The sequence below is a fragment of the Haliotis rubra genome, unplaced genomic scaffold (assembly GCF_003918875.1).
Source record: "Haliotis rubra isolate DU_JTF1 unplaced genomic scaffold, ASM391887v1 Scf281, whole genome shotgun sequence".
In the NCBI taxonomy this organism is placed as follows: Eukaryota; Metazoa; Mollusca; class Gastropoda; order Lepetellida; family Haliotidae; genus Haliotis; species Haliotis rubra.
In genome coordinates, this window is record NW_025766903.1 from 443306 (window position 1) to 587484 (window position 144179).

The window sequence follows — 144179 nt, forward strand, 5'->3', positions numbered from 1 at the left end:
AATATCATATGTGTATATACCTCAGCCTCAGGTACAACAATATCATATGTGTATATACAATATACAATGACAGCCTCAGGTACAACAATATCATATGTGTATATACAACATGCAATGACAGCTTCAGGTACAACAATATCATATGTGTATATACAACATACAATGACAGCCTCAGGTACAACAATATCATATGTGTATATACAACATACAATGACAGCCTCAGGTACAACAATATCATATGTGTATATACAACATGCAATGACAGCCTCAGGTACAACAATATCATATGTGTATATACAATATACAATGACAGCCTCAGGTACAACAATATCATATGTGTATATACAATAAACAATTACAGCCTCAGGTACAACAATATCATATGTGTATATACAATAAATAATTACAGTCTCAGGTACCACAATATTATATGTGTATATACAATATACAACGATAGCCTCAGGTACAACAATATCATATGTATATATACAATATACAATGACAGTCTTAGGTACAACAATATCATATGTATATATACAACAAACAATGACAGCCTCAGGTACAACAGTATCATATGTGTATATACAATAAACAATTACAGCCTCAGGTATAAAAATATCATATGTGTATATACAATAAACAATTACAGCCTCAGGTACAACAATATCATATGTGTATATACAATATACAATGACAGTCTTAGGTACAACAATATCATATGTGTATATACAACAAACAATGACAGCCTCAGGTACAACAATATCATAAGTGTATATACAATAAACAATTACAGCCTCAGGTACAACAATATCATATGTGTATATACAACAAACAATTACAGCCTCAGGTACAACAATATCATATGTGTATATACAACATACAATAACAGCCTCAGGTACAACAATATCATATGTGTATATACAATATACAATGACAGCCTCAGGTACAACAATATCATATGTGTATATACAATATACAATGACAGCCTCAGGTACAACAATATCATATGTGTATATACAACATACAATGGCAGCCTCGGGTACAACAATATCATATGTGTATATACAATATACAATGACAGCCTCTGGTACAACAATATCATATCTATATATAAAATATACAATTACAGCCTCAGGTATAACAATATCATATGTATATATAAAATATACAATGACAGTCACAGGCTGTTACCACCTGTTACCTCCAGTCATTACTTCCAGCACTCTCTCACCAGGTGTTAACATAACATACAATGTGGTCTGACAACATCTCCCTGAAGTTTACTGTTACCATCTGTTACCTCCTGTCATCACTTCCAGCACTCTCTCACCAGGTGTTAACATAACATTCAATGTAGTCTGACAACTTCTCCCTGAAGTCTACTGTTACCTCCTGTTACCTCCAGTCGTCACTTCCAGCACTCTCTCACCAGGTGTTAACATAACATACAATGTAGTCTGACAACTTCTCCCTGAAGTCTACTGTTACCTCCTGTTACCTCCAGTCATCACTTCCAGCACTCTCTCACCAGGTGTTAACATAACATACAATGTAGTCTGACAACTTCTCCCTGAAGTCTACTGTTACCACCTGTTACCTCCAGTCATCACTTCCAGCACTCTCTCACAGGTGTTAACATAACATACAATGTAGTCTGACAACTTCTACCTGAAGTCTACTGTTACCACCTGTTACCTCCAGTCATCACTTCCAGCACTCTCTCCAGGTGTTAACATAACATACAATGTAGTCTGACAACTTCTCCCTGAAGTCTGACCTCCTGTTACCTACTGTTACCTCCACCAGGTGTTAACATCATCACTTCCACCTCCAGCACTCTCTCTCAAGGTGTTAACATAACATACAATGTAGTCTGACAACTTCTCCCTACTGAAGTCTACTGTTACCACCTGTTACCTCAGTCATCACTTCCAGCACTCTCTCACCAGGTGTTAACATAACATACAATGTAGTCTGACAACTTCTCCCTGAAGTCTACTGTTACCACCTGTTACCTCCAGTCATCACTTCCAGCACTCTCTCACCAGGTGTTAACATAACATACAATGTAGTCTGACAACTTCTACCTGAAGTCTACTGTTACCATCTGTTACCTCTTGTCATCACTTCCAGCACTCTCTCACCAGGTGTTAACATAACATACAATGTAGTCTGACAACTTCTCCCTGGCGTCTTCTGTTACCACCTGTTACCTCCAGTCATCACTTCCAGCACTCTCTCACCAGGTGTTAACATAACATACAATGTAGTCTGACAACTTCTCCCTGGCGTCTACTGTTACCACCTGTTACCTCCAGTCATCACTTCCAGCACTCTCTCACCAGGTGTTAACATAACATACAATGTAGTCTGACAACTTCTCCCTGAAGTCTACTGTTACCACCTGTTACCTCCAGTCATCACTTCCAGCACTCTCTCACCAGGTGTTAACATAACATACAATGTAGTCTGACAACTTCTCCCTGTAGTCTACTCTTACCACCTGTTACCTCCAGTCATCACATCCAGCACTCTCTCTCCAGGTGTTAACATAACATACAATGTAGTCTGACAACTTCTCCCTGTAGTCTACTGTTACCACCTTTACCTCCAATCATCACTTCCAGCACTCTCTCATCCGGAATGAATGCTGTGTCGGCGGTGGTGCTACAGGACTACATCCGACCTTTCTGCAGCTGTAACATTAACGACTTCACAGCAACTGTCCTCACTAAGGTTACAAGTAGGTCATTGGCAATAGCATATGCTATATGGAACATGATGACGGAAATAGTGTAACAGTTTCGATTCTGTCAGTCATAATTTATTTTAAACAGACTGATACCGTTTCATGTGTTTCGTAACAGAAAACGAAACACTACTGATGTACCGAAGTATTTTTTAAATGCACATACACGTGGTCAAGCACATCCGATAATGACGGTGAAAGTCGAGTTCTTAAGGTAAAGTTTATCACATGCAAGGGAGGCAGAAACACAATCACAAACATTCCAAACAGTGAACCGGTCAACACATACTTTGAGAGAGGAAATTAGGAAAAACAATGTAACTAGTTAAAAGAGAAACATTGTGGAATTATATCACGCAACCAGTCGTATCCACTCACGGGTTTTGTAACGGATACGTTTGGGAAATTGTTTCATATCAAATTAATGTTCTGATATTTCAATAAAATGACTGATATAAAATTCAAGATAAAAAAATCGTCAAATTAACATGCATGATATGATTTTTTAAGGTGAGAATTTAACATGTATTTCTCTGTGTATGAGATGGTCTAAAGTTTGGTCAAGAGCACTTAGCTACACTTCTATGGAACCTCATATCCAGTGTGTGTGTTTTCAGAAGCAGTGACCACCCAGGTGGCTAATTAAATATGTCACACAGATAAACGTGATGTCAGGAACATATTATATTGTCTGATTTCAGCTGTAGGATGTGGAACCATGTGTGTTGGCATTGCTTTTCTCGCTTCAGGAATAAGTAATTTGCTTGAGGTATGTACAGACACCAAACACACACCCCAATAATGTTGAATAATTGTTCACTGTGCGTTTCTGACCTATTTCAAAGGGTAACATGTACAGAGCTCTACTTTGTAATTGACTCGTAAGCGAAACTTCAAGTGATTCAAGATTTTATGGACACGTTTATGTGGTGTCAAATATAAATTACAATAAATCACAATTATATTCATTCTCTTACCAGTCATGAACTGTAATGATATATCTGCCTTTGCAGTCTCAAACTGGAGTTGTAGAGATATTATTCGGGCTTTTAACTTTGCGCGATATGGCTGAAATATTGCCGATGTGACGTTAACTAATAACTTACTCACTCACTTTGCGATCCATCCAGCCGAGATAAGGCGGTTCCTATGTTTTGATGTGATGGAAAAATACACTCAATGGCCAAAAGCCAAACATGTTTTCATTTATGGTCCATGTGATCAAGTGCCAAAGCAATTATTTTTTTTAATTATAACGATGGTGGATCAAGGCATCCTTAAAACTGTTAAGGTAAAGTAATGTTTCTCGACATCCGGCAAAGAAACATTCGTGAGTATTTTTAGTTCTTTAGTCAATTTGGCGATAACGTTATTCCCCAAAATTTAGCAAACATGGTAGTCGTGGCTAACTGACATGAGTTACAAGAGTTACAAACTGCATCTCACAGAGAGATGACCGAGCTAGCTTCCCGCTGGTAACATTGCATCATGGAATACTGTTTAAACATGTACGAGTGGACACTGCCAGGTTATGGTTTAGTGTAGGGAAATACATGTAATTACCTACCAAGTACATCACGCATGCCGATGAGGGTGATCGGACTCTACCATTACACCGCATAGTGCAATGGTTCAGCACAATCTCCAAGACTATCCATCTGGGAAATCTTGTATTAGGGTAGTTGTGGTTCTGATCTGTCCTCGGTTGACATCAATGTGTCAACAATGGGTTGCGATGCTTGTAAAAAGAAATGGACATGTGTCATTTAACGCCTAATTGTATGTTTATAACTTTGCCCAGTTCTCTTACATCACAAGTGTCATCGATGGGCCATTGTTTGGAGTCTTCATACTTGGGATGTTCTTTCCCCAAGCCAATAAATGGGTGAGTCATTCACGTGTATGTAAATATTGACATATTTTTTTATGAATCTTAGACAATTCAGTAAATATCACTTCAACACGACATCATGAATTAAGATATACCCGTAGATGCTTGTAAATCTCATACGGACGATGAAAAACGTTTGGTGACTCTTCTGACAACAAAAACAACGAAAGCACTTTTAATGCCCTTCCGACAAGTGTTATGATTTTACCTCTGAGGAGGCCTTATATGCACATATACACATAACATAAACACTCACACGCACACGCGCACGCACACGCAGAAACACACACTGGTCCTGGTCCCAGTCGTATTGCAATAAAACCTATATTCCCCGTTACAAATGCGTGGAAGTGCTAAATGTAACTATTTCACCAATTGCAGGGTGCCCTATGTGGCTATCTGTCTGGCATCGTCATCATGGTCTGGATAGCTGTTGGAGCTTTCGTCCACGGCATCACCGCGCCCATGTCACAGTTTTCGGTACAGGGGTGCAACTGGAACGCTACGAACTCCACCATGACCACAACACAAACCCCGTTGGCCAATAGCACCACTTCTACTGAAGGGTAGGTTGATATTTGCGTATATTGATTGCCGTGGTAACCAATACAACTTGGACGTCACACCACGGCACAGCATAACATCACTGCCACAGGCTAATTTGCATATCACGTGACCGGACTTTTCTCTTGTTTGTAAACAAACGCGCATATTCATAATAAGAAGAGGCTGGACTTACGAAAGCTTTTCGGCGCGCTCCTCATAATGTTTTACATTGTTACATATATATTCTTCCACAACGCGACGGTAAGGTCTATGACAGTACATATTTAGATATCAAACTGGCTGCATCGTTTGCTCTCCATCAGCTTCGATGACAGCACGTGGAGCCGTACAACCTATGTAAACAAAGGATCGCTACGCAAATCGAAATAGTGTTACATGTTTTTGGATATTTTCTCAGTGAAACTAAACCATTCTATTAAAGATGTTTAATTAGATGTGTAGACTCAAAAATAACAGAGTAAAAGAAATCTGTACATAATATTAAATGGACATTGCAAAATGTGACGAATCGTCACATCTTTCTGGCCTGTGGCAGAGGTACTATGCTGGCTGGCCGCATGGAACTCTGGGTAGGAGAGTGCGTGGACGTATGGACCACACACAGAATGGCGAAGTCTTTCACAGTATATGGTCGCATCATGCTGTTTTGTCCAGCTCTTGTGTTTTCAATTAGAGGTTGTGTTGCTGAACATTTGACGTCCTTTGGCGTCCTGTGGGAAATGTAAGCCACTGAAACAGCGATAATAATAATAATAATAAGTCCATTTGTATAGCGCCCTATATCCAATCACCAAGTGGTTGCTCATGGCGCTAACTATATACATATTTACAATGGGAGTTCATTTAGATGTCATAGTGCTTCTTGAACAGGAAAGTTTTTAGGTTAGACTGGAAGCTGGCTATTGAGGGGGATTCTTTGAGAGACACGTGCAGATTGTTCCAGAGGATAGCTGACAAGTAGGAAAAACGTCGGTGTCCATATGTCTTCAGACGTGCATTTTGGATGATGAGCAGCGACTGATTGGCTGATCTCAGAATCCTGGTTGGAACATACTCCCTTACAAGACTAGAGAGATAGGATGGAGCTGCGTTGTTAAGACATCTGTAAGTCATGCTAAGTATTTTGTATTCTATCCTAGCTGGGAGTGGTAACCAGTGCAGACGCATGAGGATTGGGGAGATGTGGCTGTGCTTGGTGGTTCTACAGATCAATCTGGCAGCTGCATTTTGGACTTTTTGCAACCTGGAGAGCAGGTCTTTGTTCATGTTCCCAAGCAGACTATTACAGTAGTCCAAGCGGGACAACACCATAGATTTTACAAGATGGTGTGTTGCGTCAGTTGTTAATAGGTGGCGTATGCTGGAGATATTCCTTATGTGATGATAACAGATTTTACATAAGTTGCTGACGTGTGGCTCCATAGAAAGTGTAGAATCTATCATGACACCCAGGTTTTTTACTGTAGGGCTCACGGAGATCTGAGATTCACCTATCTTAAGTGAATTCACACTCAGTTTAGCTCTGTTGGCTGGTGAACAAGCTATGAGAATGTGTTTTGTTATCGTTTAGTTTGAGTTTACTTGCTGTCATCCATGTCTTCACATTGCCTACACACACTTCAACTTCTGCAACTTGTGATTTTGCATCATTAACATTGAGTTTTCTTAAAAGTTGAGTATCATCAGCATAACAATGATGTAAGATGTTATGCCGAGTAATAAGGTCCCCAAGACTGCTGGTGTAGAGAGTGAATACCATCGGTCCCAACACGGAACCTTGCGGGACACCACATGAAAGGTTGCATGTCTGCGATCTAGTATTTTGGATGAGCACAAACTGAGATCGTTCTGATAGGTATGAGGAAAACCATCTTAGAACAAAGCCGCCTAATCCAAAACGGTTTTGTAGACAATCAAGAAGCTGTTTGTGATCTATCGTATCGAACGCTGCCGATAAATCAAGAAGGACGAGTACACAGGCCTTGCCAGAGTCTACCGCTCCAAGCAGGGTATCCATTACATGGAGTAAAGTTGTCTCAGTGCTGTGATTGCTCCGATACGCTGACTGGAATTCATCGTATAGACTGTGGTTCTTTAAATGAGCAGTAAGGCAGGGTCTTCACAGCTTTTTCCAGTACTTTGGACACAAAGGATAGATTTGAGACGGGTCTGTAATTGGCCAAATCATCAGTGTCAAGGCTTGGTTTCTTCAATAAAGGCTTCACAGTAGCTTGCTTCAGGCATTCTGGAACGTGTCCTGAGATCAAGCTGAGATTTACGATCTGTGTAATGACCGGAAGGAGAATATCCACAAACTTTAGCATGAATCTGGTAGGGATGGGATCCATCACACAGAAGGTTGGTGTTGAAGCTGCTATCAGTTTCTTTACCTCTTCCTCACTGAATACATCAAATTTGTCAAGATACATATCTGAGGTTACAATGTCACCTTGTACACACTCAGACAGTTCACACCTGTCAAGATCTGAACGGATCTTTGCTATCTTATCCACGAAGTAATTGCTAAAATCCTCGCAAGAGATGAAATATCTGTAGTATCTTGGAGACTAGAAGACTTCTCCTTTCCCAGAAGAGAGGACATGAAATCATACATGGATTTAACTGAGGTCATGTTCTTGATTTGAGCAATGCAGTGCTCAGATTTGGATTTCCGTATGGTCATATTAGTAGCATTCCTTGCAGATTTGTACAACTGTCTGTCAATTTCCAACTTTGATTTCCGCCATTTTCTTTCCATTGACTGACGATGGACTTTTGCTTCAGCCACATCCTGAGAATACCATGGGACACTGGACCTCACTGGTATGTTCTTGACTATGCTTGGTGCGTGTGTATCAAGAAGATTAGACAGGGTCTTATCGTAAGCTGCGCACAATGAGTCTACATCGGTAAAGGTCCCATTGATTAACTGGGAATCTTGAAGGTCCTGTTTAAAAACACATTTGTCAATGCGCTTGATGTTTCTGCAGGTGACGCTTTTCACCGGGGTTTTCGGCATGGAAACTGAGAGGGAGAAGGATACTACATGATGATCAGACATTAGTGTGTCTTGGACAGATAGACCGGACAAAAAGTCATCGCGTGCAGACCGTGTCAGAACCCAGTCTAACGTATGTCCAGAACGATGTGTAGGTCCAGATACATGCTGCAGAAAATCGTGAGATTCAAGAAGTTTGACACACTTCTTGACTGCAGCATCTTCTGTATTCTCAAAGTGTACATTGAAATCTCCAAGCAGCAAAACATGCTTCATTTTCAAATTGATGAGAAGTGTTGACAGTTCAGAGATAAACAGGTTATAGGTCAGTCCGTTTTTCTTAGACGGTGGTGGCCTATAAATGCAGATACATCTTAAGCATATGCTATTGATGGTCAGCAACAGATTCATGAGTTCAAAAGACTGAAATGTGAAATGGGGATCAGAACAAACTTTCACATTCAAGTCGGATCTATATAGGACGCCTATTCCACCACCCTTTCTATGCTATCTAGGTATATGTATAAATGAATAAGCTGGTGGAACCGTTTCTTCAATGGTAGCCTCGTCACCAGTCGAGTATAACCACGTTTCTGTGATGAAGAAAATGTCAATATTCTTTTCCATGACCAGATCTGAAATCTCCGGGGTTTTATTTCGGATGGATTGTGCATTCCAAAGTGATATTGTTGTCAAAGGCAGGTTTTGTTTGGGATGAACAAACATAGAATGATTTAATGTTTTATCAGAACTATTAGGGCACAGATTTAGTTTATGAGTATATTCTTCAATATTTTTAGTCCCCCTCCTTGTTGGCTTTTTGCAACATATACCCAAGGCACGAATACAGGCCAGTACACTTGGAGCAAGTCGAAATCTTTTGTTGTTAAACAATAGAAGCTCATCAGCAGAGTAGATCCAGCTTGTGTCTCTATTCAATATCTGTGATGTCCTGATTGAGTCCATAGCACTTCCATTGTCCAACTGGCTTGCCTGATCACTAGTTATGTGATGTTGTGGTATATCTTAGATGACAACTGTATAATTCTTGCTTCTAGGGACGACACCCTCGGCATCTACCACCTGTCCTTTTTCTACTACTCAGCGACGGGGGCCTTTATCAACGTTGTAGTCGGTCTCACCATCAGCTTCATCACAGGTAATACATCATTCTCATCACAGGTAATACATCCTTCTCATCACAGGTAACTCATCCTTCTCATCACAGGTAATACATAATTCTCATCACAGGTAATACATCATTCTCATCACAGGTAATACATCATTCTCATCACAGGTAATACATCATTCTCGTCACAGGTAATACATCATTATCAGGACAGGTAATACATCATTCTCATCACAGGTAATACATCATTCTCATCACAGGTAATACATCATTCCTATCACAGGTAATACATCATTCTCATCACAGGTAATATACTCTCCCCCCAAAAAAACGCATCATGAAAATAGCAATTTCATGTAGCAATGAATTAAAACGTGATTCATTTTACAAAAGGTTTTGCTCTGTTTATGGGTCCTATGGCGTTTATGTTTTGAAACATCACAACAAAACGCACCATCCGTAAAATACCCGTATTTAACAGCATGATTTTCAATTTCGGCGTGTAGTGTCACAAAATACACAATTCACATGCAATGCACGTGAAAGTTGGGGATCAGATAGTCTCAATGATGGATATAAAAGGTTGATCGCTGTCTGTCGATTATTCACTGTATTTGGAATATTGTTGACGAACGCAAATTGCCACGTCTAAGTGAAGCCAACTGTCATATCGCCATTGGTTTGCTTGAAGCTGGCCAGTCTCAACGTGCAGTTGCCCGACGCATGAATGTTCACCAAAGCACCATTTCACGGCTCTGGGAGGGATATCGCCGGTAGAATGCGGTAGCAGATACCCCTCGCAGTGACCTTGAGCGACCACTGCGGCGCAGGATCGCTACATCCGGGTACATCACCTGTGTCATCGAACAGCTACGGCGACCAGTACCGCTCGACAAATACCCGGATTGAGGAGGCTTTCTGCACAGACCGTCAGGAACAGGTTGAGAGAGGCAGGTTTACGTGCCAGAAGACCTTATTTTGGCCCCTGTGCTTCGACAACAACATCGACGACATCGAGTTCAATGGTGCATCAACGTTCAGGCCTGGAACCTACCGAATTGGCGTAGAATCTGGTTCAGTGATGAATCACGATTTCTATTGGAACGACGCGATGGAAGAATGCGGATGTACAGACGTCGACGTGAACGTTTCGCCGACGCTTGCGTTCCCCCGGTGGAAAGATTCGGCCGGGAAAGTGTTATGATGTTGGGAGCGAACACCTGCCGTAGGAGAAGTGATTTGGTGATGATCCAGGGCAACCTGACAGCTCAACGGTACTGTGACGAAATCCTACGCCCACACCTCCTTCCAATCATTGACGCCAGAGGGAGTTGTTTCAAAAGGACAATGCCAGGCCCCACACAGCACGTCACACTAGAGACTTCCTCCAGAACCACAACATCAATGTGCTCCCCTGGCCCTCACGATCACCGGACTTAAACCTGATCGAATATCTGTGGGATGCCCTGGACAGACGCGTGCGACGCCGTAACCCTCAGCCCCAGACACTTCAGCAACTCGCCCAACACTACAGGCAGAGTGGGCTGCGATTGGGCAACACGAGATTCTGAGACTTATTCGTTCGATGCCGAGGCGATGCCGTGCAGTTCTGGATGCCCACGGTGGTCACACGAGGTATTGACTTCAGCGCCACCACACGTCTCCATGTGACACTCAAACTGACTTTCCTCGAGTTGGTGCCATAGACGGATACGTCTGCATTCCCAGTGTGCAATTTCGCTATATTTCATAGACTCATAAAGCCGACAAGATGTTTCAAAATAAACATAAAAATACAGTTGAAATTCCTATATGCGTTTCTTTTTTGGGAGAGTATACATCATTATCAGGACAGCTAACAGGTCAGCATAGGTAATTCGTCATTCTCAGCACAGGTAACACGTCATTCTCAGCACAAGTAACTCATCATTCTCAGCACAAGTAACTCATCATTCTCAGCACAAGTAACTCGTCATTCTCAGCACAGGTAACTCATCATTCTCAGCACAAGTAACTCATCATTCTCAGCACAGGTAACTCATCATTCTCAGCACAGGTAACTCATCATTCTCAGCACAAGTAACTCATCATTCTCATCACAAGTAACTCATCATTCTCAGCACAAGTGAATGATCCGGTAACTCATTAGGGGTTTCTCAGCACAGGTAACTCCATCATTCTCAGCACAAGTAACTCATCATTCTCAGCACAAGTAACTCATCATTCTCATCACAGGTAACTCATCATTCTCAGTAACAGGTTCTCACAAAGTCATCATTCTCAGCACATCACTTTCGGCACAAGTAACTCATCTCATTCTTCTCAGCACAGGTAACTCATCATTCTCAGCACAAGTAACTCATAGCATCATCATCTCAGCACAGGTAACTCATCATTTTCAGCACAGGTAACTCATCATTCTCAGCACTCAGGCACAAGTAATCATTCTCTCATAACTCATCATTCTCATTCTCAGCACAATCATAACTCATCATTCTCAGCACAAGGTCATTGGTAACTCATCATTCTCAGCACAAGTAACTCATCATTCTCAGCTCAGCACAAGTAACTCATCATTCTCAGCACAAGTAACTCATCATTCTCAGCACAAGTAACTCATCATTCTCTCATCATTCTCAGCTGGGTAACTCATCATTCTCAGCTGGTAACAAGCACAGTAACTCATCATTTCTCTCACTCACAAGTAAACTCATCATTCTCAGCACAGGTAACTCATCTCATTCTCAGCACAAGTAACACAAGTAACTCATAACTCATCATTCTCAACTGCATCTCAGCACAAGTAACTCATCATTCTCAGCACAAGTAACTCATCATTCTCAGCACAGGTAACTCATCATTCTCAGCACAAGTAACTCATCATTCTCAGCTCACAAGTAACTCATCATTTTCAGCAACTCATCATTCTCAGCACAAGTAACTCATCATTTCTCAGCACAGGTAACTCATCATTCTCAGCACAGGTAACTCATCATTCTCAGCACAAGTAACTCATCATTTTCGGCACAAGTAACTCATCATTCTCAGCACAGGTAACTCATCATTCTCAGCACAAGTAACTCATCATTTCTTAGCACAAGTAACTCATCATTCCCAGCTAACGTTACTCATTATTTTCAGCACAGGTAACTCATCTGAACCCTGAAGACATTTATCTTTTCTACTGGAATACAATCAAATGTTCCAGAAAAGAAACAAATTCAGTTTAGTTAAAACATTATATATTGAGCTGTGTACACCTCCATACAACTTCACACCTTGAGTGTTTGTCACCACAGATCCAAAATCAAAGAAATGTATAGTCACGAGGTGCGATGAAACAAATAGTGAGCTTAACTATATTCATGATGTCCAATGTTTGCAAAGCTTCCATTATATTTTGCAGGAATTGTTAGAAAAGCCATATTCAAAATTTCACATCTGTGGGTATTGTGGTTAACGAGTTATTAGTCATGGCAACATATTGGGGTGTAATATTTCTACAAATATTGCAGAAAATGAAAAACGATCTGCCATTAGGTACCTCGTGGATAATGGTATGCCTTTGGATAATATCAAATAAAATATGTTCAGTATAGTATTGGGTGACTTCCCGTCATAACCAACAGTCAAAGATCTATATTGTTTAATTTATATTTAGAGGGGGTTGTTTTGTAAGGACACCCCCATTTTGGTCTTTCAGAAACATTGTGTCCAGATATTCAAGCTGGCACCGTTTGTAATAAATTAAGAGCTGACACTTCTGTGACCATTCAGTATTTAGTTTGAAACCTTGGCATCATGTATGAATAAGTAAAATCATTAGAATAAGTTATGTCCTTATGATTACGTCTTCTGATAGGGGGTAGGTAGTGTCTCCAAAACAAACTCTTTCAGTAAATATGAAGGGGGAGTCACTTTAACAAGCGACTGTTGTTTCAAATTGCTTTATATCTAAGTTTCACTTTAGCGGACTTCTACCTTTCTCAAACACACAAAATGTTTTTTGCATATTTTGTTCCCTAACGTTTGTGATGCATTTATTGCAGATTTTGAGGGGTTTTTTTTTTTTGTTTTTTTTATTTGTGTGTGTGTGTGTGTGTGTGTGTGTGTGTGTGTGTGTGTGTGTGTGTGTGTGTGTGTGTGTGTGTGTGTGTGTTTTGTGTTTGTTTGTGTTTTTTTGGGGGGAGGGGTTACAAGATAAAAGATAAAGACAAACAAAATGGGGATCGTGAGGCTGGAACATAGCAAAACCAACTTGTTCGAGGTTTGCATATAATATGTAGAAAAAAAACGACATAAAACAGCTGCATTTGTATCATTTTCTAGGTAAGGCCGACTACGTTTTGATCGCCCCTCGTACATCATTTTCTTCGGTGGTTGGGAATAATATTAAAAATAGGAAAAATAGATATGTGATAGGATGGACTTTTTTATATTAGGCACCATCAGTGAAATTAGTGGATGCATTTATGCATCCAATCAGAAACGTTTGTACACCTGCCCATGCTCATTTGGTAAATTATGCATCAATGTCCCGAGTTCCTGGGTGAATTTGATGAAGAATAACAAATCATTTTTGAAGCACTGTATATCTTGTACCAAAATGTTCAAGCAGCTGTATGCATCCTGTGTCGTACGTTAAATAGATTCCGCGAAACATGATTACACAGTGTATACTAGGCACATAAAGAAACTGTGCTAAAAAATTTAATATCTAAATTTATCAAACCTGTGTAGACAGATAAGGATTCAAACCCAGAGATTAGTGACATGTATCCAACATGCATGCACGTGCCGCGTTCCGTGACGTCAGGGGGTTCGTCCTTGAGACGTGCAATACGTTGTTGCACGTGCATTCCGAGAAAGAAAAACAGAGCAAATGAATGCCACACAATACTGTCACTTTGGAAAGCTCAACCCCTGCCCTTGCAAAAAAAATTAACAGGTTTAAAATTTCCAATAGTGATGGACGTCAACGTGCCTATAGACGCGTGGGAGAACGTTATGCACAGGCCTGTGTCTTGGAGAGGAATCGCTTTGGTGGTTGTTCCGTGATGATTTGGGGTGGAATAACAGCACGCCAAAGAACTCCTTTGGTGATTGTTCAGGGCAACTTAACTGGAGTGGGCTACTGGGATCAGATTCTTCGACCTGTGGCAATTCCTTTTCTGCAACGTCATGGCCCTGGGTTAACATTCCAACAGGACAATGCCCGCCCTCATACGGCAAGGGTTGCTATGGATTTCTTGCAACACCACAACGTTGACTTACTGCCTTGGCCTGCAAATTCACCGGATCTCTTCCCGATAGAGCATGTTTGGACGAGATGGATCGACGTCTACGCCGTCTTCCTCATCCGCCAGATAACGTCCTTGACCTTGCAACAGAACTTGAGAGAATCTGGCGTGACATCCCACAAGCCTTCCTTGCACGTTTGATAGGCTCAATGCGTCGTCGATGCACTGCTGTTCACTGACAGATTACTTTCTAAGATGAAGTCCATGCTGGATAGTGAAATAAAGTTTGTGAGAAATGAGTTCAAGGAAGCACTCTCTGACATAAACAAAGAGCTCTCCAGTGTCAAGGAAACGCACTCAATGCATAAAGAGTATGTACAGAAAGAAATAACTGAACTTAAGAGGCTGAAATCATACGCTGCCGCTGCTAAATCAGAAACTATTGAGCTCAACATAGTGCTAAAGAATGTTCCTGATACTGTGCATGAGCACGTGGTGTCGAAGGTGAACGGCATTATTCACGATGGGCTAAAGCTCCGAGATATACAGGTGAATAGAGCCGAGAGAAAGCAGTCCAACAACAGCAGGTACCCAGGCGTCATTATCGCAACATGCACATCGGTAGACGATAAGAAGTTAATTCTGAGTGGGAAAAGAAGGTTAAGAGACTCGAGAAACTTTAAAGATATATATGTTGAGAGCGACAAACCACTGCAACAACGTATACTAGAAAGCAACATGAAGCTACTTGTGGACACTGTCGGAGAGGGTAAACTTAAACTGACCGGCAACAGATTACAGAGAACAGACCGGGATAGACAGCACTATCAGACAGGGAGGGATGGATACGGACGGGGTGTGGATCGTCTCCCCAGGGACATCAGTGAGGGAGGCGAGAGATCGGCACAACGCGACGACTTTTACCCACGTGCGTCTGTTGATCAACAAGAGCCACGTGACTCGAGATACCCATCCAATCAACGTCACGCTGGTCGCTCGAAGGATCGAGGTCACAGTTCCCAGTCCAATCAACGCAGGTTTTAGGTCAAATGCGGGTTTTGGAATGTTTGCGGCTACTCATGTGATAAACTGTCTGAAAAATTCGTACTACGTTCGCACTGTATAACTGAAGGTGATTTAGACATTATTGGAATTGCTGAGACACACTTAAAGGGAACCCAGAAGATAGACGTAGACGGCTACGTGTGGCTCGGACATAATAGAACTCTGACACATACTAGAGCTAAATGCGGATCGGGCGGGGTTGGGTTTTTAATCAAGAGTGCCTTCTATGATTGTTTTAACGTTTCAGTGTTAGATTGTAGTTATGAAGGTATTCTATGGTTGAAGTTTGTTGACAAGTTACATCCTCAATTTAGTTTTGTTATATGTGTGTGTTACCTCCCACCTGAGAACTCCACAAGGCAAATAGATGCAATTGATTTTTATGATACCCTATTATTACAGATAGTCAAGTATTATTCTCCTGAAATGACTTTTATCTGTGGCGATTTTAACAGTAGATGTGGTAACCTGCTGGACTATGTAGAAGGTGTCGATTGCCTACCCGAGCGTGTAATAGTTGACTCAACAATCAACACCTATGGTAGACTTTTAGCAGACTTCTTAATAACAGCTAATTTATGTATGGTAAATGGAAGACATAATGATTTTACGTACATATCCACTAGGGGTACATCTGTGGTTGATTACTGTCTTTGTCCCTATGACATGTTATATAGGATTGAGAATATGTGTGTTGTTAGGCCAAATGATGTAGCCACTAGGGCCGGGTGTGTTGGGCTGGTAAACCCACAGACGGTGTTAAAGATAGACCACCCAATGTTAACATGGTCTATACATTTAGATATGTCGCCCTGTGACCCTACACCATGTACTCGTCAGCAGCAGACTAGGGTTAAATGTGATACGTCTAATATACCTGATAGCTTTATGCAATCTGATGACAGTTATCGGTCACTTGTGGACATTGTCAATAAATTAGAGTCATCCCAATTTGTACAGGCTGATGTAGACATTGCTTTTAACTCGTTTGTGAATAGTGTCAAAAATGAAATGCACAGTATACTGCCGACAAAACCATACTCCTTGATTCCCATGCTAGAAACAAAAAGCGTCGCCGTGCTAAGGAATGGTGGACTCCACAACTGGCACTTTTATGGAACAACATGTGTGTTGCAGAAAGGCGATGGTGTGAGTGTAAGGGGATGGGTAGAGCGAATCTTAAACATGAGTATGTTCTAAAACGGGATCTGTTTGATAGGAAAGTTCAGAAAGCGAAGCGTGACTTCCAGACAGGCACCTTACGCGAGTAAGAGAGTTTGTGTGAAAGGGATACTTCAGAGTTTTGGAGGAAGATAGGTAAAGTGAGCGTGGGTTTTGAGAGGAAAAAGACTATCCCCATGGAAGTTAAGCTGTCTGATGGCTCCGTTAGTTCAAATATCGACACTGTTTTAGGGACATGGAGAGATGCGTATGCGAATCTACTCAACACTAATATTAGTTCTGACTGTACACGTGTGCCACGTGACACAAACAGTAACAGTAACAGAGAGCTCAATATACCTATATCGCTTGGGGGAGGTGCAGCGGGCTTTATTGACAGCAAAGGGAGGTAAATCGCCGGGTATCGATGCTATTCCAGTCGAAGTGCTGAAAAACTCTAATTGTTTGCTATTTCTACATAGCCTTTTTAATGTATGCTTTATCGAGGGTGTTGTCCCTTCTATGTGGGGTAAAGGCGTTATCACACCAATCCCAAAGACCTCCACGGATGACCCCAGGGACCCGCTCGCATACAGGGGTATAACGTTAGCCAGTGCCAGTTATAAGCTTTACTGTGGGGTACTGAACAACAGACTGAGTGAATACATGGAAAGCAATGGCCTTTTACATAATAATCAAAACGGGTTTAGAAAGGGCAGATCTACCATAGATCATGTATATAGTGTTACATCTATTATAGAAACAAGAAAAAGTATGAAAAAATCCACGTTTGCTGCTTTTATAGATTTTAGAAAAGCATATGATTGTATTGATCGGAATATTTTATGGGGAAAACTCTCACAAAATGTTAGGGGTAGGATTTTTAATGCAATTATGTCAATCTATGATAACGTCAAATGTTGTATCCGTTTAAATGGTTTTAATACCCCATGGTTTGATGTTAATTGCGATCTTAAACAAGGATGTTTACTTTCACCATTGTTATTCAATATGTATATTAATGATCTGTTATTAGTTTTAGATAATATGAATATAGGTGTGAATGTTGATGGTTTAAAGGTAGGTGTTTTAGCATATGCTGATGATCTTATTTTATTAGCGGAGAGTGAAACAGATCTTAATATTTTATTGGATTGTCTGAACACATGGTGTGATACGAACAAAATGTCTGTCAATGATAGTAAATCAAAAGTTATACATTTTAGGAATCAGTCCGTTGACAGAACCAGCTGTACATTTACTTGTGGAAATCTAAATCTTGAAGTTGTTGATTCTTATTGTTATTTGGGCCTGTTACTTAATGAACATCTAGATTATTCTAGAATGGCAAAGGCCGCGGCAAGTTCAGCCAGCAGAGCCCTAGGTTTGGTTAATCTCCAAGTTTAAGCTCATTGGTGGTATGGAGTACCGATTGTTTACCAAACTTTATGATTCCATGGTGTGGTCTGTTTTAGATTATAGGGCATGTATATGGGGAACACAAAACATGTCATGTGTGAACGCTGTGCAAAACCGTGCAATGCGGTTCTATTTGGGTGTGAAAAAGTTTGCACCCAACGCAGCTGTGACATGGGTTGGACTCCCCCTATCGTGCGCCAGTGGGGCAGTGTTGTCAGATTTTATAAACGTCTTTGTAACCTGGATCAATATCGACTAACGAGCAAAATGTTTCTTTGGGGTAACCTCTGGGCTTTTAGAAGAAAAAGAAACCTTAATTTTAAAATTCATAAAAAGTTTGCCAATGTTGATCTTGAGCACTTTATTTCCCCCACTAATAGTTTTAACTCCAGGTTTATTGTACAAAGTGTTATGCAGAAATTATTTGATACTTATAGACATGAGTGGAAGGAATCGGTAGGGAATACCTGTGGTCCATCTAAACAGGGGGCAAAAAAGCTACGCTTTTATGGTACTTTTAAGGATGTTTATACCCCTTAACTGTAATTTTACGTAACTCATCCCATGCCCCGCCCATACAGAAGTGCATATGCTAAGTTCAGATCCGGCACTGCACCAATTAATATTGAGCTGGGTAGATACAACAATATCCCACTCAACGACAGAAAATGTTTTTATTGTAAACACTGTGTTGAAGACGAAGTTCATGTTTTAATTAATTGTCCGGTTTATAGGGATGAACGTTTTAGTCTTTTAAATACTTGTCATAGCCTATGTCAGAATTTTAGTAATCTTACTGATATACAAAAAACTGCTTTTATCCTGTCCAATAGCAATATCTGTTTTATAGCTGCCAAAACCTGCCATGTTATTTTAAAAAGGAGAAAATCCGTATTATATAACTTTTAATTATTGTTATTCATAATACATGTACATGCAATTTTTAAAGAATTTTAGTCTCTCATAATTCCGTATGGAATGGCCCTATGTAAATATATGTTTAATTAGTTTGTATATATGTATAACAGGGGTGAGACTTTAATAAATAATCTGTCTGTCTGTCTGTTCTCAATGCCGATGGTGGACATACCCGTTATTGAGCTTGTGACATGGTCGTTTGACCCCTGTCCCGCTTGTGGACTCGTGACGTCATTGTGATTGACTTTTCAATTGAAATTCTCCCGACTTGTTATGGTCTCATGATCCCTCCATTAAAGTTTATATGTGACTTTGACATTGTTATCGTACTTATCAACTGGGATACTATTTTGACAATGCACAGTTTCTTTATGTGGCTGGTATATTTTAGAAAGTGATAACATATGCTATGTTTGGGATTTCACTTTGTCACAGAATCTAACACCTTTTTATTGAGTAAAAATAAGGCGCCTAATCGCCAGCACACGAAGTCAGCGATCTAACTCGGGTTCGAATCTCGGATGGAGTTCAGCCACCCACAGTACTCAAATCTGTAATTACTGAGACAGTGTAATCCCAAATATTGCATTTCTTATGAATGTGGAAAGGGTTTTGTTGATACTACTGTTATAAATATATTGCTATCATAAATGTAATTAATGCAAAGACAACTATAAGTTGATAGTTGGTAGTCATGCAGTGTTCCACTGAGCTGTCACTCATGTCCACAGGTCATGGGAAGGACGTTACAGTCGACCCCAAACTGATCGTACCAGTCATCAGCACATTATTTCCATGTTTACCGAGGAACGTGAAGGAGAAATGTACCTATACACCCAGGGTACGTATCATCATCAGTTAAAGTTGTTCCCAGGATCTCATCATAATGTACAACAGCTATAAATATATAACATCAATGTACAACAGTATTACAATATACTGCATCAATGTACAACAGTTATACAATATACTACAGCAATGTACAACAGTTATACAATATACTACAGCAATGTACAACAGGTACACAGTATACTACATCAATGTACAACTGTTATACAATATACTACATCAATGTACAACAAATATACAATATACTACAGCAATGTACAACAGGTATAGGGTATACTACATCAATGTACAACAGTTATACAATATACTACAGCATGTACAACAGTTATACAATATACTACAGCAATGTACAACAGTTATACAATATACTACAGCAATGTATAACAGTTATACAATATTTTATAAGTTGATCACTGGTCTAGAGAGGGACATGGGTTGATGTACCCTCGGTACATCAACCCAAGGGCCCCGAGGGACCAATGAACAACGTATTTATCTTACCGAACACCTTAATGCTAATTTTGAATTGTTTGAAGCACGGGTGCCAATGTTTTTGTACCCATCGCTAGATTCTGCTGACAAGAAAAACAGATTTAGAGTCATCTCCCTTCCATCGATTTGCATTCGCAAAACATCGGTAATTTCTGTACATCATACGTGATTCAATGTTATTCGAGATAAAGAATTACTACCACGTAGTACCAAAATGAGTAGCCATTGACAGCGGGGCACATTGAAATGTTACTTGCTTGTAAGCGGGTTACATTGAACATAATAAAAGAGTGCTCAGCCAATCTGAAAGCGTCATTTATGTGTGAGGTAAGATACTACATCAATGTACAACAGTTATACAATATACTACATCAATGTACAACAGTTATACAATATACTACATCAATGTACAACAGTTATACAATATACTACATCAATGTACAACTGTTATACAATATATTACATCAATGTACAACAGTTATACAATATATTACATCAATGTACAACTGTTATACAATATACTACATCAATGTACAACAGTTATACAATATACTACATCAATGTACAACAGTTATACAATATACTACATCAATGTACAACAGTTATACAATATACTACATCAATGTACAACAGTTATACAATATACTACATCAATGTACAACAGTTATACAATATATATTCATCAATGTACAACAGTTATACAATATATTACATCAATGTACAACAGTTATACAATATACTACATCAATGTACAACAGTTATACAATATACTACATCAATGTACAACAGTTATACAATATACTACATATACTACATCAATGTACAACAGTTATACAATATACACATCATACAACAGTTATACAATATACTACATCAATGTACAACAGTTATACAATATACTACATCAATGTTACAACAATGTACAACAGTTATACAATATATTACATCAATGTACAACAGTTATACAATATACTACATCAATGTACAACAGTTATACAATATACTACATCAATGTACAACAGTTATACAATATATTACATCAATGTACAATTATACAATATATACTACATCAATGTACAACAGTTATACAATATACTACATCAATGTACAACAGTTATACAATATACTACATCAATGTACAACAGTTATACAATATACTACATCAATGTACAACAGTTATACAATATATTACATCAATGTACAACAGTTATACAATATATTACATCAATGTACAACAGTTATACAATATACTACATCAATGTACAACAGTTATACAATATATTACATCAATGTACAACAGTTATACAATATATATACATCAATGTACAACAGTTATACAATATATTACATCAATGTACAACAGTTATACAATATACTACATCAATGTACAACAGTTATACAATATACTACATCAATGTACAACAGTTATACAATATACTACATCAATGTACAACAGTTATACAATATACTACATCAATGTACAACAGTTATACAATATACTACATCAATGTACAACAGTTATACAATATACTACATCAATGTATTATACAATATACTACATCAATGTACAACAGTTATACAATATACTACATCAATGTACAACAGTTATACAATATACTACATCAATGTACAACAGTTATACAATATACTACATCAATGTACAACAGTTATACAATATACTACATCAATGTACAACTGTTATACAATATACTACATCAATGTACAACAGTTATACAATATACTACATCAATGTACAACAGTTATACAATATATTACATCAATGTACAACAGTTATACAATATACTACATCAATGTACAACAGTTATACAATATACTACATTATACAATATACTACATCAATGTACAACAGTTATACAATATACTACATCAATGTACAACAGTTATACAATATACTACATCAATGTACAACTGTTATACAATATACTACATCAATGTACAACTGTTATACAATATACTACATCAATGTACAACAGTTATACAATATACTACATCAAAGAAACCTTGATACCACATGCGTTGACCGAAGGAATCCACGTCATGTAATCAGATGTACTATTTCCTGTATTATTCATCTATTCGTGTATTCTTTATAAATACCATTGTGTTTTGTATATTGTGTTTCTGTGTATTGTAGGAACTTACCACAGGAGAGGGTGCGGAGCTGTCGAGCGCTGTGTGACTGTCTGGTGCAGAACAGTAACAGCCTATAACCTATCACATACACTTCTGTCAGATGACAGGTACCAGCTCGGTCCGAGGCTCACATCATGCTGCTGCTGTCTGCGGTGTATCCACTACGTGTTTCTGCCCATATCCATAGGGGCGTGTCTCGCTTAGAAACAGCGCTAGGAAGACATATAATATTACTATATAAAAGGAAAGGGATGTAACGACGAAACCACCCCCTCCTCAATCAAAGTTAGGTAGGTTGGTAGGTTTATTTAATTCCTCCAGATTTGGAGATACAAAATTAATTGAATATTAAAAGCTTAAGTTGTTAGCCACAAGTGTTGAAATTTTATGACAGATTTATTCGTCTTTAGAGAGTGAAACTGGACCAGTCGATCCCAGATGCAAACTGTCCGACCAGTAGCAGCAGTTATATGGTGTCAATGTCATACGTGTGACGTCCGAGCAGCACTTCGGTCAGCGTTCTCTGTTCTATATTGTCCAGCAGAACATATGTGCCTACTCCGAATACTAGTATGTCTAGAATATCCAGCCACATGGTTTCTCGTTTTGCGCTTACCACATTGTCAGTACAAAGGTGAAGAATGTGGTGTACAAGACCATGAACAATGCAGGAACACATTGGGCACTGTTCCGTTCTCACTGGGTGCGTGATAAGAGAGAGAGTAGGTTTAAGCCTCTCTAAGGCCTCTAAGGCCCCGCGGAGGCCTACGAATCGAAAACAAGAAGATTTCCCCTCAAAATGAGCTATAAATGGTTCGGATCATTGTTTCAAAAGTTATACGCCACGAGTCACCAAAAACAGCTACCTCCGCAATTCCATGCCAAAAGCATGGATCAGCCAAGACAGCGAAAACTCACCTTTTAAATTCGTTTATTAATTCCAGGCACGTTGACAGCACCTATGTAGGGCTAGATTCGATCGGAAGCGGCATCCTACGGGTCTAAAAACTCATTGCAACATCTACATGTCATTTCCTCGACAGTAAGCAGGCATTTTCTCCAAAACCATTGGCCATCATACTCACTTGTCGGCCATAGATGACCTTGACATTCAAGTGACCTGACTCAGATCCTCACAAACTGACTCAGACCATCCGCCTGATGGAAAATATAGTATACTGCAATATTTTGTCTGTTAGCTAATGGGCGCGAAATATGAGCTTTGCAATATTCCTTATATTCTGGATGATGTACGGAACAATAAATTGGTAAGAATAGTGTTAGAGGTTGAATATTTTTAAATATAATTTCCTAACAATGAATCAATATGAAAATGCATTTAATATAATGGCGTAGAACTCTTGAAATAATTATCCGATTGTGACCATTTATATTTTGTAGGGAAATCTTCTAGCTTTGATTCTTAGGCCTTACAAGTATTTTACGTGGTGAAATCTAACTTTGATTGAGGAGGGGGTGGTTTCGTCGTTACAGCCCTTTCCTTTTATGAAGTAGTAGGGTAGGATCTATGTACCTATATGTCTCTCTAACGATGTTTCTAAGCGAGACATGCCTCTATGTCCATATCTGTGTACGTGTCTCAATATTTAGTGTTTTAGTCTATATAGCCAGGTGCTGGATCCGACATTGCTGGTCTGACTTGATGGGGTGATATTCCGCTTGTGTTTTCAATTTATTTCTTTAAAAATAATATTCTGCATAACATGTTGTTCAGGGATAATAAAGTAATCAAACTATACTGTTTTTTATATACTGGTTGTATGCGGTAATGCTACTAGCTTCCTTCAACTGGCGACTGATGTCTGTCAACAACTTACACACAAACTGAACTTAATCCATTATCTACACAAAAGAAGTGAATAATGAACACATATACTCAAACACACGTTTTAAAGTTTTAAATAAACACTACTGGCAAAAAAGGATAAGCTGGGCTGGCGTAGAGAAAGCGTTTACGAGAAGTAGGCGATGCACGGCAATGAGAAAACCCGTTTGGTTTGTGAAAGGTAGAGCAGATGTAGGTTAGTGCACGTGCATTACATGACGATGAAAATGATTCCGCGCGTAGCTGTACACACCTTACTCATAAGACTCTCACGTCGGTGTAGCAAGTCGCACTACACTTGATCACGGACAACCTGGGGCCCCTTCGCTTACAATGGCAAGCGCCAGTGGCGGCACTCATACATGCTAATACAGGCCTGTTGTCAGGTCGGTGCTCAACTTATCCGTGTTTGCCAGTAAATGGTAACAGTATTCAGTCACCTGCCTTATAACAGATATCTGGAGCCTATAACAGATGTCTGGAGCCTATAACAGATGTCTGGAGCCTATAACAGATGTCTGGAGCCCATAACAGATGTCTGGAGCCTATAACGGATGTCTGGAACCTATAACAGAAGTCTTAAGCCTATTACAGATGGCTGGAGCCTATTACAGATGGCTGGAACCTATAACAGAAGTCTTAAGCCTATTACAGATGGCTGGAGCCTATAACAGATGTCTGGAGCCCATAACAGATGGCTGTAACCTATAACAGACGTTTGGAGCCTATAACAGATGTCTGGATCCTGTAACAGATGTCTGGGGCCTATAACAGATGTCTGGAGCCTTTAACATATGTCTCGAGCCTATAACAGATGTCTGGAGCCTATTCTGCCAAAGAAAGAGAAGCTCGGGGAGTCTCGCCCCGGCAGTTTCCTGTGCCCGTGGCAAGGGCGCGTGTGGCAAGGTTACGTTTACTGTATACGTTCCGTTATACAGTCACGCACAAATGCGGAAACGAACCTAGTTCCAACAGGAATACAAATGGTGCATGATGGGGTTTGTACCGTTCATGATGGTACTGGTGTTACGGCCATGGGTAGTCACAGTATGACATACTACCAGTCAATACATACAGAGTAGCCAACGGGGTCAGGCGTTTCGGCATATCGCTAGTCATATATGTGAAACCATGTTACATACTTTATGCCTTTCAGAGAGCGGCCAAATAAAACATAAAATAATTAAATTCGGGATTAAAAGTAGAGTACAGATTCTAGCATTTTTTGTGCATTTGTACCTTGGCCATGTGAGCAGTGACAGTTTACATTTGTCAGAGGGCTGCACAAGATACACGATTCGGGTTATCTTCCCTTTTGTGGCTGAGTGGGTTAGATCGCTGACTGTGTGTGCTGGTGATTACATGCCTCCCACTTAGAGTGTTGATTCCAAAAAAAGGTTCTAGAATCTGTTATTTACTGAGAAAGTGCAATCCCCGATGTGGAATATATAACATATGTTGCATGTACAATGATAATGGAGGTTAGCTGCAACCAGACAGGAGGTCAAGTGACGAGAATTATTTGTCAGACCGGGCTGTCACTTGTCATAACATGGCAGGTTGATTGCGTTGCCTGGATATAGTCTGTTGTCGGACATGGTGTGCGTCACACGGGAGTCGTTTCCTCTGAGGTTTTACTCATTATTCAAACCGGTTTTCTTGAACACATGCTATATTTTCCCTGTGACTGTGGGGCTACACAAGCAGGAAACAATGCGTAATGTTCGGGCATGCGTAATATGCATGCCTGTGTTTGTGTAATTTATGGTACAGGTTGTATGAGAAGAAAAGTAGAGAGAATATTTTCTTGTAAAGAAGAAAAAGGTCTTTTGTCTGTAATGTATAACGCATTGAAAATGGCGAAAGACGTTCTTCGTTGACATGTTTCAATCCAAGTGTGTTTACCTAACATTTTATTCCCAAACAAATAAAGGCGAGTCATACGAAACCCCAGTAAGTGGTTCCTAGTATGCTTAAATTTACGTTTAAGGCGCTGATAATAACTCTTCCTGCGATATGGTGCACTTGTGTTCTGGTTTAGTGGTCTGACGTCATGTCCCTGTACCAGTTACCTCCCCCTGAAAATGTAATGGCAACTTGGTGACATTGCTTTATCATTCCTGTCACAGCAGAAGGGCGCATATACATATGAGCGTTCATGAGCCTGATAAAACACATCCTGGAAAAGGTGAGATGGTAAAATAGTTACGGATATATCAATGCTGGAATCAAACAACCCAACCGCAGTTGATCTCCCGCCGCCATGCTCCTCTGCCTTGCGAGGTCATTTCACGTGACTTCGCCCGAAACCGTTGATTGACGTCACTTGTACGTTATCCTGTAGTGCAACCAGCTCGGTCGGCATCCTATTTCATGGTTTGTTGCAGTCTGCTACATGTATGGCACGTGCGTTTCATTACCTTCTGTTACACACATATTTCATTGTTCCACCTGGTAAGACATGAAGCCGAGGCCCATCATTTTTAAGGAATGGAGAGTCACGAGGATATTAACCTACTTAAATTATATTCAAAGTATTGGTAATTTAAGGCAAATGAAACGAATCATCAACGTCTTACATTTGAAGCTGGTACGCATCGCCTCAATGGTGAAAAATAATGGAGCGAGCTCACAATGGAATGACGTCACAAATGTAATATACGTTAAGTGACGTAACACGCTACACAGTGGACATTACGTGTCTCTATGTGCAGTCCGACTGGTCCAGCTACTCGGAAGGCATGGCGAGGCTTCTTTCTGTGCTAGGTGATAAGTGTCAATTTATAGGGTTCGACACATACGATAAAATAAGGGGACGCCAGAATGCTTTTAGAACATATTCCGAATCCTAATTTTGCGAAGGCCTAAATCACCACCTGACCCGCTTTCATTCAAATTGAAGAAATTGAAATTGTTAGCAACTACATGTATTTAGACACTGTCATTGACTCTAAGTTAATCGGCCCTTGTTTACCAAACATTCCTTCTAAACATACTGATGTTAATGTTTTCTGTTTGTTCAGCAAACCTCTGTCTTAAAGATGTGGTAGAAATGGTAAAACGTAATTGTTAACGCTATCATAACTTGGGAGATGGCAGCTCGGGAAATTAACCGTCATAGAGTTATCCGTACCTGATCGTCTTGTAGCCACTGTTTTACTTATGCGGGGGTCCTTTGGAGGTGGTTCGTTTGGGAGGCTATAGAGTGTCTGACATACGTATACCACTTGGAGAGGGCCTGTTTTAGGAACTGCATCGTCAAAGTATAAATGTCAACTTAATGCGAATATATTAGAACAATGTCAGTGGTGAATATTTGAGCTGAACTGAAAGACGCGATATACGACCAGAGTTATTGTTTTGATATAGCCGCCATGCAGGCCTGTTGCTATGTTCACAGTAACAGCTCGTAAAGTCATACATATCTGAAATTGTTTTTGTTTTTTGTCCTCAACACATGTATCCGACAAATGTCACTGATTTTTTTGTGTCGTTGCCTGAATTACGTCTGGCCATGACAAAACAATATTTAATATTCGCTGACACAAAACCGAACACAATATTCACTTGAAACCGCTTGAACCTGAAACAGTATCCAAAACCAAACTTCCCATCATAAACTAAACTCTGGCTGATGTCATTTGGGTTTTTTAAAATGGGGATTATAACACATGTTATTATTCTTCCAAATATTATGTCTTCACACAGGACATGTAGATTGTTAACCAATTATTAAATCAAAATATATTATGGAAACTTACTTTCCATATGAAACAATGCAAACAAAGTTTTGCTGCATGTTTCCACAAAACATTTCAATACAAAATAGAGTTTTGAATAATCTTTGATAATAATTCATACTTCGGAGAAAACAAACAAACTATTGCACGATGAAATTTAATAATACTTCCAAATGTATCATGCAACTAAGCATTTAGTCAACTTACCTGTGAAACGACACGTTGTAGTTACCCGACACGGTGTGTGCTGGGTCCCATGCAGTGTCTATAGGCGACAGTCAGGTCAGATGCCTCTATAACATAACAGGTACTGGATTAATCCGTATTACAGACCCTAAAACCCATGCAACTCTAGAATATGTGGCAAGTCTAGATTTCCACAGTTTCTGAAAATGACGAAGTCTCTGGTCTCCTTATCATTATAATTTATGATTATTTTTAAATAAAGTGGGCTTTTAGGCAAAACCTCCAGTGTGTTAGAAAGGTTAATGCCAAAAACTCATTTCCACCTGTGACATAAACATTTATAGTTTGTTTCATTGAAGCCACCATCACATATGGGCGTGTACCTTCTCTCGCTTGACAGTTTACATCCAACCCAGGAATTGTGCTGACTCTGTAATTGTAACCCCTGTCTAGCGGGAGTTCTTATAACGTGCATAACGAGATGAAGTGTGCAAAAGTTCCAAACCTCAAAGCGACGCTCGCTCAAATCTGTGGTGTGGGTGTAACAAGCCAATCTAGAGTTCCTCTTGGCGTGGATGGGTGTAACAAGACAATGCAATGTTCCTCTTGGTGTGGGTGTTACAAGGCAATCCAGAGTTCCCCTTGGTGTGGGTGTTACAAGAGAATCTAAAGTTCCTCTTGGTGTTGGTGGGTGTAACAAGCCAATCAAGAGATCCTCTTGGTGTGGGTGTAACAAGACAATGCAATGTTCTTCTTGGTGTGGGTGTAACAAGACAATGCAATGTTCTTCTTGGTGTGGGTGTTACAAGACAAACTAAAGTTCCTCTTGGTGTGGGTGTAACAAGACAATCTAAAGTTCTTCTTGTTGTCGGTGTTACAAGACAATCTAAAGTTCCTCTTGGTGTGGGTGTTACAAGACAATCTAAAGTTCCTCTTGGTGTGGGTGTTACAAGCCAATCTAGAGTTCCTCTTGGTGTGGGTGTAACAAGGCAATCTAAAGTTCCCCTTTGTGTGGGAGGATGTAAGAAGCCAATCTAGAGTTCCTCTTGGTGTGGGTGTTACAAGCCACTCCAGAGTTCTTCTTGGTGTGGTTGTAACAAGACAATCTAAAGTTCCTCTAAGTGTGGGTCTAACAAGATAATCGAAAGTTCCTCATGGTGTTGGTGTAACAAGCCAACAGAGTTCCTCTTGGTGTGGGTGTTACAAGACAATCTAGAGTTCCTCTTGGTGTGGGTGTAACAAGCGAATCCAGAACTCCTCTTGGCGTGGCTGGGTGTAACAAGACAATGCAATGTTCCTCTTGGTGTGGGTGTTACAAGACAATCTAAAGTTCCTCTTGGTGTGGTTGTAACAAGCCAATCTAGAGTTCCTCTTAGTATGGGTGTGACAAGACAATCTAAAGTTCCTCTTGGTGTTGGTGTAACAAGATATTCCAGAGTTCCTCTTGATGTGGGTGTTACAAGACAATCTAAAGCTCGTCTTGGTGTGGGTGTTACAAGACAATCTAAAGTTCCTCTTGGTGTGGTTGTAACAAGGCAATCTAAAGCTCCTCTTGGTGTGGGTGTAGCAAGCCAATCTAGAGTTCCTCTTGGTGTGGTTGTGAAAAGCCAATCCAGAGTTCCTCTTAGTGTGGGTGTTACGAAACAATCTAAAGTTCCTCTTGGTGTGGGTGTTACTAGACAACCTAAAGTCCCTCTTGGTGTGGGTGTTACTAGACAATCCAGAGTTCCTCTTAGTGTGGGTGGGTGTAACAAGCCAATCCAGAGATCCTCTTGGTGTGAACGTTACAAGACAATCTAAAGTTCCTCTTGGTGTGGGTGTATCAAGCCAATCCAGAGTTCCTCTTGGTGTGGGTGTTACTAGACAATCTAAAGTCTCTCTTGGTGTGGGTGTTACAAGACAAACTAAAGTTCCTCTTGGTGTGGGTGTAACAAGCCAATCCAGAGTTCCTCTTGGTGTGGGCGTTACAAGACAATCTAAAGTTCCTCTTGGTGTGGGTGTTACAAGAGAATCTAAAGTTCCTCTTGGTGTGGTTGTAACAAGCCGATCCAGAGTTCCTCTTGGTGTGGGTGTTACTAGACAATCTAAAGTTCCTCTTGGTGTGGGTGTTACAAGAGAATCTAAAGTTCCTCTTGGTGTGGTTGTAACAAGCCGATCCAGAGTTCCTCTTGGTGTGGGTGTTACTAGACAATCTAAAGTTCCTCTTGGTGTGGGCGTTACAAGACAATCTAAAGTTCCTCTTGGTGTGGGTGTTACAAGAGAATCTAAAGTTCCTCTTGGTGTGGTTGTAACAAGCCGATCCAGAGTTCCTCTTGGTGTGGGTGTTACTAGACAATCTAAAGTTCCTCTTGGTGAGGTTGTAACAAGCCGATCCAGAGTTCCTCTTGGTGTGGGTGTTACAAGACAATCTAGAGTTCCTCTTGGTGTGGGTGTAACAAGCGAATCCAGAACTCCTCTTGGCGTGGCTGGGTGTAACAAGACAATGCAATGTTCCTCTTGGTGTGGGTGTTACAAGACAATCTAAAGTTCCTCTTGGTGTGGTTGTAACAAGCCAATCTAAAGTTCCTCTTGGTATGGGTGTGACAAGCCAATCCAGAGTTCCTCTTGGTGTGGTTGTAACAAGCCGATCGAGAGTTCCTCTTGGTGTGGGTGTTACAAGAGAATCTAAAGTTCCTCTTGGTGTGGTTGTAACAAGCCGATCCAGAGTTCCTCTTGGTGCGGGTGTTACAAGACAATCTAAAGTTCCTCTTGGTGTGGTTGTAACAAGCCGATCCAGAGTTCCTCTTGGTGTGGGTGTTACAAGACAATCTAAAGTTCCTCTTGGTGTGGGTGTTACAAGAGAATCTAAAGTTCCTCTTGGTGTGGGTGTAACAAGCCGATCCAGAGTTCCTTTTGGTGTGGGCGTTACAAGACAATCTAAAGCTCCTCTTGGTGTGGGTGTTACAAGAGAATCTAAAGTTCCTCTTGGTGTGGTTGTAACAAGCCGATCGAGAGTTCCTCTTGGTGTGGGTGTTACAAGACAATCTAAAGTTCCTCTTGGTGTGGTTGTAACAAGCCAATCCAGAGTTCCTCTTGGTGTGGGTGTTACAAGACAATCTAAAGCTCCTCTTGGTGAGGTTGTAACAAGCCGATCCAGAGTTCCTCTTGGTGTGGGTGTTACAAGACAATCTAAAGTACCTGTTGGTGTGGTTGTAACAAGCCAATCCAGAGTTCCTCTTTGTGTGGGTGTAACAAGCCGATCCAGAGTTCCTCTTGGTGTGGGTGTAACAAGACAATCTAAAGTTCCTCTTGGTGTGGGTGTTACAAGACAATCTAAAGCTCCTCTTGGTGTGGGTGTAACAAGCCAATCCAGAGTTCCTCTTGTTGTGGTCGTTTCTATCCACTTCACGTCAACTCTTCGATGTGTGTGTTACTCGACAATCCATGTTACTGTCCACTGTGCAATGCGGTGTTGCTGTCCACGCCAGATACATTTTCTGTGATGCGGTTGTTATTACACTCTCCAGGTCTACTCTTGGATGAGGGGGCGGTGGGGTAGCCTAGTGGTTAAAGCGTTCGCACATCACGCTGAAGCCCCGGGTTCGATTGCAAACATGGGCACAATGTGTGATGCCCATTTCTGGTATCCCCCGCCGTGAAATTGCTGGAATATTGCTGTAACTAAACTCACCCTCTCACTCTTTGATGGAGGCAACTGTATATAAGATATACTGTTCCCTGTTCCCAGGGAAGGCCCCATACTTCTGTGACAACTTGAGGGCCGTTTTCCTTGTCATGGCCTAATTATGCCTTCACCCATTGACAAGTTCATGTCTTAACCCCCGTCAGTCCCTCGACCTATTCCACAGTTATGTATTCATTCCTTGAGATAAATCCTATACATTTGTTGGAAAATTGACCCAGCTGACATATGGTAAATAAATTAAAAGGGTTTGCTTGAAGTGCCGTTAGAATGACACTTGCCACACGCTGGCAGATTAAGGGCTTCCCAGCTGGTATTTAAGCCATTCCCGGGCTGAATCAGTGCGGATTTTACACCGAAAGTCATGGAGAGTGTCCTCTGGGTATGTACCTCGTTACTCTGATGCTTAACGTATTGACTCCCATGTAACCGATGTTTGTTCTTTCAAAATTACTTGGATATGAAAATCATATATATATATATATATATATATATATACATGACCAAAACCTGTCGCAATACAACTAAAATATATACTGTGTGAAACAGCACATCGAATTTGGCCCTTCGCGCACGCACACACACACACACACACACATTTATATATGTGAAACGACTATCAACGAATACCATAATTTAATTCGATGAAGCGTGTCTGACTGTATATTTTGTTTTATTTGCCACATTTCAAAAGGTCCTGTGTATAGCTGCCGGATTCTCTGTCACCTGTAAGTAAAGCTCTGTTTGGTTGTTGTATGTGTTTGGTGTACCGCCGCACTGGGTATTATACTGTCTCGGGGTCCAGACCAGACAATCCAGTGAATGACATAAGGAACATCGATTGAGATACAATGATGTGCATCAACCAGCCACCCGATCTCGTCAGTCGCCTGTTACCACCAAGACCAAATCTACCCGGGTCTTCAAGTGTGATCGGTTGATGTGTGCATGTGATTGTCCCATACAGTTCGAACGTATATCTGAGAACCATTTACCTGCTTCCATTACAATATTGTAACATTCATTACAGCTTTCTTTAAGCATCGCATAGTTTCAATAGAGTGACAGTAGTTGTAAAGTGAAACTATAAAAACATGGACATTGAGACTGTTTTTCTGTCCTGTCCTTTGATTGATTCAACTTCGAGTTTTCGAGATATTGGGGTTTGAACTTTCGAGCTTTTAAAATACGTGGTCTCTATCAGCCTCGCTACATCAGTATCCGCTGACCGTTAGTTCTGATATATGTGTGTATCCTTCAGATGGCCATACTGTGGAGGAATATCCGTGCACACCAGGGGTAAGTGCTTCAACAGTAGGATCTCTGAACACAAATGTCTGATTGAGGCAAGTATATCTAGAACTGCGCAGCCTTGTAAATCGAGAGTTACAGTATATGTGTTTCTGGCACACACCTTGTGGTAATCTTGTGGATAGAAACGCTTTCATAGATCGTGTGATATGCCATGAAAGATACAGGCGCTTACATGGATCATCTGGTATCTCTTTGTCTACAGTCCCTTTCATGAACAGTGTGGTATCTCTGTGGATAAAGTGGCTTTCATGGACCGTGTGGTATCTCTGTGGATGTAATCGCTTTCATGGACTATGTGGCATATCTGTGGCTACAGTCACTTTCATGGACCATGCGGTATCTCTGTGGCTAGTCGCTTTCATGGACAGTGTGGTATCTCATTGGATGTAGTCGCTTTCATCGACCGTGTGGTACCTCCGTGGATGTAGTCGCTTTCATGGACCATATGGTATCTCTGTGGATGTAGTCGCTTTCATGGACAGTGTGGTATCTCATTGGATGTAGTCGCTTTCATGGACTATGTGGCATATCTGTGGCTACAGTCACTTTCATGGACCATGCGGTATCTCTGTGGATGTAGTCGCATTCATGGACCATATGATATCTCTGTTGCTGCAGTCGCTGTCATGGACAGTGTGGTACCTCTGTGGCTACAGTCGCTTTCATGAACAGTGTACTATTTCTGTGGCTACAGTCGTTTTCATGGACTGTGTGGTATCTCTATGGCTACAGTCGCTTTCATGGACAATGTAGTAACTCTGCGGATAAGGTCGCTTTCATGGACTGTGTGATATATCTGTGTATATAGTAGGTTTCATGGACCGTATGATATCTTTGTAGCTACAGTTGCTTTCATAGACCATGTGGTATCTCTGTGGCTACAGTCACTTTCATGGACAGTGTGGTATCTCATTGGATGTAGTCGCTTTCATGGACCATGTGGTTTATCTTTGGCTCCATTCACTTTCAGCGACCGTGTGATACCTCCGTGGATGAAGTCGTTTTCATGGATCATGTGGTATCTTCGTGGCTACAGTCGTTTTCATGGACACTGTGGTATCTCATTGGATGTAGTCGCTTTGATGGACCATGTGGTATATCCGTGGATGTAGTCGCTTTCATGGACCATATGGCATCTCTGTGGCTACAATCGCTTTCATGGACAGTGTGGTATCTCATTGGATGTAGTCGCTTTCATGGACAGTGTGGTATCTCTGTGGCTACAGTCGCTTTCATGGACAGTGTGGTATCTGTGTGTCTACAGTCGTTTTTATGGACCATGTGGTATCTCTGTGGCTAGTCGCTTTCATGGACAGTGTGGTATCTCATTGGATGTAGTCGCTTTCATCGACCGTGTGGTACCTCCGTGGATGTAGTCGCTTTCATGGACCATATGGTATCTCTGTGGATGTAGTCGCTTTCATGGACAGTGTGGTATCTCATTGGATGTAGTCGCTTTCATCGACCGTGTGGTACCTCCGTGGATGTAGTCGCGTTCATGGACCATATGGTATCTCTGTGGATGTAGTCGCTTTCATGGACTGTGTCGTATCTCTGTGGCTACAGTCGTTTTTATGGACCATGTGGTATATCTGTGGCTAGTCGCTTTCATGGACAGTGTGGTATCTCAGTGGATGTAGTCGCTTTCATGGACAGTGTGGTATCTCAGTGGATGTAGTCGCTTTCATGGAAGTGTGGTATCTCTGTGGCTACAGTCACTTTCATGGGCAGTGTGGTATCTCAGTGGATGTAGTCGCTTTCATGGAACGTGGTATCTCTGTGGCTACAGTCACTTTCATGGACAGTGTGGTATCTCAGTGGATGTAGTCGCTTTCATGGACAGTGTGGTATCTCAGTGGATGTAGTCGCTTTCATGGAATGTGGTATCTCTGTGGCTACAGTCGCTTTCATGGACAGTGTGGTATCTCAGTGGATGTAGTCGCTTTCATGGACAGTGTGGTATCTCAGTGGATGTAGTCGCTTTCATGGAATGTGGTATCTCTGTGGCTACAGTCACTTTCATGGGCAGTGTGGTATCTCAGTGGATGTAGTCGCTTTCATGGACAGTGTGGTATCTCAGTGGATGTAGTCGCTTTCATGGAATGTGGTATCTCTGTGGCTACAGTCACTTTCATGGGCAGTGTGGTATCTCAGTGGATGTAGTCGCTTTCATGGACAGTGTGGTATCTCAGTGGATGTAGTCGCTTTCATGGACTGTGTCGTATCTCTGTGGCTACAGTCGTTTTTATGGACAGTGTGGTATCTCTGTGGCTAGTCGCTTTCATGGACAGTGTGGTATCTCAGTGGATGTAGTCGCTTTCATGGACAGTGTGGTATCTCAGTGGATGTAGTCGCTTTCATGGAATGTGGTATCTCTGTGGCTACAGTCGCTTTCATGGACAGTGTGGTATCTCAGTGGATGTAGTCGCTTTCATGGACAGTGTGGTATCTCAGTGGATGTAGTCGCTTTCATGGAATGTGGTATCTCTGTGGCTACAGTCACTTTCATGGGCAGTGTGGTATCTCAGTGGATGTAGTCGCTTTCATGGACAGTGTGGTATCTCAGTGGATGTAGTCGCTTTCATGGAATGTGGTATCTCTGTGCCTACAGTCTCTTTCATGGGCAGTGTGGTATCTCAGTGGATGTAGTCGCTTTCATGGACAGTGTGGTATCTCAGTGGATGTAGTCGCTTTCATGGAATGTGGTATCTCTGTGGCTACAGTCACTTTCATGGGCAGTGTGGTATCTCAGTGGATGTAGTCGCTTTCATGGACAGTGTGGTATCTCAGTGGATGTAGTCGCTTTCATGGAATGTGGTATCTCTGTGGCTACAGTCACTTTCATGGACAGTGTGGTATCTCTGTGGATGTAGTCGCTATAATGGACTGTGTGGTATCTCAGTGGCTTTCACCTGACATTTGCCATAACCGTCCTCACTCATACCAGTCTTTCAGTTTTCAGTTGTTACTTTTCTGTGTCTGTGAGGAATGGAGAATGTCATTTTGGGACCTATCCTTTATCTTTATATCTGGACCAGTACTGAGGAACTGGTTCATGTGTGATGTATTCAGGACTGTCCACCTTCAACACTGAGGTCTCGTTTCAGTTCATTTACTATCCCATTGGCCATTATCCCTAAGAGCAAACAGGTGAAGAAATGTGAGCTGATCCGAAAACAGGTCATGTGACAGAGGATCATGATCTGGGGAGGCTTTCCAAAATTATCATGAAATACATCATTTTCCACAATCTCAATGGTCTTCTGAGACTTTTCATGATTAGGTTTATGTATAAATTCATTTATTGTATGTAAACAGTACCCTGCGTGGTTAACAATAGCATTCCCTAAAACATTGACGGTATCGACATATTGTGGGTTTGTTGACATTAAATGTCATAATGCGGAGTAACAGACGAGTACGATTAAATGTATGTTCAGTGTTTGTTTTACAACAAGAACAAACTTGAATCATGTTCAGACATGGACAACACCAATAGAACCACAACTGTTTCACGACTGTTTCACGACTGTTTCTGTCTTTGTTCCAGTTAAATGTGAACTGTACAGCTGGAGAATGCCGGTTAGTCTTCGGCTGCAGACAACAGGCTTGTGGAGTGCGTCCAGAATGTGTCGGTAAGGAGATATACATTTGTTTTGTATTTACTCCAGTGCCGTTAAGTCTATCTATTTCATTTTTAATAGCGAAAGAACAGTTTACCAGGAAGAAACGAGTCCTTACCACAGTATATGCGTAGGACGTGATTTCATAGATATTTATGGCTTTATCATGCTACATAGATATAATTGTCCTGTGTAATCTCCAACAGATCCTTCACCGCGGCCAACCATTATGTGTCCAATTGGAAAGCCTGTCATCGATACCAACCATCAGGAAATCTCCTGTGCGCCCGATGGTTCGTGTCCAGTGACCACGGCCTGTGTCCGAGGCCCCCAGCAAGGCCAGGAGTGTGTTGTTTTAGACCTTCAGGAGGACCCCTGCACCTCCTGCACCACCAGCACCTCCTGCACCTCCTGCACCTCCTGCTCCACCATCACCGCCAGGTGGCCACTCGCCTCGTTATGTTTACTGGCGTGACCTTCAGTCCCTGTGGATTGTCATGCTCTTTGTGTTTGACACCTTTACATTTAAACACTTTGCAAAAAGGCTTTGCGCATTCTTATTGTCAGACAGATCTAGTCTACCAGACTTCGTGTAGCTGGCCTCACTCAGAGGGTGTGGGTTCGAATCCGAGATTGGAATTAGGCAATACATGTACTACAATCTGTACTTTACTGAGATAGTGTAATCCCCAATGTAACATATGTTACGTGTTTGGGAGTAATGTGAAGCGTAAAGACCACCCCAGAGCTTGCATGTAGTCCTCTTCTTCCTGCGCTGTTCAATACTGATGCCACTATCGTGCTTATATATGCTTACATCAAGTTTAGTTTACCTACTATATATTACATATAGGAGTTAGTCATGTCACTATAGTTGACTGAAAGAAACACTTAGAAACACGTTTTTAATAATATAAATGACGATATATCATTAAATCCAATGGCACTGAATTCCACGCCGCATGGGCATTTCTACGCGCCTAGAGCATAATAGGTATTGTTTGGGAAACATTTTAATACAAATCTGGAATTGTTTTGATTCAATTTAAAGGACCACTCTATCACTGATTATTGTCATTATGACGGATTCAAATTCACTCTGCAATATTATATGTTTTGTCTCTGTTTCTTCTCCAAAGGACCATCACCGACAGATCCAAATCCTCTAGATCCATGCTTCCCTGGTGTGAGTCCCTTGTCATATATTTTGTCAACCCACCCTTTTTCTAACCCTCTCTCTCTATATATTTCTGTAAATGGAGAGCGGAATGTCACGGGCTCGATCCCCGACCGCGTCATACCAAAAGACGTTAAAATATGGTACTTGTTGGTCCCTGCCTGGCGCTCGGCATTAATGGGTACAACAAGGACTGGTCGGCTCGGAGTATAATGTGTCTGGGTGGGGTATTCATGCTTCACTGCGGCATGGTATCTCAGTGGGCTGGCACTATAAAACCAGCTTCAGTCTGGGCTAGTACAAGCAACCGCACATACACATACACTTGCATGCACGTCGCCATATGAGCGAAATATTCTCAAGCACGACGTAAAACCCAATTTCACTTCACCTCACCTATTTCTCTGAATGCCTTGGACAAATGTAATCATCACTTGTACGTGTGTTATGTACGTAAATGAGAATGTCAACCACATGACTCACGTGACTCACGTGTCATTTCCTTCCAGAAATACGTCAACTGCACACACGGCGAATGTAGGCTGGTGGCAGACTGCAACATTCAAGGATGTCCTGCCGTCCCCACGTGTGTTGGTAGGTCTTTGATAAGGTGGGCATATGCACGTGTGTTGGTAGGTCTTTGATAAGGTGGACATATGCACGTGTGTTGGTAGGTCTTTGATAAGGTGGACATATGCACGCGTGTTGGTGGGTCTTTGATAAGGTGGACATATGCACGTGTGTTGGTAGGTCTTTGATAAGGTGGACATATGCACGTGTGTTGGTAGGTCTTTGATAAGGTGGACATATGCACGTGTGTTGGTAGGTCTTTGATAAGGTGGACATATGCACGTGTGTTGGTAGGTCTTTGATAAGGTGGACATATGCACGTGCCCATGGATCAACTGCATGTGTTTGCATTACCCTACTTAGACCCCAAGGACTGGATGCTGGTCGTCGGGCTTCTACTAAGTTGTCATGGAAACAATTCAGTTTTCAACAGACCGGTCATCACCTAATTACAGTCTTCTTAGGGATCCTTATATTAACAGAATTTGAAATGTTTTTGAACTGCTAGGGTGTATGTTATATCAATACTGCAATCATATTTCCCTCTTTCTCTGTTCACAGACCCTTCCCCCATACCATCTCTACAATGTCCCATTGGCAAGCCTGCTCTGAATTCCTACGGCAATGAAATATCTTGTGCAGGAGGGGGTTCCTGTCCCATCAACACTGTGTGTGTCACTCATTCGTCAGGGGTCCCTGCTGTCTGCTGTTTCACGCCTGAAGGTAACAGCTATATTGCCTACACGTTGTGAAATGTCGTTGTGTTATATATTATATTGTTTAGAAAATGACAACAATTACCCCTGCACTGTCTTTTGATTCCCCACGGTTGATTCTGATTCCATGGCTGATTGGCAAGGACGGCGCCATGCAAGTAGTGTCTACGTGACAACGTATATCAATAATAATGATGATAACGTGTTTATCCTGCGCCTTTGTCCGACTGGGAGACATGGGACATACACAGGTTGCTAAGTCTGGGATACTGGGATACCTGCGCCTTTGTCCTGCTGGGAGACATGGGACATACACAGGTTGCTAAGTCTGGGATACTGGGATACCTGCGCCGTTGTCCTGCTGGGAGACATGGGACATACACAGGTTGCTAAGTCTGGGATACTGGGATTCCTGCGCCGTTGTCCTGCTGGGAGACATGGGACATACACAGGTTGCTAAGTCTGGGATACTGGGATACCTGCGCCGTTGTCCTGCTGGGAGACATGGGACATACACAGGTTGCTAAGTCTGGGATACTGGGATACCTGCGCCGTTGTCCTGCTGGGAGACATGGGACATACACAGGTTGCTAAGTCTGGGATACTGGGATACCTGCGCCGTTGTCCTGCTGGGAGACATGGGACATACACAGGTTGCTAAGTTTGGGATACTGGGATACCTGCGCCTTTGTCCTGCTGGGAGACATGGGACATACACAGGTTGCTAAGTTTGGGATACTGGGATACCTGCGCCGTTGTCCTGCTGGGAGACATGGGACATACACAGGTTGCTAAGTCTGGGATACTGGGATACCTGCGCCGTTGTCCTGCTGGGAGACATGGGACATACACAGGTTGCTAAGTCTGGGATACTGGGATACCTGCGCCGTTGTCCTGCTGGGAGACATGGGACATACACAGGTTGCTAAGTTTGGGATACTGGGATACCTGCGCCGTTGTCCTGCAGGGGAAACATGGGACATACACAGGTTGCTAAGTCTGGGATACTGGGATACCTGCGCCGTTGTCCCGCTGGGAGACATGGGACATACACAGGTTGCTAAGTCTGGGATACTGGGATACCTGCGCCGTTGTCCTGCTGGGAGACATGGGACATACACAGGTTGCTAAGTCTGGGATACTGGGATACCTGCGCCTTTGTCCTGCTGGGAGACATGGGACATACACAGGTTGCTAAGTTTGGGATACTGGGATACCTGCGCCGTTGTCCTGCTGGGAGACATGGGACATACACAGGTTGCTAAGTCTGGGATACTGGGATACCTGCGCCGTTGTCCTGCTGGGAGACATGGGACATACACAGGTTGCTAAGTCTGGGATACTGGGATACCTGCGCCGTTGTCCTGCTGGGAGACATGGGACATACACAGGTTGCTAAGTCTGGGATACTGGGATACCTGCGCCTTTGTCCTGCTGGGAGACATGGGACATACACAGGTTGCTAAGTCTCGGATACTGGGATACCTGCGCCTTTGTCCTGCTGGGAGACATGGGACATACACAGGTTGCTAAGTTTGGGATACTGGGATACCTGCGCCGTTGTCCTGCTGGGAGACATGGGACATACACAGGCTGCTAAGTCTGGGATACTGGGATACCTGCGCCGTTGTCCTGCTGGGAGACATAGGACATACACAGGTTGCTAAGTCTGGGGTACTATGATACCTTGGGGCTTCTGAAAGATACCGTTGCAACATGTCAGCTATTTTCTTCAGCCCAAACAACTCCCACACCAGTAACACGAGAACCGCCGACAACACCATCATCCATAGTCGATCCTTGCGAACCAGGGGTGAGTCTTTGTGTTAGCTTCATGTTTAACTGACTCATGTAATGTTGTGTTATAACAGGATCACTCCGAATACCGGCGTGATTACTTACATTCTAAAACGAGACATCGACCAATACCTGTCACAAAACAACTAACATATATACTGTGTAAAACAGCACATCGAATCATACCCTTCATATATATCCTGTAAAAGTAAGCTGCAGTTTGAGGGATTGAGCTGTCTGTACTGATGCATTTGATGTTGGTTAATACTGCTCATATACTCCTCCGTGAGTGGACGACTTGCAACTGTTTGGGCGTCTCAAGTAGCATATAGCACGTTGCATTGACTTTAAGTATGCGTAAGTCTCGAATGATTTCAAAATATAACACAACAGAAAGTTCACTATGACACACCACAAACGATACCTTACTCGTCTCTCTCCAACTGTTGTCTGCAGGTAAATGTCAACTGCACGAGAGGTGTCTGTAGGCTGGTGGTGAGCTGCAGGATCCGTGGGTGCCCTGCTGTTCCCACGTGTGTCGGTATGTATTTGTTTGGGGGCGGGGTGGGTGGGGGGTGGGGATGGAGAGAGTGCTAATCATTTTGTTGATCAGAAACGAAATTGGAGTTGGTGTAGTTTGACAATAATAAATTAGGACCTAAAATGACCATAGCAAAGCAATCATCAAACAAATAAATACTGAAATATCTGTGTACACAGGAACTGTGTAGATCACACAAGACCTGAGTTTCATGTTGTACGGAAGACGTGCTCCTATGAAAGAATGTATCATGACGGAATCTTTGCGAGCACAGTATCAATTGTAGCTATAGACTTAAATGTTCAAAGGCTACCTCAGAGTCTAGGACGTCGTTTACGACGACAGAAGATTTTTAGGCTGATGCACATCAATGCTTAAACTGGACCGGCGTAATTTCACGTTGCAAACGTGTCTTATGTCAAAGTGTGATCAGTAAGCTTTGAAATGGATAGTAGACATGCAGGTCGCCGCCAGCATCCATCACATAGCGGGAACACGGGGCTCTCCTGGTTGACGTCGAACGTCATAACCTTGTTATGGACTACAACCGGAGAAACGACCCACAGAAAGCCAGTGATTGGATTGTTTCAACTGTGTTTCTACAGGACATTTTTCCACTGTGCGCAATTCACATTCGTATCACAGACCCGAAACCACAGACAGGCAAGTTTGAGTTGGACAGGAGTTGTCTGTAATGTGATCACTGGAGAATGTAAACAAAGTAGAAACATGAGAAGTGCACTAGGACCGAACTTCGTCCTCATCGTGCCCGGGTACTCATGTCATCTTTGTTTACGCTTTGTAGTTCCAGTGCAAACAATGCCAAGACATATACCTGCATTCTTTGTCTAATTAGGGACAGGGTAATAACGTACATAGCATGACATTGGAACGTTGTTATTTTGTCAACTGATTGTTTCTCGGCTCTGTTCGACCCAACCATGCAGCCGATGATAGAAAGGTCTTCCTATTCTCATTTAAATGACAGGTGATGTTTGGTTTGAGGTTCACGTTCATGTTGTTACAAATCCTTGTTGTTACAGATCCCTCCCCAAAACCGTCACTGAACTGCCCGATAGGGGGACTCTGCACTGCACCCCGACTTACAGGAAATCTCGTGTGTGGGAGGATATCCATGTCCCTTCAATACAGCGTGTGTTGCCGCCCCGTCAGGATCACCAGCAGTCTGTTGCTACAGCCCACCTGGCCCAGTCACCATGGGTACGTACAGGTGAAATACCGGATGTTACTAAAACGAGTTTTACACTATCCACTATCATTATCTGGAGACACAAGTAGAATGTGTGCCACATGTCATTATCTGGAGACACAAGTAGAATGTGTGTGTCCCGTGTCATTATCTCGAGACACAAGTTGAATGTGTGCCCCGTGCCATTATCTGGAGACACAAGTAGAATGTGTGCCCCGTGTCATTATCTGGAGTCACAAGTAGAAAGTGTGCCCCGTGCCATTATCTGGAGAAACAAGTAGTATGTGTGCCTCATGTCATTTTCTGGAGAAACAAGTAGAATGTGTGCCCCGTGTCATTATCTGGAGACACAAGTAGAATGCGTATCCCGTGCCATTATCTGGAGACACAAGTAGAATGTGTGTCCCATGTCATTATCTGGAAACACAAGTAGAATGTGTGTCCCGTTTCAAAGTCAAGTCAAAGATATTTATTGTACTTAAGGCCTCCGGCCCATATACAAGTAATACAAGTATATATACAGCACATACTACAGACATTTCACAAAGAAATTGCAGTTCAGATAAGATATTGCTTCTAAGGAAAACGGCATGTTTTACATAAAGCGCAAGATTACGTATTACGTTTTCATTTTTGGAAGATAGAATGGAAGCAAAGGCAGATGTAGGATATTTTAACAGGTAATTATTTGGGATATATTTTTTTCTTAAATCAGCATAATGTTGGCATACAAAAGCGAAGTGAATTTCATCTTCTATAGCCGAGTTACATAATGGACATATCCTTAAACGTCTCTCTATTGAAAATCGTCTGCCCTTATTTACTGATAAGTCTAACAAGCCCAATCGAAAATTGACAAGTGTGCGTCTGATATTTCTAGATATCAATACAGATATAAATAGTTCTGGTTGAATTAAGCTCTTATGTGATCTGTACAACTGGTATCTTGAACTATTGTCTAGACAGGAATGCCATTCTTGATAATACATGCTAACAGATTGTTCTCGAAATTGCTTAAGAAATAGATTGATATTACCAACTGTTTGATTTAGCCACACAAATCCAAAGCCATGAGAAAATAAAAGAGTTCTAATATGAGACGCCCATGTTGTCTTACCCCTATCATCTAAATGTACATGCATGTTATAAGCTAGTTTGGGGATTCTTTGTTCGTGCATTCCAAGGATCTTTAACCAATATTTTAAACATCTGATTTGTGAATTTATACATATCGGATATCTACCACATTCTCCATAAACCATACAAGTTGGTGCTGCTTGCGCTACATTTAAAAACCTGTCATTATCTTGAGACACAAGTAGAATGTGTGCCCCGTGTCATTATCTGGAGAAACAAGTAGAATGTGTGTCATTTGTTAATATCTGGAGAAACAAGTTGAATGTGTGTCCCGTGTCATTATCTGGAGACACAAGCAGAATGTGTGTCCCGTGTCATTATCTGGAGACACAAGTAGAATGTGTGCCCCGTGTCATTATCTGGAGACACAAGTAGAATGTGTGCCCCTTGTCAATATCTGGAGACACAAGTAGAATGTGTGTCCCGTGTCACCATCAGGGCAGTTGCGTTTGTCGTCATACATTAGATATCGAATGTTTGGGTATAAACATACAAGGTGCACAGCTAGTTTATTTCTACTCCTTAGTTCAAATTTGACAGAAATAGACACTTAGTAGCTCGATTTTATTTCAAAACTGATTATTGAAATTTCCAGGTATATTTTTGCTCAACAATAACCAACAATTTAGATTAATTTCAGGCGACAAATATATGACAATGAATGCAATTTTGTTTCGTCTTCCAGTGCCATCTATAGATCCAACACCAGTGCCAACACCACGTCCAACAAGAGAACCAGGACCAGTGGATCCGTGTGAACCTGGTGTAAGTACATTGGTCACAAACTGATACCATATCACTTTCAAGAAAACCATTGATGAGATATCACACAAGGATATTACTGATCATATTTCCCTTACCAGTAAATATTTCATCATAATCTTTCTCTGTACGCAGCTAAATGTGAACTGTACAGCAGGCAAGTGCCGCCTGGTAGCTGACTGTGACCGCTGGCCGTGTTTTGCGCTCCCAACATGTGTTGGTACGGTATAATGCCTTCGTGTTCTTTGTTAGATGTATATGTATGAGTCTGTCTGTGTGCGTGCGTGCGTGTTTGCGTGCGCGCGTGAGTGCACGTGTGTGTAAGAGAGAGAGGGTGTGTATGTGTGTATATGTATGTGTGTGCATGTAGTAGGTAATTAGCGGTAAAAGGCACAAACGAAGAAAGGCAAACTTTAAAAATTGAACCGCTTTTCTTGATCTACCCGGCGTGGTATCTGTTTTATGGCTTCAGAACACAAACTGGTGCTGTCGTAATCAACTCCAATCTTAGGTGATGGTTGTGCCCAAATGCACTTGAATCAGCCATAAACATACATCCAGGCAGTTTCAATCAGGACGTTTGTTGTATTGAGATTTTCTATCTACGATGCCACCAGCATTGAACCACAAATATTGCTTGTCTTTAGTCAGGTTCATCAACAATAAATATACATCATTTCTAAAATGTTGAATTAACCTCAAAACTCAGGCATTATTCATCTGACTAGCCTTGAGAAGCACAGGCATTATTCATTTAACTAGCCTTGAGAACCACAGGCATTATTCATTTGACTAGACTTGAGATGCACAGACATTATTCATTTGACTAGACTTGAAGAGGACAGACATTATTCATTTGACTAACCTTGAGAAGCACAGACATTATTCATTTGACTAGACTTGAGAAGCACAGACATTATTCGTTTGACTAGCCTTGAGAAGCACAGGCATTATTCATTTGACTAGCCTTGAGAAGCACAGGCATTATTCATTTGACTAGCCTTGAAGAGAACAGACATTTTGCATTTGACTAGCCTTGAGAAGCACAGACATTATTCATTTGACTAGCCTTGAGAAGCACAGGCATTATTCATTTGACTAGACTTGAGAAGCACAGACATTATTCATTTGACTAGCCTTGAGAAGCACAGGCATTATTCATTTGACTAGCCTTGAGAAGCACAGACATTACAGACATTATTCATTTGACTAGACTTGAGAAGCACAGGCATTATTCATTTGACTAGCCTTATAAAGCACAGGCACTATTCATTTAGAGAAGCACAGGCAGACATTATTCATTTGACTAGCCTTGAAAGCACAGGCATTATTCATTTGACTAATTATTCATTTCGATTCGAGAGAAGCACAGACATTATTCATTTGAGAAGAGCGCAGACATTATTCATCTGACTAGCCTTGAGAAGCACAGGCATTATTCATTTGACTAGACTTGAGAAGCACAGGCATTATTCATTGACTACTTGAGAAGAACAGACATTATTCATTTGACTAGACTTGAAGAGCACACATTATTCATTTGACTATTTTGAGAAGCATTTATTCATTTGACTAGCCTTGAAGATTTGACTTATTCATTTGACTAGCCTTGAGAAGCACAGACATTATTCATTTGACTAGCCTTGAAGAGGACATTATTAGCACAGACATTATTCATTTGACTAGACTTGAAGAGCACAAGCATTACTCATTTGACTAGCTTTGAGAAGCACAGGCATTATTCATTTGACTAGCCTTTGACTAGCTTTGAAGCACAGGCATTATTCATTTGACTAGACTTGAGAAGCACAGGCATTATTCATTTGACCAACCATGAAGAGAACAGACATTATTCATTTGACTAGACTTGAAGAGCACAGGCATTACTCATTTGACTAGCCTTGAGAAACACAGGCATTAGTCATCAGAGACGATCTCAACATCGTATACAGTGAAAACCCGTCATGTCCAGCTGCCGTTTCAAATATCACCATGTCGACATTCTGCCATGATGTTATTCAGAACATATTGTTGTGTTGACATGCAGACTGACGTACCACAGCCTGGGGGTGCAGCTCGAAGTTAGCACTGTAATGCTCTGGTCTTGTGATTCAGCGTACCGTTCAGATCATCTTACCAATATCTGTCGTTTACACCAAATGGAATGTGTTCTGAGGTTAGAGGCTGACTTGCCCTTTACACCAAATGGCATATGTTCCGAGGTTAGAAGCTAGCTTGTCTTCCATGCCAAATGGATAATGTTCCGAGGTTAGAGGCTAGCTTATCTTTTACGCCAAATGGAATATGTTCCGAGGTTAGAGGCTAGCTTGTTTTTTTACGCTAAATGGAATATGTTTTGAGGTTAGATAGCTTGTCTTCCATGCCAAATGGAATATGTTTCGAGGTTAGAGGCTGGCTTGACTTTGTCGTTGATCAGTATCCAGTATCGAAGTTTTAGGAAATCTATGGAATTTGACAAAATCAGGGTTTTTGTCAAGACTCGCTTCATGTAGGTAATTTACAACTCGATATCTCAACAATACCTATCATGTTGTATCTACTCCATCAAAACTGTACCAACACTTGCAACACCACATGTGTTTCAAAATCACTGGCAGCTGCAAAGTGCTTTCTGCGTAGAATCTTGGCAATGTAAAACTGAAAACTCTTTTGATCGGGGGCTGTATGCCTTGTTCCATTATGGGTCAGAAAAATACTGGACATGATGTCCTTATCCGGAAACAGGCAATGGAAGTAAACGTTCCTTATTGTATAGACACTGTTATCAGTGCTTGGCCATATCCAGATAGTTTTATGTCAGATACTGATGGTCACCGATACATATATCAATTTTTGCATCTTTCATCCTTTCAAGATCCTTCTCCGCCACCATCAGTTCAGTGTCCGGTAGGAAAGCCTGTCCTTAATGCCTCGGGCTACGAAATCTCCTGTAGAGAGCAGAATATATGCCCCTTCAATACTGACTGTTATCAACGAGCTGTCTGTTGTATCACAGTGCCAGGAATCAACCCACAAGGTGTGTTTCTGTTATGTTGTCCAAGCTGTTTGGCGCCGTAACTATTTCATTTCATTATGAAACTGGAGAGGGTGTTCACATGTCAGGTGTTGGATTTAATGTAATGTAACACAACTACTATTTCAGACATGATAAAGGTACAATAGCGCGCACGGTTAGTAAAAGATTGACTCTAAACATACGATGTGTCAATTTCTGGAAGGTTCTATGACTATCTTACATGAAGGTGAATCATTTTACTGTGCACATATAAATGTATTCGTCACCAAACAGTAAGTATCTGACTCTCTCCCTCTCTCTGCAGCACATCCCCGAGCCCCCTCCCTGCTGGATCCCTGCACACCTGGTGTGAGTTATACAACGTTTATACCATGACTGCTCATTGAACACATTTTATTTACATATTTGTTGTTGTTTCTCAATACAATTTTTATGAAGTTTGTTTATTGTGTCCAGCTGAATGTCAACTGCACGAGAGGTGTCTGTCGACTAGTTGAGGACTGTCGGCGACGTGGCTGCCCCGTAACTCCAACCTGCATTGGTAGGTACTAACTACTGTATAATGGAAGCTGTAGAGGTCAATGACTTCAGAACAGATCTATGGACGTACTTGACAAAGGGCATTGTAAGTGAACCATTATATCATGCTGTAACAACCCTCAGTGTTTCATTGTAAGTGTACCATTATACCATACTGTAACAACCCTCAGTGTATCATTGTAAGTGTACCGTTATACCATACTGTAACAACCCTCAGTGTATCATTGTTTGCAAGAAAAACCTGTCTCAATGGATAATACTGTCTTTTTGTCAACTAAACGAATTATGAAATACGTTCCAGAAAATATGATTTGTTAACATTTCCTCCCACCCACGTGGCACGAGCAAACACACATACATGCACACATCAACATCGTTGTTGCCCAGTTCATGACAGTTTCTCATATCACAGATGTGGATCCACCACTTCCACCATACCCTGACGTATGCCCTGTGGGTACGCCTGCACTAGGCAAAGACCTCCAGCTGCTGTATTGTGGTCGCGGAGGAAGAAGATGTCCCCCAAATACTTACTGTGTGATAGGTCGTGGGGATGAATACGCTGTATGCTGTTTTAGTTCTGGTCCAGGTGCGTAGTTTGAACAAACATCAATATGTTCTACTTGAAACCATTCCAATTGAAATCAGTCTATCTATCGGTATGTCCCCCCAACAGGTACACGTTTGTTCTTCTACCAGGTATTAGTGTGTGCCTCTAACAGGTACATGTTTCTTCTTCTTTTTCTAGGTATTAGTTTGTTCCTCTACCAGGACTGAGCATGTTCTCTAGCCGCACAAATTTGTCCCTTGTATATTTGTCAGTATGTTCTTCTACCAGGTACCATGATGTTCCTCTAACACGTAGCACATGTACTCACCCTTGAAGGTCTGGGTTAAAATTGGTCTACAGCAAACGGGATCGGGAGGTCAGGCTCGCATGTCATCGTATCCCAATTACGTAGATCGATGCCCATGATGTTGAGCACTGGATTGTCTGGTACTCATTATTTACAGACTATAGCTGGAATATTGCGGAGTGCGTCGTAAAACGACAAACAAACTGTGTGTTCTTCAACGCCGTATCAGAATGTTATTCTACCGGGTATCAGTATGTTCTTCAACAATAATGACTAACTCTTCTCGTTGAGGAGCATTTACGGCAAATAAAAATGCTTCTATGAAGAAAAGTGAATTCAACTTCGTTTTCCCCACCAGTTCCACCAATAGCTCCAACACCTAGGCCAGCTCCATCGTCAACAGTAAGACCAAGCCCTGGAGGTCCCTGTGAACCTGGTGTAAGTACACACACATTTGTCACACAATAATACCAGAGAATAGCATCCTGAGAAGGATTGATCAGAGTTACTGACATGTTTAGAATTTAAGTAACCATGTGTCCTTCAGTCAACACATTTTCATGTACAATGTTTTCTCTGTACGCAGGTTAATGTGAACTGTACAAGAGGCGAGTGCCGACTGGTTGCTGACTGTAAATACTGGCCGTGTTTTGCGGGCCCAGAATGTGTTGGTACGGTACAGTGCGTTAATATTCCTTGTTCGATGGACAATAATAATCCCCTTTGTTTAGATCGTGTATTTCTTCGTATTGAGTATTGCTCAGGTTGTGATAATTATAATACTTTGAAGACTTGAAGCATGATTTCTTAAATCACCGTCTCCCTCCTTTCATTATCTTAACCACATGTTTATGCTTCATGTGGGTATTTCAGTTATACAATCAGCTTCGTATATATCAGACATACCGGTCAACGGCCTCTTCCCTTTGAAATTAATTTCTAGGTATATAGACCCAGAATGACCAAAACTTCTTCACAGAATTGTATGACAAGGAGAGAGATGTTTTAATTCAACTCGTCACCTTTCACCTCATGTCCAAGGGACACAACACATTTTATGTACAATAACTGAGCGCGTTCTTAGATAATTGAAAACATTGTCTGATCAGGGTTACATAATCCAAGGCCTGAACAAGCCATGAAAACATTTTTTGGTTTAGATGTCAACGTTTGAAGCACCACTGACAAAATTTTAAGTCCCGATGAAATTCCATAATTTGACAGGAACCGTACCCTCTCATGTTTTGTGTGTGTGTGTTTGTGCTGATACCATCACTGAAACGACTGGTATCAGGACGTTTCCAATAGCACATCAACACATGCTTCTTATACAGTCTGATTGAAGTGTTACTTTTTGGGAATGTTTCACAAAAAAAGTTAACTCATTGGATCGAAAGTCCCATAAAGCATTACGAAGATAAGTGGACAAATCTGGGCGTGGAGTTTTCCAAAACACATTTCTTACATGATGGATCAGTGCAATACAGGACAAGCCTACAAACAAGCAGGAAATAAGAGCACATGTCTTTCATTTTGCCGACATAGTCAGTATCAGCCTCAAAGTTGAATGTAGTTACATGTTTGATTAAATCAGATGACTGGCGATTTCAAAACAATTCCATATATAGAGAGAGTTTTGGGAGAAGCGATGATGCGACGGTTTCCGAAACATATAACAATTGTCGTGGTTGTTTCTCCTGTTGCAGATCCATCTCCACCACCATCACGTCAGTGTCCTGAGGGGAAGCCTGTGCTAAATGGCTCGCTTGTTGAAATCTCATGCAGAGAGGAGAATACATGTCCCTTCAATACATACTGTTATCAAGGAGCTGTCTGTTGTATCCGAGTGGCGGGAAGCAGCCCACCAGGTGTGTTTCTATTGGGTCCCCAGTTGTTTCCAGTCACATTGTTTGGTACCATAACCATGCTTCATGTTAACTTGTCTTATCATAATGAAACTACAGAAGGTGTTCACATTTCAGGTGTGGGATTTAATGACTTAGACGTGATAAAGGTATTATATCGCGTATGATCAGTAAGGGAATCTGGCTGTAAACACACATTGTGTACATTTCTGGTAGGTTCCGGGACACACTGGAAGGTAAATCATTTTACTGTGCACATATAAATGTATTCGTCACCAAACAGTATTTGGCTCTCTCCCTCTCTCTGCAGCACGTCCCCGAGCCCCCTCCCTGCTGGACCCCTGCACACCTGGTGTGAGTTATACAACGTTTATACCATGACTTATCATGTTACTTACATTCTCTTTGGTATTTTCTCTGGTTTTTTATCGTTTTAAACTACTGTGATATATAATCTAGTAGAGATGATGGTTGTCCGATACACTTTTCATGAAGTTTGTTTATCCAGCTGAATGTCAACTGCACTAGCGGTGTCTGTCGACTAGTCGAGAACTGTAGACGACGTGGCTGCCCCGTAGAACCAACCTGCGTTGGTAGGTACTGACAAATGTATAATGAAACCTTTGTAAATGGCATTTTGTAAGCTGTAGAAATGAATGACGACAGAAGATATCTGTGGACCTACTTGAGAAAGGGTCTAGTATGTGCCCCATAATGTCACACTGAAACAACAGAGAAGTAGAAACTCCCTCCCTAAGTGTATCACTGTTTGCAAGACAAAAGAGTTCACAATGTCAGCATAGCTAATATTGTCTTTTGACAACGAAATGAATGGATTAAGAAATACGTTTCAGAAAATGTAATTCTTTAACATTTCCTCCCACCAATGTGGCACGCACAAACACAAATATATATATATATATATATACGCACACATCAACATCGTTGTTGTCTAGTTCATGACAGTTTCTCATCTCACAGATGTGGATCCACCACTTCCACCATACCCTGACGTCTGTCCTGTGGGTACGCCTGCACTAGGCAGAGACCTCCAGTTGCTGTATTGTGGTCGCGGAGGGAGACCATGCCCCCAAAATACTTACTGTGTGATAGGTCGTGGGGATGAATACGCTGTATGCTGTTTTGGTTCTGGTCCAGGTGTGTATTTCGAACAAACATCAATATGTTCTACTTGAAACCATACCATTTGAAATCAGTCCATCTATCGGTATGTTTCTCTACCAGGACTGAGTATGTTTCTCTACCAGGTATTAGTATGTTCCTCTACCAGGTATTAGTATGTTCCTGTACCAGGTATTAGTATGGTTCCCTACCAGGAATGAGTATGTTCCTCTACCAGGTATTAGTATGTTTCTCTACCAGGAATGAGTATGTTCCTCTACCAGGTATTAGTATGTTCCTCTACCAGGTATTAGTATGGTTCCTCTACCAGGAATGAGTATGTTCCTCTACCAGGTATTAGTATGTTCCTCTACCAGGTATTAGTATGTTTCTCTACCAGGTATTAGTATGTTCCTCTACCAGGTATTAGTATGTTCCTCTACCAGGTATTAGTATGTTCCTCTACCAGGTATTAGTATGTTCCTCTACCAGGTATTAGTATGTTTCTCTCCCAGGTATTAGTATGTTCCTCTACCAGGTATTAGTATGTTTCTCTCCCGGGTATTAGTATGTTCTTCTACCAGGTATTAGTATGTTTCTCTCCCGGGTATTAGTATGTTCTTCTACCAGGTATTAGTATGTTTCTCTCCAGGTATTAGTATGTTCCTTTACCAGGTATTAGTATGTTTCTCTCTACCAGGTATTAGTATGTTCTTCTACCAGGTATTAGTATGTTTCTCTCCCTACCAGGGTATTAGTATGTTCTTCTACCAGGTATTAGTATGTTTCTCTCCCAGGTATTAGTATGTTCCTTCTACCAGGTATTAGTATGTTTCTCTCTCCAGGTATTAGTATGTTCCTCTACCAGGTATTAGTATGTTTCTCTCCCGGGTATTAGTATGTTCTTCTACCAGGTATTCCAGGTATTAGTATATTAGTATGTTCTCTTACCAGGTATTAGTATGTTTCTCTCCCGGGTATTAGTATGTTCTTCTACCAGGTATTAGTATGTTTCTCTCCCGGGTATTAGTATGTTCCTTTACCAGGTATTAGTATGTTTCTCTCCCGGGTATTAGTATGTTCCTTTACCAGGTATTAGTATGTTTCTCTCCCGGGTATTAGTATGTTCTTCTACCAGGTATTAGTATGTTTCTCTCCCGGGTATTAGTATGTTCTTCTACCAGGTATTAGTATGTTTCTCTCTCAGGTATTAGTATGTTCCTTTACCAGGTATTAGTATGTTTCTCTCCCGGGTATTAGTATGTTCTTCTACCAGGTATTAGTATGTTTCTCTCCCGGGTATTAGTATGTTCTTCTACCAGGTATTAGTATGTTTCTCTCTCAGGTATTAGTATGTTCCTTTACCAGGTATTAGTATGTTTCTCTCCCGGGTATTAGTATGTTCTTCTACCAGGTATTAGTATGTTCCTCTCTCTCCCAGGTATTAGTATGTTCTTCTACCAGGTATTAGTATGTTTCTCTCCCGGGTATTAGTATGTTCTTCTACCAGGTATTAGTATGTTTCTCTCCCGGGTATTAGTATGTTCCTCTACCAGGTATTAGTATGTTTCTCTCCCGGGTATTAGTATGTTCTTCTACCAGGTATTAGTATGTTTCTCTACCAGGACTGAGTATATATGTTTCTCTACCAGGACTGAGTGTGTTTCTCGAGCCGGAACAAATTCGTCCCTTGCATGTTTGTCCAGTATGTTCCCTTACGAGATATTCCGTTGTTCTACCATGTACTTTTATGAAGAAAAGTGAATTTAATATCGTTTCCCCCACCAGTTCCGCCAATAGCTACACCACCTAGGCCAGCTCCATCGCCAACAGTAAGACCAAGCCCTGGAGATCCCTGTGAACCTGGTGTAAGTACACACACATTTGTCACACAATAATACCAGAGAATAACACCTTGAGAAGAATTGATCAGAGTTACTGACATGTTTAGGATTCAAGTAACCATGTGTCCTTCAGTCAACACATTTTCATGTACAATGTTTTCTCTGTACGCAGGTTAATGTGAACTGTACAAGAGGCGAGTGCCGACTGGTTGCTGACTGTAAATACTGGCCGTGTTTTGCGGGCCCAGAATGTGTTGGTACGGTATAATGCCTTAACATTCCTTTTTCGATGGACAATAATAATCCCGATTTATTTAGATATTTAGATCGTGATAGCTCAAGTTAGCAGATTTCGTTTCAAGTATATGGAGAGATATTTTATATGTTCAGGATTGTTAGACGTTAACAGTTGATACAATTTTGCCCTTGTAGGACATGTGAAATAATACAGAGGGATTAGTTGATCTCTTAGGTGCTTATAATATGGACAAAGTAACACAAAGTGATATTTTCATCTTCTACAACACTCCTAGTACAATTAGAGCATAAAAGTTGGTCGGTATCAATATTATTATCGTACCTTCATTTACAAATCTTTAATTTGTGTGACTGGATTCTAAATTTACAAAATATTCGTAATAAATCTTTATGACTAAACATTTCTACAACGTTCAGTGTCTAACAAAGCTAGTATAAAAGGAGAAATCACTTCTTCCCGATAGCCTACCATGCCAATCCTGGAACTGTATATCTTTACAGCGAGTTGAAAAGGTATACATAAATATATCAATCAATCAATCTTTATTTCAGTACTTAAAAGGCCACAGGCCTGTAGTACATTTAAAGTTTACATGAGTAGATAGAAATCATTTATAAATTCTTTTCTGTAACATTACTTTTTCTTAATCTCATAGCGAAATAGATGTACATTGCCAGATTCTGTAATAGTGATGTGGTAGTATCTGTTAATAGTGAAATTAATGTTCTTACACTTGGATGCTTATAATAGTATGGCTTTAGGTATTTTGTTCGTAGAGTCGTATAAACAGGACAGATTAGAAGAAAATGTAGTTCATCCTCAACAGTACTCATATTACATAACTGACATATTCTGATTTATCTTTGTATACCTGCATACCTGCCAGTTTCAATAAATAATTCATGGAAGAGCAACGAAAACCGAGAGAGAGCTATACGGAACTTCTTTACGCCGATTTTTGCTAAATAGTCTTCAAAACGTATGTCCGATTTCCATTGGTTATAGTATAAACATTTTGTGGATAGAAGTAGTGATTCCGACCAAGACTGGAAATAGATATCTTTCATTCTTTGTGTAAAGGATATGATAAAATTGGTATGCAACTGAACATTGTGATCACACCACACATAACCATAACCAGTTTTGTACAACAACTCCCCTAATATCACTCACCCAATTCCTTTTCCCATTTTCGTCATACAATTTCATCATATCATAACATTTTTTCGAAACCTATGGCATGGCATATGCAGTAATCTTACCCAATACTTTATGGCTTTAATGGAAGAGTATATAAACAAGGGGAATCTACCTAATTCTCCGTAAACCATCCTATTACATATGTTCGGTTTTACACCAAGAACCTTTTTGCATGCATATAAATGAACTCTTTCAATACTGTCATATTGTTGTAATCCCCATATCTCAGAGCCATATAGAAGTATTGGACTTATCTTCATATCGAATATTTTAAAGAATGTGTTAAAGGACATTTCACCCAACGATCTCATATTTTTACAAACACCGATTAGGATTTTCAAGGCTTGTGCTGACGCTTGTTTTGTGTGTTTGGACCAGGAAAGGCTATTACAAAAATATACACCAAGATACTTATAAACACTGGTAGTTTTGAGTAGTTGCCCTTTATAATACCATTTTTCTAATTTAGAGAGTTTGACACCTTTCTTAAAGACGATAATTTTGGTTTTGTCTCTGTTTACACACAATTTATATTGGTCAGAAAATGTGTCTAATTCATCTATTTGTTTCTGTAAACCGCTAACAGTACTAGAAAATAGTACAATATCATCGGCAAAGAGTAACAGAAATAGTTGTATTGTATCTGGGTGTAGTTGAATCCTATTCGTACATGTGTCACATATTTGTATTGCTAATTCATTAATGAAAAACGTAAAAAGGAAAGGGATATATCATAATTGCCCAAATCCTGTGATATCCAAACATAAGAAAAGCCCATCGAAAACAATAACATACGAACCCCTGTTACCTAGTTTACTTTACCATTACTATCATACAACTTTAGCATTTCGTAACAGGCTTTAGGATAACGACCTGGTTGCATACAAAGAAGCCTACTCCAATACCCGACACAGCGACTGAAATAACTTACACAAACTGGATATCTCCCAACATCGCCCAATAGAACACGAGTCGGAGTCAATTTAAACATAATCAAATACCTTTTAAAACTTTGGACTTTCTCAGTATCTGTTCTATTAGTGCAACCCCATATTCCCGAACCATATAATATTATAGGAAAAGTTTTGGTATTAAATATTTTCTGAACAAAACCAAATGGGAGTGAGGAATAAACTTTAATTGATTTATAAACTGGGAAGAGAGCCTTCCTAGCTTGAACTGACAGAGCATCACAAGCCTTTGACCAAACTATTCTTGAGGAAAATACAATACCAGGATATTTTTATAAGGTGACTATAGTAACCTCTTTACCCGAATAATACCACTTCTCTACGTTCTTTAAACGCTCTCCATTTTGAAACACTATTATATTTGATTTATCTCTTAACCCCTAAACCCCGCTTCAAACAATAATTATGCAAGAAATCTAATTTTTGTTGTAACCCACAAATCGTCTACCAACACTACGTCATCAGCAAACAACAACAAGGGAATATCTTCTATTTCTTCAGTGACAAACATACCTCTTAAACTACTATTTCTAAATTCTATAGCCAACTCGTTAATGAAGAGAGTGAATGAAACAGGGCTTAACATACAGCCTTAACGAACGCCGCAAGATGTTGAAAACGATTCAGTTTTACACCTATTTATTACTATACATGCCTTGACTTTACCATACATATCTTGCAGGAGAGTATACATTTTACCAACAACACCCTTATTATGTAACACATACAATAACTTCTGCCTGTCTACAAAATCAAACGCCTTACGAAAATCTATGAAGGCGGCATAAAACCGATGTTTTGACTTTCGAAAATATTTTTGACACAAAGATTGTAGCACAAAAATATTATCTACAGAGGAATATTTACTCCTGAAGCAAGCCTGATTCCATGAATCATAAAATTAGTATCTATCCAAATAAGTAACCTTGACTCCAAAATAGATGTAAAAACCTTACCCAATATGTTCAGAAGAGAAATACCTCGATAGTTATGTGGATCTGAATTGTCCCCCTTCCTAAAGAGCGCTAGAATCATACCAATACTCCACGAATCCGGGAACTGTCCTTTATCTGAAAATTGAATTAAATAAAATTTCTAAATAAGGAGTGACACAAAGACCTCAGAGGGTATCCCGTCTGGACCTGGCGCTTTACCCAACTTCAAAGAATTAATTGCCTTCCTTATTTCACCTTGTGTAATGCGATCTGACAAAATGCAAGAGATATATACAATCAATACATTCGACAGAATCATGGTGGGTATTGAAATCAATCACACAATCTGTAAATTCAGAGTTGAGGATTTAACAAATCTTTGAAATAAGCAAACACAGATTCAACAGGTATATTGTTGCAACTGCGAGTAAAGACTTCCCTTTACGCCAAAGTACTTTATACAATTTTTCTCCTCCGTTGCACACTTAATTTCATGGACAATTTTATTTTTATAAAGCGCACATTTTTCTTTACAAACATTTCTATAAAGCTTTTTCGCTTCTAAATATCCTTTCAAATTATCTGCAGATTTGCATTTTCTCAACAAATTCAGATGGAAATATTTTTTATGCTTTAATTCCAAACGATCTTTATCAAACCACACCGGTTGTACTTTCTGTGTATGCGTCTGTTTTGAAACGTGAATAAAATCTTCACCGTCAAAATACATTAAGTTTATCAACAGTTGCATTAACATCATTGCGTACAATGTGCAAAAAGGAACCAATGATATCTTGAGCAGAGGTTGAGTTTAACCTTTCAATAATCACCTGCTCAACTGCTCACCTGCTCACCTGTTGTAATAATAGTCATAATTTGAAGACTTGAAGCATGATTTCTTAAATCGCCGCCCCCCTCATTTCATTATCTTTACCACATGTTTATAATTTATTTGGGTATTTCAGTTTTGCAATCAGCTTCGTAGATATCATGATCTGTACCGTTCTTTACCGGTCAAGCAGTCACGTCCATCCCGACGATACATCCACCTAGGCTAGACATACCGGTCAAACGGCCTCTTCTGTTCTGTGTATGCCACATATATAAGTCACTTGAATCACCATCACTGATTGAACGTTTATTGCATTTCACACACACACGCAAAGAATTAAATTCATTTAATCAAGAGTTCCATAACTTGTCAATGTCATAACTGGACAAATCCAAAGTAGAACATAGTTATATCTATGGTTAAATCAGGTGACTGGTGATTTCAAAACAGTTCCATATGTAGAGAGAGTTTGGGGAGAGGAGATGATGCGACGGTTTCCCACCAAACACATAACAATTGTGGTGGTTGTTTCTGTTGTTGCAGATCCATCTCCACCACCATCACGTCAGTGTCCTGTGGGGAAGCCTGTGCTAAATGGCTCGCTTGTTGAAATCTCATGCAGAGAGGGGAACACATGTCCCTTCAATACATACTGTTCTCAAGGAGCTGTCTGTTGTATCGAAGTGTCGGGAATCAACCCACCAGGTGTGTTTCCTTTGGGTGTCCCTTTTGTTTCTCAGTCACATTGTTTGGTGCCATAGCTGTGTCCAGTGTTAACGTTGTCTTATTATTATGAAACTTCAGAAGGTGTTCACATTTCAGGTGTTGGACGTGATAAAGGTATAATAGCGCGTATGATCCATAAGGGACACTGACTGTAAACATACATTGTGTAAATTTCTGGAAGGTTATGGAACAGTCTTACATGAAGGTAGATCGTTCTATTATTGACATAATATAAATGTATACTTCACCAAACGGTAACTGTGACTCTCTCCCTCTCTCTGCAGCACGTCCCCGACCCCCTTCCCTGCTGGATCCCTGCACACCTGGTGTGAGTTATACAACGTGTATACCATAACCTCTCAACTGAACTTTTTATTTACAGTCTTTTTGTTATTTCTCTAGCATTTTCGTCCTTTTAAAACACTGTAACATATAATCTAGTAGCCCGCAATAAATGTTTCATGAAGTTTGTTTATTGTGTCCAGCTGAATGTCAACTGCACGAAAGGTGTCTGTCGACTAGTTGAGGACTGTACTCGACTTGGCTGCCCCGTAACTCCAACCTGCGTTGGTAGGTACTGACTAACTAATGTGTAAAGGAAGCTGTAGAAAGCAATGACGACAAAACAGATTTATAGACTTACTTGAGAAAGGGTCCAGTATCATGATGCCACACTGAAACAACAGAGAAGTAGAAACTCTCTTCAATGTATCATTGTTTGCACATAAATGAGTTCAAACTGTCTAGATAGCTAGTATTGTCTTTCGACGGATTTAGAAATACGTTTCATAAAATATGGTTATTTAACATTTCCTCCCATCCACGTGGCAGGCACAAACACAAATAGATCTATAGCCAGTTTTTATATTGTATTGTCCAAATAGTGCTATTAGTTTCAACTTTCCACACTAGTTTTAGTTGTAATTGTGATATTCTAGTTGTTTTACTGTCCTTCGTAGACAGGTTTTTATCATTTACATATATTCCATTTCAATGTCAAATATGTTCTCGTCACGATGTGACTGAGATATTGCCGATGTGACGTTAAATATTAACTCACTCACTCACTCACTCACAAATACATACACACATCAACAGTGTTGTTGTCCAGTTCATGCCAGTTTCTCTTCTGACAGCTAAGGATCCACCACTTCAACCATACCCTGACGTCTGTCCTGTGGGTACGCCTGCACTAGGCAGAGACCTCCTGCTGCTGTTTTGTGGTCGCGGAGGGAGACGATGTCCCCTAAATACTTACTGTGTGATAGGTCGTGGGGATGAATACGCTGTATGCTGCTTCGGTTCTGGTTCAGGTGTGTATTTCGAACAAACATCAGTATCTTCTCTTCCCAGCTATCTATCAGTCCTTTTGTCACCCAGTATGTTCTTCTACTAGATTTCCGTCCTATCGTCTACAAACAGGTTATTGTACTAGTTAGCAGTCTATTTGTCTACTAGGAATACGTATGTTGCTCTAACAGGTATAAGTATGTTCCTCTAAGGGGTATAATTATGTTCCTCTACCTCGTATAAGTATATAATGTTCCCCTCCTGGGTATCAGAATGTTCGTCTACCAAGTATCATTAGTATGTTCTTCTACCAGGGTTATCAACCTATCTCCGATTTTCTCTGCAGCAAAGTAGGTTCCTTCCAGAATCGGATAGACCTCTGCCGTGACTTTGCACCGATCATTTCTTAACCCGGGTTTTGAAGTACACGTTTCGAAACCTCATATCAGGTTAAATTTCGACTATTTCATAACCTAGGTTTTGAAATGGTCGTTATTTAACCTGATACGAGGTTTTGAAGTATAGGATAAAACACGACTCCGAGGTTTTGGTGGAGATTGTAAAACCTCAGGGGAAGGAAATCCCGAGGGCGCGTTAGCGCCGAGAAGATTTCTGACACTGAGGTTTTACAATCTCCACAACCTCTTCAGAACACGAAATGTTATCTTATAAACCGTCTAAGACAACACTTAATTTCAATTTGTGCATGTACTGAGTAGAACAACATTCATGGAACAGCCCGCAAATGATGGAACAGCCGGTCTCAACTGGGATGCGACTGGCAGCCAACACCTTGCCCCGCACGCGCAATCCGTGTCCTGCACGCGCTACCCGTGTTCTGCACGTGCGCTGCCCACAGTACCTGTCGTGTGAGAAACACATGGTTCATACTGACAAACAATCTCATTCCTCACAGCGATCCTTCGTAGCGTAGTGGATAAAACCGCCAAGCTAGAAAGCGATGGGTTGTGGGTTCGAAACCAGTTATCGCCAAAAATATTGCAAGTTTTCAATAATTAGAAATTTTACGATCAGTCATCAGGGTATGAGGTTTTACAACGACCATTGTAAAACTTCGTACCTCGTATGAGGTATTACAACGGTCATTGTAAAACCTCCTGCGAGGTATTACAATGATCATTGTAAAACCTCCTGCAATCGTAAAACCTCTACCGAGGTTATTCCATAATGCGAAGCAACTGCAAGAACAATAGACAAAATTGGCCATAGGTTTATAAATGACCATTATTTATGATTGATACAACTTTGTCTTGCTATGACTGATCGTAAAATATCTTGTTATTGAAAGCTTCCAATGTATAGTAGCGATGCTTTGTTTCGAATCCGCTCCCCTTCGCTCTCTAGCTTGGCGGTTTTATCCACTACGCTACGAAGGATCGCTGTGAAGAAAGCGTTTGTTTGTCAGTATGAACCATCTGTTCCTCACAAGACGGGTACTGCGAGCAGCGCACGTGCAGGACACGGGTAGCTTGTGCGAGGCTAGGCGTTGGCTGTCAGTTGCATCCAAGTTGACACCGGCTGTCCCATCATTTGCGGGCTGTTCCATCAATGTTGTTCTGCTCAGTACATGCACAAATTGAAAATAGTACATATTTTTGTTTAACATTCATGACGGTTCATAAGTCGGATAAAACACTCCCCTCGGTCGTGGTCGGGATTGTAAAACCCTCGAGCAGCAGGGACGGAGCTTGTTAAACCTCCATCCCTGCTGCTCGAGGGTTTTACAATCCCGACCAAGACCTCGGAGTCGTGTTTTATCCTTTACAGAAGTATGTTTTACTAGCAGGTGTCCGCATGCTCCTCTCAAGGTATAAATTACTCCTCCACCAGGTATCTTTATGTCCTCTACCAGATATCTAGGTATCAGTACCATTTTCTACCGTGAACCTTTCTTTCTCTACCGGGGATGAGTATATTTCTCTACTGGGTATCAGTATGTTCATCTACCAGGTATCAATATGTTTCTCTCCCGGGTATCAATATGTTCATCTACATGGTATCAGTATGTTTCTCTACCGGGTATCAAAAATGTTCTTCTACTTGGTATCAGTATCTTCCTGTCTCAGGAATTAGTAGGTTCTTTACCAGTGTATCTACCGTGTATCTACCGTGTATCTACCGGTATCAGGAATCCGTCTATCTACCGGGATCAGGAGTCCGTCGGGGAGGTATCAAAATACATAGCCAGATCTCTCGTACACAGTAAGCATAGCCGATGTCACTCGCCTTTTTCCCTGGGATTATTTCTAGTTAGTTCAAAATGTTTTTCGTTTATCATGGATATAATAGATTTGATAATTTGATCTAGATAATCATGAGAACATGGATATTGATTTAACCTAAATTAGTTTTATATAATATGTCAAGGAATAGATTAATCACAGTTCACATCACTCTCCTAAGGTTCAGGCTCAAGCTCAGGAGCAGGGTCAAGTTCAGGTTCAAGCTCAGGAGCAGGTTCAAGCTCAGGTTCAAGCTCAAGTTCAGGCTCAAGCTCAGGAGCAGGCTCAAGTTCAGGCTCAAGCTCAGGAGCAGGTTCAAGCTTAGGAGCAGGTTCAAGCTCAGGAGCAGGCTCAAGCTCCGGAGCAGGTTCAAGCTCCGGATCGGGTTCAAGCTCCGGATCAGGTTCAAGCTCCGGATCAGGTTCAAGCTCAGGAGCAGGCTCAAGCTCAGGAGCAGGTTCTCAAGCTCAGGAGCAGGTTCAAGCTCAGGAGCAGGCTCAAGCTCCGGAGCAGGATCAGGTTCGGGCTCAGGCTCAAGTTCAGGCTCAGGCTTAGACTCAGACTCAGATTCAGACTCGGGCTCAAGTTCACTGTCAAACTCAGGTTCAGAGTCAAGTTCAGGTTCAGGGTCAGGATCGAGATCAGGAAAAGGAAATGGAGCAAGTTATGACACTGACTCAGGTAATAGCAAACGTTTCATAGGATTGGTTAAGATTAATCTCAAAATCAAACCTTCCACCCAAAGTGGAAGAAAAGTATGCATGTATTGTCATAGGAAGACATGTGGGATTTAACGTCGTGTACTGCTTTGTCGAATATTACATCAGGTGTATATGTATACATTAAATATGAAGCAAGAAGGCAGTTTGGTTTCACAATTGGTATTTCTCCAGATGGATCCCGTGGCGATCTGCCGCAAGACCCTTGCACTCCCGGGGTAAGTAAGACAATGCAGAAGTCGGATTGTTTTGTAGTTGTGGCAACACCTGCATGCGTCCCGTGTCCATGTGGTCATATGCTACAATATTCAATGATAACTTCACATACTATAAACACCAAAAGAAACGTTACCCTCCTTCCTTAATGAATGTCTTAAAATCTGAGCATGAAACTTTCTGCTGCCTTGTGATGCGTGGACGTCCTTTTCTTGGTCTGTCTACGATGACCTCAGTCTATCTGTAGCGCTGAATAAGTCTTATAACCGTGATGCGGTGGCATACGAGGGCGCTGGCAACCGCATTGTATGCCGACCCCATCTGCAACATCCCAATGGCTCTTTCTCTCTCTTCAGCTGTTAAACGTGGCATATTTCTATATACTTGTGTATCATATCATGTATTCTAGGCTCTCTTCATACCCTATAAAATCATTCTACACGTGAATGATGCATATACTGCTGGGCCATTGCTGCGTTTTGGCGATTGATATTCCTATGTGTAAAGAGAAAATGGAAAAATGTTACTTTGCAAGCAAAAATGTTAACAAAGATGATTTTAGGTGTTCCTAAATATTTTTCACAATATCAAAGACACGTTGAACTTGCTTTCACTAATGCAAATCAGCAGAAACAATGTTTTAAAAGATAGGAATGATTCTTTTACAATTTTACGCACTCTACAAGAGTTGTTTCTTGTTTTAATAGTTGAAAAATGGTGACTTTAAATGGTTTATGTTTGTCTAAAAGCAGTATTTTACTTCAACCCTTCTTTTGGACATCTAAATCAATGTTATTGGTTTATATCTGCATGGTCGAAAATAGGACAAATTAACTCTTCTGATAAGATGCATTTCACCTAAATATGAATGCATTTGAGAAATTGTTTCGTGATTTGCATAAAGCTGTGTTGTCAAGCTTTCTTGTAAACTAATACCTTCTAATATATCTTTGATAGTTTTTAAGTAATTTATAAAGGTAGTAGGGTAACGTATCTTTTGGCTTTTGTGCATCTTTTGACGTGCCAACAGCATTAATGTATTTGAGCGTACTTCGTGCACATATACTCCAGGCCGGTTCCTCAAAGGCCCCACATACACTCCACATACATCTCATATACATCACACACACTCCACAGACCTCCACAAGCACTCCATATACAACGCACAGACCTCCACAAGCTCTCCATATGCAATGCCCAGACCTCCACAAGCACTCCATAGACAATGCCCACACCTCCACAAGCACTCCATATACAATGCCCAGACCTCCACAAGCACTCCATATACAATGCACAGACCTCCACAAGCACTCCGTATACAATGCCAAGACCTCCACAAGCACTCCATATACAATGCACAGACCTCCACAAGCGCTCCATATACAATGCCAAGACCTCCACAAGCACTCCATATACAATGCACAGACCTCCACAAGCACTCCATATACAATGCACAGACCTCCACAAGCACTCCATATACAATGCACAGACCTCCACAAGCGCTCCATATACAATGCCAAGACCTCCACAAGCGCTCCATATACAATGCACAGACCTCCACAAGCACTCCATATACAATGCACAGACCATACGTTTCTTTATATGACATTTACATGTGTTGATGACTCAAATAATGCCCTGCTCAATGAACCCTGGATTCTTGTTTTGTCCCTTTTGAGACAAGGTGTTTTACTTTCTGCACAGCTGTATATCAACTGCACAGCAGGTGTGTGTCGACTATTGGCATGGTGTTTATACAACATTTGTCCGGCAGTGCCTACCTGTGTCAGTAAGTAGAATGTCTGCGTCATCCCTATCGCTGGTTTAGTTTTAAAGCTATAGATGTTTCATATACATAACTCTGATAAGAAGATAGCATGGTGTCAGTCAAGCAGATAAGCATGGAGCAAGGAAAGTCCGGGATTGTTTTGAGAATAGAGGTGGATTCAATTTGAATTTTCATGGTATATGGCGTGACGGACAATAAGAGGCTTTGGCAAAACATGGATGGCCACCAAAGACATAAAATATCAATATTGAATATCCCCTGCTTTTCTAAATAGTGTTTATCATATCCATACACAATTACATTACTAAGCAATGGGTTTGATACACAGCTGTTTATTGTTTGAAATAATCAACAGGTAACTCTCCTACACCATCTGGGACGTGTCCGGTTGGCCTGCCAGCCCTAAACTACTTTGGTAACGAGGTATCCTGTACAACCAACCTTCAGTGCCCCAGTAACACCTACTGTAAAAACCCAGGTATCTGTTGCTACAGTGGGCCAATATCTGATCCTCGAATTTCAAGATACTGGACAAAATATCTCAAACGAGGACGTTCAGGTAATCATTATTATGTGTCATCTAATCATCCTTGTGTGTCATCTAATCATCCTCATGTGTCATCTCTTCATCTCGGTGTGTCATCTCATCATCTTTGTGTGTCATTTAATCATCCTTATGTGTCATCTAATCATCCTTGCGTCATCTTATCAGCCTTGTGTGTCATCTATTCAACCTTGTGTGTCATCTAATCATCCTTGACTCATCTCATCATCCTCATGTGTCATATCATCATCCTTGTGTGTCATTTCATCATCCCTGTGTGTCATCTCATCATCTTTGTGTGTCATCTAATCATCCTTATGTGCCATCTAATCATCCTTATGTGTCATCTCATCATCTCGGTGTGTCATCTCATCATCTTTGTGTGTCATCTAATCATCCTTATGTGTCATCTAATCATCCTTATGTGTCATCTAATCACCCTTATGTGTCATCTCATCATCCTTGTGTGTCATCTCATCATCCTTGTGTGTCATCTAATCATCCTTATGTGTCATCTCATCATCCTTGTGTGTCATCTCATCATCCTTGTGTGTCATCTCATCATCCCTGTGTGTCATCTCATCATCCTTGTGTGTCATCTAATCATCCTGTGTGTCATCTCATCATCCCTGTGTGTCATCTCATCATCCTTGTGTGTCATCTCATCATCCCTGTGTGTCATCTCATCATCCTTGTGTCATCTCTCATCATCCTTATGTGTCATCTAATCATCCTTGTGTGTCATCTCATCATCCTTGTGTGTCATCTAATCATCCTTATGTGTCATCTCATCATCCTTATGTGTCATCTCATCATCCTTGTGTGTCATCTCATCATCCTTGTGTGTCATCTCATCATCCTTGTGTGTCATCTCATCATCCTTGTGTGTCATCTAATCATCCTTGTGTGTCATCTCATCATCCTTATGTGTCATCTCATCATCCCTGTGTGTCATCTCATCATCCCTGTGTCATCTAATCATCCTTGTGTGTCATCTCATCATCCCTGTGTGTCATCTCATCATCCTCTATGTGTCATCATCATCCTGTGTGTCATCTCATCATCCCTGTGTGTCATCTCATCATCCTTGTGTGTCATCTCATCATCCTATGTGTGTCATCTCATCATCCTTGTGTGTAATCATCTCATCATCCTCATCTCATCATGTGTGTGTCATCTCATCATCCCTGTGTGTCATCTCATCATCCCTGTGTGTGTCATCTCATCATCCCTGTGTGTGTCCTTGTGTCTCTAATCATCATCATCTAATCATCCTTGTGTGTCATCTCATCATCCCTGTGTCATCTCATCATCCCTGTGTGTCATCTCATCATCCTTGTGTGTCATCCTATCATCATCCTCCATCATCTCATCATCCTTGTGTCATCTCATCATCCTTGTGTGTCATCTCATCATCCTTGTGTGTCATCTCATCATCCATCATCATCCCTGTGTCATCTCTCATCATCCTGTGTGTGTGTCATCTCATCCTTGTGTGTCATCTAATCCCATCATCCCTGTGTGTCATCTCATCATCCTTGTGTCATCCTATCATCTTTGTGTGTCATCTCAATCATCCCTCATGTGTCATCATCTCATCATCCTTGTGTGTCATCTTATGTGTCATCATCATCCTATGTGTCATCTCATCATCCTTATCATCTCATCATCTTTGTGTGTCATCTCATCATCCTTCATCCTGTGTGTCATCTCATCATCCCTGTGTGTCATCTCTCATCATCCTTGTGTCATCATCATCCTTATCATCTCATCATCCTCTGTCATCTCATCCTGTGTGTCATCTCATCATCCCTGTGTGTCATCTCATCATCCTGTGTGTCATGTCATCTCATCATCCTTGTGTCTCATCATCTCATCATCCATCCTGTGTGTCATCTCATCATCCTTGTGTGTCATCTCTGTGTCATCATCATCCTTGTGTGTCATCTCATCATCCTGTGTGTGTGTGTCATCTCATCATCCCTGTGTCATCATCTCATCATCCTTGTGTGTCATCTCATCATCCTTGTGTGTCATCTCATCATCCTTGTGTGTGTCATCTCATCATCCTTGTGTCATCTCATCATCTTTGTGTGTCATCTAATCATCCTTATGTGTCATCATCCTTATCCTCTAATCACCCTGTGTCATCTCATCATCCTTGTGTGTCATCCTCATGTGTCATCTCATCATCCTTATGTGTCATCTCATCATCCTGTGTCATCTCATCATCATTGTGTCATCGTCCCTGTCATCTCATCATCCCTGTGTGTCATCTCATCATCCCTGTGTGTCATCTCATCATCCTTGTGTCATCTCATCATCCTGTCATCTCATCATCCTTGTGTGTCATCTCATCATCCTGTGTGTCATCTCATCATCCCTGTCGTCATCTAATCATGTGTGTCATCTCATCATCCTTGTGTGTCATCTAATCATCATCCTGTGTGTCATCATCATCCTTGTGTGTCATCTCTCATCCTGTGTGTCATCTCATCATCCTGTGTGTCATCTCATCATCCTTATGTGTCATCTCATCATCCCTTCATCTCATCATCCCTGTGTCATCTCATCATCCCTTGTGTGTCATCCTTCATCATCCCTGTGTGTCATCTCATCATTTGTGTGTCATCTCATCATCCGTGTGTGTCATCTCATCATCCTTGTGTGTCATCTCATCATCCTTGTCATCCATCCTGTGTGTCATCTCATCATCCCTGTGTGTCATCTCTCATCATCCCTGTGTGTCATCTCATCATCCTCATCATCCGTGTGTGTCATCTCATCATCCTTGTGTGTCATCTCATCATCCTTGTGTCATCTAATCATCGTGTATGTGATCTCATCATCCTCATCATCCTTGCGTGTCATCTCATCATCCTTATGTGCCATCTAATCATCCTTACGTGTCATCTAATCAGCCTTGTGTGTCATCTCATCATCCCTGTGTGTCATCTCATCATCCCTGTGTGTCATATCACCATTCATGTGTGTCATCTCATCATCCGTGTGTCATCTAATCATCCTTGTGTGTCATCTAATCGTCCTTGTGTGTCATCTAATCATCCTTGTGTCATCTAATCATCGCCGTATGTGATCTCATCACCCTTGTGTGTCATCTAATCATCCTTGTGTCATCTCATCATCCGTGTGTCATCTCATCCATCCTTGTGTCATCTATTCATCCGTATGTGTCATCTCGTCATCTCGGTGTGTCATCTCATCATCCTTATGTGTTATCTCATCATCTAGGTGTGTCATCTCATCATCTTGATGTGTTATCTAACCATCCCTGTGTGTCATCTCATCGTCTTGATGTCTTCTATAATCATCCTTGTGTGTCATCTCATCGTCTTGATGTCTTCTGTAATCATCCTTGTGCCATCTTATCATCCTTGTGTCATCTAATCATCCGTGTGCGTGATCCCATCGTTCTGGTTTGCTATCTTATCATCCGTATGTGTTATCGTATTGCCCGAGCGTGTCACACCATAACAGATTGACAATATTTCCCTCTGCAGGCAAACGTTTCGAGAAACCCGGCAGCTGCCCCGCCGTGAGACCAGGGTGGGCTGGAGCGTGTGTTAACCTGTGTTTCTGTGACAACGACTGCAGGGGGAATCTGAAATGCTGCAGCAATGGGTGTGGACGCACTTGTCAAAAGCCCTGCTTTGAATAACCATCATGGCAAAATAACACAAACGTTCATTATAGCTATCTACATTATCCAAATATAAGCACTTATGTTTGCAGTGGTTTGCTTGTTGGTGTTCACAGTGATTTTAGCAGTAAACATTTCCATCTGTGATGATCGCTGTTACTGTCATACAAGATTTGGCGTCCCGACACCGCATGACATGGGCTACATGTCATGCGCCTCATGCTCTATTCTCAAACGTTCATAACACTAGAACATACTCTGAAAGTTTAAGGTGACAACATGGCTTTTACTGGTTCCTTGTCTTCGTCAACTATTTTCCTGTAACTAGTATTACGTTGGTCGTTGTGAAGCAACATATACTCGCATTACAAATGACTATTACTAATCTGTAAACAACATTCCCGACATCAGGCGTACAGTGTTAAGTTGATGTGTTATGGCGGACGCCTTCTGTCATGGAGAAAAGGACTGTTGTTTTGCAAGAAGAGGCTCTTGTACCTTGAAGATTACAGTGAACATAGTCCAGTAAACCAATCTTCTTGGTTCTATTGGTCGGAACGTGAATATGTTTCCGAAGATATCTCCCACAGTAACCGAGCATACTACCATTTCTTTTACGAGGTGACGTACAAGCTGAAATGGAGACATCAGTAGATAGACATCAGCATGCACTGTTCTGGAATGTGAATCAGCAAATGTTCAGATCACACACTAACGATAAATAATCAATTCATAATTTTTCCACACAGTTTTAGGATTTCAGTACACTGAGTCCAATATGTGACAGCACCGGTAAGTAACAGGCCTGACACCAAGCCTGGTACATACGTTCAAGCATGTACTACCTCTGACAAATCACTGTAATTGCCTTTACAACTGTTTCTCCTGCCACTGATATCACTGTGAGTAAACGTATTGCTATTCCGATTAAGCGTTTTTCCGGGCGATCTGACCTGGAAGATTATCATTGCCCGGGCTGACGAGGTTTAACTGTACGGTGGTATATTTTAGTGGACCATATTCCTTGGGAGTCCAGCAAATGATCGAGACTGGACCAGACACCCAACGGTTGTTATTACACTAAAGTTGTCACCTCAACTTGACTTGCCTCTGCACGTGTTTGTGAGGGTGACACGGGTTGCGCAGGATACGCTCACGTTTTCATGGACACTTGGTGTCAGCTGATATATATTCGTTAAAAGGACATGCTAATTACAGAGCCGGAACGTACAATCTGTTTCTTGCAGATATTTCTAAAAGTTATAGAAAGGGTTTTATCACTAATATCTACCTGGGAATGTATTTACTGATCGCCACACAACACGAAGATCAACATGCAACACTCACTCACCTATACAATACTGTCAACGAGCTGCATGTTGGAAATCATCAGCCCCTGCTTGGTATCGTATACGCTGAAGTCTGTATGATTATCACACGCAGGTTCTACCCTTTCAGAAATGCATACCAGTCATTTTACGGTTAATGAATCTTGTAGCCAATATGGTCTGTGGACACATTGCCATTATTTGACGGCATATCGGTTACAACGTTGCCATCTTTGCTAATTTCTAACATTTCTTATTCGCGGAGCACCTGGCTGTGTACTCTCCAACCCCGCTTGAAGTACTTGAAGTGCGATGATGCTGTACACTAATAATTTTTATTATAGGATATTTATATAGCGAACATATCCACGCAACTAGTACATGCTCAAGGCGCTGGTAATTTTTCCCTCGATCACTGGATTTAAGACTCAACGGCACATCGTATTATAAATCTCAACTCCCTGGGAATCATACAACTCTTGCTGCCACAAGGCGCACCGAGTTATTGCGGCTTTGCCATCCTTAGGTACCCACTCACTGCTGGGTGGACTGGGACACATAATCCTAGTACCGTGTCCAAGTTTACTGCACGTTGCTGTACCCGCAACTAGGTGTTTGCACGTATTCATGTGGCCACAATCTGGTCATATACCAACGGATTCGTGGGTTCTTTTAAGTGCACAGGGTTAAATACTGTACACTAGGGGATCCGACAACGCTTAAAGAGTCTGCACACAATGTTGACTCCAAGGTTTTTACACCCGGTCACAGGTGGGATCGATGATGTCATGATGAGACGACAGAGAGAACGACTTGACACACTTGGCGCCCATCAGCCTAATGCATTATGTATGATGATTATAAAGGTGTTACTATTCGAGCATATGTAATTAACGCCCACAGAAATGTGAAGGAAAGTGTCTGTTTCGTGACATATGTCAACTGCCAGCTCCCTGTCAACAATGCTTATCGCGGCTTTTGTTTTCTCCCGCCAGGTTTCTGAGCAGAAGAGTCACAACGTTTGTGGTATTGTTAAACATTACAATCTGAATAGCTGTTGATCTATACATGTGTACCGTCGGCCGGTACAATCTGAATAGCTGTTGATCTATACATGTGTACCGTGGGCCGGTACAATCTGAATAGCTGTTGATCTATACATGTGTACCGTCGGCCGGTACAATCTGAATAGCTGTTGATCTATACATGTGTACCGTGGGCCGGTACAATCTGAATAGCTGTTGATCTATACATGTGTACCGTGGGCCGGTACAATCTGAATAGCTGTTGATCTATACATGTGTACCGTCGGTCGGTACAATCTGAATAGCTGTTGATCTATACATGTACCGTCTGAATAGCTGGTTATCTATACATGTGTCCGTGAATAGCTGAATAGCTGTTTATCTATACATGTGTACCGTCGGTCGGTACAATCTGAATAGCTGTTGATCTATACATGTGTACCGTGGGCCGGTACAATCTGAATAGCTGTTTATCTATACATGTGTTACCGTGGGCCGGTACAATGTGAATAGCTGTTGATCTCAACATGTGTACCGTCGGTCGGTACAATCTGAATAGCTGTTGATCTATACATGTGTACCGTCGGCCGGCACGATCTGAATAGCTGTTTATCTATACATGTGTACCGTCCGTCGGTACAATCTGAATAGCTGTTGATCTATACATGTGTACCGTCGGTCGGTACAATCTGAATAGCTGTTGATCTATACATGTGTACCGTGGGCCGGTACAATCTGAATAGCTGTTTATCTATACATGTGTACCGTGGGCCGGTACAATCTGAATAGCTGTTTATCTATACATGTGTACCGTGGGCCGGTACAATCTGAATAGCTGTTTATCTATACATGTGTACCGTCGGTCGGTACAATCTGAATAGCTGTTTATCTATACATGTGTACCGTCGGTCGGTACAATCTGAATAGCTGTTTATCTATACATGTGTACCGTCGGTCGGTACAATCTGAATAGCTGTTGATCTATACATGTGTACCGTCGGCCGGTACAATCTGAATAGCTGTTTATCTATACATGTGTACCGTGGGCCGGTACAATCTGAATAGCTGTTGATCTATACATGTGTACCGTCGGCCGGTACAATCTGAATAGCTGTTGATCTATACATGTGTACCGTCGGTCGGTACAATCTGAATAGCTGTTTATCTATACATGTGTACCGTGGGCCGGTACAATCTGAATAGCTGTTGATCTATGCATGTGTACCGTGGGCCGGTACAATCTGAATAGCTGTTGATCTATGTACATGTACCGTACGGCCGGTACAATCTGAATAGCTGTTTATCTATACATGTGTACCGTGGGCCGGTACAATCTGAATAGCTGTTTATCTATACATGTGTACCGGGCCGGTCGGTACAATCTGAATAGCTGCTTATCTATACATGTGTACCGTGGGCCGGTACAATCTGAATAGCTGTTGATCTATACATGTGTACCGTCCGGTCGGTACAATCTGAATAGCTGTTGATCTATACATGTGTACCGTGCCGGTACAATCTGAATAGCTGTTTATCTATACATGTGTACCGTCGGTCGGTACAATCTGTATAGCTGTTGATCTATACATTGTATCTATACAATGTGAATAGCTGTTGATCGATACATGTACCGGGGTACAATCTGAATAGCTGTTGATCTATACATGGTACCGTGGGCCGGTACAATCTGAATAGCTGTTTATCTATACATGTGTCCCGTGGGCCGGTACGATCTGAATAGCTGTTTATCTTTACATGTGTACCGTCGGTCGGTACAATCTGAATAGCTGTTGATCTATACATGTGTACCGTCGGTCGGTACAATCTGGTAGCTGTTTATCTATACATGTGTACCGTGGCCGGTACAATGTGAATAGCTGTTGATCTATACATGTGTACCGTCGGTCGGTACAATCTGAATAGCTGTTTATCTATACATGTGTACCGTGGGCGGGTACAATCTGAATAGCTGTTGATCTATACATGTGTACCGTAAGGCCGGTACAATCTGAATAGCTGTTGATCTATACATGTACCGTCGGTCGGTACAATCTGAATAGCTGTTTATCTATACATGTGTACCGTCGGTCGGTACAATCTGAATAGCTGCTTATCTATACATGTGTACCGTCGGGTCGGTACAAATCTGAATAGCTGTTGATCTATACATGTGTACCGTGGGGTCGGTACAATCTGAATAGCTGTTGATCTATACATGTGTACCGTCGGGCCGGTACAATCTGAATAGCTGTTGATCTATACATGTGTACCGTGGGCCGGTACAATCTGAATAGCTGTTTATCTATACATGTGTCCCGTGGGCCGGTACGATCTGAATAGCTGTTTATCTTACATGTGTACCGTCCGGTCGGTACAATCTGAATAGCTGTTGATCTATGCATGTGTAACGTAACGGCAATGATCTGAATAGCTGTTTATCTCTACATGTTTACCGGGTAATGGGTAATTAATGTGAATAGCTGTTGATCTCAACATGTGTACCGTCGGTCGGTACAATCTGAATAGCTGTTGATCTATACATGTACCGTATCGGTAACGATCTGAGTAGCTGTTTATCTATACATGTGTACCGCTATCGGTAATAATCTGAATAGCTGTTGATCTCAACATGTGTACCGGCCGGTCGGTACAATCTGAATAGCTGTTGATCTATACATGTGTACCGTGGGGTACAATCTGAATAGCTGTTTATCTTTACATGTACCGTACCGGTATAATCTGAATAGCTGTTTATCTATACATGTGTACCGTAACGGTACAGTCTTAATAGCTGTTTATCTATACATGTGTACCGTCGGTCGGTACAATCTGAATAGCTGTTGATCTATACATGTGTACCGTCGGTCGGTACAATCTGAATAGCTGTTGATCTATACATGTGTACCGTGGGCCGGTCGGGTACAATCTGAATGCCTGTTTATCTATACATGTGTACCGGGCCGGTCGGTACAATCTGAATAGCTGTTGATCTATACATGTGTACCGTACGCCGGTACAATCTGAATAGCTGCTTTATCTATACATGTGTACCGTCGGTCGGTACAATCTGTATAGCTGTTGATCTATACATGTGTACCGTCGGGTCGGTACAATCTGAATAGCTGTTGATCTATACATGTGTACCGTCCGGGCCGGTACAATCTGAATAGCTGTTTATCTATACATGTGTACCGTGGGGCCGGTACAATCTGAATAGCTGTTGATCTATACATGTGTACCGTGGGCCGGTACAATCTGAATAGCTGTTTATCTATACATGTGTACCGTGGGCCGGTACAATCTGAATAGCTGTTTATCTATACATGTACCGTGGGCCGGTACAATCTGAATAGCTGTTGATCTATACATGTACCGGCCGGGCGGTACAATCTGAATAGCTGTTGATCTATACATGTGTACCGTCGGCCGGTACAATCTGAATAGCTGTTGATCTATACATGTGTACCGTAATGGTACAATCTGAATAGCTGTTTATCTATACATGTGTCCCGTGGGCGGCAATGATCTGAATAGCTGTTTATCTTTACATGTGCCCGGGCCGGTCGGTACAATCTGAATAGCTGTTGATCTATGCATGTGTACCGTGGGCGGTAACGATCTGAATAGCTGTTTATCTGTACATGTTTACCGTATCGGGTACAATGTGAATAGCTGTTGATTCAACATGTGTACCGTCGGTCGGTACAATCTGAATAGCTGTTGATCTATACATGTGCACCGTACCGGTAACGATCTGAATAGCTGTTTATCTATACATGTGTACCGCTATCGGTACAATCTGAATAGCTGTTGATCTCAACATGTGTACCGCCGGTCGGGTACAATCTGAATAGCTTTTGATTTATACATGTGTACCGTGGGCGGGTACAATCTGAATAGCTGTTTATCTTTACGTGTACCGTATCGGGTATAATCTGAATAGCTGTTTATCTATACATGTGTACCGTAATCGGGTACAGTCTTAATAGCTGTTTATCTATACATGTGTACCGTCCGGTCCGGTACAATCTGAATAGCTGTTGATCTATACATGTGTACCGGCCAGTCGGTACAATCTGAATAGCTGTTGATCTATACATGTGTACCGTCGGTCGGTACAATCTGAATGCCTGTTTATCTATACATGTGTACCGTCGGTTGGTACAATCTGAATAGCTGTTGATCTATAATGCGTACCGTATCGGGTACAAATCTGAATAGCTGCTTATCTATACATGTGTACCGTCGGTCGGTACAATCTGTATAGCTGTTGATCTATACATGTGTACCGTCGGTCGGTACAATCTGAATAGCTGTTGATCTATACATGTGTACCGTCGGCCGGTACAATCTGAATAGCTGTTTATCTATACATGTGTACCATCGGCCGGTACAATCTGAATAGCTGTTGATCTATACATGTGTACCGTGGGCCGGTACAATCTGAATAGCTGTTTATCTATACATGTGTCCCGTGGGCCGGTACGATCTGAATAGCTGTTTATCTATACATGTGTACCGGCCGGTCGGTACAATCTGAATAGCTGTTGATCTATGCATGTGTACCGTAATGCCGGCAATGATCTGAATAGCTGTTTATCTATACATGTTTACCGTGGGCGGTACAATGTGAATAGCTGTTGATCTCAACATGTGTACCGTCGGTCGGTACAATCTGAATAGCTGTTGATCTATGCATGTGTACCGTGGGCCGGTACAATGTGAATAGCTGTTGATCTATACATGTGTACCGTCGGTCGGTACAATCTGAATAGCTGTTTATCTATACATGTGTACCGTCGGTCGGTACAATCTGTATAGCTGTTGATCTATACATGTGTACCGTCGGTCGGTACAATCTGAATAGCTGTTGATCTATACATGTGTACCGTCGGCCGGTACAATCTGAATAGCTGTTGATCTATACATGTGTACCGTCGGCCGGTACAATCTGAATAGCTGTTGATCTATACATGTGTACCGTGGGCCGGTACAATCTGAATAGCTGTTTATCTATACATGTGTCCCGTGGGCCGGTACGATCTGAATAGCTGTTTATCTTTACATGTGTACCGTCGGTCGGTACAATCTGAATAGCTGTTGATCTATGCATGTGTACCGTGGGCCGGTACGATCTGAATAGCTGTTTATCTGTACATGTTTACCGTGGGCCGGTACAATGTGAATAGCTGTTGATCTCAACATGTGTACCGTCGGTCGGTACAATCTGAATAGCTGTTGATCTATACATGTGTACCGTGGGCCGGTACGATCTGAATAGCTGTTTATCTATACATGTGTACCGTTGGTCGGTACAATCTGAATAGCTGTTGATCTCAACATGTGTACCGTCGGTCGGTACAATCTGAATAGCTTTTGATTTATACATGTGTACCGTGGGCCGGTACAATCTGAATAGCTGTTTATCTTTACATGTGTACCGTGGGCCGGTATAATCTGAATAGCTGTTTATCTATACATGTGTACCGTGGGCCGGTACAGTCTTAATAGCTGTTTATCTATACATGTGTACCGTCGGTCGGTACAATCTGAATAGCTGTTGATCTATACATGTGTACCGTCAGTCGGTACAATCTGAATAGCTGTTGATCTATACATGTGTACCGTCGGTCGGTACAATCTGAATGCCTGTTTATCTATACATGTGTACCGTCGGTTGGTACAATCTGAATAGCTGTTGATCTATACGTGTGTACCGTGGGCCGGTACAATCTGAATAGCTGCTTATCTATACATGTGTACCGTCGGTCGGTACAATCTGTATAGCTGTTGATCTATACATGTGTACCGTCGGTCGGTACAATCTGAATAGCTGTTGATCTATACATGTGTACCGTCGGCCGGTACAATCTGAATAGCTGTTTATCTATACATGTGTACCATCGGCCGGTACAATCTGAATAGCTGTTGATCTATACATGTGTACCGTGGGCCGGTACAATCTGAATAGCTGTTTATCTATACATGTGTCCCGTGGGCCGGTACGATCTGAATAGCTGTTTATCTTTACATGTGTACCGTCGGTCGGTACAATCTGAATAGCTGTTGATCTATGCATGTGTACCGTGGGCCGGTACGATCTGAATAGCTGTTTATCTATACATGTTTACCGTGGGCCGGTACAATGTGAATAGCTGTTGATCTCAACATGTGTACCGTCGGTCGGTACAATCTGAATAGCTGTTGATCTATGCATGTGTACCGTGGGCCGGTACAATCTGAATAGCTGTTGATCTATACATGTGTACCGTCGGTCGGTACAATCTGAATAGCTGTTTATCTATACATGTGTACCGTCGGTCGGTACAATCTGAATAGCTGTTGATCTATACATGTGTACCGTCGGTCGGTACAATCTGAATAGCTGTTGATCTATACATGTGTACCGTCGGCCGGTACAATCTGAATAGCTGTTGATCTATACATGTGTACCGTCGGCCGGTACAATCTGAATAGCTGTTGATCTATACATGTGTACCGTGGGCCGGTACAATCTGAATAGCTGTTTATCTATACATGTGTACCGTGGGCCGGTACGATCTGAATAGCTGTTTATCTTTACATGTGTACCGTCGGTCGGTACAATCTGAATAGCTGTTGATCTATACATGTGTACCGTGGGCCGGTACAATGTGAATAGCTGTTGATCTATACATGTGTACCGTTGGTCGGTACAATGTGAATAGCTGTTGATTTCAACATGTGTACCGTCGGTCGGTACAATCTGAATAGCTGTTGATCTATGCATGTGTACCGTGGGCCGGTACGATCTGAATAGCTGTTTATCTATACATGTTTACCGTGGGCCGGTACAATGTGAATAGCTGTTGATCTCAACATGTGTACCGTCGGTCGGTACAATCTGAATAGCTGTTGATCTATACATGTGTACCGTGGGCCGGTACGATCTGAATAGCTGTTTATCTATACATGTGTACCGTTGGTCGGTACAATCTGAATAGCTGTTGATCTCAACATGTGTACCGTCGGTCGGTACAATCTGAATAGCTGTTGATCTATACATGTGTAACGTGGGCCGGTACAATCTGAATAGCTGTTGATCTATGCATGTGTACCGTGGGCCGGTACAATCTGAATAGCTGTTGATCTATACATGTGTACCGTGGGCCGGTACAATCTGAATAGCTGTTTATCTATACATGTGTACCGTCGGTCGGTACAATCTGAATAGCTGTTTATCTATACATGTGTACCGTCGGTCGGTACAATCTGAATAGCTGTTGATCTATACATGTGTACCGTCGGTCGGTACAATCTGAATAGCTGTTGATCTATACATGTGTACCGTCGGTCGGTACAATCTGAATAGCTGTTGATCTATACATGTGTACCGTCGTTCGGTACAATCTGAATAGCTGCTTATCTATACATGTGTACCGTCGGTCGGTACAATCTGAATAGCTGTTTATCTATACATGTGTACCGTCGGTCGGTACAATCTGTATAGCTGTTGATCTATACATGTGTACCGTCGGTCGGTACAATCTGAATAGCTGTTTATCTATACATGTTTGCCGTCGGCCGGTACAAGGCAGACGACAGGGTTCATATCGAAACTATATTCAGAATTTAGACGCCATTTATAGTGATTCTTGTCATGTTTTGGAATGAGAACGTTCAGGAAAGTATACCCCCTTTAATCACAATGTCCAAAACAAGACGAGACATTACAGTACTGTAACATTCTATCAAAAGTAAAATAACAAGATCTCTGCACATGAACCTGTTATTGTACAACCATCACTAAAAGCGGAAACGTTTCAATAATCATTATTCTCCTGCTAACATCATCAGCAACTGTTCGAAACCGGCTACATCATCAGCATGTGGTCACGAATCACTATCAATTATAATTAAAGAGTGAAATATGTACCTCCAAATGTAAATCGTAACCTGCCCCACATCAACACAGGTCCTCGCTATATCTGCTGTAAAAGTCGTACATTATCAGTTAGCCTGACCCTGGTCACGTCTGGTCGCTCTCATGAAAAGTACAAAAAAAACTTCATGGTATACGTAATTGTTTACAATGTTGAGAGATAAAATTATTTAAATGTTGTTCAAAATTAGTTCCACATTTAACCTGAAATTCATTTGCTCATTGAGATCATCGCAACAGATGCGATTACAGCGTGCTTGCAAAGAAATATGGAAAGACAAGTGAGTTTTAGATTTACCCTCTTTTAGAAATAGTCCAGCAATTTCAAGGCGCGAGACACCAGAAATGGGCTTCACACACTGTACCCATGTGGAGAATCGACATGGGTCTTCGGCGTTGCGAGTGAAGCATTAACCACAAAGCTACCCCAGCGCCACGGTAAGATAAGATTGATTTTGTTAGAATAGTAACGGCTGGTATCTCCAGAGACTTACACCATTGACATCTATATATTTTTAACACCCGAATAAAAAAGTTGTTTAACAAACGATCATTATTTTGTTGTCATTTTTCCCTATTTCTTTTACGAGGGGAGACCACTTGCTGGTAAAACAGCCACGTGTTCGAGTTGCACATGCGAAAATAAAATTTCAATACACACGCTTGTTGATTATCTGGTCGTTCTACCAGGAAGTGGTCCTCCCTCGTAAAAAAATAGCGAAAAGTGATAACAAAATAATGATCGTTTGTTAAACAGCCCTTTTATTCGGGGGTCCAAAATTATGGGACAAATCATCAGAGTTGGTCTGTCGATTTCATGTGACTGTGCAAAATTTGGTTTTGTTGCAGTTATTAGATTTTGTGTTTTAGTGAGCAATTGATTGGTCTCAAATGAGTGAAATTTGGTTTTACGCCGACAGAACTGATCACGTCTTAACACATTGGTGGGGAATCGAACACGTGAGAAACGCCTTACACTAGGCTACCCCACCGCCCCAGTCTCAAATGAATGTCTTGTTGGTATACACAGAAACGGAACAGAGGAAATGAATGTCTTGTTGTACAAAATGAACGGGTTGTAGTTGTTCTCCCTGGGAACTATTAGATATGTAAATATCTCAACCTTTATCTTTTTATCATATACAATCGATAAAAATCATAATCATTACAAATCAGTGCAAGAAGGGTTCTTTATACGATTCCGACGATAGATTTTGCGAGAACATGCAAGTCTATGTAAATCATGCATAATGTCAAACCCGGAATGTACGCATGTTCCGCGAAACAGAAAAAAACTGAGACGATGTATGCGAGCATCAGCCTGTTTATTATTCTAGTTGGGACAACAGACCGCGAACCTGTCAGCAGGGTCGGTGTTACAGTAACTTTGTACCGGGCAGTCCACCCTGGAGGGACCACGCCCACAGAACAATAGAGTTTGTCCATCGCTATTCTTCAGTGGGTCTCTGCCATCAAAGCACAACTTGATATCTGCAACAGTTACGACAAATATCATATTTAAAAGCAACTGAAACGTGTTCATTTTACTGTTATCAGGCCAGCCTGTGGTTTGGCCCTAAATATGGTAAGATCTCAAAACATGTCCAAGCATACAAAATTCGACAATAGAGATTTCATTGAAAAACAACACTTGGTTATTTTTACAGTCATATTTACATAAATAGCTCAGTTGAACGTTCTGATTAGTGTGCCATACAGTCGACACTTCTAGGTAAAAGAACATGTGTTGTTCTGTAGATACATGTTTTCGATATTCCCAGGAATTATAGTTATTTGTCTGTGAACAGCTTGATTGTGACAAGTTTAGGACTGTTTACGACTGCGTCCACCCTTTACTACCACACTAAGCTAAATGTATGTGACAGGGCTAAAGCTTCTCTCAGTTCCACGTGAATGTGCCTTCCGCGTGCATACAGTTTTTTCGTTGTGAGAATAGCGCTGGTGTCTCTGAATATGACTGAATACCACAGTCACCGAATGACAACTTGAATACAGGAATAATGCCATGATGCAGTGCATCAGTAACACACAAAACATACTTCTCTCTGAGCTTCCATCCACGGCCCTGAGTAGACACGGGGTGAGCAGCTGTGGACACAGAAAACACGGAGGTGACACAACACAAGGGACGATGTTGAAAACGAAGCACAGTTGATATTAATGTCCGTGTTAACGATGTCGTCTGAACCACAGTACATAGATCTGCAAAGTTCATAGCCAGATAGCCTGATTCGGCAAAAATACCCTTGCTGGGAGTATATCTACTGAAAGACATAATACGGAATTGGCCTACCAGTAACATGTAGAGATATTTCATTGTAAACCTTCTGTTTGACACGGCAGGTGACTTGTGTGTGTTATCTGGAGACAGACAGCGAGATGGGTTGGGCTCGGTCAGAGTGTACCTGTGTAGGTCACATGTCATCACGACCGGGACTACAACAGCCTAGATAAACATAGTCTGTGGAAGTTTAGGAATAACTGTCTTGTGCGTTTTCTATTGCAGTGTAATCGTAAACTTCTATCTTTCCATATATCATGTGAATACGTGTGACTCCTTCTTGTGTGCATTACTGACTAGAAAATAGGATAGTCAGTTTAAAAATCACTGATTTACGTATGCTCTGATAAATGTTTACTAATTACATACATCGATAATTGAGAATTTGAAAACAACCACCGTCTTCTATAACTACACCGAAAACACATAATCATACAATATCTCTGATGAAAGCAGCTTCCACTGCACCATCACTAACTTGGTCGCATCTCACACGGAGAAACTGTTGACTGAACAGAACAGACTCTGTTCGGGCCCACACAGTAAAACTGACCTTCAGAGAGGACTGCTTCAACACTTTAGTTGGTTGGCTGGTTGTTGTTTAACGCCGCACTCAGCAATACTCCAGCTATATGGCGGCGGTCTGGTCCACACAATCCAGTGATCAACAGCATGAGCATCGATCTAGGCAGTTGGGATACGATGCCAACCAAGTCAGCGAGCCTTACCACCCTCAACACTTTAGATTGCAGTCCTCGGGTGGTCCTTCGGAATATCATGAACTCAGCATATGTTTAACATGAATCAACTTCTATTCCAAAACCAAAGACTCATTTAAAAGCATTCCACTTGTTCGGTAAAACTGGAGAACATGTTTCTATCGAATCATCTCTAAGCAGTATTTCTTCACGTGACACCCCAAAATTGGTCCTGAATTCAAACCTAACTTTACAGCTAAAACAAACTGCACATCGTGTCAAACAAAACACGTGACGTCATATTTGGCATTGAAAGCTTTTTTGTGGATTAGTTTATGTATAAGAGACACAACAGAAAATACCGAACACGAGTCAGCCAGCATAGGTTGTATCTAACAACATTTTTGTTTTGAAAATCATCATGTGCATGAAAATAAGGATATTAGAAACCAATGCATCTCCATTGTATTAGTCTTGCAGTCGACCGTACAGAATGTCAAGAGAAATTACTTGGATTCTCCTGTTATGTACAGCAATGCCATATGGATGTAATGGCAAAAATATACAACTTTGGGAGTCTTTATCTTTAACACAGGCCAACGTCAATATATTTAGTATGTTTCCGGCATCCCAAAGGCATTGACGGAGTGCCATGGTCACACATGACATTCATTTGGAAGAGTTGCTGCTTGTCCTGCTGGAACCATGTGGGCTAAACAAACTGAAAGGAAGACTATACTTTTGGTCATTGAAAGAAACGTTTGTTTATATATGTCAACATACTGTAAAACAGACTATCAACTCGAGAATATCTTTCCTCATATTGCTTCGAAGCGTTTGGCCAATCCAGGAACAGATTCAGCTGAATCCGCACTTCCCTGAATTGATCTCTGAAATCTGCACCTATGGGATTGATGCCATAAATTTAACTAACATTATGAGACAGAAGCTAGTTTCCCCAAAAGGACAAATTGTGATTATATGTATTTTGTCAAAAAAAACATACCCAACCTTAACAGCAAATATAAAACAGCTCCTCAAGGTTGCAAAGGGGACACAACGTTTTTTACAGATTTATTGTCAGATGTCACTACAAAAAACTTACATGGCCAAAAATGGGAGCAAACTATCTTAAACAACGAAGCCTTACCGGAAGACTGGAAAAATTCTAACAAAAAGCCATTTAGATGCACCAATGACAGTACACTACTATGGTTCCAATATAGAATACTACATCACATCTTACCGACAAATCTAAAATTATTTAAGATTGGGTATATAAATAATTCAAAATGCAGCTTCTGCCAAAAGGAAATTGAGAAAGTTGATCACATTTTCTGGTCTCGCAGTAAAGTTAACCATATTTGGCAAAAGCTTGAAATCTGGTTAAATCGTAAAGCTCTCTTTCAATATCAACATATAAAAAAACAAGTATTACTTGGTTTTCCCAGACAAAAACAATGACCCTCTCAATATTATTATCATAAAACATTGTGCCATCTTTCCATGTTTTCCAGAATGAAATTTGACAGTATTATGTGATAACAAAATGCTCTTCTCTAACTGGGCGGTGGGGTAGCCTAATGGTTAAAGCGTTGGCTCGTCACGCCGAAGACCCGGGTTCGAATCCCAACATGTGCACAATGTGTGAAGCCCAGTTCTGGTGTCCCCCGCCCTGATGTTGCTGGAATATTGCTAAAAGCGGCGTAAAACCAAACTCAGTCAGTCAGTCTTCTCTAACAGTGTAATATCAGCGCTTTATAAGTATTGGTCTTCATGTCATGAACTGTTCACATAAGTTGTATATCATATGCTTGTTGAATTGCAACCTGAATATCCTTTGCTGAGTTTTCTGAATAGTCTGTAACACATATTTAAAAACATTAAAATTATTTAAAAAATGAATATATAAAAATATTAAAAAATTGTGATTATCCCTTAATCATTACGGAGTTTTTCGAAACATATTCCAACATACACTGTCCTCATTCACATCAGTTAATGAAAATGATACATACAAGTAGTAAACGACGTTATTAAAATCGTGCTATATGGAGAGTTGCTTTTGTGGCAACGTCTTCCGTCAGATAAATGTCATTCGGGGTTACGTCCCTTGGTCTTACACACGTTACTAAATAGCGGCTTTCACTTGAAACGTACAAACCGCACAGGTTTCAACATCCACACAACACAACCGTCTAGACACACTAAATCCAAGACTCACAGACAGCCAATCAATTTTCGCGGCAGAATTAATGGGCATGGAAAAAGCACTCCTTGACCCGCTCGTCAAACAACACTACACGTATAACATTTCAATTCTAAAAAAACTCACTCAGTGGGCTCAAGCAAGAACACCAATCGGTCAGATCAACCCTCTTTCGATCAAATGGTGTCCCCCGCCGTCATATTGTTGGAATATTGCTAAAAGAGGTGTAAGCCCCAACTCACTCATTCAACCTTTCGGTCAAACACTAAATGACCTGGCGGGCCCGTGTGAGAAATACGCATTACGCGGAAAGCGCACGTAGAATCTCCAAATCATCATCATCACTTGAAACTGGAGTGAAATCTACACTCGTTTAATACTGAAAATGGAATAATATGTTCTGTAAACTATGAGGGCTAAATGAGGTACTGAAGAGGAAGTTACCGCTGGAATTGCCCGATGCCACATACGACAGTGTAAATGATTTCATTTGACAGTGTAAAGTTGCGTGATTTCATTTGGAAAGTGGTGCACTGATATATACTGAACGCCAAAAGAAACATTACCCTCCTACATTTATAAATTACTTTAAAACTATCAAAGATATGTTAGAAGGTATAAGTGTACAAGAAGGCTTAACGACACAGTTTTATGCAAATCACGTAAAATAATTCAAGAAAACAATAAATAACTGTTGTAGAGTGTGTACAATTGTAAAAGAATCATTGCTATGATTTCAGTCTTATAAAACGGTTTGTGCTGATATGCATTAGTGAAAATAAGTACAACGTGTCTTTGATATCATGGATAAATGTTTGGGAACATCTACAATGATTTTTGTTAACATTTTTGCTTGCAAAGTAACATTTTTCCATTTTCTGTTTACACATAGCAATATCAGTCGCCAAAACGCAACAATATTCAAGCAGTATGTGCATCCATTTAACATGTAGAATGATTCTATAGGGTATGAAGAGAGCCTAGAAAAGATGATATGATACACAAGTACGAGAAATATGCCACGATTAACAGCTGAAGGGAGAGCCATTGGGATGTCGCAGATGGGGTTGACATACAGTGCTGTTGCCAGCGCCCTCGGATGCCCCCGTATCACGATTATAAGACTAATTCAGGGCTACAGACAGACTGGAGTCACCGTAGACAGACCAAGAAGTAGACGTCCACTCATCACAACGTCACTAAGGAAGGAGGGTAACGTTTCTTTTGGCGTTTAGTGTACCACGTACAGGTACCCGGTTGTAAGATAATACCGTCCCTCTGGGGCTGCATAGTTAGAAACCATAGCTTGTGTCTCTACTGAATCGGATGCTTATGAGAAATCTTCAAAACATGCATGCATACATTAATATATCCCTTTCTTTGTTTGCTTGGTTGTTTGTTTGGTTGGTTGGTTGGTTGTTTGTTTGTTTGCTGTTTAACGCCGCACTATATGACGATCTACGAATTACTGTTTGAAGTGTAAATATATTGTTTGTGTTCTTCGTTTATCATACACAAACCATCTGACCAGGAAACTATGTAGATATTTCAGGTTTTAACAAAGATACTAGGAACATAATGCGATAATTTCCGGGTTGTGTGTATCACCTTGTTTGGTATAGTGGCACAAGTACTGACTGCTTTCGTCCGTTTTATAGGAAACGATTTAATATCATACAACATAGCAAACATGATTTCAAGATAAATTATGATGATATGACAACAGGACTCAACGAACTCGCCAATTACAAGATCCTTTACGGCAGCATTACTATTAGGGCTGCGTATTGCCCCAAATTTCGTATTGCGATATATTGCGATACACTCTTCTGTATTGCGATACGTATTGCGATATATTGTGAAAGATCAGTTATTGAGATCTGTCCACTTGGTAATATTCTTTTACCTTCAAATTGAATCACAGTATATGTGAGTGACCATTGTGCATTGTATAGCTTCTCTCAAAGTGAAAAAACGAAAATCCAGAACATTCTCCTGTTTATATTTTTATTTTAAAACAACAGGGATCGACACTCACTACACATTTTTACTGGCCCTCCGGGCTAGTGGATTTTGTATGTCACTAGTCCTTTCCAAAAATTACTAGCCCTACGCTTTACTAAAAAAAAGAACTTTCAACAGGTCTTTCTTTTAATTGTAACTGCTGTCCAAAGGAAAGATAACGCAGATAAATGTAAGATCTCTCATTTCATATATATGACAAATTCAACTGAAACTAGCTTACACCATGTCCTCCATCGACCCACCCATACTATTTATATCCTTTAACTTCGTTAAACAGCAAAGGATGTTGACTTTCAAATAATTTAAAGAGTTAAAGAATTTACTGTACACATCTGTATTACTGAAGGAAAATTTAATTGAAGTCACAATCATGTGACATGATCTTGACGTGCACATTCTAATCAAAACGATGATTTATCCACCTTTGTCTTTGAATAAAAGTATTATTAACATTACCTATTTCATGAATGACGTTTGGTACACATTCACATAAAGAAATGATTTAACAAAACACTCACGATGGGCAAAAGTCACTCTGTATCAGGTAAAGTACACTTTCTTTAGACTGAATAGAATAATGAAAACAACCCAATGAAACATGAGAAACATAACCTTAGAATAAGATAGAAGCCTGCATTTATCAAGGAAAATATCAGCTCTTGAAGCATTATTGCTATGTCATACACCATTAAATTTTTTAGGTCTAATCCAACTGTTGATAAATACCAAAGGTATGTTTATCATGTTATTCAAATAATACAACTTCAACTTAAATAAATTCATTTCTAATAGTAACACAGATTTACACACTTAAAATGTCCATATAAACCACGAAGGAGACGTAAACTCCAGTTATTGTAATCCATTTTGTAAGATGCCATAATATCCTCTTACGTGTTTCTTTCATATTTTAATTTTTACGTAATCAGAAAAGTATTATATAAAGATTAATTAAATAATATGTATGGTCGCCTATTTCCCGATAACCGTGGCTTTTCACCCGGTAACATGACACAACATTGGGAAATGCCACTGTTTTCGAAGCTCCGTATGAACAACACTCTAGAAGATTCATTTGATGGCGGGTATTGTTCCAAAGCTCTAATCATCAAAAATATCACAGTAACCTGGCAAGGAGTATTTTCGCAGTTGTAAGAAGCCCTTTTATTCGATAAAGATTGATTTCTAAAGACGCTTTTTTGCCACAGTCTGCTATAAGGTTCGTGATTGGTAAAACCATGCTCGTAAACCAATCATATTACAGCTGTGGATACCGTCCTCAAATGAAAACATTTAGACAAAAGTTTTGGGTATAATAATGCTATTCTGAACATGTTTAGCAACAAATCGCCATATATACGTAAATAATGGAACTTGTTGGACGTATCCCGCTAGGTGGCGACCTGTGACAAATATTCTTTATGCAAATGTTTTCTCATTAAACATCGTGTCCGAGCATGAAAATGGAGGTGACGAAAGCCGAGATGTCACTTGACTAACATAACATGATCGCACGAAAAGATGGAAACAGTAACTTAGATGTACGTTTGACAACTTTTATGAAAACTGTTGATTTTATTCTTATTCATTAGTTTATTCAATTTAATGACTTCCTCGAAACGTCCATGTATACATTGCTCTTTGACAATTTTCAAGTGGACTCGTTGCCAATCATTTGGAAAGACTTCCGCCCAATCCCCACCCACCACCACCCATATTACCTGATTACACATATATCCCCACGTTACCTCTTTTCGAGCGTCACCTCATTTCGAGCTGCCAATATACACGTGCGGATTTATTTGATGACGTCATCCAGGTAGCCACTTCAAAGCTGTCTAGGACGTAATCATGTGGCGTGTGAAGCTGCAAGTGGTAAGTTAGATAAAAAAACGTAAACCCATGACAAAAAGTCACTATTTTGCCTACTGCATATTTTTTTCAAAGTTTAAAGCTGCATTTCTTGCACTGAAAACATTTGACATCACTTCGAAGTTATGCCGTCTGCAGAATGTAAACTTCCGGCCAGGATCACATGACTTACATCATGTGGCTGGCTATTTTTAACTTGCATCGCGATCGCTAGTAGGGGCCGTCTTATAAGTGTTGTAACCAATTTTTCGGTGTTTTGCAGAATTCAAGACCCTCGTCGTATAGGGTTTATGACCCAGAGGCTATGACCAGGGCATATTTAGCCGTTGTGGAAGACAATATGCCTGTCAAAACTGCAGCTAGGACGTTTTCTGTACCTGAGACGACTCTCAGAGATCGTGCTAGGGGTAGGATCCATCCAGAAACACTTAAATCAGGGACTGAACCAATTCTTAGTTTAGAAGAGGAGTCTAGACTTGTTGAACATCTAAAGTTCATGAGTAGTGTGGGGTACAGATACACCAGGGTGGAGGTCACTACACTGGCATCTCAGTATGCTGTTCAACTGGGAAAACGAAATAAAGATGATCCCTTTTCTCTCCATTGGTATTATGGATTTATGAAGCGATGGCCTTCTCTCATGCTGGACAAGCCACGCCCTCTCGAAGTTTTCAGAGCAAAGGCGACGTCGCAGGAAGCAGTTTCCAAATATTTCGTCGAACTTCGGGCCGTGCTAGAGAAGTACGATTTATTTGACAAGCCGCAATTCATCTATAATGTTGACGAAAAAGGGTTGATTGAGAACCATACTCCTCCTAAAGTGGTATCTTCTTCTGAATATCGATGTGTCGCGGTTACTACACCAAGATCATCAACAACAACTTTAATTGGTTGTGGGAACGCTCTCGGACAACAAATCCCCTCCTTACTTCGTATTTAAGGGACAGCGTCTGCGTTCGGATATTCTATCTGAATGTACCCCAGGTACGAATGCCACAACTAGTGATTTAGGGTGGTCAAATATGGAAATATTTTCCACTTATTTGAATGATCACTTCCTGAAATACGCTCAGAGGTCAGATCCGTCACAGCCGATTCTCCTTTACGACGGGCACCGCTCTCATGTTTCTCTCCCCATCATTGACTGGGCCATATCTCGGAACATTGTTTTGATGGTACTGCCAGCTCACACTTCTCATGTTTTACAACCACTTGACGTTGGTTGTTTCGGGCCACTAGAAAGGATCTACAATTCCATGAAGCACACGTATATGAGAGAACAAGTCACCACCAACATAGATAAGAACGCTATGTGTGCTGTTGCTTGTAAAGCATACACGTCGGCTCTTTCTCCAAGAAACTTGATGTCCTCGTTTGAGAAATGTGGAATATTTCCATTTGACGATTCTGTCGTGTCTGCGGAAGCCTTGAGACCTTCTACAGTTTTTTATTACATCCGAGGAAAACCGCGAAGCCGACGACTCACTTTTTAGACAGAAGGAAGACGCTCTGCACAAAATCAAGTCTGCACCAACACTGAAGCGGAAAGTCCTCAGCTCCATCGTCAGCGGTAAAGCCATCACAGAAGAAAATACAGTGTTCAAAATTCAAGAACACACTCAGAAACAGCCAGTCAAGAAGAGGAAGCAACAGTCTGCACAGAAGAAAAAACTATCACATGTTCGTTTAACTTTCTCTGCCAAACCAAGCACGTCTGGGTTGTCTCATGTACGAGAGGTTGTCGCAAGTGACAGCGGTACAGACACGGACACTGAGGGTGATGACGAAGTGTGTTGTGTTTGCAAATTGTTTCAACCGAAAGAACTGCAAAATTGTGTCTCGATTGTATTCACAAAGTGGGCTCAGTGTACGCACCCGAGTTGTGATCACTGGGTACATCTCAAATACTGTACGCAGGTGCGCGTTGTGAGATCAACAGCTGAATTCTGGTGTCCGTGTCATTCGGAAAATTCAGAGGAATAGAGCCTGTTTGTCGACTGAAGTGACAACTGTACATAAGTTTTAATATTTACTTTCCTAGTTCCCATAACTCATCGTGTCATAACAATACATGTACGCTTACGGCAGTGAGACGACAATTTGCCAGAACTAACAGTGAAATCATATTCATGATCGAGTCACTGTGCTATATTGTGCATATATGCTACATTAATCATTTTAGCGGAAATTTAAAGACTTATACTCGTTTGGAACATTTTTGATGACTGTGAATTCATAAGACCGCTTCAAGTTTTGAGATCACCCCGCGCTGGCTGACACTGTGTTGAATACGTCAACAATACTGAGGGGCTCGAAAAGAGGTGACGTCACAAAAACATGGCGATCAACTAGGTCACTTCGAACCTCGAGGTATGTTCTGCTGCGAACAAACGACGCATCTCCTTGGCTAACAAATTTAACAGCACAATAAATGTAATTCAAAGTAAGATAACTATTATTGATATATCCCAAAGCATTTCTCTTGATTGTCATTGTTTGTCTTAGGGGCTCGAAAACACCGTACGCGAGGATATATCTTCTTCCTCGCCATTAAAATTTAGGGGGCATATACATACGGGCTGTGTTGAAAGGGTTAAAATTGAACAAATAAATCTTTGGCGGTATACCGATACGTCATAAACGTATCGCGATACGTAGTTGTTACAATTTCGTATTGCGGTTTACCCTTATACCGGTAATACCGTGCAGCCCGAATTACTATATTTAAGCATATTAAACTTTATTTAAGGAATTACGGTACCCTGTTTGTCGGCTTTTTGCTTATTTGGATGTGATCATGACTATGTGTTACTTTATATATTTCTTTGTCGAGGTGCCTCTTGATACTGCCAGCCGTATTTCTAAGCATAACAGAACAACTCTTTTTTTTTAAAGTTACCATTTCCAAATACCTGTTGGAATACGAAAAGGTTATCAATGTACACTTTTGTGTGAAGACATTATGCGCTTTAAACCTGCAGTGACGCCGTAAAAGAATCTGCCTGGCTCAGCTAAGCTATCAGCATTCACACTGCAGTACACACATATAAGTTTTTAAAATCTTTTGCTTTCCCCTGAGGGATTGTATGACTAATCAAAAAGTGCACATTTGGCAGAAAACGAAAAACACCTGACACCTATGACACCTGTCAGATCATGACACCTTGAACTCCCGATACCTATATAAGCAAACTGCCTCCGACGCCGTCATCAACAACATGCATCTCCTACTCTGCTTGGTACGTACATCTGTCCTACAATCAACAACTGGTCTTTCTCTGGTTCCCTAGTTGTATGTTGCTAAAGGTTTTGGGATCTTTGTTTGTACTGCAATTTGGTTGATCATAGATCTTGCCGTGGTGACACAGTTGAGGAAATATTCTTAAGCTCGCTGTATTTGCAGGTAGATAAATCACTTGTCTGACTTGTACAGGTTGTTTGCACTGCCGCTGTTCTGGGAACTGCCTCTGGATATGGGCCAAATCTTCCAGGTAAAGCAAATCATGTTTTCTTTATAAAACAAATCATTGTTTTGATACCGCTTTTGCCTTGTACTGAAACACAACGCCGCTTAACGTAAATTAAGAAATATCTTTCTATACAGAATAGTGTCCGTTTTTTCCTGTACTATTCTCTCTGCGTTTTACATTCAGATGATACTGTTCCTTTTCACACACTAAACAGTAATAACCCTGGGTACTTTTCAGTTATTCCATTCTTTGGGTTGGCTGGTTGTGAGCGCTGACCGTTACGGGACTATTTTGATTCATTTATTCGATCATACCCAAATCTCAAGAACCTCTTGCGGTGCATGCGGTGATATTATTATAACCTGGGCAATTATGCTTAGACAAGGAACTAGTTCACAGACGAAATTAACGCGAGATCAAGACACTTCCCTAAATTAGCTCCACCACACGCCTTACTGCATGGATAAAAACACTAATACTTCCTTTCAATTTGACAAAGTGAGATTTTGTTATTAACCGTACTGCAGAATAAAATAAGCTAGAAAATACTCTTTCCAACGCCAACCCAACGCTTCTGGGATGGTTTGGGCAACAAATATTATATCACTTTCTCTAACCTGTGCTGTGGGAAGTGCATGTTCACAGTACATAACACGATTCCCTTTGTGGATTACAGGCTGTCCTCCTGGTGGCTACCCTCGTATATGTGCCCGGTACTGCTACAGCGACCGTGACTGTAAAGCTGGATACTACTGCTGCAATACAGGATGCTTGAACATATGTGTCCCGAAACCCAAACCAGGTAAATAAAAGTGGCAAAGCCTTGTTATAAAGAATCTCTAATAAAGGCAGAGTCTTGAATATCCTGTCAAAACTCAGGCGTGTCTAGTGGTTTTTTAGTTGGAAAAGTGAAAGTGCGGTCTTTTCCCTCTGACGTTTTCGTGGCGAATTATACCCTGGTATCTTTAGTATGCGTAAAAGCTGAGTAACGGGGATCTTGGTCTGACATGGCCGATATCTACCAAGTCGTGAGCATACACACATATCAACATGCACACACTCAGCTGAACAATATTCAATACTGAGGCATGCGTGATACGTGTTGACAAAGCAACGACCATGTTCAGGGCGGCCCGGATTCAGGTAGCCCCAAGGGACTCAACCTTGCACAAAGAACCACTGTTCTTACAAAACCTCTACATCTGTACATTCACTTTCACTTTTACTATGAAGTGTGCCAATATATTATTATTTACTATTTGTATTGATAGGGCTTTGTCCAGCGATACCACCCGGTCCATGTAAAGGCAATGTGTGTAGCAACGACCAAGACTGCCCCGGAAACCAGAAGTGTTGTGGGAAGCCAAGATGTAGGAGATGCTACAGACCAGAGAAGCCTGGATCCTGTCCACCGAGGAAGTATGATGCGGGGGTCTGCGTCGCCTACTGTGTTGGCGATTTCGACTGCCCTGGGAACGAGAAGTGCTGTGGAAGCTGCCCGAGACTCTGTGAGAAACCATGCTTTGACTGAATGTAACGATAGACATGTCCGTCAATAAATATTTTTCGCATTATTGTGCATGTTCCAAGGGACACCAGCAAACGGAAACAACAACTGCAACGTAGACTCTCTTATGCACACTTAAGAGTGTTGGCTGATCTCTTTTCTCCAACTAGACACATGTACATATACACTACAGCTGACTGCATGTACATATACACTACAGCTGACTACATGTACATATACACTACAGCTGACTACACTGCGCTATTAGTGACAATATTATCATCATTAGCATGTTTGAAATGGATTTTGTTTTTCTTGGAGGGAAACAAATGTGTTGATTTCTCGTCATTCACATTTTATCATTCTTAAGGTTTTTTCTAGCTGAAACAGATGCTTGATTAATAATCTGAACAATTCTCATTCTCATACATTAGTTGCATAGTGTGTTGAACGCGCGAACAGGCTGGCACGACCTTCGAAATGACTAATTTCCTGACAAGCCACGGGAACACAGTGTATCATTTAGGAGGGTGGCACCAGCTGACACGCCTCGCCATGATACCGGTCAGACCATTTATGAAGGAGGAACAGAAATAAAATAACGCCTAAATATAATGAACAGAACACGCCTTGTGCGTCAATCTTAGTTCATAAATATTCTGGTGTCCCCCGCCGCGATGTTGCTGGAATATTGCTAAAAGCGGCGTAAAACCAAACTCAGTCAGTCAGTTAGTTCATAAATAAAGATAGATCAAGGTTTGAATGCATCACTTTTACACAAGAAGCAAACATAAAGGTCACATTTATTGAGAATGCATATTTTTTTCATTCTGAAGACAATTTCCAAGCCTCATCTCTTTTGGACTCTCACACTCAAACATCCCTCGTGAATTTGACCCATGGCGTTGCATTATTTCCGTTGATTATACATCCACTAAATATCGGGCGGAATTTCTCAGGAAAGCATTGGTATTAGTTTGGCCCATTATACTCTTCGGAAGAACGATGCCGGAAGCTCTAGTTGGCTTCATGAGAACATTTCCATATAAGATTAATACGATTTCATATTGCTGGACATAATGATGTAAATCCTTACATTGTAATGCTAAAACTTTGTAGTGTGATGACATTGGCATTTACAGCCTTGTAATGAAGTGTAGATTCGAAATACCATTGTAATGATGGCTGTGTTGAGATTCGGATGTGTATTTCAGAATTTGTATAAATCATGATGGCTATGGATTGCTTTCCACAATGCTTATAATTCCTAATACAATATAACTAACTACACGACTTAATATTCTGCATATATATATGCCAATGCGAACCATCACATTTTTAGCCAAATCACCATTCAGCTAATAAATGTTGAGATTTGAGTAGCTTAAGGATATTACAATTTCTCTTGCTATTATTTACAGAGGTATATGTGTATTGTCATACGCAAAATTAAAATATAACCAAATAGCAAACTTAGGTGATCTTAATGTTAAATGGATATACTCAAGCATGTGATGTTTGCCAAAATTACTGCTAATAATACTAATAATACTAACAATAAGAATATTCATAACGCGCCGTTTCAAGGTCATTATTACCCCGGATAACCTAGGCTGCCTGTTAGGCGCAAGAAGGTTAATAGTCTCACGACATATTTTACCGGGTACCCATTTTCTGTTGGGTGAACACTGGCATTTTGAACAAACTCACTTGCTCAAGGTGGGACCACATGTATCACATGTGCTTCGTTGTGGGGTAGGACTGAAGTCAAGCTATCGTGACGTCCACCCTGCGGCACTAAGTGGTGATGGCAGCTGAAGCCCACGCCCTAACATTATGACGGGGCAACAATATTCATTACTTACTTCCTGTTTCACATGCATATCAAGACATCGTCAGTCAGGACATCACAACGTCAAATTCAAGCGCGCAGTCTTGCTATTATCTCCCTTCATAAAACAGTGCTCAAATGATTATTATTCAAAGAACATAAATGCAAATTCTCGGCTGGATAGTTCAGTGCACACATCACTTAGTTGTCTACCTCGCTTTCCCTTTCGTACATCAAATAGCCGGACACTCCCCATTTAAAGTTTATATATTGCATGTTTACAAGCATTGGAGTAACCTCTCAAATTATGGACTCGTGTTGTACGGGATCAGAACCTTGTGTGTGTATACTCAAAAACATTGTCCCTGAAAAACAGAATCAGCGTTAAACTTTTACTGCCGCGAATGGAATATTATAAGTTGTTCACTGGTCTCGAGGGGGACATGGGCTGATGTACCCTCGACGTTTGTTATATAAAGAAACATCGAGGGTACATCAATCCATGGGCCCCGATGGACCAGTGAACAACGTATTTTTCATACCGAACACCTCAATTGTAATTTTGAACTGTTTGAAGCACGGGCATCGGATTATAGTATGGAGTACCGGACGACAAGACGACAAGAAAAACATATTTAGAGTTATCTCCCTTCCATCGATTTGCATTCGCAAAACATCGGTACTTTTCGTACATCATACGTGATTCAATGTTATTCGAGATAAATAATTACGACTACGAAGTACCAAATGAGTTCGGCATTCCCAGCCTGGTACATAGAAAATGGTACTCGCTTGTAAACGGGGTTCACTGAAAACAATAGAACAGCGCTCAGCCAATCAGAAAACGACATTTATGTGTGAGGCAATATAATATTACATGGAAAGACAAATGTTTAAAGGTATGGTAACGATCATCAGTCCATAGGAACATGTCCCTGGCATGCATATGAGCCACAACGCAAGAGGAGGTTCAGTCAGCAGTGAATGTGTCCACCTCGTTTATTGTAGGATTTGGATGACGTCGTAAACGTCGGTCCATTTCATCACAGAGGTGTTCAACGGGTGACAAATCAGGGGATCTTGCGGGTCAGGGAAGGACATTAACATTGTTCTGATTAACATCGAGCCATGGCCTGCCGTTATCCTGTTGAAACGCCACTCCACGGCCATTGTCAGAAGCATTAGGTATGCACAATCTCGTTCGTTACTACACAGCTTTCAAGGTCTCCACAATCTGAACCATGTGCGTCCTTGCTGCAGCTGTTACGCCATCACAGATCATAGCGCTCCCTATCTCCAAAAGGATAACCCTTCGAGAACACTTGGTCTCATGTACCGTTAAGGTGTCCGAATGTATAAGCAATAATGTGTGTCACAGTAGAGGTATATACTGTCACTGCATTGTACAAATATCTCATGTATCACTGTACAGGTATATACTGTCATTGCATTGTACAAACATCTCCTGTATCACAGTACAGGTATATACTCTCATTGCATTGTACAAATATCTCCTGTATCACAGTACAGGTATATACTGTCATTGCATTGTACAAATATCTCCTGTATCACAGTACAGGGATATACTGTCATTGCATTGTACAAACATCTCCTGTATCACAGTACAGGTATATACTGTCACTGCATTGTACAAATATCTCCTGTATCACAGTACAGGTATATACTCTCACTGCATTGTACAAACATCTCCTGTATCACAGTACAGGTATATACTCTCATTGCATTGTACAAATATCTCCTGTATCACAGTACAAGTTTTACTGTCACTGCACAGTACAGTTATCTCCTGTATCACAGTGCAGATATATACTGTCATTGCATTGTACAAATATTTCCTGTATCACAGTACAGGTATATACTGTCATTGCATTGTACAAATATCTCCTGTATCACAGTACAGGTATATACTGTCACTGCATTGTACAAATATCTCCTGTATCACAGTACAGGTATATACTGTCACTGCATTGTACAAATATCTCCTGTATCACAGTACAGGTATATACTGTCATTGCATTGTACAAATATCTCCTGTATCACAGTACAGGTATATACTGTCATTGCATTGTACAAATATCTCCTGTATCACAGTACAGGTATATACTGTCATTGCATTGTACAAATATCTCCTGTATCACAGTACAGGTATATACTATCATTGCATTGCACAAATATCTCCTGTATCCACAATACAGGTGTATACTGTCATTCTATTGTACAAATATCTCCTGTATCACAGTACAGGTATATACTGTCCTTGCATTGTACAAATATCTCCTGTATCACAGTACAGGTATATACTGTCATTGCATTGTACAAATATCTCCTGTATCACAGTACAGGTGTATACTGTCATTGTATTGTACAAATATCTCCTGTATCACAGTACAGGTATATACTGTCACTGCATTGTACAAATATCTCCTGTATCACAGTACAGGTATATACTGTCACTGCATTGTACAAACATCTCCTGTATCACAGTACAGGTATATACTGTCATTGCATTGTACAAATATCTCCTGTATCACAATACAGGTATATACTGTCATTGCATTGTACAAACATCTCCTGTATCACAGTACAGGTATATACTGTCATTGCATTGTACAAATATCTCCTGTATCACAGTACAAGTATATACTGTCACTGCATTGTACAGTTATCTCCTGTATCAGAGTACAGGTGTATACTGTCTTTGCATTGTACAAATATCTCCTGTATCACAGTACAGGTATATACTGTCATTGCATTGTACAAATATCTCCTGTATCACAGTGCAAGTGTATACTGTCACTGCATTGTACAAATATCTCCTGTATCACAGTACAAGTCATACTGTCACTGCATTGTACAAACATCTCCTGTATCACAGTACAGGTTATACTGTACTGCATTGTACAAATATCTCCTGTATCACAGTACAGGTATATACTGTCATTGCATTGTACAAATATCTCCTGTATCACAGTACAGGTATATACTGTCATTGCATTGTACAAATATCTCCTGTATCACAGTACAGGTCTCCTGTATCACAGTACTGTCACTGCATTGAAAAAAACATCTCCTGTATCACAGTACAGGTATATACTGTCATTGCATTGTACAAAATATCTCCTGTATCACAGTACAGGTATATACTGTCATTGCATTGTACAAATATCTCCTGTATCACAGTACAGGTATATACTGTCATTGCATTGTACAAATATCTCCTGTATCACAGTACAGGTATATACTGTCATTGCATTGTACAAATATCTCCTGTATCACAGTACAGGTATATACTGTCATTGCATTGTACAAATATCTCCTGTATCACAGTACAGGTATATACTGTCATTGCATTGTACAAATATCTCCTGTATCACAGTACAGGTATATACTGTCATTGCATTGTACAAATATCTCCTGTATCACAGTACAGGTATATACTGTCATTGCATTGTACAAACATCTCCTGTATCACAGTACAGGTATATACTGTCATTGCATTGTACAAATATCTCCTGTATCACAGTACAGGTATATACTGTCATTGCATTGTACAAATATCTCCTGTATCACAGTACAGGTGTATGCTGTCATTGTATTGTACAAATGTCTCCTGTATATACATTACAGGTATATACTGTCATTGTATTGTACAAATATCTCCTGTATCACAGTTACAGGTATATACTGTCATTGCATTGTACAAATATCTCCTGTATCACAGTACAGGTATATACTGTCATTGCATTGTACAAATATCTCCTGTATCACAGTACAGGTATATACTATCATTGCATTGTACAAATATCTCCTGTATCACAGTACAGGTGTATACTGTCATTGCATTGTACAAATATTTCTCTGTATCACAGTACAGTACATATATTGTCATTGCATTGTACAAATATCTCCTGTATCACAGTACAGGTATATACTGTCATTGCATTGTACAAACATCTCCTGTATCACAGTACAGGTATATACTGTCACTGCATTGTACAAATATCTCCTGTATCACAGTACAGGTATATACTGTCATTGCATTGTACAAATATCTCCTGTATCACAGTACAGTTATATACTGTCACTGCATTGTACAAATATCTCCTGTATCACAGTACAAGTGTATACTGTCATTGCATTGTACAAATATCTCCTGTATCACATTACAGGAGTATACTGTCATTGCATTGTACAAATATCTCCTGTATCACAGTACAGGTATATACTGTCATTGCATTGTACAAACATCTCCTGTAATATAGTACAGTTATATACTGCCACTGCATTCTAAAAATATCTGCTGTATGACAGAACAGGTGTAAACTGTCATTGCATTGTACAAATATCTCCTGTATCACAGTACAGGTATATACCGTTAGTGAATTGTACAAATTTCTGCTGTATCACAGTACAGGTATATACTGTCACTGCATTGTACAAATATCTCCTGTATTACAGTACAGGTGTATATTGTCAGTGAATTGTACAAATTTCTCCTGTATCACAGTACAGGTATATACTGTCATTGCATTGTACAAATATCTCCTGTATCACTGTACAGGTATATACTATCATTGCATTGTACAAATATCTCCTGTATCACAGTACAAGTATATACTGTCATTGCATTGTACAAACATCTCTCCTGTATCACACAGTATCACAGTACAAGTGTATACTGTCATTGCATTGTACAAACATCTCCTGTATCACAGTACAGGTATATACTGTCATTGCATTGTACAAACATCTCCTGTATCACAGTACAGGTATATACTGTCATTGCATTGTACAAATATCTCCTGTATCACAGTACAGGTATATACTGTCACTGCATTGTACAAACATCTCCTGTATCACAGTACAGTTATATACTATCACTGCATTTTACAAATATCTCCTGTATCACAGTACAGGTGTATACTGTCATTGCATTGTACAAATATCTCCTGTATCACAGTACAGGTGTATATACGTCATTGCATTGTACAAATATCTTCTGTATCACAGTACAGGTATATACTGTCATTGCATTGAACAAATATCTCCTGTATCACAATACAGGTGTATACTGTCATTCTATTGTACAAATATCTCCTGTATCACAGTACAGGTATATACTGTCATTGCATTGTACAAACATCTCCTGTATCACAGTACAAGTGTATACTGTCATTGCATTCTACAAACATCTCCTGTATCACAGTACAAGTGTATACTGTCATTGCATTGTACAAACATCTCCTGTATCACAGTACAGGTGTATACTGTCATTGCATTGTACAAATATCTCCTGTACCAAAATACAGGTGTATACTGTCATTCTATTGTACAAATATCTCCTGTATCACAGTACAGTTATATACTGTCATTGCATTGTACAAATATCTCTTGCATCACAATACAGGTGTACACTCTCACTGCATTGTACAAATATCTCCTGTATCACAGTACAAGTATATACTGTCATTGCATTGTACAAATATTTCCTGTATCACAGTACAGATATATACTGTCATTGCATTGTACAAATATCTCCTGTATCACAGTACAGGTATATACTGTCATTGCATTGTACAAATATCTCCTGTATCACAGTACAGGTGTATACTGTCATTGCATTGTACAAATATCTCCTGTATCACAGTACAAGTGTATACTGTCACTGCGTTATACAAACATCTCCTGTATCACAGTACAAGTGTATACTCCTGTCATTGCATTATACAAACATCTCCTGTATCACAGTACAGGTATATACTGTCATTGCATTGTACAAATATCTCCTGTATCACAGTACAGGTGCATACTGTCATTGCATTGTACAAATATCTCCTGTATCACAGTACAGGTATATACTGTCATTGCATTGTACAAAATATCTCCTGTATCACAGTACAGGTATATACTGTCATTCCATTGAACAAATATCTCCTGTATCACAGTACAGGTATATACTGTCATTGCATTGCACAAATATCTCCTGTACCAAAATACAGGTGTATACTGTCATTGCCTTGTACAAATATCTCCTGTATCACAGTACATGTATATACTATCATTGCATTGTACAAATATCTCCTGTACTACAGTACAGGTGTATACTGTCATTGCATTGTACAAATCAGAGTGTACATTAGCGGGGAGAGGAAAAGGTATGATAAGGGTGGTTTTGGCCCACAAACAGAATTGGTTGAACACACGTTATTTGTTTAGAGACAAGATGGCTTTGAATAAAAAGCTATTTTTTAAATGATCTGAGGCCATAATTTCAATGCAGAGGGGCCAAAAATGGGTTTTATCAGTTCCGCTGAAAAAAACCCAAGAAATCTGAAATATCAGTGTGCCATAATGACTTATATGCAACTATCAGTTTATTTACATACAAACAGTGTCAGTTTTGCAACAGGTATTCATGAAGAAGGAACATGTCAACATCAATCACAAGGTTTTAACTTCAAGGGGCCCAATTAGGGTTGCAATACATTGTGGACAGTAATTTAATTACTTGCCAATTGATTACAAAAGCACATTATTGACAACTTTCTTTGCAAATATAAACTATAGGTCAGTTTTACAACATGTACTTATGATAACCAATCCTGTCCCACGAAAAATCACAGGGGCCCATTTTAGGTCTAATTACATTTTGGGCACAGCTTGATTTTAACAAGTAAGTGTTAAAAGTCAGTATTCACAACCGGTTTTAGCAAATATACAGTAAACATCTCATTCACAACATGTTATTACAATAACCAATCATGTTGCACTAAAAATCACAGGTCTTGACCTCAAAGGGGCCTATTTCAGGTGAAATTACATTCTTGGCGCAGCTTGATTTTGACACCAAGTAAGCGTTAAAAGTCAGTATTCAAAATCTTCAAAAGTAATTATTCACAACTCATTCACTGCAAATATATATAAAACATCCACTTTCACTCTTCATCCACATGGTCATCAATCTCTGAATCAGTTTCTGAATCACTGTCAAGAACTGCAGCATTCAACCGTGTATCACTAGAGTTGCTGGAAACAGGCATATTGTCTTGGTGTCTGCCATACCCAGATCTTCTCTCAACTGAAAAACAGATGACTTTATATCAAAAGAAAATCCTGTTTTAAAACTTTGATATTATAAATCTATACAAGGGTAACATTACTTATTTATTTTCAAATGTCAGTAGTCTGGCCTTGAAGGCTTATGCAGATTTAATCACCACTGAGACATCAGTATTTCTGAAATTCTGTCACATTAAATAAGAAAATTGAAGAAAAAATATTGGTTATTTTTAGCACTCACATTATTCTTACCTTCCACCTCAAGTTTTAAGTTGTCATCTTCATGAAATGACACTCCTGAAATCAGTCCAAGCAAATTTCTCTTATCTGAAAACAAATATTTGAAATCATAAAAGAATTATCATTATGTTCAAGAAATTGGTGCTTTGTAATTTTTCTAATGCTAAACATGTCAATAGGATAGTTATATAGGGAAGGGAATTGACCTCCAAAAGCATAATCAATTGTTGAGGCCAGTTTTTGATCAATTATAGATATAAGATAAAAACAACTGTTAGAGCACTTGAAAACAAAGGTAATCAGTCCTCAGTTTTAATATGACAACTGAAACCAATAGTCATTGATTCTGTAAACATATTTTTAAGAAGAAGAAATAGTGGACGCTTTAATTGATTATGTGATTTGGTTATCGGTAATTGACTGGCAGCCCACAAAATATCCATAAGCTAATTGTTTGTTTGATCAGTGCACCACCAATTAACAGCTCTGGACAGTTTGAAAATATTTACTTACAGAAACAATACAGATAATAGAACAAATATGATAAAATTCTAGCATAATTACAAAGATTCTCACCTTTAGAATGCTGCCTGATCATATTTTGAAAAATCTTCTGATGTCTTCTTATTTTTTTCCAGCAGTGATCAACAGGGTCTCCATAAAACTGCCCTTGTTTACCTCAAAGTAATCAGCCTTGAGGAGTCCCTTACGATATTGAAATTTTTAATAAACATGTTTGATAAGTTCATTTTAGTGCTCTAAAACATTCAAAATAGTAATGAATCATGGTATAGTTGTGTAAATGTGACGGATAGTTTTCAGAGATATTACTTTACGCCAATGTTTATTTTTTGAGATGTTGTATGGGGCAATTTCATACAACAGAAAAATGTACTTTTAAACATTTTGATATGAGCAAAGCGTGACCCACCACAATTTGTTAGGAGTGCATTCTAATTTACTCTCTTCATGTGTGGTGAAAAAATTGGGATGGGTCAAGCTTTTGCTCACACTTTTTTTATCACTCTGAAAATATGAAAATGCAGGTTTTTCGAAGATATTTTAAAATAGGTTAACTTTGAGGTCTTCAAAGAGGGAAAAAGAAAGCACTAAAACATATAAAAAAAACATATGGAGGTAATTTCAACAATTCATTTAGCATTTTTATGCTAAAATTATCATGTTAATAGAACTTTGAATATCATGAAATTTTGTGTGCCAATAAGGGCCTTTATCATACCTTGTCCTTTAGATGATTATGATCAGAAAATGGATGTTTTTTGCACTGGTACAACATGTGACCTGTTGGCATATATAGAAACAAGTGTTACAGAAATATCAGAAGAGCCAGATGTTACCACTTTAATTATTGACGGATCTGTCACTGTTCAAACGTTGAAACATGGTATTAACTTAAGATTATATCTTTTAGATTGACCGAACCAGTGGTGATAAATTGTATAATGGATGACCAGTTGCTAATACGCCACGAATGTATATATGCACGCGCGTGATTTGACCACCATCGAATATAAACAGCCGTAAAGACAGATACATGTACTGCACCTTGGCTCTGGCAGCTTAAGAGATACTGGTCCCGGAGTTTGTCTGATGCTCGTCATCAATGTGACACCTGGCCGGTTTAAGATAGTTGGACGTGGACAGTGAGTGTGTAATATTTCCATTTTCCAAAAACATATAATATCATGAAATATTGGTAAAACCATGTAAATTCTCCATGTTAACACTCTGTAGCCAGAGACAAGAGCAACGAAGGTTGCACTTAGCAACAGCTGGGAGGTTACCGACATGGCAAGCTGTTCGATGTTTTACATGCAAAAACAATTAGACATGCATAAACGCACATTTGATCTTGACTTTTATGCTAAAGCGAGAGACAGTGCCATAATCTGTTTACTAGATGTTGCAAAAACAACGCATGTCAAGACTTGGCAGCTTAACAACCATACTCTAGGTTTGACACATATGTAGCATTTAGGTTCTCATCAAGAATGCACTCGTAACAGTACGTTTTATGGTCTTCTCAACACATTGGAAACCCTAAAACCTGTTGTTCACCCTTTGTACCTGCCTTTACCCATATCTGAATCACACGGGGTGCGCGTATCGTGTACGCTATATGGTATATATACACATGAGCATTAACCATGCATCACCTGAATCCAAGGGAACTCTTGTAGAAATTTGGTCCAAACAGACAATTATACCCTAGCACACTGGAATGCACATGTGAAGTACCACGTGCTTCACACAATATCCAAAAAAGCTCTGCGTGGCATGTTAACGTGCTGCGAGGCCGCCAAGCACGTATACATTGTAGACTGCATAATTACAGTATGTGCACGACAGCTTTCTGAACCGACGAGAGTACTAAAATATTAACTTTTTTGACATGGCAAAACGTGCAATTTCAGAAATTACAGGATGACAAATTATTGTCATGCAAGTTGTAGGCATATCCTGTTGCAACATCAGTGCCAGCTTTAACATTCCCCACACGATTCACCTGGAAGACCAAGGCAGACCATGACTGGGTCGGTATGTGTAGCGCAAGACGAAAATCCATGACCATTGCCAATGAACTACAATGCAATAGTCCATATGAACGCCGACGTTGACATTGCTGCATTTGTCTTTTAAATGTTTCGCTTATCACGACCTTATCATGAACTATCAGGGGCTGGAATAATGACAGTGTAGACTTCGATCCAAATCTGAGAAGCTCTGACTTTTCACCGTTTAGTTTTTAGGAAGTGAGTTGTCATCCAGGTCTTTATCTCGTTGACAAATGCAGTTATATAATTATGGAGACACGTAGAGCTGTAACAGAAGCAGCGACCTTCGGTTTGAATCCCAGATAGAGAGTCGTCAGCGTACAAAATTGAAAGCCAAGGTTGTACTTCCTGACTATGTCCCCGACAGGTAAAGTGTACAGGTGTACAGGGTAAACAGTATGGGACCCAAAACAGAGCCTTGCGTTACCCCATAATGAAGCTCCATCCTGATAACTGTTTACCTTCAATGATAACTGTTTGACATCGGTTGCTAACAAATGATTTGAACCATGACAAAACCTAGCCAGTCTGTCCAACTCGGTCTTCCAGTAATGACAGCAGGATCGAATGGTCTATTGTGTCGAATGCTGTCGATAGGTCAAGCATTACCAGTGTAGCCGCGCCATCAGTCCGCAGCCATGAGCAGATCGTTTTGCACTCTCAGAAGGGCGGATTCTGACCTGTGGCCTTACTTGTAGACGGGTAGCATGGTCTCCTGCAGCTGTGCCTCCACAAGATAGTCTCGAAGACGTGATGCAACTACTCGCTCAGTAAGCTTCGAGAGGAAAGTCAAGTTGGAAACAGGGCCCTTATTCTCGAAACGTTCGTAGCCCTAAGAATTCTTAACTTTGATCGTAGCCAATGTGTTAAGAATGGGTTTAAGAAGTTCGTAGGGCTACGAACGTTTCGAGAATAGCTAGCCTGGTCTGTAGTTCTTCAAACAGTCAGAATCTAGATTTGGCTTTTTGAGGATTGGAATGGTAAGTGCTTCATTGAGATAAAAAGGCACTTCGCAGCAGTTCATGACCTGCTGATAAGACAGTATCTCCTAAACGTGGCCATTGCAATTTAGAGACGTCTGAACATATTGAACATAATTATAATCAGGCATAATCTCAGAAGCGTTGTGATTGTAGTTGATGATATATTTTCTTAGTTACAGTTTTGGGCCCAATATCAAGAATAGGTCCGCGTAACAAGCAATTGTAGATTTTGTCATGTGGTGGTGTGTAGTTCATGTGGAGGTGTGTAGTTCATGTGGTGGTGTGTGGTTCATGTGGTGGTGTTTGGTTCATGTCGAGGTATGTAGTTCATGTGACGGTGTGTAGTTCATGTGACGGTGTGTAGTTCATGTGGTGGTGTGTGGTTCATGTGGTGGTGTGTGGTTCATGTGGTGGTGTGTAGTTCATGTGGTGGTGTGTAGTTCATGTGGTGGTGTGTTCATGTGGTGGTGTGTAGTTCATGTGACGGTGTGTAGTTCATGTGACGGTGTGTAGTTCACGTGGTGGTGTGTAGTTCATGTGGTGGTGTGTGGTTCATGTGGTGGTGTGTGTTCATGTGGTGGTGTGTGGTGTGTAGTTCATGTGGTGGTGTGTAGTTCATGTGGTGGTGTGTGGTTTCATGTGGTGGTGTGTAGTTCATGTGGTGTGTGTTCTTGTGGTGTGTGTCATGTGGTGGTGTGTGGTTCATGTGGTGGTGTGTGGTTGTGTATGTGGTGGTGGTGTGGTGTTCATGTGGTGGTGTGTGGTGTTCATGTGGTGGTGTGTGTAGTTCATGTTCATGTGGTGGTGTGTGGTGGTTCATGTGTGTGGTGTGTAGTTCATGTGGTGGTGTGTGGTTGTGTGTGGTGTTTCATGGTGGTGGTGTGTGTTTCATGTGGTGGTGTGTGTAGTTCATGTGGTGGTGTGTGTGGTTCATGTGGTGGTGTGTGTTCAGTTCATGTGGTGGTGTGTAGTTCGGGTGACGGTGTGTAGTTCATGTGGTGATGTGTTGGTCGTGTGGTGGTGTGTAGTTTATGTGGTGGTGTGTAGTTCATGTGGTGGTGTGTGGTTCATGTGGTGGTGTGTAGTTCATGTGGTGGTGTGTGGTTCATGTGGTGGTGTGTGGTTCATGTGGTGGTGTGTGGTTCATGTGGTGGTGTGTGGTTCATGTGGTGGTGTGTGGTTCATGTGGTGGTGTGTGGTTCATGTGGTGGTGTGTGGTTCATGTGGTGGTGTGTGGTTCATGTGGTGGTGTGTGGTTCATGTGGTGGTGTGTGGTTCATGTGGTGGTATGTGGTTCATGTGGTGGTGTGTGGTTCATGTGACGGTGTGTAGTTCATGTGGTGGTGTGTGGTTCATGTGGTGGTGTGTGGTTCATGTGGTGGTGTGTGGTTCATGTGACGGTGTGTAGTTCATGTGACGGTGTGTGGTTCATGTGGTGATGTGTGGTTCATGTGGTGGTGTGTAGTTCATGTGGTGGTGTGTAGTTCATGTGGTGGTGTGTAGTTCATGTGGTGGTGTGTGGTTCATGTGGTGGTGTGTGGTTCATGTGGTGGTGTGTGGTCTTGTACACAGAGCCAGGCCACAAGTCAGGTGAAGTTAAGCAATGTAGATTCAAAGGGACATCAAATATACATATGTGGAATATTTCTGCTCTGTCTCTTTTTTTTCATAGTTAGCTTTCTGAGATGAGAGACGGGCTCTCTCACATACTTCATTCCTAAGTACGTATGCCTGTGTGGTTGGTGGCTGTTACCTACACCTCCCACGTTAATGTTTCGCAAATTGTGTGTCATCCATTTACATACAAATTGTAAATAATCATTACCCTTACAGAAGTAATATTAACAAAACATTAGTACAGGTCATAAATATTAAATCAGGTTTGGGGACTTAGAACTCTGATATCGTAGACCTTTTAATGGGAATGTCATTGTTTGTCATATCACAGTCTATCATACTACATAGTTGTTGTATAAACCATCCCTCATCATACAATGTCAGGAGTGTATCTATGTCTTGTATATTCTCCTCTCATCAGAAGGAACTGTAGCACATGTCGTGTCTCCTTCAAACTCTCACAAATAGCACAACACAAATTTTAGGTTCTATATCTTCTTCACAAACACCGAGTTCTTACACTTACATACCTATCCAGGAGTGGTGTAACATCATTCTATGTCAATAAAAGATCATTTTATCTTCGTTGGGCTCTTGATATTCTAACAAAACATTTCACAATAGTATGACATAAACGCTGTGCAAAAGGAGCCAATATAACTAGGTTTTAGACAGAATTTGCTATACTATTCCATATATGACCATAAATATTCAAATAGAAATATATTACCGAAACCTGCTGTATTGTGTCTTACACAGTCCTTGTATTTAAGAATTGAGGGCAGTTAGTTATCACGTAGTGAGTACTGGTCCTTTAAAGGAGAAATGTTAGAAACTACTGAATTATATATATATATCTAGGTGTTTACTTCAGTAGGTATCTGTTATGGAAGAAACATTCAAATCAGTCAGCAATCCAAGCAAAAAAAGAGGCATTTGTAAGTATTTTCAAACACTTGAGTTTGTTGGGAAATATTTCATATTAATACTTTCTTAAACATATTGGATGTTAAAATACTCCCAATTTTATTATATCGTTCAGAAGTGTGGTGTTTACAACAGTTTGATGTGATAGAAAGAATTCATTTATATGCCTGTAAAAATTCTTAGGTGTGAAATTAAGTACATCTAGCCTGATGGTATATGGCGATTGTGGTCGGTTTCCACTTTATCTACACCCAAATATTAGGGTCATCAAATAATGGTTGAGACTTCTTGATATGCTTTCATACAGACTCCAACAAATCGTTATAATATGGTATGTTACTTCCATAAAAATGGACAAAGAAAGAGTTACTTTTCAGTAGTTTTTGAACAAGTTTCGCAAAATCAGAATGTGTATTCAAAATCAAATTTTGCATTGTCATTAACACAAAGGCTAAAAGATATGTATATACAGACATGGACTGCTTCCCTGGCTTTATCAAATAAGTGTTTTATTACAAACTATTTAAATCACAAATAATTCAGGAATATTACCTTTATAAGATTACTGTTAAAAGGTTCCGAACAGCTCTTTCACGTTTTAGATGTTCGTCCCATGACCTATTTATTAAAACGGGACGCTATATAAAAATTAGTCGGGACCAAAGAATTTGCAATGTTTGTAAGTTAAATTCAGTTGAAGATGAGTATCATTTTCTGCTTGTATGTGCCGTTTACTTACAACTGAGAGAAAGATATCTGCAACCCTATTACTTTACATACCCAAAATTTTACTAAATGTTATTTATTGTTATAAAAAATAAATGGTAAAGTTCTGCCATGGTAAAGATTAACTGTGTGAGCTTGTACAGTTATATTTATATGTTTATGCTGTGTCTTGTATAGTTTGTATGTTAATGTTCTAGAGACCTGTGGCCTGATTCAGTACTGAAATAAAGATAAAAGTACATTAATTATCATATATTCCCAGCTCTATTCAGGCTTAAGTAGCTATGTTTATAAATATAAATGACTGTTGCTTGACAGTCACAGTTCGGGTTGAGGAGCAACCTTTTGATGTATACAGGAGGAGATGCCAATCAGGGCAATAAGATAATAGGACCACAGAGACAGATAACAAATAGTTTAATTGAACTAATTAACGTTACAAAACAGTATGATCTGACACCAGCATCCTGACATAGATAGAGCCTCTCCTACTCCGCCCAAGATATTCCTATTGCTATATTGTAATTATAGAAATTATTGTATAGTAATTATAGAAAATATGCAACATGACATATGAAAGTATTCATGGTCGCACCGTAGAAACATTATTTATATTCAGTAGTACACTTGTACTTACTTACATGCTACTGTACACAGCAACTATGGAGGACATCGCATCAGGTGTTCTGCCATCGGCAAACTATAAAACAAATATACATTACACGAGAGGTTAATGTGACCTAGCTCTTTTCACATGGGCTTGTTATGCAAACAACTAGTGTCAATGTAATATGTTGTCACCGCCGGGGTCTACTATAGAACTATAGAGCACGTTAATGTAGCAGGTATACAGCGCTGAGGCCCTGGGGGTGACAACCACTCTCATACCAAGAGTAGAAACATAGTACCCTGCCCCACACAGATGCCATTTGACGATACGTCACATCTTGGAGTCCATTCAGTACTATATATGTTTTCCAGCTGTTTCATGTTTGTAGAGTAGACACATCGTATCCCTTAGTTTGCATCGGCTCTACGGCAACGTATGCTGCCATTGAAGCATTACGCAGAGATTTGGATGCAGTCACTTTGATGAATAAATATGCATTGCCATACGCCTCAATGTTGGACTTGCAGAAACATACCTGAACGAAGTTCAACAATTTGAAAAGCGCATTGAAAGCTTGCACTGGGTCAGCTGGTTCACAAGCAAGTGCACTCCGATCACGCGATATGCAAATTAGCCTGTTACAGTGATGTTATTGTGAATCATCAGTGCGTGACAGCTGTGTGGAGGTTAAAAACTCTGATGACGCACCGCCAGGCCGGACCGGCCCAGATCATGCCAGCAATATGTTTGCCTATTGACTCCATTATCAACAACCATGCAGACACTGTATGACTGCACGATACACACATGACAGTAATGAACGATTGCAAAACACAAACTTGCAGCATGAATGACGTCAATGCGAGTATATCGCTTTACACTCAGGAAAACAAGTGGCTTGTCAACTTGGCTGAGCAAGGTTATTTGTAAAGGATGAATTGTGAAACGAAATAAGCTTTGAAACGGATAAATGCTTCAACCGGTCCTGATCCAAGCACATGCCACTTTAGAAGGTCGACGTCACTGTTCATTTTTCGGTCTGAATTGGTCGGGCGGTTTTTTAAACGTAGCTAGATGTTTCATCACACTGCTTACATCTGTAGAATACCATCTTGTTTACATCAATACAATTGTATAGTGACTAAACTTCAAGCACGACAAGCAAACTCGTTGCTCAAAGTGAACTCCTTTTTCACATCGTCCCAACATACCCTCTTTCTCAGTGTTCGGTATAACGTCACAATTATGTTATAACATGCATTATGTCTACCTAAACTAAATATGCAATGCCTATAATTCCCGTAATTCTGCCGTGAATGTTGATTGGTTGTCTGGGTATCAGTATGATGTAGTATGACTCGTGGGTTGTAACCTGTGGGTGCCGACACCTGTGTACATGTGGCAGCAGTTTGACCAGTGTTCGTGTATGTAAGGTGGTGTTTTCTCATGGCACTGTTCTGGTTAGTTTGTATATTTATTCTGGAGGAGATTTGGAGGTTTTATGTTGGTGATTCTAGAGTAGATGTGAAGATACTGGATGCGTTGGTGTTTTGTTTTAGCTTATTTAGTTTGTATTGAGTTGTGAAGTTCATTGGGCGTTGCAATGTTTGGATTACAAGTGGGATTAATACAAGGACAATTTGTGTACTTATGTTGGTATTTATGAGTTTGACAAGATAGTTTGTTAGGGTTGATGCAATGAAGTGTGTGGTTGACCGTTGTGATCTTAGTTCAGGAGGAATGTAGCCCGTTACTGCTTGTAATGAGATCAGTAAATGTCCTAACTGTACGCGTGTCTGCGTTTGTTTTGTTTTTGTAGCGTTGTATTGCACTGAGCTTAGTTTATTATTTAGTGTCTCGCTAAGAGCGTTGTAGATTAGTATAATGTAGCAAGAGTATAATGTGGTCCGTATAAGTAATGATGACAGGGTTTCCTTGGAGACTCCGCAGTTAGAACCTACATGGCAGCGAAGGGTCGTGGAGACCCCGCAGTTAGAACCTACATGGCAGCGAAGTGTCGTGGAGACCCCGCTATTAGAACCTACATGGCAGCGAAGGGTCTTGGAGACCCCGCAGTTAGAACCTACATGGCAGCGAAGGGTGTTGGAGACCCCGCAGTTAGAACCTACATGGCAGCGAAGGGTTTTGGAGACCCCGCAGTTAGAACCTACATGGCAGCGAAGGGTGTTGGAGACCCCGCAGTTAGAACCTACATGGCAGCGAACCCGCAGTTACCTACATGGCAGCGAAGGTTGTTGGAAACCCGCAATTAGAACCTACATGGCAGCGAAGGGTGTTGGAGACCCCGCAGTTAGAACCTACATGACAGCGAAGGGTCTTGGAGACCCCGCAGTTAGAACCTACATGGCAGCGAAGGGGTTGGAGACCCCGCAGTTAGAACCTACATGGCAGCGAAGGGTCTTGGAGACCCCGCAGTTAGAACCTACATGGCAGCGAAGGGTTTTGGAGACCCCGCAGTTAGAACCTACATGGCAGCGAAGGGTGTTGGAGACCCCGCAGTTAGAACCTACATGGCAGCGAAGGGTGTTGGAGACCCCACGGTTAGAGCCTACATGGCAGCGAAGGGTGTTGCTTGAGTAGCATATAAGCTCTCCGCAAACTTTTACTTTAGAGGAGATTCCTCAAAGAGATCATCTGTCATTATGGTAAAAAGGGTTGGACTTAGTGGGGTGCCATTCTTTAATTATCATTTGTCCAGAGAGACATATTTTTGTTATTTAGCCCGTTGTGCCAAACCACACTGAACGCCTTTGAAAAGTCCAGGAATGTGCTGGAGCCTGTTTCAAACCATGGCCTCCATAACTTCACTTTGACTGGAGGTAATGGACATGGGCCGATACGAGGATGCCCCATCAGTCGGCTTATTTGACTTTGGAATTGATATGATCAAGTTTTTACAGGTTTTTAGAGACTGACTTCGGCAATGTATCACACTGTATATATGTATTACAGATCCACCGGCAAACCCACCACAACCAACCCTGATACTGTGTGTCTACATCACTGACCTTGTCAATGTATCACACTGTATATATGTATTACAGATCCACCGGCAAACCCACCACAACCAACCCTGGTACTGTGTGTCTACATCACTGACCTTGTCAATGTATCACACTGTATATATGTATTACAGATCCACCGGCAAACCCACCACAACCAACCCTGATACTGTGTGTCTACATCACTGACCTTGTCAATGTATCACACTGTATATATGTATTACAGATCCACCGGCAAACCCACCACAACCAACCCTGGTACTGTGTGTCTACATCACTGACCTTGTCAATGTATCACACTGTATATATGTATTACAGATCCACCGGCAAACCCACCACAACCAACCCTGATACTGTGTGTCTACATCACTGACCTTGTCAATGTATCACACTGTATATATGTATTACAGATCCACCGGTAAACCCACCACAACCAACCCTGATACTGTGTGTTTACATCACTGACCTCAGCAATGTGCTGGAGCCTGTTTCAAACCATGGCCTCCATAACTTCACTTTGACTGGAAGTAATGGACATGGGCCGATACGAGGATGCCCCATCAGTCGGCTTATTTGACTTTGGAATTGATATGATCAAGTTTTTACAGGTTTTTGGAGACGCTGCTATATCATTTGGTGGGAGGAAGAGATGACTCGCGATATCCGTTCCCTTTTTCGGTTATGTAGGACTTGAAACACTTCTTCGATCATAAAATTGTGATGGTGCTCCTCCCGAGATTATTTAGAATTAAGTTTGTTTTTTAATTCTTGAGTAAAATTGTTGTTGCTGCTTACAGCGGAGAATATATTAGATAAAGTATTTGTTTTCTGGTTCAGTATGGTGCACAGGGTTTGGACGTTTACCTTTACGGGGTATTTAGAGTTTATTTGTGGTCAGTTGTGGGCTATTTTATTAATTCTGTGACCAGAAATCTGATGTATGTTGATAGTCTGGGTGCAGTGAATGTGGTTATATTATCAGAGGAGATCACCCATACCTGTCGTGTGGACATGTGATGCGATTTGTTTTGGGTGTTTTGCATGTACATGTTATTATTAGTTTACTGCATCGGCCCTCTGCTTCATGGACTGCAAAGCCACATCACATCTCTCTCGCAAACTACTGTCCCACATGCACCTACTCACATAACAATCAAACGGGCACATGAAATCTGACATATCAAAGAAAACACATCGCATGAAGACACTCTGTAGTTTACAACAGTTATCTTTTCATAACTTTGTTGATTTTGATTCAAACTCAACCTCTTGGGCAAAACCATACACTTCTTAACGCTGGAGGTGCATCTGGTGCAGGTGCGCACGTTTCGTTTGAATATTTTGCAATCCATTTATAGTATTACCCGCCAGCACGGAAGACCTTTCATGGTCCGGGTTTTAAACAGCTCCGCCGAGCACTACACGAACTGCGTCTCCACGAGATACGACTACTGTAACAGAAGCGCACTGGTAAACTGCCCTATTAAACAGAAGACTACGATGAAATATTTCTGGTTTATGCTGGTAGGACAATTTTGTATTTTCTGTCGTTCTGCTGATTTACAGCATCTATGTCAGTTTGTCGTGAAACGTGGGGAATCTTCTCAAGGACATCTGCCGATGTGTCTGTCACTTTTTTCGGTTTTGATCTTACAACATGGCATATCATCCCGACCCTTAAACACAGCCTTTTGTTACAAACAAAACCTTTTGACTACATCTTGTGACTAATGTCTGTTAAATGACAACTGAATGTTGTTTTCTGCCCCACAGGTGCTGGCGTGTCTACTCAAGAGCACAGATGCAAAAAAGAAAGGTCAGCTTTGTTTACAGAATTTTTACTGGTACATATATATATATATATATGTGTGTGTGTGTGTGTGTGTGTGTGTGTGTGTGTGTGTTGTGGTGTGTGTGTGTGGTGGTGTGGTGGTGGTGGTGTGGGTGTGTGTGTGTGTGTGTGTGGTGTGTGTGTGTGTGTTGGGTGGTGGTGGTGGTGGTGTGTGTGTGTGTTTGTTGTGGTGTGTGTGTGTTTTTGTTGTGGTGTGTGTGTGTGTTTGTTGTGGTGTGTGTGTGTGTGTGTTTTTTGTTGTGGTGTGTGTGTGTGTGTGTGGTGTGGTGGTGGTGGTGGTGTGTGTGTGTGTGTGTGTGTGTGTGTGTTTGTGTGTGTGTGTGTGTGTGTGTGGTGTTTTCACAGAAAGTCCCTCAGGGGGTGAAGTTCGACTGTATCACGACTAAATGAGAGATTATTGATCGTAACTGGACTGAAGGACACCTAAAAACATGATACTATAACAAATGATCGTTGATTTATGAAAAGTCTGTATTGTCTGCATTTAAATGTGTTAAGTTATTCATTCTATGCTGATAGCCCGAATCTTTCATCTTCGTGTCAAATATAAGTCTGGTCTGCACATGGTGAGATGAAGACACCTCAATATCTCGTCCTGATTTGTCCATGTTTCAGGCCTTGAGCTGTGTCCCGATAACGGAACGCCAGAGGTTGACAACAATGGGGACAACCTGTTCTGTGGGCGTGGTCCCAACCATGTGGACTGCCCGGAACAGAGTTTCTGTAACATCGACCCCGCTGACCGGTTCGCGGTCTGCTGTCCGAAGTAGAAAATAAAGAGGCTCATGTCCACAGATATCATAGATGTTTCTCCTCATTCATGACACAATGCTATATTGGGGGTGTGATTAAGTGACTGCAGTGCTTGTAGCAATAATCCAGCAAGGGGCATCTCTCTGCTATTTCTGACGTTTATGGTTTTCTTCTGTTGGAGGCATTTAGAAGTTGGAGCAGTAAGGAATTATAACAATAAATAGATGAACAACCATGTGTTACAGCGAGAGCGCCGTGTCGATGTAGGCTCATCACTTGCTGGATGACGGTGTTAGAACCTGCTCCGAAACGTCGTTCTCACTGTAATAAAGACGTTCATCCATATATTGTTATCCTTCCCGTCTTTGGTTTTGTTGCATTATCACATATGGAAATATAAGGTATGCTTGTGGATGTTCCTGAGTCAAAAACATTTCTCCTAAATTCAAGCTTCTTCAAGATATATCCTTTCAACACAGATGTCTTACTGTTGATAATATTGAAATGATTCTGCCACTTATAGTTATACAAGATCCTACTTTCACTGTATGAATCAATGATGAAAACTAGTTGTATTCATTCACCTCACATACCGAAAGAGTGGAATGATGTTGACAGCGCTATGAGACCGCCTGTCTCAGTAACTTCAGACCAGTATTGACACTGTGCTCCCATGGCAATCAGGGTTTTGGAAAATATCGATATGGTCAGTTCCCAACACTCAGTGCATCACATCAGGGTGGCCGGGACACAGGAGGTATCAGCTGTCATGTAATGTCGTTAACGCTAATGTATATAATATACTGCAGGCAGTTGATAAAAGTACGTATCAAGCAGTCACATGAACATCACAGTTATTGACTCATCCTTTCTGAATATTGATGAAATAAGGGCTATTCATTAAACATGTATTTTCTTTAAAACATATCATATTAGTCTTGTATTGTTTCAGATCCTTCAATAAATCACCTAAAGGAGTGAGTGAGTGAGTTTAGTTTTACGCCGCACTCCAGCAATATTCCAGCTGTATGGCGGCCGTCTGTAAATAATCGAGTCTGGACCAGACAATCCAGTGATCAACAGCATGAGCATCGACCTACGCAATTGGGATACGCAGTTTTGTCAACTATGTCAGTGAGCCTGACTACCCAATCCCGTTAGTCGCCCCTTACGACAAGCACGAGTTGCTTTAACATATATCCTTGCAACACAGATGTCGTATGGTTCATGGAAATCAAATTGGTCGCTTATGTCACGAGAAATGTATTACAGTCACTGTTGTTGAGCCAATTCAAGGCAGTATTCTACTTGTAATACGTTGATTATGCCAATAAAGACAGAGATGGTAGTATTCATCTCACTGCAACAACTGTCAAGTTTCCTTAAACAGCCTGAGTATCCAGGGTAGGAATGCTGTCCACACAAGTGCTGGTCTTATTGTAACGTGTTATAACATGTGAGATGACAGACAAGAGGTAGCTCCTCTATATACCTAATTATAATACGCCTGCTCTGTTTGGTCATTGCAGATGTGTGCATTACCTTTCAGTAATGGAGAATTACTAACATCAGATATTTTTCATTACCAAAGTGGAACAAACACATCTTTACAGTTGATCGGTTTTTTTATTTTGTCCCAGTAATTAGTTTGTTGACATTCACGCTAACAGAAATGGTTTGGGTTTTTTTACAGTCGTCACACTTATTTACATGTATGTTGGTATAAGAGCACGTAGTAGACCTCACTGACCCAAGAACTGAAGCTTGACCTTGCAACTTCCTTTTTTGAGCCGAGATGGAACGCTTATAGCTCCTCACTGCGCTTTCAAGACCGGTGCCCAGTTACCTCGCATATCAATTGCTTGTCAACACCAGCCTCAAACAAACGAGTGGCGGCTGTGGCGCGTAGTGAGTGGTTGGTCCTGTGTCCGGTCAATCCAGCTCTTTGGCAAATGTCAGACACCATTGCAGCTAGACTGTGGCGGCCAACTGCTTGACTGCTGTACCATACGTCGCCCATTGGTTTTCGTAATGGTCGCAAATAGAAGGGGTCACTGATGGGTGGTCTATGGGTTAAATATAGTTTTCAAAGAGTTCAACCAAACACCTTTCTGACTTGTCAACGTTCTCATAGGCCCTCACAGATTTTGCTTTACACTTCCGATGCTTAAGGCCCCCCTGATTGGACTTAGATAAGACGTCTTCAGTATAGATCAGACGTTCGTGTTGATCAGACGATAACGAAAACTGAGAAGTCCTTTTGACTTCCGGTATTCCTGGCCACCCCTGAGGGCGAAATTAGTCCCCACCACGTAGAAGATAGTATCCAATAAGTGCTTAGGGTTATCACTCCCAAGAACTCCTTTTGCCCATAAAACTTCCTCTTCCTCTGATTTGATCACTTCGGCTTGAACCGGTGGCTTTCTGAGTGGATCGTTAGCGCGACGGTTCATCATGTTATCAAGGGTGTTCTTTATTTACAAAAGGGCGTCATCAGTTAGGAACTTGTAGGCTTTGCCAATGTTGTAATAGGAGGCAGATCACAAGTCCATATAACGTGAAATCAGTGCCGTCCGTCTTCTTCACCTCACAGACAAATCTGGAAACGTTCGTCAACACTCATTTCCTCCAGTGGTACCATAATGAAGCTTAGGTTCCTGGAAGTATCCGCTGCTAGTTTGTTTCTGTTACTTTGCCAAGATTTAAAGTTGTCGCCTATTTCATTTTTGATACTGTGCTGTCGGCAAACCTGAAAGGTCAAAAGTCAAATGATAAGATATAGAGTATATGATATCATAAACTACTATACACTAGACTTCAACTTTAGATACTTAAAGGTGTTCGAAACTGACGACAGACAGTAAACTGAGAACGGTCATAAATTTTAAACACAATCGCTAACAGAATTAACAAAACGAATCTGGACATGTCGTTGTAACATCTCTGAATCTTTCTGAAAATCTCTAAGAGACGAGTAAGATTTAAGGTAATAATTATTCTAACAATCACTTTATAAATGTTCGGAGAAAGCATACAAAACAAATCACGTACCGTGAGCGTTACTTTTAATACTTTTCAAAGAAATCCTAGAATTAGTGAGTGAGTGAGTTTGGTTTTACGCCGCTTTTAGCAATATTCCAGCAACATCACGACGAGGGACACCAGAAATGGTCCTAGAATTATCATATTAAAGTAAACATCCGAAATGAACGTGTACGTGTTTACTTTTTGGTTTGTAGAACTTGGTTTGTAGAACAGTATGTTCTCAGGAACCGGCTCGTGAAAACGACTGTAACTGTGGGTAACCGATGTCTCCGACGCGTTCCCTCCGTCAGTTTATACGTTGGTTGCTTCTCAGCGACTATACATGTAAGATGCCACTAACTCGTCATCTGAGTGATTTTGTCACCAAAACCCTCCAAAACGTCACCAACAATAACTTTGAGCAGTTTCATCTGAAGATATATCCAACTATTGCATTGTGTATGTTGACTGAGTCAAAAACGTGTCATCATCATCTGGGCTATCGATGTCCATCCTTACGACTGTCCTCTCACCACACGTGGTTCAAGTAATGGAGACATACAGGTTTTGGCGCACAAAATCACGTGCATTTTATACCAGTATCAACGTAATGGAGACATACGGGTTTATACAAACCAAACGTGCAAGGTATGGCATTTGCTGACGTAATGGAGACATACGGGGTAACACGGGTACAAAGCACGTGCGAGTTATTTCATTTGGTGAAAGGCACCCATGAAAGGCCACCTCCTCGTGGTGGGTGCTGGGTCACGCTAAGCGCCTTTCAACCCCCCCGTTGTGGACCCGGGGGGGGATATTTTGGTCCACCAACCCGTTTGCCGTGGGTTGCGCCCCTGTGTCGGTGGAGGACGGGAGTCTGGTGGTTGAGGGCACTGGTTCCAGGAACAGTGTTCCTTTGCCCAACACACCACTTCGCCCCTTACTTCACCTAGACGGGTGGTTGAATGGGCCCGGTTCAACCAATCGGCTGGTCATGCCGAGCCCTGAGCACTAAATTTCATTGCTCTAACATTATTTGGCTTGGTTTTATTTGGACACAATATTGACATGTTTTGTTTTGTGTATCTTCTCTGTGATATATATGGATTTTCAAATTTGTGAAATTTTGCCTAGATGCTGGTGCCAGAAGGCGGTGGCTCATGGGCCAATCTGGTAAAATAATTGATTTTTCATTTGTTCTGCTTGAGTATGTCATCCGGGTATCCCTGGTGCTGCAAGTCGGAGACCCACTTGTAATTAGCACTGTCTTCATGATACTCCGTGGTGGTGGGTGGGGAGCTCGGATGATGAAACAATTACTAACTCAACATGGCTTACCAAACTCCCTCGAAAAGACCAAACGACAACTAGACAATGACAATGAAGAGAATGAATCCACACTTACGGAAAATTGGCCACGTTTCCTTGTTCTTGACACTGTTGACAAGACTCCACTCAAGTTGAACCCTTTTATAATTTCTAAGGGGATATATGGCATTGCAGGCGATGTTAAGAACATCAAACGCTTACGTTCAGGCTCTCTACTGATTGAGTGCAGTCGAAAACAGCAGGCATCGAACCTATTGACAATGCAAACTTTTGCTGGCATCCCTGTTTCAGTCACTCCCCATAGAACCTTGAACACATGCAAAGGCATTATAAGAGACAGAGACCGTTTGCTAGCTGACATGTCAGAACTGGACATTGTATCGGAAATGAAAGATCAGGGTGTGACATATGTCAAACGATTTACCACCCGCAAAAACAACGAACTAATTCCGACAAACACATACCTATTTTCATTCTCAACTCCAAGTCTGCCTCAGTCTGTTAAAGTTGGTTACTGTAGTATCACAGTTGCAGTCTACATCCCAAATCCATTGAGGTGTTTTCGATGCCAAAAATATGGTCATGGTGTTAACACCTGTACACATCCAGTGACGTGTGCTCACTGTAGCGAGAGGTCTCATGTGACGGAAGACTGCACTAGTACTGTAAAAAAATGCACAAATTGTTCAGGCAATCACTCAGCCTTTTCCAAGGATTGTAAATTATGGCAAAAGCAAATGGAAATAAACAAAGTTAAATTCACTCAAAACATTAGCTTTACTGATGCTAAAAGATTGTGGAGTCAACACTACCTAACGAAACTTATGCATCAGTCGTCAGATTACCTTCCGAAACCGTGCCTAAAGTATCCACTTTGTCAATTCAATGTCAAACTGAGCTGACTTGGGTTAAAACTGATAACCCTAAACTTCTCACGCCTGAGCAATCTACTCAGACTTCAGACACAAGTGTTAACACTATGATGATATCTACAGTTCAGGATGAAGAACGCACAGTGTCACATTCTACAGAACAGACTCGTTCTGAAACAAGTTCGAAGGCAAAAGTACTGGCAAACCGAGAACAGGAACTGGGAAAAGAGTGGCAGACCACCCAAGGGTTCAGAAAATCGGATAAACTTATTCAATAAATATGGTTCACTCGAGGAGATGGATGTGTCTGAAAACATCCATCCCAGGGCACATAGCTTGTCGCCATCCAAAAGTGAGGGTAGGTCCCCATCAATCCACCTAAAAGATAGGTCATTTTACTAATATCGTGCAGTGGAACTGTAGAGGTCTACGGACAAATTTTAACGAACTACAGCTATTAGTCCAGGATTTAACGCCATCAGCATTCTGTCTGCAAGAAACGTATCTTAAACAGACGGACAATTTTACTTTACGCCAGTTTACAGCCTATCATTATTTTTCTCCTCTTGGTGATAGGGCCACTGGAGGATCTTCTATACTTGTACGGCAGGGTGTTATTCACAGTCCTGTTACACTCAAAACTAACCTCCAAGCTGTTGCAGTGCGACTTACTCTGGGTGTGGCATTTACATTATGCTCTGTATATATTCCGCCTTCATGGGCACTTCAGCAGACTGATCTACAGTCACTCTATGACCAACTCCCGAAGCCCTGTGTTATTATGGGTGACCTAAATGGTCACAACCCGCTATGGGGTAGTAATAACACTAATACTAAAGGTAAAATATTAGAAGATTTTATCTCCAATAATGATCTATGTATATACAATGATGATTCAAGCACCTATCTGCATCCTGCAACCGGAACCTATTCTTCTCTAGATCTGTCTCTTGCAGACTCTAACCTCCTAAATGAATTTCATTGGTCTGTCCATAGTGACCTCTGTGGAAGTGATCACTTCCCAACTATTCTTTCAGAAATAACTCCATCTGAATCTCCATCATATACAAGATGGAACTTTTCGAAGGCTAACTGGACCCTATTTCCAAACTATATGTAAATCGAAATTACGACCTGAATTCTTCAGTGACGTACCTGATCCCATTCAGATTTTTTGCTGACGTTTTAAAGGAAATAGCTGATGAGTGTATACCAAAGTCCTCTACAACTCCACATGTACGGAAACCATGGTTTAATACAGACTGCAGACAAGCCAGAAAAGCAAGGAAAAGGCAGAACATTATTTCCGCCATCATCCAACTGTTCATAATTTAAATAAATTTAAAATACTCAATGCGAAGACCCGTCGTACCTTCAAACAAAACAAACGACAATCTTGGAGGAAATATGTCTCCAAAATAAATTCTCGCACACCCATGTCTAAGGTGTGGAACATGATTCAGAGAATAAAAGGCAAAGGTTCAAAATCTGCTGTTCACCATCTTAAAGATGGTGATAATTTAATTACTGACAAGTCTAAAATTGCAAATAAAATTGGCGAAACTCTTGCCAAAAATTCTTCATCGGCAAATTATGTCCCTGAGTTTCAGAGATACCAGAAACAACAGGAAAAGACTAAACTTAATTTCGAATCAATAACGGTGAAGATTATAATGAAGTGTTTTCATTATATGAGCTACATACTGCTCTTGAGCAAGCTCATGACACTGCAGCGGGTGATGATCATATCCATTACCAGCTACTGAAACCTTACCTGAACCATGTCTGATGACACTTTTAGATATATTTGACAAAATATGGACGTCTGGAGAATTTCCTCCTTCATGGCGTAATGCCATTGTAGTCCCAATACCAAAACCTGGCAAGGATCATACAGATCCGTCTAATTACAGACCAATATCTCTCTCACTAGCTGTGTCTGTAAAACCATGGAACGTATGGTGAATAATAGACTAACTTGGTATCTTGAAACCAATAACCTTATAACAAATATTCAATGTGGTTTCAGGAAAAATCGTAGTACCATTGATCATTTGGTACGTTTAGAATCCTTTGTTAAAAATGCAATCGTAAATAAACAACATGCTGTATCGATATTCTTTGATCTCGAGAAAGCATACGATACCACTTGGAAGCATGGCATTTTGAAGGATTTACATGATTTTGGTTTGAGGGGTCGTTTACCTCTTTTTATATCACAGTTTTTAAGAGGCAGGCAATTTCAAGTCCGAGTGGGTTCTACCCTGTCTGACCATTATAATCAGGATCAGGGTGTCCCTCAAGGCAGTATTTTGTCGGTCACTTTATTTAGTATCAAGATTAACAGTTTGTCAAAGGTTTTAAATGATTCAATTGATGGATCTCTATTTGTGGATGATTTTAATATTTCTTGTCGCGGTAAGAATATGCATACTATTGAACGGCAAATGCAGCTGTGTTTAAATAAAATAAATAAATGGTGTCTTGAAAACGGCTTTAAATTTTCTAAATCAAAAACTAATTGTATACATTTTTGTAGAAAATATAAACCGCATAAAGACCCAGAACTGTTTCTCAATGGCACTCCCATCAAAGTTGTAAAGGAGGCCAAGTTCTTGGGTTTAATATTTGATTCTCATTTAACGTTTCTTCCGCATATTAAATCCTTAAAACTAAATGCATGAAGGCACTTGATTTATTGAAAGTCGTTTCAAATTCTAAGTGGGGAGGGGATCAAGCCACTCTCCTACATCTATATCGATCATTGGTTCGCTCGAAACTTGATTATGGCTCCATCGTATATGGTGGAGCCTGCAAAAGCAACCTTCAACTTTTAGATTCTGTCCACCACCAAGGCCTGAGACTTTGTCTTGGGTCCTTTCGAACTTCTCCTATTGACAGTCTCTATGTCGAGGCCGATGAGCCTTCTCTTCCACAACGGCGTATAAAATTATCCTTACAGTATTTAACAAAACTATATTCTAACGAGTCTAATCCTGCATTTAACTGTGTTTTCAATCCTCTTTATGAGGATTTGTACAACAAAAAGACTGCTCTTGTTCCACCTCTTGGGCTAAGAATTAAACCATTCATTTCTGCTGCCGGCATTGATCTTGAAACTATATCTCCTTCCCGTCTTCTTTCTTCTCCGCCTTGGCAATTGGTTAGGCCACAAGTTGACCTAACATTAACTACATTTAAAAAATCAGAAACAAATGAATTACAGTATAAACAAGAATTTAGTCAATTAAGAAATAGATATAATTCATACAAATCCTTATTTACAGATGGGTCCAAGGATGGTGGCGCAGTGGCATGTGCCACTGTCATTGGATCCAGAACAATATCTTCTAGAATACCGGATAACAGCTCTATATTTACAGCAGAAGCAAACGCCATCTTAACAGCTCTTAAATATATTCAACGACATCCTAAACATAAACAGTACATAATCTTTTCCGATTCTCTTTCGTGTCTTCAGGCTATTAAAAAATATTTCTTGTAAACATCCACTTATATTAGAAGTTATTGAATTGCATAATGAGCTTGCTACTGGCCAATGCGACATCGTCTTTTGTTGGTTACCCAGCCACGTTGGCATTTCTGGGAACACAATGGCTGATCTTGCTGCTAGGCAGCACTCAACAAATCTGTGACACCACTTCTGATCCCATACTCTGATTACAAAGCTGCTATTAGAACTTACATCCGTGATCTGATGCAAAAGAAGTGGGACACCCAAGTAGGTATCAATAAATTACATGAAATAAAACCCTATATCGGTTACACCTACTTGGGTTGTCAGTCCAGATTTGAAGAGGTCATCATGCGACGATGTCGTATTGGCCACACTAGATATACGCATGAGTACCTATTGAAAGGTGAGGATCCTCCGTTTTGTATCCCTTGTGATGAACGAATCACGGTCAAACATGTCTTGCTTGACTGTGTTGAATATTCCATCACAAGGGATATTTATTTCAAAGTAACAACTATGAAGGATCTTTTTAGTCATATAAGTTCTCATTTAATTATTGCCTTTTTAAAAAAATTAGACTTGCTAACTGATTTGTAAATAGATATATATTTTATTATTGGTAGTTTAAATTAGTAACTGATATTGTTAGTGGCTGTATCCTCGAAGGGGGTTGAAGTAGCGTAAAATTATTGTCCTCCTGAGAGGGTACGTAAGTCCCAAAACATTTAGTCAATTTAAGTGTACCAGGTTTTTAATCGTAGAATATGTGTACTTTTAATTTATGGCTAGGTTTCTCTTCTGTCGCCAATGGCTGAAGGGATGGTGTAAATCCAGCTAGGGTCCATGCAGGAAGCAAATGTACTGTAAGTCCCCATGGTCCCTAGTATGGTGATCTATCTTCAGTTGTTGGCGATCAATAGCCTGTTTTTATATTGTATCGCCTTGTCTAGTTCAAATGTTTTAGATTTAGTTACTAGTTTTATATCTATATCTGTGATAATCTAGTTATTTTACTGTCCTTCGTCGGCAGAATTTTATAATTTCACTTAAATTGTTGATATATTTATAACTTGCTTTAGTCACGATATGGCTGAAATATTGCCGATGTGACTTAAAATCTTAACTCACTCACTCACTCGTGTGGGTTCTACCCTGTCTGATCATTACAATCAGGATCAGGGTGTCCCACAAGGCAGTATTTTGTCGGTCACTTTATTTAGCATTAAGATTAACAGCTTATCCAAGGTTTTAAACGATTCAATTGATGGATCACTTTTTGTGGATGATTTTAACATTTCTTGTCGCGGTAAGAATATGCATACTATTGAACGGCAACTACAGTTGTGTTTAAATAAAATACATAAATGGTGTCTCGAAAACGGCTTTAAATTTTCTAAATCAAAAACTAATTGCATTCACTTCTGCCGTAAATATAAACCACATAAAGACCCGGAACTGTTTTTAAATGGCACTCCCATCAAGGTTGTAAAAGAGGCCAAGTTCTTAGGTCTCATTTTCGACTCCCATTTAACTTTTCTTCCGCATATCAAATCCTAAAACTAAATGCCTGAAGGCACTCGATTTATTGAAAGTCGTGTCTAATTCAAGGTGGGGAGGAGATCAAGCTACGCTCCTACACCTTTACAGATCACTTGTCCGCTCGAAGCTTGATTATGGCTCCATCGTATATGGTGGAGCCTGTAAAAGCAACTTAAAACTCTTAGATTCAGTCCACCATCAAGGTCTGAGACTTTGTCTTGGGTCTTTTAGAACTTCTCCTATTGATAGTCTCTATGTTGAGGCTGATGAGCCATCCCTTACCCAACGTCGTATCAAACTATCTTTGCAGTATATAACAAAACTCTATTCTAACGAGTCTAATCCTGCATTTAACTGTGTTTTCAATCCTTCTTATGAGGAGTTGTACAACAAAAAGCTTCTCTTATTCCGCCTCTTGGTTTAAGAATTAAACCATTTCTTTCTGTTGCCGGCATTGAGCTGGAAAATATAGCTCCTTCCGTCTTCTTTCTTCTCCTCCTTGGCAATTGGTTAGGCCACAAGTTGACCTAACATTAACAGCATTTAAAAGCAGAAACTAATGAATTACAATATAAACAAGAATATCATCAATTAAAAGTCAATATAATACATATAAATCCTTATTTACAGATGGATCCAAGGATGGTGGCGCGGTGGCATGTGCCACTGTCATTGGATCCAGAACAATATCTTCTCGTTTACCAGATAACAGCTCTATTTTTTTACAGCAGAAGCAAACGCCATATTAACAGCTCTTAAATATATTAATAAACACCGTAAATATAAACAATATATCATCTTTTCAGATTCTCTTTCTTGTCTTCAGGCTATTAAAAATATTTCTTGCAAACATCCACTTTTATTAGAAATTATTGAATTGAATAATGAGCTTGCTACTGGCCAGTGCGACATCGTCTTTTGTTGGTTACCCAGCCACGTTGGCATTTCTGGGAATACCATGGCTGATCTTGCTGCCAAGGCAGCACTCAACAAATCTGTGACACCACTTCTTATTCCATACTCTGATTATAAAGCTGGCATTAGAACTTACATCCGTGATCTGATGCAGAAGAAGTGGGACGCCCAAGTAGGTATTAATAAGTTACATGCAATAAAACCCTATATTGGTTACACTCACTTGGGTTGTCACTCCAGATTTGAAGAGGGTCATCATGCGACGATGTCGTATTGGCCACACTAGATACACGCATGCACCTATTGAAAGGTGAGGATCCTCCGTTTTGTATCCCTTGTGATGAGAGAACCACGGTCAAGCATGTCCTGCTTGACTGTGTTGAATTCTCCATCATAAGGGATAAATACTTCAATGTGAAAACAGTAAAGGATCTTTTTACTACTGTTCATTCTCATTTAATTCTTGGTTTTTTAAAAGAAATTGACTTAATGAATGAATTTTGAATAATATGCTGTGTACATATTTGTATTTTACTTATTGGTAGACTTGATTAATAACTTAGATTGTTAGTGGCTGTACCCTCAAAGGGGGTTGAAGTATTGTAAAATTATTGTCCTCCTGAGAGGGTACGTAAGTCCCAAAACATTTCAAGTGCATTTCAGTATACCAGGTGTTTTAATCGTAGTATTTTTGTCATTTTAATGTATGACTAATTCTCGGTATAAACGCCAACAGCTGAAGGGATGGTGTAAATCCAGCTAGGATCCATGCAGGTAGCAAAAGTAATGTAAGTCCCCATGGTTCCTAGTATGGTGATCTACCTTCAGTTGTTGGCGACCTGTAGCCCATTTTTAGATTGTGTTGTCCCCTATAATTAAAATGTTTTAGATTCAATTACTAGTTTTACATATATATCTGTGATACTCTAGTTGCTTTACTGTCCTTCGTCGGCAGGTTTTTTATAATATCTATATATATATATATATATATATTGTTTTTCAATATCAAATGTTCTCGTCACGATATGGCTGAAATATTGCCGATGTGACGTTAAATATTAACTCACTCACTCACTCATTTGGTGAAGTAATGGAGACATACGGGTTTACACGGGTGAAAAGTGGCAGCTCATCATTTGACGCATAGAGGGTCTCCACTTAGGAGAGTGTTGATTTGATATTTTTACCGAATACAAGCCATTTCTAAAATGGTTTATCACGTTTTAACTGAAAGATATTTGGTGTTCATTGATCTGTATTGTTTCCCCGTTAGGTTTGGATGTATTTGAAGTCGGGCCTCGTCTCCATGACCTTTCTGGAATGGACAGATACTCGGATCCTATACAGAAAGACTCCCTGGGTCAGAATGTTCTGGAAAGGCCTATAGGGTTGTGGAACTCTGCTGTATCTTCCAGAACTATGTCTAAATAAAGCACACAGCCAGTGCGAACTGGTGGGAGAATGTGTGTCACATCTGTAAGATGGCAATTAGTAGTTGGGGTACGCTCAACCTCGATTTAAACTGCATGAAGTTAGTTTTAGGTTGTCTTTTACTTATTTGCATACCCACAGAATGTTGTACCTGTATGTTTCGTTGCTGAAGAAATCTCATCTTGGTATTGACAAGCCCTACAAGCATTAATATATATTTAACATATGTTATATTTGGGATTACACTTTCTTAGTAAAAATTCTAGTACTTTTGGGTTGAGTCCCGTCCGGGATTCGAACCCGCACCCTCAGAGTCAGGCACCTAATCGCCAGCACACAAAGTCAGACGCCTAGACCACTCAGCCACCGCGGCTTCCACGAAAATGGAAGTCGGACAACTGGTAGTCTAGACTGCGGACTTTGTGTACCCCTCTGATAAGCGTTAATTGGCACGGCTCCCACGGCCGAAAGCTATGAAATACACAATTCCATTTTAGAAAGTGGTCAAATGTAACATATGTTATATTTGGGATTACACTTTCTTAGTAAAGTACAAATTCTAGTACTTTAATATATATTGTTTTCAGCATATCAATCAATCTTTATTTCTGAACTTAAATAGGCCACAGGCCTGTAGTACATTTAGCGTTTACATGAGAAGATACTAGATATAAGTCATTTATAAATTCTTTACTGTAGCAATACTTTATAGATGTACATTGCCAGATTCTGTAATAGTGATGTGGTAGTATTTGTTTACAGTGAAATTAATGTTTTTACACTTGGATGCTTATAATAGTATGGCTTTAGGTGGTAGTCCGTTCGTAGAGTCGTATAAACAAGACAGATTAGAAGGAAATGTAGTTCATCCTCAACAGTATTCATATTACATAATTGACATATTCTGTTTTCTCTTTGCATTACCTGCATGCCTGCCCGTTTCAATGAATAATGCATGGGAAGAGCAACGAAAACAAGAGAGAGCTATGCGAAACTTCTTTACGTCGATTTTTGCTAAATAGTCTTCAAACCGTATGTCCGATTTCCATTGATTATAGTATAAACATTTTGTGGATAGAAGTAATGATTCCGACCAAGATTGGAAATGCATATCTTTCATTCTTTATGTAAATGATATGATAAAATTTGCATGAGACTGAACATTGTGATCACACCACACATAACTATAACCAGTTTTGTACAACAGCTCTCTAATATCAGTCACCCAATTTCATTTCCCATTTTCGTCATACAATTTCATCATATCATAACATTTTTTTTAAACCTATGGTATGGCATATGCAGTAATCTTATCCAATACTTTATGGCTTTAATGGAAGAGTATATAAACAAGTGGAATCTACCAAATTCTCCGTAAACCATCATATTACATGTGTTCGAATTTACACCAAGAAACTTTTTGCATGTATATAAATGAACTCTTTCAATACTGTCATATTGTTGTAATCCCCCATATTTCAGAGCCATATATAAACATTGGACCTATCTTCATATCGAATAATTTAAAGAATGTGTTAAAGGACATTTCTCCTAAAGATCTCAGATTTTTACAAACACCGATTAAGATTTTCAAGGCTTGTACTGACGCTTGTTTTGTGTGTTTGGACCAGGAAAGGCTATTAGAGAAATATACGCCAAGGTATTTATAACACTGGTAGTTTGGAGTAGTTGCCCTTTATAATACCATTTTTCTAATTTAGAGAGTTTTCCACCTTTCTTAAAGACGATAATTTTGGTTTTGTCTCTGTTTACACACAATTTAATTCATCTATTTGTTTCTGTAAAGCGCTAACAGTACTAGAGAATAATGCAATATCATCGGCAAAGAGAGTAGAAATAGTTTTATTGTATCTGGGTGTAGTTGGATCCCATTCGTACATGTGTCACATATTTGTATTGCTAATTCATTAATGAAACACGTAAAGAGGAAAGGGCATGTGTGTTCTTGTATAGCACAAATATTTTCTCTAGTATTGCTACTGGATTCAATTAATGAAATCACTCCCTGGGAGCATAAAGAGCCACTAACCGAGTTATTATGGCTTCCCAAAATACAGCCTGGGACACATAGTCTACTTTGTCCATGACCACGTAGTTCACTAATAACCAACGGTTCTTTTAAGTGCAAGATAATGCACACTTATTCCTTACACACACTTTAACATTTATATACTCTTCAACAGTTTATTCATTTTACTACTAAGACCGTGCGATTGTAGAAGTCCCAATAGTTTATTCTGCTGTACGGAATCAAAAGCCTTTGCAAAATCAACGAAAAGTCCGTAGAACTTTCCACCTTTTGAGCTGAGGTATCTTTGTATTAGACTATACAGTATAAAGATATTATCTGTTGTTGTATATCCCTCCCTAAATCCTCGTATATCTGATATATTACGTCAGCCCATTTAACTAATCTTTTATTGATAATATAAGTAAATAACTTGCCACAAATACTAAGTACAGTTATTCCTCGGTAGTTATTGGTATCTTTAGGGTCAACCTGTTTATAGATTCAGGAAAGTTCCCAGTGTCGAGAATAATGTTGAATATATGGTCAAGATATGGAAGTAAAAGATCAAATGAATGTTTGAAAACTTCCGGGAGGATGTTGCCTATTTCTGGTGACTTATTACACTTTAGATGTTGTATACTGTTTAATATTTCATCTCTACTTATTGGGGCATCCAATATGTCGAAGGCGACACCTGAAATATGAGTAGACTCAGTATCGTTCACATAGTCTTGTCTATTTGGATCCGAGTTGTGATCAGAGGTAGAGACTAGTGGCTGAAAGTAATTGAGCCTTTCGTCGATTTCAATGTTGTTGTTTTGACTATTCTTTGGATTTAGTGTTTTAAGTTCATACAAGAATATTTGGGGATCATTTATATTATTTTCTAGGTTTATTTTTCTTTTCTATTCCATAAATACCTTTCTCTTTTCTTTGCAAGTTGTAATATATCTATTGCTAGCTTTGTGATAACTCTCCAGGGATTGCAAGGTTTACATTTTCGGAAGAAGTTAAGAAATTTACACCGTTCTTTTTTTAAATGAGTACATTTATCGTCATACCAGATATTCGTATAATGTTTTTCAGAGGGGCGTATCCGTCTTTTCATATCCGAAGCAGCTAGACACAATGCTTCTACGACATAATCTAAGCAATGCTACATCAACAGATTTATCAAATAAGTCTTGTATATCATCCGATAGTGAATTATTTCTGAATTGCGACAGCATCTTGCTATTCCAAACAAATTTGTGTGCTTCATGATCAGATTTAGATTTACCATTCATAGTCTTTGGCTGTACTGGTGGGTGATGCGCACGTAAATCTAAGGTTAACGGGAGGTGAGAGGACTCTGCTTTAGGTGTAGCAAAATCTAGCACTTTGTCAAATAAATGTGCAGAAGCTAAGATATAGTCTACGACGCTTGTGCCATTTGTACCTATCAATGTAGAATTACCTAATTTAAAATCTTTACCACATCTGCCATTCATAATATGTATATTTGAAATGCTACATAAATCTAAGAGGCATCTACCGAAATGGTTGACGACTTTGTCACAGGAGAACCGTACCGTACTAGATTAAAATAATCCAATATGAAATCCCACATGGAATGATCTTTACTTTCCGCATGATATATTATGTCATCATCAACAAAGTCGGGAAGTGTAGCTGTCCGAGCATTAAAATCACCCCCACAAAGCACCAAGCAAATATATATCTGGTAGATCAGACATTATATCCAACAGTTTCTCTTTGAAAAATCAAATACCATTTTTACCATGTCCACTAAATTTCTCATACCAGAAGATCCCTCTGGTTGTATATACACACAGCTATATAAAAGATCTCTATCGATGTCAAACAGTGACTTCTAAAAAATAATATAAAAATTGCATTTTCTGTGATCTCAGTACATTTGATATATTTAGTAAGTGATTTTCTTACCATTACAGTTATACCACCAGAGAGTCTCCCAGTTGAGGCTATCTTGTCTCCATCTTTATTCAAACAATCAAAATCTGTAAATACGTCATTTGCACAATGATCATTACTCCAAATCTCTGTTAAACCAATGATATCAAACGATTTGATAAAGTTAACAAACTCGATGTCATGAAGTTTCTGAGTAATACCCGAGATGTTCCAGAATATGAATTTTATGTTTTTACTAGTCTTTCGCGTTGTTTACAGTGTCATTCTCATCCTCTTGAAGTGACCGACAATCACACACCCCGGATCGCACACTAGATTGCGCCCTAGATTGCACATTAGATCGGCCCGTGCCACACCGCTAACGAGGTAATAAATGTATAGAATAAAGAAAAGAATAAAAGATCTAACATCAATTTGAATTACATTGAATTGACTGTCCAATAAATAGTATCGATACTGTTATGTTTTGATGTGATTTATAACACATCAATTTTTTGTCACGTGACACACATGCAACTTATATGTATATATGTATATTTGTGACAACAAGCTTCACTGTGTGACTGATTGCTTGAAGCAATAGCCTCGTTATACGTCTGTGTGTATTTGACATTGTGGCGATATAGTGGACCACAAATCACTGCTGCTGATAAACGGTGCGTACCATTCAGTTTTGAACAGATCCCGTTGACCTTTACTCTTGTATCAAGCTAGTTTTTTGTATTTCCATGCACTGACAGCTATACCGATAAATAAAGACGCACTGACAGCTATACCGATAAAAAAAGACGCATTGACATTTTATTACCCCCTCCCAAGACAATCGCGTCATTGTTCGTCATGACATGTCAATGTTTGTCATGAACTCAGACGAAATAGCACCCCCTGAAGATAGGGACCAGTGATGTACGTTAATGTACGGAGGCTGGGGTTATATAGGATCACGTCACGCGCTGCATCAGAGCCCGTCTACAGCCGCGAGGAGTAGCCATGTCCGTCCTACAGTGTGTTGTAAGTAACAACATAGTCTTCAGCAGTAGCATGTAGAATAGTTCATCTTGGTTGAATAATATAACAGTCGAAACATATTCGAATATGTATGATGCTTTCAATATATAGTCATAATGTAGATTCAATGATATATTTATATCAAGAGCAACATCTCAGGACACAGGATCTTTCTACTATCAAAGAATTGCAGATAACATGACTTTTCCAATAATTTGTGTTAATGTTTAGTGTTGTATATTTGGCATTTATATTTGGGCGAAGTCGGATGATGAACTCCAATTCGGCACCATGTGGAATACAAATTTTGCCTTGGATTGTTTGCAGCAGAAATAAGGGACTCTGATTTGTGTACTTTTTACATGTTCATAATGGTGGGTTCGTGGCTCACATGTTCATAATGGTGGGTTCGTGGCTCACACTCCGCTGTGATTGTCAGATGTGGGGCAGATTGGACACGATGTAAAGTATGTGCAAGAAACCTCATCTAACAATTTCTAGTGAGGTTCGAAATACATACAGTCATCACAATGAAATGTCACCAATAACAAATTCATTCAAAGAACAATCAAAAGACTTGATAATGAACCTATTCATATCATATTATGATGTTCCCTTACAAAGTAAATAACAACAAAAATGACAAATACACTTTAGTAACACAGTGCACAAATTACCTGGGAGCGTAACGTCACAGAGTGCTACACATTAGTCCAAACTGTCTGACAAATGACGGCGTTAACGTTGTTTCATGGTTACTCCACAAACTGAATGTTTGCTGTTTTGATGTCTTAAACACTGCATATATGGCCCCATGAACCAGAAGATGAACCATGCTTCACACGTATACAGCTTATGTTTTATAGATCACAACAACAAACAGTACAGGAATTATGTGTAATGTGTCCATAGTGGTGTGTATATAGTCATAGAAGGTAATGCATGCTATAGGGTAATGGACAATGGCATGTACAGTCACATTCCAGGGGAGGAATTTCTCCAGTGTAGAACTTTAGACAGAGGTCCCCCAAATAATGATGGTGGTGTTATTTGATCACATACTATTACTCAAAAAAAGAAACGCATAGGCAGTTTGTATTTATAAAAATCTCTTAATTTCCTTTTGTGTTCATACAATCGTCACAATATGTAACAAAAGTGTTCATAACATGATTTTACACAATTGTGCAAGGCACAACTTGATTTTACCTGAAAATGTTGATTTTGATGAAATGTCTTACAAGGATTAAAAAAGGCATCGCCACAAAGAAACAGAAATCACCTTGAAGTTGAAATTGTGCAGGAAAGACCATACACTGTCTGGCTACAAAAATCCAGATTACTTTCGGAAATCGACATTCGTTTTGAAGAAGTTTCAAGGTCAAATCACTACGTCACGTCTTGACGCTGCGACACGGAACATCGCCAATGAAAGAATGCAAGCTGGAGATTATCAATCTTTTGTTGCCAGGCGTCTGAATGTTAGTCTTTAGCACGACATCACATCCTGCAGCTCGTTACAACCAAACAGGTATAACAAATGACCGTCCCCGTACAGGCAGACCTCGAGTCACCACTGTCGCCCAAGATCGGTACATCCGGGTACTACATTTACATGATCGTACTGCCACGGGTGAGAGCACAACAGCCAGGGTGCCTGGACCTTGGAGGATATCCGGTCAAATGGTACGGAACAGGTTGAGAGAGAGATTGGACTGAGAGCCAGGAGACCCGACGTCGGGACCGTGCTACGTCGTCGCCATCGCGCTCAAGGTCTCCGTTAACTAAAATTATCCACTTGGTGGAAAAGACATGACCTTCTTCTAAACTGATGTAGAAATTTATGCACTAAAGTCTATTTGTGGACGAGTTATGCATGTTTGAAAATACAACATTTTCGCAACGGATTTCTGGTCTATGCGTTTCTTTTGGGGGGATAGTATATACAGATATAACGACGGAGAGCAATTTGTGAACCTTTCTTGTCATCGACTCATCAAAAGCATGTGTTTTTTTTATCTAGACAAGTGTTTTATGTATTGACCCTACTCACCTGTTGACGGTGACATGGTGTGATTGATAGGTGGGCGTGACAGCCGGTGTGGTGATGTACACTGAAATCGACGAGCATGTCAACATGCTTTCGATTTTCTTGTCACGCTTATAAAATGCAGTCCGTTGTAAATAGTCGTTTTTCAGATAAGATGTTGACTGAAGTTTCAAGTTACGTTAATGTAATGATGGTCAGATACCTGTGGTAAGTATGATAGGGATATGAATCGGATACACGGCCCTTGCGTAACATGTACTGACATTATTTGCAGATTGTTACCATTTGCTGTGGGATCAGTTATGGCACGCTTGTTCCCCTGGTTCCATACTACTGGCTGATGAACCATCCAGCTCACCACGTCGTCACATACGACCAACCACTGTTTGTTGCACACACACCGATACATGTACAGCCAGTTGCGCCTGCAGCAGCACCTGCAGCAGCACCTGCATCGGCACTACAATCATCATCATCAGCAGCAGCAGCAGCACAGTGGCAGATACAGCCATTGCCACAAGATCCAACACAAGGCATTGTTCATGGACAAGCACATCCACTACCAGCAGATCCATCAGTAGGAATAGGACAAAGATCAGCACATCCACTCGATTCACCACCAGCAATAGGACAAGGAAGTGCACTACCACTAGACCCAGCAACTGCAATAGGACAAGGAAACATACTACCACTAGACCCAGCACCAGCAATAGGACAAGGAAACACACTACCACTAGACCCAGCACCAGCAATAGGACTAGGAAACACACTACCACTAGACCCAGCACCAGCAATAGGACTAGGAAACAAACTACCACTAGACCCAGCACCAGCAATAGGACAAGTAAACACACTACCACTAGACCCAGCTCTAGCAATAGGACAAGGAAACACACTACCACTAGACCTAGCACCAGCAATAGGACAAGGAAACACACTACCACTAGACCCAGCACCAGCAATAGGACAAGGAAACACACTACCACTAGACACAGCACCAGCAATAGGACAAGGAAACACACTACCACTAGACCCAGCACCAGCAATAGGACAAGGAAACACACTACCACTAGACCAGCACCAGCAATAGGACAAGGAAGTGCACTACCACTAGACCCAGCACCAGCAATAGGACAAGGAAACACACTACCACTAGACCGAGCTCCAGCAATAGGACAAGGATCAGCGCAACCGCAGCCACTAGATCAAGCACCTGGAACAAGACCAGCACAGTCGGATCCCTGTATGGTATGTGTTTTCATAAAAAGACAAATAAAGAAAAGTCACATTATCCTCCACATGTCTGTACGTTTTTGCGAAAGAAAACTAATAAGATGTTTACAAGAATATTACAAATCGCCATTTACCATTATCAATATATGAGCAGAGGCAACGACTGGTAAATTCGAGAGATTACCCGACTGCCTCGGCTGCTCCAATGGGCAAATCCTCTGTTGTTAGCAGAGATTGGAATATGTTTTCAAACTAGTAACAGTACTGATTGTTGACTCCTCAGTATCTGTACCAAACCTTTTCTTGCAGGGTGTCCGGTGTCCACGCGGCCAGCTCTGCCGCAGCATCAGATGCCTGACCCCCCAGACCTGCACACCCCAGGCTGAGTGTGTCCGTAAAGGTAGGTCAGATTAGTACATAAATATACCTTCCTGGACGAAATACACAAACATCTGTCTGGTGATTCTCTGAAATGGTCAGCGCTGATCGTTTCTCTGAATTGTACAATATCGCATTAAAACCAGCGTTTGCCGCTCCTAACTATAGTATGACCAGAAATTATTGAGAATTTTAGGAATATGTTTAATTAGATTTCTAGTATAATCAACCTTGACCAGCTATCAAGTGCTTGGTTTCATTTTCAAGAGAGAAAACTTCGTTAATCCTTTTTCATTAGTTTGTGAAGAATTATCCCCCTTTGTTTACCTGCTAGCAGACGATATTTTCAGTGATCCTCAGTATGGATGATTTAGAAAAGAGGAAGTTGATTTTAGAGTATTATAACAAGGACATCAGATCAGCTAAAGTGATTTCAAGTAGAACAGGCATTCCTTTGTCCACTGTTTATCGTGTTTTGAAAAATATTGCAAATGGATATGGCATTGAGCACCATGGAGGCGCAGGTAGGCCCAGAAAATTGACTGTCAGTGACAGGAGGCGGCTTGGTATTCTTGTTTCTAAAAACAAACTTAAGTTTAGAAAACTTAAGGCTGGATATGATTGATAGAGGAACGGTGGCTGTCTGTAAGGAGACAATTAGAACTAAGCTGCATGCAATGGGTTGGCAGAAAAGTCGAGGAATTCCATCACCGATTATGAAACCTGAACAAAAGGAGCAAAGGTTGAACTGGTGCTTACAGCATAGAAATTACAATCTTTATATTCTCAATAATTTCTGGTTGTACTGTACAAACCCGACCCGATCACATTAGTCTGAATCAAGTGTTAAGCGAACATGACAGAAATAATCCTATGAGTTCCTCTTAAGTATTAACAATAACGTCACTTCAACATTTGTTTTCGAAACTGGTCATGTCGCCATCAACATTCGATGTGTGCTACTGTATTTATCTCTTTCAGTGAGACGAGGACTTTGCCCGGTAACTGTGTATCACCCCCAGGGCACTGTGGTGTGCGGTCGATATCAGGAATGTACTTTCGACTATCAGTGCCCGGGAAATCTGAAATGTTGTGGTCCTTGCAAAGTCTGCCAACACCCAGTTGTGGTCCATTCTAAATACGTGTTTCTAGGTTGAGTAACACCTGACATCCAACACACCACTGGTGCAGACGGAACACGTCTGTGTAGCGGCAACTTCTGGATCACGGTGTATTTAGCAGGTAGTGAAGCTAGAAGGATGAGAGTGGCTAGTTGTTCATGAGACTTTCTCCTGTGTAGCCGTCTATAACCAGGACACTGCCGCAGCCCCAGGATGAGGATATGAAGTGACTGCGTAATAACCCGTTGCTATGCAACACAAGAATGTTTGTTATTAGTATGTTTTCAAAACTATGAAAAAATGTCATCAACCCCCAAGTAAGAGATTATCACTATGAATGTATTACCTGTGTTAAGTATTATTGGTGTTTTATTTACTACTGAATAAAAGTGAATTTGTCAACAAACGTGTCGGTCGGTCCATCTGCATCTGACAATTACTTATACCACGACAAGATCGTAGCAAACACACATCCATCTGTCTGTCTATAGACATATAGACACCTGCAACAAGAACGTTAAAAACACAAGTTCGTCTGTCTGTATGCCTCTGGCACCTATACATGTCCAATAGCAGTGTAACCTAACTTCCTAACCGGCAGCAACTGTCATAGAGTCATTGACGGATAATCCCTCACCGGAAATAAAAACTGGGAATATATGGTATATGGATTTGCACCTTACAGCATACTAGTAATGAAAAACGTTTGAGTAACAATGATATATGTTGTCCTGAAGTTTTCAACGACAGTTTTTGCACGGAACTGTACCTCAGAACAACAGGCACAATGACAGGAGGAGCACAACTCGGTCAACTTGGCGGGGTCACTTTTTCCTTTTATTGACGTAGTGAATTCAGTGGCAGGGTATGTTCTGATTGACATTTACTGAACGATATGAGGTCAGGAATATATCTGAAGATTCACCTTCTCAGCCAGATTACATTGGCTTTGATGTTCCCAGTCATTGCAGCAAGTCCAGTTATACCGATATAGAAAACAATGGCTAGGAAGGGAGCACAACTGTTCGCAGAGAAGGGAGGACAATTGTTGGCAGAGAAGGGAGCACAATTGTTGGTAGAGAAGGGAGCACAACTGTTCGCAGAGAAGGGAGGACAATTGTTGGCAGAGAAGGGAGCACAATTGTTGGTAGAGAAGGGAGCACAATTGTTGGTAGAGAAGGGAGCACAATTGTTCGCAGAGAAGGGAGGACAATTGTTGGCAGAGAAGGGAGCACAATTCTTGGTAGAGAAGGGAGGCCAATTGTTGGCAGAGAAGGGAGGCCAATTGTTGGCAGAGAAGGGAGCACAACTGTTGGTAGAGAAGGGAGCACAATTGTTGGTAGAGAAGGGAGCACAATTGTTCGCAGAGAAGGGAGGCCAATTGTTGGCAGAGAAGGGAGCACAATTCTTGGTAGAGAAGGGAGGCCAATTGTTGGCAGAGAAGGGAGGCCAATTGTTGGCAGAGAAGGGAGCACAATTGTTGGTAGAGAAGGGAGCACAATTGTTGGTAGAGAAGGGAGCACAATTGTTCGCAGAGAAGGGAGGCCAATTGTTGGCAGAGAAGGGAGCACAATTGTTGGTAGAGAAGGGAGCACAATTGTTGGTAGAGAAGGGAGCACAATTGTTCGCAGAGAAGGGAGGACAATTGTTGGCAGAGAAGGGAGCACAATTCTTGGTAGAGAAGGGAGGCCAATTGTTGGCAGAGTAGGGAGTACAACTGTTGGTAAAGAAGGGAGCACAATTGTTCGCAGAGAAGGGAGCACAATTGTTGGCAGAAAAGTTGGCAGAGAAGGGAGCATAACTGTTGGCAAAAAAGGGGGCAAAACTGTTGGCAGAGAAGGGGGCACAATTGTTGGCAGAGAAGGGAGCAAAACTGTTGACAGAGAAGGGGCACACTTGTTGGCAAGAAAGGGAGCACAACTGTTGGCAAAGGAGGGAGCAAAACTGTTTGCAGAGATGGGGGCACAATTGTTGGCAAGGAAGGGAGCACAATTGTTGGCAGAGAAGTTGGCAGAGAAGGGAGCACAATTGTTGGCAAAGAAGGGAGCACAACTGTTGGCAGAGAAGGGAGCACAATTGTTGGCAAAGAAGGGAGCACAACTGTTGCCAGTGCGGATTCCAGCATTTTTCAGATGGGAGCACAATTGTTGGCAAAAAAGGGAGCACATATGTTGGCAGAGAAGGGGGCACATTTGTTGGCAAAGAAGGGAGCACAATTGTTGGCAGAGAAGTTGGCAGAGAAGGGAGCACAACTGTTGGCAGAGAAGGGAGCACAATTGTTGGCAAAGAAGGGAGCACAATTGTTGACATAGAGGCAGCACAATTGTTGGCAAAGAAGGGGGCATAATTGTTGGCAAAGAAGGGAGCACAACTGTTGGCAGAGAAGGGAGCACAATTGTTGGCAAAGAAGGGAGCACAACTGTTGCCAGTGCGGATTCCAGCATTTTTCAGATGGGAGCACAACTGTTGGCAGAGAAGGGGGTACAATTGTTGGCAAAAAAGGAGCACATATGTTGGCAGAGAAGGGGGCACATTTGTTGGCAAAGAAGGGAGCACAATTGTTGGCAGAGAAGGGAGCACAACTGTTGGCAGAGAAGGGAGCACAATTGTTGGCAAAGAAGGGAGCACAATTGTTGGCATAGAGGCAGCACAATTGTTGGCAAAGAAGGGGGCATAACTGTTGGCAAAGAAGGGAGCACAACTGTTGGCAGAGAAGGGAGCACAATTGTTGGCAAAGAAGGGAGCACAACTGTTGCCAGTGCGGATTCCAGCATTTTTCAGATGGGAGCACAACTGTTGGCAGAGAAGGGGGCACAATTGTTGGCAAAAAAGGGAGCACATATGTTGGCAGAGAAGGGGGCACATTTGTTGGCAAAGAAGGGAGCACAATTGTTGGCAGAGAAGGGAGCACAACTGTTGGCAGAGCAGGGGGCACAATTGTTGGCAAAAAAAGGAGCACATATGTTGGCAGAGAAGGGGGCACATTTGTTGGCAAAGAAGGGAGCACAATTGTTGGCAGAGAAGTTGGCAGAGAAGGGAGCACAACTGTTGGCAAAGAAGGGAGCACAATTGTTGGCAAAGAAGGGAGCACAATTGTTGGCATAGAGGCAGCACAATTGTTGGCAAAGAAGGGAGCACAAATGTTGCCAGTGCGGATTCCAGCATTTTTCAGATGTCCTATATCAGATTATATCTATCATAATCATACTAAATCATACTACAATGTGTGATTCTGTACTTCAAGAATGGCTATGATGTCACTTGGATGTATTAACATCCCCATGTGAAACTTGCTTTACTGAAGTCTTTAATGAATTGCTGGTCAACTCGAGTTGTCTTCGCATGGTCAGGTGTTGACCACAGAATGACGCCTCGAGATAATCCTCTTGTGTCAAGACTCATGATGACAACGAGGCACTCCACTGTTGTCCAGGATGTAGAACATAATCTCATAATGTCATAAGTTGATGTTGTTGATGGATCTGAACTGGAGGACGGTACAGAAATGAATGTCTGAAAAGCCGAGCCATAGATCCTGTGAATTTATCGTGATTTCAATGAGAGTGTATTATCTAATGATGAGTGTTCCCTACAGTCTATCAGTGTATCTGAGTCGCGGCACTTCACCAGTCTATCAGTGTATCTGAGTCGCGTCACTTCACCAATGGAAACGCTCGTTCTGCAGCAGAGAAGACAGCTGTCCATTGTATGGCTTGTAGAATCTATCCAGAACGTTCCTTGTCACTGGCCACATGTCGCCAATTTTTCTACTTGATGTTTTACGCCTATTCTTTACCGCTGACGTCGCTATTGATTTCAGCTTCTTCTGGGAAAGTGGCACTGAAACACAAAATGGACTGGTTACTCGTTTAAAAAAAATACGTTTGTTCAAAATATATTTGTTCGTACATACGTATGAATGTTTCGATGGGGATATATTAATGTTGCTAATATACATGAAGGCAGATACGATGTAACAGATAAGGATACTCGTGGTGACACGTCAATTCTTTTATAACTTTGAACAGCTGGTCCCATGGATGTAAACTGATAATTATTAGATTCTTTCAGGCTTCATGATGTTCATACTTTCTAAACAAATGAAATGCACATTCTTCCTTGCTCTGATGAGATACCCACACAAATGTTGTCGTATTGCGGGTGAGTGAGTGAGTCGGATGTAAACTTGTCAGTGAATGAATGAGTTTCGTGTTGCTTTAGTAATGTTAAGTGATTAATCACGACATCCTAGCTTCTGCTCAGATAGTGCTGCGTGTCATTGCAACCGTCTTCAGACTAATGTGTGGGCAGGACACATTTCCGTGTCTTTGTACCTTCATCGTGATGGCAAATATATTTTTCCAGTTGTGAATATGTTTATGCATGTGTTTGAAATGTGAATACGGTCCCCGGTTGTTGTTTGTGATTGTTACGTTATTACTTGGCCAATTCAAATTAAACGAATGAAATTCTCACTCAGGTCTAGGAAGCTAAAAATTTGCTGGAGATGTTCTTCCACTTTGTTTTTATAGTCTTCGAATCGTAGGATGAGAATCTGATCCGCGGGATATATTTTCATCCAGTCCTTGACGAAAATGGAATATATGCCTCTTCTGAGATCAGTCTGCAACATGACACATACTCTGATCTTTCACAAGAGAAAACCGATTGGCGTAAGAAGGTATTGATCTAGAAATGTTGTTTCTTGGATTATATGTATTTTAACGAACATATTACGAGAGATGAAAAATCGATACCATGTGCCAGTACCTTTTTAAAAGATGTAAAAGTGTCGTTGTAAGCGCATAGCCGCGGCGTGCTGGTTTTGAGACAGTCTTGGTACTCTGCGACCTCCTGAATGACCAACTGGTGGAACTCCCTCTGGTGGGCGCTTTCTTTACGTAATCGCTTCACGTGGAAGTAGTAGGAGTAAAGTCTGAAACCATCAAACCGGGAGGCATCGAGAAGTTTTGATGAGCGTTAAAAGTTGTCTGTAGAAATGTTTAAAACAATTACCCAGGTTAGACCGGTATGCCAGATATTTGTGGATGTTCATGTCTGTGTGGCTCAGATTGCTTTTTTACTAAATCTCCGAGTACGAGTTATAAATTAATGATGGATCAAAATTTGAGCAAATATGAGATGAACACGTCAGACCATCCTGACATATGTAAGGGACAGATCCACTGTCACAGTTAATTAGGTTACAAGTTGCCCGTTACTTGAGACTCTGCACATGACGTCACCTGTCGGTTGGATTGCGGAGAATTATAATGATCCTTGTTTTGGGATTCAGGTGATGAATGATGTCAGCATTAGTGACACAAGGTTCCGAGCACCCCTCGTTGCCTGGCAACAGGTTCCAGAATCGATTCACGGACAAATAGCTTGGAGTAGCCTCCCCTGAAAAAACAATTAGTCCTTGTTTCATACAAGCATAGAGTTCAAACGTACTTCTCCTGCATCTCCATCAGGTCAGGCACAGCGGAAGATCTGTGACACTGTATCTCCTTCACTCATGTAATAGTTTGCTACAAAACATCTTACAAGACCTCATCTCTCGACAGCAGCGACTTCAGAACATTGCAGCTGATGTTGTAACGACGACCATCACGTTTGACAATATCACTTCAGCAATTTGTAACTTCATTCATGACTTTAAGAGCCAGATATTCG

At 40.7% G+C, this 144179-nt stretch overlaps 4 protein-coding genes and 1 long non-coding RNA gene across 5 annotated transcripts in view; 4 read left to right on the forward strand and 1 right to left on the reverse strand.

The window, feature by feature from the left end:
* The first annotated feature begins 32443 nt into the window (after nt 1-32443).
* LOC124281258 (latent-transforming growth factor beta-binding protein 4-like) lies at nt 32444-69730 on the forward strand. The gene is given in 38 exon segments (XM_046717285.1): nt 32444-32468; nt 32781-32814; nt 33348-33385; nt 36951-37035; nt 37230-37346; nt 37349-37393; nt 37396-37464; nt 38163-38209; nt 38710-38794; nt 39332-39493; nt 41223-41299; nt 41740-41824; nt 42868-42902; nt 42904-43045; nt 44857-44936; nt 45069-45153; nt 47809-47970; nt 48275-48318; nt 48427-48511; nt 48923-49099; nt 49726-49805; nt 49954-50038; nt 51074-51235; nt 51543-51586; nt 51741-51825; nt 52214-52390; nt 54143-54222; nt 54371-54455; nt 58939-59100; nt 59406-59449; nt 59607-59691; nt 60258-60434; nt 62836-63113; nt 63116-63335; nt 63548-63591; nt 65294-65378; nt 65734-65937; nt 69444-69730. Coding segments are annotated over 38 exon segments (3927 nt in total). The 5' UTR covers nt 32444-32450; the 3' UTR covers nt 69602-69730.
* Nucleotides 69731-92114: 22384 nt separating this feature from the next.
* Nucleotides 92115-94007, forward strand: LOC124281259 (perlwapin). The gene is made up of 4 exons (XM_046717287.1): nt 92115-92202; nt 92397-92454; nt 93110-93235; nt 93705-94007. The coding sequence occupies exons 1-4, from the start codon at nt 92182-92184 to the stop codon at nt 93962-93964; spliced, it is 465 nt and encodes a 154-aa protein (XP_046573243.1). The 5' UTR covers nt 92115-92181; the 3' UTR covers nt 93965-94007.
* An 18928-nt stretch (nt 94008-112935) lies between these two features.
* On the forward strand, nt 112936-116203 carry LOC124281250. Its single transcript, XM_046717278.1, has 4 exons — nt 112936-113091; nt 114871-115023; nt 115327-115369; nt 116021-116203. Exons 1-4 carry the CDS (start codon nt 112936-112938, stop codon nt 116173-116175), a joined length of 507 nt encoding a protein of 168 aa, XP_046573234.1. The 3' UTR covers nt 116176-116203.
* Nucleotides 116204-136425: 20222 nt separating this feature from the next.
* On the forward strand, nt 136426-139747 carry LOC124281294. Its single transcript, XR_006899896.1, has 3 exons — nt 136426-137019; nt 137314-137404; nt 138364-139747. It is a non-coding gene; the product is annotated as an uncharacterized LOC124281294 (long non-coding RNA).
* A 1800-nt stretch (nt 139748-141547) lies between these two features.
* The window catches only part of LOC124281295 (carbohydrate sulfotransferase 15-like), a 9317-nt gene continuing 6685 nt past the window's right edge, over nt 141548-144179 (reverse strand). Inside the window, exons 4-7 of the mRNA XM_046717322.1 lie at nt 143750-143906; nt 143274-143439; nt 142980-143127; nt 141548-142343 (exon numbers count right to left, since the gene is read on the reverse strand). Coding sequence (XP_046573278.1) covers nt 142162-142343; nt 142980-143127; nt 143274-143439; nt 143750-143906 — 653 coding nt within the window. The 3' untranslated portion in view covers nt 141548-142161. The remainder of the gene's footprint in view (nt 142344-142979; nt 143128-143273; nt 143440-143749; nt 143907-144179) is intronic.

Bases quoted from the DNA above. Each gene is read 5' to 3' on its own strand.
- LOC124281259 (XM_046717287.1), top strand. From the start codon at position 92,182: ATGCATCTCCTACTCTGCTTG. The intron at 92,203-92,396 runs GTACGTACATCT...TGACTTGTACAG, and splicing joins TGCATCTCCTACTCTGCTTG to GTTGTTTGCACTGCCGCTGT. The intron at 93,236-93,704 runs GTAAATAAAAGT...TTGTATTGATAG, and splicing joins TGTCCCGAAACCCAAACCAG to GGCTTTGTCCAGCGATACCA.
- LOC124281250 (XM_046717278.1), top strand. From the start codon at position 112,936: ATGGCAGCGAAGGGTCTTGGAGACCCCGCAGTTAGAACCTACATGGCA. The intron at 113,092-114,870 runs GTTAGAGCCTAC...CATCTGGTGCAG, and splicing joins AGGGTGTTGGAGACCCCACG to GTGCGCACGTTTCGTTTGAA. The intron at 115,370-116,020 runs GTCAGCTTTGTT...TCCATGTTTCAG, and splicing joins CACAGATGCAAAAAAGAAAG to GCCTTGAGCTGTGTCCCGAT.